The 144,179-nt window shown below is 41.4% G+C and overlaps 2 protein-coding genes and 1 long non-coding RNA gene across 5 annotated transcripts; all 3 read right to left on the bottom strand.

The window, feature by feature from the left end:
• Positions 1-14,419: 14,419 nt before the first annotated feature.
• Positions 14,420-16,006, bottom strand: LOC139910600 (uncharacterized). The gene is made up of 3 exons (XR_011784580.2): positions 15,684-16,006; positions 15,254-15,353; positions 14,420-14,823 (listed from the first exon to the last, which is right to left on the bottom strand). It is a non-coding gene; the product is annotated as an uncharacterized LOC139910600 (long non-coding RNA).
• Positions 16,007-58,187: 42,181 nt separating this feature from the next.
• dyrk1b (dual-specificity tyrosine-(Y)-phosphorylation regulated kinase 1B) lies at positions 58,188-127,834 on the bottom strand. Of its 3 annotated transcripts, none has more exons than XM_071897922.2 (13): positions 127,152-127,834; positions 73,295-73,446; positions 71,567-71,686; positions 70,405-70,593; positions 68,760-68,907; positions 67,478-67,627; positions 67,241-67,377; positions 66,309-66,455; positions 63,757-63,918; positions 62,202-62,322; positions 61,904-62,086; positions 60,399-60,502; positions 58,188-59,998 (listed from the first exon to the last, which is right to left on the bottom strand). In XM_071897922.2, the coding sequence occupies exons 2-13, from the start codon at positions 73,361-73,363 to the stop codon at positions 59,483-59,485; spliced, it is 2,046 nt and encodes a 681-aa protein (XP_071754023.1). In that variant the 5' UTR covers positions 73,364-73,446; positions 127,152-127,834; the 3' UTR covers positions 58,188-59,482. The 3 variants fall into 3 exon arrangements, with proteins under 3 accessions (XP_071754023.1, XP_071754020.1, XP_071754021.1); XM_071897919.2 differs by lacking the exon at positions 127,152-127,834 and adding an exon at positions 93,692-95,919; XM_071897920.2 differs by lacking the exon at positions 127,152-127,834 and adding an exon at positions 93,692-95,919 and having other exon boundaries at positions 63,778-63,918.
• Positions 127,835-128,714: 880 nt separating this feature from the next.
• On the bottom strand, positions 128,715-139,884 carry fbl (fibrillarin). The gene is made up of 9 exons (XM_078287341.1): positions 139,785-139,884; positions 136,259-136,378; positions 135,921-136,067; positions 135,366-135,460; positions 134,536-134,706; positions 134,260-134,392; positions 133,051-133,163; positions 130,852-130,997; positions 128,715-130,201 (listed from the first exon to the last, which is right to left on the bottom strand). The coding sequence occupies exons 1-9, from the start codon at positions 139,792-139,794 to the stop codon at positions 130,177-130,179; spliced, it is 960 nt and encodes a 319-aa protein (XP_078143467.1). The 5' UTR covers positions 139,795-139,884; the 3' UTR covers positions 128,715-130,176.
• Between the last annotated feature and the right edge of the window lie 4,295 nt (positions 139,885-144,179).

Genomic DNA, 144,179 nt, shown 5'->3' with positions numbered 1-144,179 from the left:
GTTATTTTAGATTGTAAACTGTCGTGGACAAGGCATATAGATTCTCTTGTTGTAAAGATGGGGAGGAATATATCTGTTATAAAGAGGTGCTCTGCTTTTCTAACATCACACTTGACCAAACAAGTCCTGCAGACTCTAGTTTTATCACATTTAGACTATTGCCCAATGATATGGTCAGGTGCTGCAAAGAAGGATCTAGGAAAACTGCAGCTGGCTCAGAACAAAGCAGCTCGTCTTGCCCTTCGATGCACACTAAGGTCTAATGTAAACAACATGCATGTCAATCACTCCTGGTTGAAAGTTGAGGAGAGGCTGACAGCATCACTCCTTGTTTTTGTTAGAAACATTAATGTATTGAAAATTCCTAATTGTTTGTATAGTCAACTCACATTCAGCTCTAACATACATACCTACCCCACCAGACATGCCACTAGAGGTCTCTACACTGTCCCTAAATCTAGAACACAATCAAAGCAACGCACAGTATTGTATCGAGCCATGGTTGCATGGAACTCACTTCCAGCTCAAATTGCTAAAGCACACAATAAAGCAAGCTTTAAAAAACAAGTGAAGCAACACCAAATAGCCATACGCCTGTAACCACATTTTGTACATTTTATACTTTTTTTTTTTTTGATAGGAATATCATATCAATATGTATATAAATATGTTGTAAGATTTCACTTTGTATGTATATTCAGCGCTTAGGAATTTAGTGCATATCAATATAAGTGTATATGAAGAAGAATATGTATAGAAGGGCTGGGCGATTTTGGGGGAATGTCTGGTTGCGATTGTTTTGACTGGTGTTACAATTGCGATGTGATTTGCGATGTTGGAGGGAATGATGATTTTTTGCATCGTTGTTCTTGTTTTCATTGCGAAACGTGTTGAGGTGATTGTGGTGTGGTTTTTGCGGTGATCTGTGCCGGGCGGGGATGTTTTCTTGGGTCTGTGGAGTGTGGTGTGTGGGCCGGGACGTCTCTGCAGCGCGACAATGTTTGGTTTGAGGTGGTGTTTTGACACGCATTTCGCCTTTGACGGGTGTTGCGCCTCCTGCGATTTGGGGATTGCAGTGGGCCATGTTGCGATTTCGATGGGGTTTCGACTGATTGTTCAGCCCTAATGTATAGTAATATGTTTGTGATAAAGGATATTGTTAGTTATATTTTCTGATTTTAATATAATTTGGTTGTTTTGTCTGTAAGTGTCTTATCTGTTGTCATGCATTTATGTTTTGTGTGGACCCCAGGAAGAGTAGCTGATGTTCTGCATTAGCTAATGGGGATCCTAATAAAATCCTAAAATCCTAAATCCTAAGACAAGGGAGGCTATAATCTAAAATATAAGATCACTTTTTTTGTCGCTGCATAATTCCATGTATGTTATTTTATAGTTTTGATGTCTTTACTATTCTTGTAAAATGTGGAAAATAGTAAAAATAAAGAAAAATGTGGCGTGTCCAAAGTTTTGACTGGTACTAGCCTGGTACCAGCTTCCATTCAGATTTCACGATTCGCCAATCAGCGCCTTCATGGGCGGGACTAAAGTTTTAACCGTTAGTGCAACTGTTTTTCATTGGCGTTTCAGGAGAGTAAATCACTCCTTAACCACACACACACACACACACACATATATAAGCATACAGAAGTGATATTGCTTTCAACATGTTCCATAAAAACCTGTGGATCCTCAATGCACACAACCGGGAGAGCACAAAAACAATATACCTGTCTCCACAAACTGCCGTAGGTAGCCAGCAATTTTGCATCTGATGGCAACAGGGCATCCATCGTCATCTTCCTTTTCCCCTTCTCCAGGCCAGATGATGTTGTCTAGAACCATCTAAATGTAACATTTAAAAAGATTAAATGTGAATGAATTGAAAAGAGTACAAAAGTAAAACAGATTAATTTGAGTGTTAATAACATGGAATGGAATACATGAGCACTGCATTCAGCCATTGATTGACATGGGAAAACCACTGGTACTACATCTGGCCTGGCCTCCAACAGTGGCCATAACACAAAACTTTATGTACAGTACTGACTACGTCATCAGATATGAGATATCAGGGTGTCTGCAGGTGTCAGAGAGTTAAATTTATGACAATTTTAGACCAAATATAAAGACATTAAGGCCAATTTTTAGTTACCAAAACAAAGCTAACGGAAGAACAGAAGAAACTTACCTTGGCTTCAGTGGCTTGGTGTGCCATAGCAGATTGAATAAGCGGCCTTCACGTCAGCATCGAACCTCCTTGCCGGCGGCGACCACGGCTTTCATCTGGTGCTTCAAATCAGCTCGTCTTTGGTGGTGCTGTGACCAGTGTCCGAGCCCCTGAGGTGGGAGTGAGGGTTGATTAACAGTGAACACCACACCGCCTCACTAGTGAAATGAGAGTTTGTTCTGTTGTCACTGAGTATAAAAAATGGAGGAAACGTTGGTTCTTGAGGTGTGTGATTTCCTAAAACGTAATAACTGCTTTCTAAGCAGCTAACGATACCAGGACATTAATGTGCCCAATGTGTCGGAGCAAGAGTGCATGCGGCTGTCTAGTCGCATGCTGTGTAAAATAATTAATGGTCCTCTTCACAAATTCAAAAGCTACACAGGCTATGACGTGTGAAAATATGATTGATCATTAACGTTAAATAACGTTAGTAGCACAATCACCAGTCCCAGTGCTACAAGTTTAGAGCTAACGTTAGCTAGCAAACTAAGTTGACATTAGCAGTAGTTAAATAATTAATAGATAAAACTAAACTTTAGCTACCATTCAAGTCGAGTCTTCCGTAATAGAACTTTGAAGCCTCATTCGAAGCCTTTGAAATATCGACTGCATCTGAATATTGATCAGAGTATTATGCTAACGTTAGATAGCTAACAGTTAGTTAACTAACATAGTTAACGTTAGCCAAAGTGCGCATTCACTCTCATTTTGCTAACGTTACTACACGTTATAAGGAATGTGAGGTTTTGGTGGCGTGCGTAATCACAGTACTAACCTACCAAAACAAAGCTTTTGGAAGAAACTTACCCTGGCTTGGTGTGCCATAAGGTTAGCGGATCTAACTTCGCAGACATGGAGGACGTCCTGAGGACAGCACATGGAGCAGAGCAAAAGAGCGCTTTGTCTTCCGATTTCTGATTGGTACGCCCCCCCTCACAGCTACAAGTGAGTTTTGTGAATCTGCGCGCCTTGACTTTTGCAACACTTCTTGCGATAAATGTGTTGCAAAAGTCAAGGCGTGCAGATTCGTCACTTTGTGATGCAAGAGAGCACATTTGTGAAGTTGCAGTGACCGATTCGAGAGGTTGTAATCACAGAGTTGTGGTTGTACTGGAAAATGGACTCAAGTAAAATAAATAAATAGGAGTAAATGTTGGATTACAAGTTTGCAGCTGTCATTGTATTCATGTAAATATCAATCTACAGATTTGTGAATATTTTTTCTGTGACTTCACATTCATTTTTGTTCTTCAAGTTCTCACATCGTATTTTACAAGTTCTCACATCATATTTTACAAGTTCTCACATCAAGTCTACAAGCTCGAATTTTGCAACAAATCTACCTTCATAGGTTTGGTACGTCTAGTGTTAAGGCGGGAAAGAGCTCATTACATATGCATAAAACATATCTCATACCTATCCAATATAATTGACCAGGGCTGCCAACTCTCATGCATTGACCGTGAGACTCATGCAATTGACACTTTTCACACGCTCTCACGCCACAAGTCAATTTTCTCACGCAGTGAAAAACAAATTCATAACTGATAACATTGCGGCGCAAAAAGAGGACACTGACAGCACGGACAGACAAGACAGAGCAGCACAGCGCAACAGCAGCACCATGCAGCAACGAGTTATTCAGACCATCAGGGGGAAAGCGAGAAATATACACAAATCTATTATATTGTAATTTATTCCCATGCATGTGTAACGGATCCCAGGCTTGGTGCTGTTGACAGATTAAAGAAATCCTGTAAACAGTCGGAAAAGGAATTGAGACGGCACACCGACTGTCCTTTTCTCCAACTATCGGATTATGGACGCGATTGGTGCCCACATGCACTTTCCCAGTCCCAGTGACCCTTTGGAGAGGTACTGCCCCCTACTGTCGTGAAATAAAATAGCATGGCATTATTTGACCCATAAATCCGTAATAGTAAATAAGTAAGTCTATAAATAAAGTTTGACAAAAATAAAGAAAATACATCTTCAAAAATAAACAAAACCTTTATGAAAGCAAAAAATATATATATCCCAAAACCCTGCTCAGAGTAATCTCAGTCAGCGTCTGTCCCTCTCCTCTCGCGCCGAATCTCACTCCAAGCTGAAGTCAAAACTTGGCAGCCCTGTAATTAACCGTCGTAACATTGACATTATTAATGTCATGTAATTAATATCAGATCACTTTCGAACAAAGCCTTGCTAATCATTGACTTAATTAAAGAACATAGTTTTGACATAATGTGATTATGTGAAACCTGGCTAAAGCCAAATGACGTTCTTCCATTAAATGAAGCATCCCCCTGTAATTATACCTATTCACATGTCGCTCGGACAAGGTGGGGGCGTTGGCCTAATCTTTAACTCAAGTCTGAACCTTTCACCAGATCTAAATAATAAACTCTCGTCTTGTGAGATGCTCACTATGCCACCTTCTACTCCAGTTAGCGTCGGCCATAATCATTCTGGTATCCTGCCACTGCCTTTCTACCTAATTATTGTTTATCGCCCTCCTGGGCCCTATTCATCTTTTTTAGATGAATTTTCCAATTTCCTCTCCGACCTTGTAACTCGTGCGGACAACATCTTAATTATTGGTGATTTCAATATTCATCTAAATAGTAAAACTGATCCACTTAGCAAAGCTTTCTCGTCCCTAATTGACACTTTTGGCTTTACTCAGTTGGTTCACGAACAGACTCTAACGGCAATACTCTTGACCTGGTCCTCACTCGTGGTATTAACGTTTCAGATTTAGTAGTTTTGGCATATCCACCGGCATTATCAGATCATTACCTCATTAAATTTCAAATTGAACTGCCCTGTCGGCATTCAAATCTAGTTGATACCTACAGCATCCGCCGTATTGATACTTCCACAATTTCAAAACTCACTGATCTCCTACCTAAATCATCTGGAGCATCTGGAGTTGACAGATCATTTTAATTCCATTCTACTTGTAAAGAATTATGTAATATGATGCTGGTTACTATCCGGTGACAACCTCAACAGAATGTCCGGTTAGAACACATTAGACGATGTCCAAACAAGAAGATTTATTTAGTTTTCACACCCACATCACAATTATGCACCACTCTTTGTTTGTATAAGTTGTTCCAAATGTTCACTTTGTTGTGTGGTTCTATGAACAGAGAAAAGCAATAAAGCAGTTACAACCTTGAGAATAACTTAACTTAATTCCATTTTGCAGATAGCATCAGTAGTATCATGCTGTCAGTATCAACAAAACAAAGCAATCCTTCTAACTACTGTTGATTAGATGCATCAAATAGTGCATACAATTGAACAAATAACAGAACACTGTATACGTAATGCTAATGCTAATAGCAAGTAGAATCGAGATGCTAACGGTATGCTAACGCTAATACTAAGTAATTCAGACATGACAATTACAATTGAAATACTACAGACACTTTGCTGCACGCACAACTAAACAACTGGAATGAAATTCACACATAATCCAAACATGGCAATGGGGGGAGACACTGCTAGCTAGGCCAGAGCACGGTGGCTACTGCCATTAAGGACTGAGTGCCCTTGAAGATGAATTGGGTCCTACTAATAGGTGGCCAATTCGCCTGATTAAAAGGTCCAATAACTATTATGGGAAAAAATAATTCCAACAGCAGGGCTTGCTGGCCTTTTGTACACTACTTGACTCGCTTGACTCTGTTGCGTCCTTACAAAGACCCGCCGTCTAAAGAAACCAACGCCTTGGTTTACTGACGAAACCCGTGCACAAAAACAGGCATGTAGAAAGCTAGAACGCAAATGGCGCTCATCCAAACTTGAGGTCTTTCGGTTAGCATGGAGCAATAGCCTAATGATTTACAAGCGTACGCTCTCCGCTGCTAGGGCCTCCTATTTCTCAGATCTAATTAACACTAATAAAGATAACCCTAAGTTTCTATTCGACACTGTAGCAAAACTTACTGGCAAACCCTCCCCTGTAGTGAGTTCTCCATCCACTGCAAATGATTTTCTTAATTTCTAAAATTGATCATATTAGAGATGAGATTATCAATTCTTTACCCACCGAGGGTGTTGATCCCTCTCTTAATCGTGCATTAGGTGCCATAGAGACCACCACCGTACTCTCGCAATTTGAGACTGTCTCCTTAGACACCTTCTCTAAATTAGTACTTACCTCTAAGTCCACAACCAGCCTATCTGACCCTCTTCCCGCTAAATTGGTTAAGGAACTTCTCCCAATATTAGGCCCCTCCCTACTCAACATCATTAACACCTCTCTCTCCTCTGGCGTTGTGCCCTCCTCCTTCAAATCAGCTGTAATTAAACCTCTGCTCAAAAAATCTTAATTCTTAATAACTTTAGACCAATCTCTAATCTCCCCTTCCTCTCTAAATTGGGATTAAGCTCTATATTTAATTTTTTTTTTTTTTTGTACACCAGTCAATCTTAAAAATTAAATATAGAGCTTAATCCCAGATCAAATGTACGTTGAAGGGCCTTGAATATTGTCTTTTGTGATTGTAATGATATGTTGAATGTATGTATCTTTGTGTCCTGTCTTTTCTGTGATGTTGCAAATGGAGCTGCTGTGATGCAAGAACAATTTCAGACTGGATCTGACAATAAAGTATTATCATCATCATCATCATCATCTAAAGTCCTGGAAAGAATAGTCGGTAACACTTTACAATAAGGGTACATTAATTAAGGGTTAGTTAATGCTTAATAAGCATTAACTAACCCTTAATTAACAATTAACTAATGTGTCTGGTAATCATTTACTAATGGTGTTCATGTTAACTAAGGTATTAATTTTATATTTAATTTTATAAACTATTAATGTATAAATTAATACCTTAGTTAACATGAACACCATTAGTAAATTACACATTAGTTAACTGTTAATTAAGGGTTAGTTAATGCTTATTAAGCCATGCTTTTGTTTCATCAAGACTCGATTACTGTAATGTCTTATTCTCTGGCCTACCTAACCGCAGTATAAAAAATCTACAACCGCCAGAATACTAACCAGAACTAGAAAATTTGACCACATTACTCCTATCCTGACCGCCCTTCACTGGCTCCCAATTTAAGCCAGATCTGACTTTAAGGTGCTTCTGTTAGCATATAAATTGTTACATGGGCTTGCACCATCATATTTACCCAACCTCATCATCCCTTATATTCCCCCTCGTGCCCTCCGATCGCACGTCGCTGGTTACCTTACTGTCCCTAGAATCAAGAAAAAATCAGCAGGCAGTAGAGTGTTCTCCTCCCTCTTTGCCTCAGCCCGCCCAAGGTTTCTCCTGATTTTTTCCTACTAAGGTTTTTCTTGGGAGTTTTTTCTTGTATGCAATTAGGGTCTAAGGCTGGTGGTGTCGGGTAGGTTAGGCTATGTAGAATAGGTAGATTGTTTGTCTTTGTAAAATCTGCTCTTGTCTGTCTTGTGCTTTTCGCTATACTTATAATTTTGTTCACCACTGATTTTTGCTAAGTTAGATCTAGTTAGGTTAATTCTCTGTAAAGTCCTCTGAGACATGCTTGTGATAAAGGGCTATATAAATAAACAAACTTGAACTTAAAAAGCAGTTACAGCAGACAACACTTATTTCAACATTCAGCACACACTCATATCACATGGTAAAAGTGGAATCACCTTTTACGATAAAAAGCATAGCCTACTGTGCAGTAATAATAATACTAATACTAATACAGTTTCAGATTTTCAGTGCTTTGCTGTCAACAACCCTCAGATGACATGCACGTAGCAAGATAAAATACATATATATGCACATATAACACAATATGTACATATCCGGATAAAGTGCATACTGTGAAGTGCACACCTCATAATGCAGCAGCATATAGCTACATCATGAGTTAAATCATTTACAAGTAGTAATGAAAAAAGTAAAAACAAGCAATCTTAAAAAAAAAAAAAAATCAGACTCAGGGTTAAAGTGCATATTGTTCATAGTATGTAGAACTGGAGCTAGCTGTTTTTATGGCTCCAGCTTATCTCCACTGGCCGTTTAACTGAGTGAAGGCTGAAGGGATAAATGAGTTCCTGGTTCTATTTGTTTTAGACTGTGGACATCTGAACCTGCGTCCAGATGGTAGAACCTCAAACTCATGGTTAAGAGGGTGGGAAATGTCTGTATCAATCTTAACTGCCATTTTATTCAGTCTGGTTAAGTATAAGTGAGCTAGCTCTCTCTGCTGCTCGCCTATGATTTTACCACGTCTTTACAATTCTACCCAGTCTGTTTTTGTGTGCAACCATAATTACCATACCAACAGACCAGACAATAGCACAGAATACTTTAAATAAAAGCTCTATAAAATAAAACCATAACAGTGCGATCAACATTAAAAGAGTTCAGTTTCCTGAGGAAATAAATACGTTGTTGTCCTTTCTTTGCAATGGCCTAAGAACACGGGCTGCATATTAACATTTAGTTAGGTTGCTGGCTAGCTAGCTATCGCTAACAAAGCCATTTTTTTTATTTAAGCTGTTTTGGAGTAGAGCCTAGGAGTAAAGACAAGAGTTTGTCCTAAATTTGGAAACAAATCTACCTTATCAGACCTTCACATTTAGCTTTAGCATTACTGAATGTATCTACACACCACAACCATCTTTTTTAGGTATCTTTTTTCCTTTCCTGGTTATTCTATATTTAACCATTATTTGCGCACAGCCAGTTTTCCAGTGGACCTCCGTGATGGTGCCAACCATGGTTGATAGAAGATACTATTTGGAACCCTAACCCTGGCAGTGTCAGTGATTTGCTTTACCACTGAACTACACAGGGAATTGAACCCCTAACCCTGGCAGTGTTAACTCCTTGTTCTACCCATTGAGCTGCTTTGAACCGCATTTTAAAATCTCCAAATTGTAGGATTCCTTATAGGATATTCTCTTTTCCTGAGTGAAGAGAAGTGACCTCACTGTAGGATGTTTCCATTAGCATTACACTGTGTGAGGCTGAGTCGATGAACTGAGTGGCACCAAGAAGCTGTGGTGTTTTTTTTATGGCTTTTCAATTTTATTGGATATTCTACAGTGGAGAGAGACAGGGGGATGACCTGTAACAAGGGTCCCACGATTGGATGGATGGATTCGAACCCAGGACCTCATGACTTAACCACACAGCGATGCTCCAGAGGCCATGGTGTTTTTAAACTGATCTGGTAACAGCCTTCCTGAGCCTAATCTAATACGGCATCACGACAAGGACAACTAGCTGACCAATCAGGACCAGGCTCAGAGCAAACAGACAATGGAAAATTGTTAGGCCCCTCTCTTCAAATAAGCAGACTGTTGGCTAGTCACAGACAGCAGACTGCCAGTCAGTTTGCATAAATGTGAGGATGAGCCTCTCCTCTCTGCAGTAAAGTGACCAGCTTCATCTGCAGTGGAGGGTAAACACAGACAATCTCAGTTTACCCACCTTTTTATTTGTTTTAACTGACAGAAATCAATATGAATTCATTCATAAATTCATAGTTTCATAGAGTCAAACTCATATTGTTGTATGAAGATAAGGTCTTCTAATGGGAAAAAAACAAGTTTTTCTGAAAATATACTAGATTTTTGTTTATTTTGGTGGTTGTTTGCCTTATGATGATCTTTTGTATTTACCACTACATCACTGTATACAGCAGTGTGTATTCATATGTGCACACACTCACACATGTCCTGCTTACAATCTGGACAATCCATGCAACATAGACAGCAGGACGATGACAGGAGAAAAAGAAAGGTGGTCTGACATGTAAGGTCTAATACTATTGGCCTACTGTGATTTACATCAACCATTTTGTGATAAACTGTCCAAACATAAAGTTATGTTGGTGAATGTGAATGTGTATTCTGTGTCCTGTAGACAGTGAAGTGAACATCATTTAGTCAGGGTTAAGGAGTGATACAGCTAGTACATTGAGAAATGAAGTGAGGCCACCTAGTGGACAGAAAGGAAAAGGCTTTGAGGCTTGAGCATGAATTTAGTGCTGGTGTGAGCCTGCAGCTAAAATATGATGATACTGCCCCCTTGTGGCTTATCTGTCTTTAATGCAGGTCTCATCCCAGACTTTCTGACTCATTGGGGATTAACAGACAGGGCTGTGTATTGGAGTTTTATGGCTGTTTATCAGGTCTGTTCCTTGGTACCATGTTTTAGGGGTGGAAATGAGGTAATTTAGGTTGAGGTCAGTGCCCTTTCCTTTCAATCTCACAGTCTTCCCCCACAGTGCTGATCTGTTATCACGAAGAAACTCGCAGACAAGATGCAAAAGGGGTTCTGCTGGAAATTATTAGATTCTTCATTACTTCCATACAGAAGAGGTTTTGGGGTTGCTCATCATGTAGCCCATAATGGGTGGAAGTGCATAAAGTCTTGGAGAAGGTTTTTAAAGTAGATATCCCATTTAAGTGTCAAGTAATATACATGGGGAATATACAGTTTGAAGTCGGGGACCTAGAGAATAAACATCTCACAATTCTGTTCGCTGTGGGTAAAAATGCCCTTGCAAGGAAATGGCTGAAACCAGAAATACCATCAATTGATGACTGGACTGATGTTATTCATGTGATATATTGTACGTAATGGAGAAGTTAACCTTTGCATTAAAGCTCTAACAGGACAAATTTAATAGAATATGGGGAAAATTGATTGATTACATTATACCTTTGAGACATCCTGCAATAACTGCAGTAACTATAAATGTGAACAGAATGGAACGCCCTTTTGTTTATTGTTCTTAGCTTCATCTGTTGTCTCTTAATTACTAGTGTAGTAGTAATTTTGTGTATATGTGAATGCATGTATACATTTATAAAAATCCCCAAATCCTGCTCACATTTCCAAACCTTGACTTGAACCCAACTGCCTAACTTGTGCCTACATAATCTTACTCGACTTGCTCACCTTCATGTACAAAGCCAATTTGATGGTTAGGGCTCTTCCTAACAGTGGACAAATTAATTTGCTGCTCAAATGCTACTACCAGGGACTTCAACACTTTTTTATGCAGTCAAGTGTATCATTCCTGGGAAACAACTGAGTTTTGCCATTTCTAAGCACAGAGGATGTAGGGTTTCCATCTAGCCACTGGTTGAGTTAGTTGAAATGGTGTCAAGAATACAGAAAACGTAAGTGACATGTAGGTTACGTGTGAAGATTATTGAATAAATCATAGCTTCTAGTCACAGTTTAAATGTTTTGCAAGCTATTGTGAATGTCATGAAATGTCATTTTTTGGAGGAGCTCCAATGTCATAAAGGTATAGACACAAAATCAAAGGTAATAGGTAGGCCATCAGTACGATCAGGCAACCTTCCCATGTCAGATAAAGGCTTCATAGCCATGCACTTAATGTTTAGGTGGCTCTTCTAAGGGCAGCCACATGAATCTGGGCTCCAAGATATATATATTTTTTTTGCTCTATTTATTGATTTTAACACAGTATTAACTAAGAAATACATAGACAAATCAAATCTTTGAAAGACAACATGGGTAATCTGAGGGCCAAGACATGTGGATGAAATCCACCTTCAGGGATTTTGGATGGATTCTAGGAAACGCGGCCTTCTCCTTCATAGTGGATCTGGATGGTGACTACTACTGGAAATTTTTTAAGTCAATGTTCCTGTTTTTTTGGTGATAATGGCACAACTTGGATATATCGCCAATACACATTTTTTAAGAAGCCTGAGGAAACTTGCTACGCCCCTGGCCTCGGAAGTTAAGTCAATACTTCAGTTCAATGGAATACTACGACTTAGATCTCGCCCGAGGGGTAAGAAAGCTGGAAAAAATTTTAATCGTCCAATACGCACAATTGTTGGTAATCGCCCAACTTTCTGTGAAACCACAGCTGGCACCGAATCACAGTTGACTAGGCAAAGACGCAATTACTAGCATGCTGCAGTTGTCATTCTTGGGGACACAAATAGGTACAAGTCTGAAACCATCTGCATCAGACATGGACTGAAGCAAGTTGTGGCTGGTGCAACGAGAAAAGCCAGTCAACTTGATTCAATTTTTACCAACATTTCTTCCATGTATGAGCCACCTGTGCATCTGCCCCCTGTTGGCACTTCTGACCATCAAACCATCATGTGGAACACTGGCAAATGGCCCTCCAAGCCCATACAGTACATCAATGCACACCTGAGGAAATGAGGCAGCTGGGTCTTCTTATGAACACTACTGATTTTTCCCCCCATTCATGAGGCCACTGACCCTGAGGTTAAGGTTATGGCCTTCACTTCCACTATTGGGTCCATCCTGGATAAAGCTATCCCACTAAAGAGAGTCTCAATTACCAACAATGACAAGCCCTGGATGACTGTACAAATTAAAAATCTGATTAAAGAGAGACAGCATGTGTTCTGCTCTGGCGACAAAACTGCCTACAGAAATCTACAATCAACTATTGTCAAAAAAATCAAGAATTGGAGGAGCTGCGGTGCTCTAACTCAAAACAGTGGTTTAATTCTGTTAAAGCACTTGGACGATGATGGGTGAGCTGTGGTACCACAAGACCCCAATATCTTGCAGCGTGAGTGTGACACTCTGGCCAAGCATTTTGCTTCAGTATGGGACCAAGTGGACCATTCTATTCCATCTGAGGCGGATGTTACTCACAAGCTGGCAAATGGTGCTATACCTCTCCTGAGCATTGGGCAGGTTAAAGCTAGACTCCGCAAAGTTAATGCGAGGAAGGCAGCCGGACCTGACGGCATTCCCTCTTGGGTATTAAAGACTTTTCATGAAGAATTGGCGCCTGTGTTATGTGATGTTTTTAATACATGTATCCAACACAATATTTTCCCAAATCAATGGAAAGAAGCCTTGGTCAAAGCTGTTCCCAAAAAAGCAAAGCCCAGCTTTCCAGCTGACTACCATCAAATTTCATTAGTCAGTTGTGTTGGCAAAGTGTATGAAGGGGTCCTAAGGGATGCCCTTCTGGAGGACACAAATTCCAAAATTGCCCCATCACAACATGGGTTTATGGCTAATAGATCAACGGTCACTGCTCTGATTCAGATCCTGCAATGCTGGCACGAAGCACTCAATAACAACCCCAAAATGGACGTTCATGCTGTTTTTGTTGATTTCTCCCGTGCTTTTGACACAATAAAGCACTGTCAATTGCAGTGGCGGCTCCTGCCAAATTTCTCAGGGGGGGCAATTGTTGCGATGATGGCTAAAGTGACCCGTTCAATGGGTAAATTAACCTAAGTCAGCTAGCTAACTTGACATTGTCACATTGCATTGTACAATTTGTTTTTTCTGGTCACCTCACGTAGCGATACTACCAGCAACATAAGACAAGGATTGTTCCTTAGGCTACATACTGTAGTACTTGTGGACAGCTACATCCAGGAGTTCATTGTAAATGTCTTGAATAAAATTAGTTTGGCTCTACAATGACTGAACAATCCACTGTGGTCATCAACAGATAAATTGTCATCAGTTTGCCCTCACAAATACTTTTGAATGTCAAGAGAGACCTGCTTTACCATTAATCAAATAAAATTACACTCACAATAATCTGATTCAGTCTTCATCAGATAACATTTTATTTTAGGTGCAGCAAATCTAGAAAATGTATTTTGTAGCTAGTTGTGTTCTGATTAAACAAAGAAATGAACGTAGGCATAGCCTACTACTTATTACAGTTACAGTGCACATCACATAGTAACCACTAGATGGCAACATACATAAGACAAGGATTGTTCCTTAGGCTACATACTGTACAGTATTTGTGGACAGCTACATCCTGGAGTTCATTGTCAATGTCTTGAATAATGAGTTTGGCTCTACAATGAATGAACATTCCACAGTGATCATCAACAGATGGGTTGCCATTTATCAGTTCACCCTCAAGACACCTTTGGATGTAAAGGCAACTACTTTATAGAGCAGAATAAAGAACAGTGGCACTGGGGCTGATAATGTGCAATGAATAAAACTATTTACAATTCAACTATTGGGGAGATATAATAAGTGCAATCATATAACTCACTATTTACATTTATTATTTCACTATTACATTACTCACTTATATTGGAATTTTGCTCGTCTCTCTTTCAAAGCAGCAAAGTGATCAATTACCCTCTCATTGAAATCAGGCATGTTCCTGACTAGTTCCCTCTCCATGGAAAGCATGGGCAGTGCATTCAGACGTTCCTGTCCCATTGCGTTTCGCAGGAATGTCTTGATTCTCTTTAAGGTCGAGAAACACCTCTCAGCTTCAGCCGTTGTCATGGGAGTGGTTATGAGGATGTTCAACAGAGCCACAGTCTCAGATAAAGTCTCCTGGAGGTTGTACCTCTGTAGAACCTGGTACAGCGCCAGTGCACCACAGCAGCCCTTGAATTCGGGACTCTCGTAGATAAGGGACAGTTCAGTCTTGAGCTTCGCCTTATTCAGCATGGGGTATGCCCTGATGGTGGTGTTCAGAGCCTCAACAGGGAATGTATGGCAGTGCTGTTCAAACATCTCTCCTTGTAGCAGCGTGGCACTCACAAGGTGGTTGGTGAAGGAGAACCTTTCTTTGGCGTGGGCCAGGATTGTGTCGCAGACCTGTCAAAAAAAATAATACATATACATATATATATATATATATATATATATATATATATATATATATATATATATATATAGACGTCAGTAACACACACACACACACACACACACACACACACACACACATAATTGTGTCTGATCTAAGCCTTTTACTGTATCCTTGAGAGTATGATGGGTCCAGATAGATGTAGTGGAAAACTACCAAATTTCCTTTGGATATATAGTGGTGTGAAAGCAAAAAGTTGAGAGATGTGGAAATACTCAAGTAAACGAGTATCTCACACTTTGGAAGTACACTAAGAGTAAAAAGGACTGCTACCATCCATCCCTGAATGTAACTCTGTAAAAACAGAGTGGGTGATTTTCCAACACTGGGTTCCAACAGTTGAGTAGGCCTACTTAAATGGTCAATAATAAATGCTGATACCTCTTTAGACAGCCTCTGCTTCTCATTTTCTCCCAAGGCCCTCCTTGATCTTGTGGTTCCTGTTGCTACTTGCTGCTGCTCTTAAGATGAGCTTTGGTCCCTGAAGGAAGACAGACAGTGACAGTGACAAACAGTGTTTGTTAGTATATGAACGAGACAGTATGTCATTGACAATACCTACAATTCCTGTCTTAGAAAACCAGAAGCAATACAAACTGTCTGTTTTAGATATATTTTCTGGGAATGGCTGGGAAAATATCAAAATTGCTAAGGGTAATTACAATTTCCAAAGATGCAGATGACTAAATTAGTTTCCTACTTTTGAGTGTCTAAACCTTGTTACCATATAGGCTTACATCACAGCATGCATACATTTGGTTATGACAAGGTTCTATATTGAGAAGGTATGAACAATATTATTTGATGTTACCTTATGGCCTGCACACTGCTTGTGAAGCTCTGGAGGGCACGTTTGATGAAGACCGTGTCAATGTCCTTCTTCTGCAGCTGCTGGTACATCATGTCAACGTGAGGCATGATTTGATGAAATAGCTGCAGGAAAAACTGGAAGTCATCATCCTGCAGCATCCTCAGGAAGCCAGATGCCTCCCTCACTGTGGTGCTATTAAATGAGCTGGCTGTCCTGATGGATTCGAAACACTCTATGAGGTCATCTAGGTTCTCATAGACAGTGTTCACGATTCTGCTGTTGAAGTTCCATCTTGTGGACGATGCTCTTGGCAGCCTTCGTCCAACAATCTGGTCGAGAATGCTAGTGCGTTTGGGCGACCGGGTAAAAAAACTGCTAATGCCACCCAAATCGGAAAAAAAAACTCTCACTGCTGGGATGTGAGAAGTGGCTTGCTGCATGATCAAATTCAGCTGGTGTGCTTAGCAATGCACACACCAGCCCCCTCTCCCCTCATCACACTGGCCCCGTCGTATGCTTGCGCGATGAGTTTACCTTTGTCATCGTCAGTGAAAAGACTGTTCAGTCTCTCCAAAATCGCACTGGCAATCGAGTCAGCCGTTGCATCCAAGATAGGGACAAATTCAAAGAAACATTCTTGCACAGCATGGTTCCCGTCGATGTATCTCAACACAAGCACCAACTGAGTCTGTGTAGAAACGTCCATGGTCTCATCTGCTTGGATTGCTACGAATCTAGCTGACTTCACCTCCTCCAAGATACGTTTCCTGATGACTGATAGCATGCAATCAAGCAGCTCATTTTGCACAGTCTTTGACGTGCCCTTGAAGACTGTGGCATTTTTCAAGTGCTCCTCAAACACCTCGTCTAGCGACGCCACTAAGTCGACCAGTCCACGAAAAATCCCTGGGTTGCTGGAGCCCTCACTTTCATCTTTGCCTCGCAAGGCTAACTCGAACACTCCACAAAACTTCACACAGTCGATAAGACAGGCTTAGAATGTGGCGGTTCTTGCTCACCTCGTCGTTGTGACGACGCACAGTTATCCTGTAGCTCTCGTCCAACTGTGTGGCAATGTTGACCCTCCCGAAAGCCGAAAGTTTCAGGCAACTGTCCATATGCATCTTCGATGTTTCATGCTTTTTCACCTTCTCCGAGAGATGATGCATGTCGGTGACACCCGTAGTTGTCCATGCGGTGTCCGTGCTGCCATCAGGATGGAACAAAATGCATGGGTAGCAGAACACAGCGTTAGCTACTTCGCATCCTGCTAGCCACGTTTTCCGCTCATACCAGCTCCGCGAAAATCCACGGTTATACGATTTCCCTCCCTTTGTAGATACTTGTTTGATATTTAAATTTGGTCGGGGTGGTCCTAATTCTTTAGTTGCCAATTTATCCTGATTACTACGACGACTGAACGGTATTTCTCTTAACGACACGATCGAGTTGCTTCTCTGAGTTGAGGTAACGTTAGCCATTTTTGAACTTGAACGTGATCGCTGCATTCAGGTGTTCGGAATAATCGGAAAAATGAGACCCCGACCGTAAAGCAAATGTGGAAACAGCTATCAACGTGTTGTTTAAACGCTCTAAGCAATAAAATAAAATACAACACATCTTCTTTGTAGCGTCCATGTTGTTTCCACATTACGACTTAAAAGCTCATGAACACACCGAAGTCGGAAGAACGACTTCCCAACGGAAATGGGACCATCCGAGGAGCACATGAATGCACCAGGTTACGTATGACGAAAACACGTTAGCGCAAGCCCACCCGGAACCCATAGAGATTGCATTGCAGTGCCTGCAGTTAGAAAAAAATTGCCTTAACATTAAAGTCTATCAGAGCGATCTGGGTGATTTTCAGCCAGACTGAAATCGCCCGAAAGGCTCGGTACTCCACGGAACTCGACTTGACGCTGCGGCTGATTGGACTATGATATTCAGAGGCAGGTCAAACTGTCTTGAAAATTTGTATAATTTATTATTATCATCATTATTATTATTTTTTACAAACTGTCTTGAAAATTTGTATAATTTATTATTATCATCATTATTATTATTTTTTACAAACTGTCTTGAAAATTTTTATAATTTATTATTATCATCATTATTATTATTGTGACTCAAGGAGGGCGGCGCCCTATCGCCCTCTATTGGTCAGCCGCCCCTGGTCAATTGCTTCATGCACTGGCTGACATGTCTGTCAGATGCCCCCTTTGGCTCATTGTTAGGAGCTATCTGAGTGACAGAGAGCAAAGGGTGCAGTGGGGTTCCTGTGTGTCTGATCCCTGTGCAATACCAGCCGGTGTCCCCCGGGGGGGGGCTATTATCCCCATTGCTCTTTGTCATTTGCATCAACAGCCTGGATACACGTCTGCCTCCTTCTGTTATCCCTGTGAAATATGCCGATGACCTTACAATCACAGAGCTCCTGATGGGGTCTCTACCTGGCATGTCTCAGAAGGCCTTGGATTCTGTGGTTGAATGGGGACAGGAGTTTTCACTGGCAATGAATGGAGCTAAGACCATGGATATGGTAATCAGTGCCAGGAGAGAGGACAACATCACCTCTCCTCCACCTCCAACAATTTCTGGACAAAACATCAGTAGAGTCTCCACCTTTAAACTGCTCGGAGTTCAGATATCATCTGATTTGTCATGGGATGCCTGCGTTAAGTATATGCTCTCAAAGACACGGCCAAGGATCTATTACCTCAGTGTTGCCAAAAGAGCTGGTCTTCCATGTGACGTTCTAAAACAAATATACCTGACCTTCATCCGTCCAATCCTTGAGTATGCCAGCCCAATTTGGGGTGGGCTGACAAAAGGCCTCTCCGAGGAGCTGGAGTGGGTACAAAAGCGATGCTGCACGATTATTGGCATTCCGTCTTCTTCTCTTCCATCTTTGAGTGAAAGGCGTGATGAGGCCACCCTGCGTACCCTCACCAACATACTCAAGGATAGCTCATCCCCCTGCATGGTTTTCTGCTTGCAGCCTCAACACCCACTTACTCGCTTCATCGGCGCAGGGAATACGTAGTGCCCACGAGCAGAACCAAAAGACATGAACTCTCTTTTATTTCTCGTGCTCTTAAATTGTTTTTTAAATGACCTATTTAAATGACCTATTTATTTTAGGGTTTATGTTCTTAATTTTATGCTTCTGCCTATGATGTTGATTGCTGTAATGTCTGACGCATTTCAGGATTCACTGTTTAAAAACTGTGTTTTTATGCTGTTGTACCCTGCCTTGTCAAACTTTAATAAATGAAACTGAAACTGACTTGGTGCACTACTAGTGTGCATTATTTTCAAGATGACAAATGAAGTGTTCCTCATGTTTTATTTTTATTTAAAATGTATACAACTATTATCCTTGTCAAGGCATGGTCTTGTCATCATGGTCCACCCAGGTGAAGGTCAAGGGGACTACTTGGACCTTCAGCAGCCTCTTCTGCTCCAATCTAGTCTAGACTGAGAGTCAAGGTCTACCCCGGGTCCAGGTGTTTACATTTACACTCCAAATGTTCCAGTTCTAGAGCTATAGATCGTCCTCGAGATTTGGGTCAGAATTTTAGTGAGGTTCTAGTGTTGCCATTAATCCCAGATGGTCCATATTAGGTTGTTCCAATAGCTAATTGCCAGGCCTTAGGCCTCCCGGCAGGAACCATCTCAACTCCACCTGTAGTCACTGCTTGTATGACTTCCTGATCTCCCCATTATGACCTTGAAGTGCTCCCCCAACCTCTCATCCTCCTCCAACACCAAACCTCTGCCCCTCTTGTCTTCTTTCCCTCTCACTTTCCTGTTCTATCCAGCCTTTGGTCTACCCAATTAATTCTATTCATTTTCTCCACACCTAATACGTCCGTCCCTTTCTGCCTCAACTCCCCATCCACCTGTATTGGCCGCTCCACCACAAACCCCACCCTCTGCCGATCCCACCCTGACACCGCCTCTGCCCACTCCCTATTGGTCAATTGGCCAGTCTCTGAGACTTTAGTGGTAACTATGACCACAGCAGAGTTAGCAGGGTTCTCTCGACTTATCTGCTCTGAGCCAAGAGTACCAGAACTGACCACAGCTGGTCCTATACTGGAACCAGAAAATTTTCCTTGTACCATGACTGCTTGCTTGGCCTTCACGGCTCCAGTAAACTGATCCTGATGGAGAGCTTCGACTTGATTGGGACCAGAATCTAAATCAGAACCATCTAGTAACCCTGCTACCAAGAATGGTGCCCTGGTCACAATTTGATGAGTAGACTGGTCTGATTCTAACCCTGTAATCCATAGACTCTGAAATACACCATTAATACCATCTGGACCTTTAGTGGTATCAGAACCACCTAGTAGCCCTGGTATTCTAGCAGGCATCATGTCCCCTGTTTCACTGACAGACTCACCCTGTTCTACCCACCTGATCCTCTCCAACTCATCAAAAGCAGAGCCTAGTCTGGTCTTCCGTGACTCTCTGACATCAAGAGGGCCAGGGTGGTCCATTTTAAAGCTACTGGTGCTGGAATATGTCCCAGGTAATAGCTCCAGTCCATTGCCAGCCTGACTCTTATGGACGTCTGAGTCTTTAACAGAACCAAGTCTACTGGTAGTAGACCCATCTATTATGTTACCAAACCCAACTCTATGACCACGACTTTCACTGGTAACATTACTAATACCAAAACTATCTCTCCTGGTTGTAATATTACTGCCACTAGAACTAGCTCTACTTGTCGTAGTATTATCACCACTAGAAATAAGTTTAATGATAGCAGACCCAGCTGTGGAAACATTACTTATAGCAGGACCATGTTTACTTGTATTAACATTACCGATACCAAAACTGTAACTTGTAGTGATATTAGTGGTATTAACATTACCGATACCAAAACTGTAACTTGTAGTGATATTACTGGTACCATAATACCTATCTCTTCCAGCAGTAGTATTACTGATGCCACTAGATGGACCACTAGCAGAACTCTTCTTGGTACTTAACACCACCTCCTTTTCCTCCAGCCCATTGTGGCCTTCCCCTTCACTATTGACCTCTGAGCTCTTAGCAGACATAATGATGCCATTTACTGCTCCTACTCCTGTCAGGTGGCTGTTTGTCTTCTCCATGATCACCTCTTCTCTCTCACCCTCTTCCTCTTCTCCCTTTCCCTGCTGGCTCACTGTACCTCCTGCCCTACCCCTCCCCCACATTTCTTCCCCAGCAAGGAGCGGATAACTTTTTTTAAGAATGGCCTCTTTCTCCTCCACAGGGCCGACTTCTGACTCCTGTAGAACCGTCAAGCCTTTAAATTTCATAAGATCTTCCTCCATCCTTTCCTCTTTTCTCTTCTCTTCTCGATCCTCCTCTTCTCTTCCCTCCTCTGCTTGGAAAGATGTCACCCTCATCCCTGTTTTGTCTTCATCCTTTCCTCCAATATGCCAGCCCGGACTGCTGACCAGACTCCTGACAGCTGGAGAGACAGAGGACAGCCCTGAGGAAGGAACCAAGAAAGAAAGACACTGAGAGAGTAAGGCAAAGAGACAAACAGAGGAAGAGATGACACCACTGGTAGTCAGTGTTATTCTCCCATCATTTATTGTTAATGATTTATGTTTAATCATTTTGAGTTAACAGCTTGTGTGTTGTGAGTTTGGATAATTTGCCAACTTTGTGTGACTAAATTCTCAAGACTTACAGCTCTGCGTCTCTATACACATGGATTCACAGCAGAAGCATACAGAGGGCAGGGCCTCCAGCTCCTCCCACCTACACACAGGCAAAAAAAAAGTTGTAGCAGAGAATTTTTTAAAACATTTTTTTAATTAAATCTTTTTTTTCCCTTTTAGACACTTTTTTCCTTTCATTACTTGTTGAAATTGTTATGTTACTTTTGTCAATTAAAATTAAAGTACCAATAAATATATCCGTGAAAAAATGATATTTATAAAGGGACTTATTAAGGGATATATTTAAGGATAGACCAAGGGTGCCATCCATGATGGATTAGTCTTAAAGGAATAGTTCACCCAAAAATGAAAATTCAGTCATTATCTACACCCCCATGCCAGTTGAAACTTGGGTGAAGTTTTTTAGTCCATACAGCAGGCCCTGAGCTCCACAGCAGAACGGCGTAGAAGCCTTCTCCAAAATAACTGAAGTTGCTAGGGATTGGACTTGACCTGACTTCATGGTTCAAAATATAACGGAAAATAACCATAGTTATATGTTGTATGGACTAACAAACTCCACCCGAGTTTCAGCTGGAATGGGGGTGATTAGATAATGACTGAATTTTCATTTTTGGGTGAACTATATAACGATTTTCTGACCATTAGAGGGTGACAGAAACCGCAACACATTTGTAAATAAAGCACAGCAAAGCTGCTGGACTGCCGAGGCCCCTAAGGACAAACTGTGCATAAAGGCTATCAGCTAAGCTAAACGTACCTATGGAAAAGTGTTGCTGGTTACCAGTCTCGCTTTGCCAGATTTTTCTCCTGCTGAAGGTTACATGTCCCACAATGACAAGTGAAGAGGCAGGTAGCAAGTTTACTAGTTTAATAAGTTTACTCACTCGCTTCATCAATTCCGCCATTATGAGAATTTTTTTCAGGAATGGGAGGGGGAGAGCGCCATCTTTAAACAGCGAGGGAGACAAGCTAGTTTTAAAAACATGAAAAGCTACTGAATGGAGCAGGAGGAGCTTCCTTCCGGAGGGAATTTGACAACAAGCTTTAGAAATGAGGTGAAAACAGCAACACAGCTGGCTGCTGTGTGGATACTGGTTTATATCATTATGTCTCAATGAAATCTCCACATAGCACACGTTAGTTTCAGCATTGGTTATAAAGTCTGATATCACTTATTGCAGGTTTAAAGTTGAAGCATGTTAATTGCATTTGCAATTGGTGATGAAGGTGGCTGCTTACCTGCTGGCAGCCATGTTGAAGTTGCAGGACTTGGAGCTGTGGGACGGGGCACTGCCTACTGACATTGAACAGTGGAGGTACAGCAGCTACATACAGACATATACGCGCACACACACACACACACACACACCAGGTAAAAAGCCATATTGCACTGCTAGACTATCCTAACCTGTGTGGTGCCCATGGAGGTAGCTAGTCACCTTGTGTGTGTGCATTACTTTGAAAAAACTCTTCATAAAAGCCAAATTGTGGATTTACAGAACTGAGTAAATTTAAATCTTTTTTTGAAATTGCAAGCAGTCTCATTTGCAGTTAAGACAGAAGACTGTCAACACATTAGCTTGGAAACAATCCACCACATCAAGCTCGCTATGAGATGCCAACATGTCAACATGTTGAAACCCTGAATGTAGAGTAAGCTCCCCTCACAGAGTACTTACAGGAGACTCAAGGAAAATTATTTTGGGCCATTTGTTTCATACTTGCAAGCCAAAAAAATAAATAAAAAAATAAACAAAAATAAAATTTCCATCACTGCACACTCAATATATTTACTTCTATTTCTTTCTATTAGTTTCAAATATGAAACTACATATGAAATACATAAACAGAATGGAACAATGAATTACCATTACTGTCCACTCACTGAGACTCAAACATGGTCTTGCTTTTTCAAGATTTATTAAAAATGGCATCAGATTTATGCCAGTCTTTACACTGCACTGCTCATGTTAACTCTCTGAGTGTTGAACAGATTTACACATCTCCAATTACAAAGTGTTATTGTTTACAATACTGTTACTAACACATGCACGTTTGCAGCAAATTGTAGAATTATATGTTTCCCTTCACATTAGAGATCAATTCAGATCAGTGTCTTTACATTGACCAACTTTTGATATTACAGATGAGCCTATGTATGGGAAGCACTGCATTAAAGGTCCCATATTATGAAAAACACGTTTTTCCTTGCCCATATACATATACTTTAGTCATCCTTCAACCTAACAACCCACAGAATGTGAGAAGTGAATGCCTCTGCATTGTTGCCCCAGCCTCCTTCCTGGGAAAACATGTGCTTCTACAAGACGTTTTGATTTGGCTCCCCTTGTGATGTCCCAAGGGGAGCAATTTGCATACGCCGACCTCCAAGGTGGATAACCATTCCCACTCCCCTCTGCGCTTTCGGCCGCCATTGTTTTACTTCGCTACTACAGCTTAGAAGATATCAAAAGCAAGAGCAAAACATGCTAAATGTTCCGTTTTTGGCTTCACGGCTGAACACAAAGCTCTACATTGCCTCCCAGCATCGGAAGATAAAAAGATTGTTTTTACAATAACGTTCTGACTACAGTAAATTTAGTCCAAATTTGCATGTTTGTGCTAACCGCTTTACCTTGGACTGCTTCTTAAACGAGCGTCAATACAAAGCGGGATTTACATCAAAACTGCTCCTGAAAGATGGATTTGTCCCAACTGGATGTGGCCCAACAGCAAATGTGCAATCGGTAAGTGTTGCCACTTGGTGATAATATTTACAGTTGAGTACAGTCAGCTGGGCTTGCTAACGTGTGTAAAGTTATGTTCCATTTGCTTATTTGCGACATTGTTTTCATGTTTATTTTTTAATACAGTCTGTGGCAGGGGTCTTCAACCTTCTTCAGCCCAAGGACCCGTTGGTCGATAGAGAAACAGAGCAGGGACCCCCTAGATTAAAAAAAAAAAAAAAAATTGTGTTGCATTTTAAACCTGGCCTATAATAACATATTAATAATCCCTTATTAACCTTTTTATATACTCAGTTATTATGCTTACGGTTGCTAAAACGTTTATACATAATTATTATTGATGATGATGATGATGATGATGATGATGATGATGATGATGATGATGATGATTATTATAGATTGAGGCTTTTATTTTTTTTTACAATTAAACATTTAGCTTAACTTTAGCTACAGGATGACACATAGGCCTACCTCAGTGAGATGACTGACCCTGGTGAGTGGCACACAGCTTGTCTATTCTGGGGGAGATGGAGGTTGTCAGGCAGAGCATCATATCATCCTCAGGCTGCAGTCTTTAATGGTATTTACTCTTCAGGTAGGTGAGGGAGGAGAATCCACTTTCACAAAGATAAGTTGTTGGAAAAGGCAAAAGGCTCACCATTGCCTTTGCTGTCAGCTGGTGGAAGGCTTTCTGGCAATAGATCCAGAACTGGATGAGAGGCCTTGACTCATACACATTCTTGTGCGTACTGTCTGTGGATAGGTCGATCAGCTGATCTTCCTCAGAGGCTGTCAAGTTTGAGCCGTCTGATGCATTGTGTTAGAATGGAAACTGTATCCATGTCTTGTCCCTTCTCCAGGACTCGGCCTCAGAAAAGCATTTTTCAAATTGACTTTCGAGTGCCTCCAAGTGTCCAACAATTGCGCGTTTCACGTCAGGCGAGAGCACTGCAGAATCAGCCAACTCCTCCATTGACGGAAACATGGAAATGTTACCTCCCCTGATTTGCTCTCTCCATCTTTTTATTTTCTTCAGAAAGCCTTTCATCTTGTCATACAGCTGAATGGCATGTGTATTTTGGCCCTGTATAGAACTGTTCAGTCTGTTCAACTCTGAGAAAACGTCCGCCAGATATGCCAGTTTAGTGACCCAGACATTGTCATTGAAATCCGCAGCCAGCTCCGCACGGTTTTAACAAACTAAAAACTCGTGGATAGCTGTGCGTAACTCGAACACGCGTGCCAATACTGATCCACGAGAAAGCCATCTGACCTCAGAATGGTAAAGGAGCGCATTGTGTTCCTCTCCCATAGCATCGCAGAGAGAAGCAAAGAGACGCGTTTGCAAGGCACTCCTCTTAATAAAATTGACAGCCTTCACAACAGTGTCCATAACGTCAGCAAATTCAGCACTCATTTCTTTGGCAGCGAGAGATTCTCTGTGTAACATGCAATGAGTCCACAGAACTTGTGGGGCGACTTTTTTGACAAGCGCAATCAGTCCACTTTTTTGACCAGTCATAGCTCGTGCACCGTCAGTACAAATCGCAAACACATTTTGCCCAGATTATGTAATTTTCTCTGAAAAAGTAATCAATCACTTTGAAAATTTCAGAACTTATTGTGCGTTCAGGAAGCTTCTTACAAAACAAAAATTCCTCACACATTTCGTTTTGGTCAACAAAACGCACAAATGCCAAGAGCTGTGCGTCTTTGGACATGTCCACAGATTCATCCAACTGTAATGCAAACGCCTCCGCCAATTTTAGTTTCTTGATTAAATGCACCCTCACATCAGATGCCATTTCACCAATTCGCAGAGAAATCGTTGTGTCTGACAGTGGGATAGTCTTCAGTTTATTTACATATTCATCATTCCCAAACATTTTCTTGCACATATCACTGGCCGCGGGCAATATCAAATCTTCTGCAATTGTATATGTTTTTTTACATTGAGCAATGCGAAGAGCAACTTGATATGAGGCTTTCAAAGCAAGCTCTCCAACTTTCGCTGATTTTCTCATCGTTGTCTGTTGGCATTGGAGAGAGTTCAGACGAGCCTGAAAGTATTCCAGTGTTTTATCTTGCAAGTGGCCGTGATTCTTCTCCAAGTGTCGCTGTAGCTTTGATGGCTTCATGCTTTCGTTTGAGAGCGTCGCCGAACAAACAACACACACCGGCAATTCAATCCCTTCGGTTTCTTTGAAGGTAAATCCAAACCGTAGGTAGGTTTCTGAATATTTTCGGGACTTCTCTCTTTTGCGTTTACCCTCTGCCGCTGGGGCAGGTGCTGCTGGGGCAGGTTCACCTGTGGTCTCGGACGAGGTGGAAGGAGTAACGGTAGGATCCCGAGCTCGAGGCCTAGTTACTGTTACAAAGCAATCTATTCTACTTCACATATTAACCTAGTAGTAGGCTAGTTATCAATTATTTTAGCACCAAACTGCGTTTCAGCCAACACTTAGCTTGCTAGCAAGCCAGCTAATTTTTTTCAATGGCGGATGGTCACGTGTAGGCTCTGCATCACACACCGTGGTTGCATGGGAATCATTCATTTTGTAAATCGTTTTTGTCAAAAGTATCTTATTGCCTATTAATACTTGGAGTTTACTCAATATTATTATTTTTGTCTAAAATACATTTATACATTTTTCACGTAAATTATTTTGACGAAAATTGGCGGACCCCCTGCAGTACCTCCGCGGACCCCCGGTTGAAGACCACTGGTCTATGGTGCTTTGTTACTAAATCAGTTGCCTTGTCTGGAGAGATGTGTCCGCTAACGTAGCTTGAGAATGAGAAATGGATACGGTAGTTTATGGTATTTCAGTCCGATTAGCATCGGGTAGTGATTTAACTCCAGTCCCGATGAGAAAGTGTTTGATGCGGGCCTGTGAATACGAGGAGAGTTAACAGTCGTCTAGTTAACGCTAATGCTAGATTAGCATGCCGCTAACAGCACTAGCCCCTAACCTCGATCATAGAATGACCAGCAGGCCTCCATGAGATGCAATGTTTGAATATTTCAGCTATAGTTCTAAAACTGTTGAGCTAGCGTTACAGCTGAATAACACTGGCATAAATTATATTTATATCCCCTGAAGATGAGTTCTTTCACGTCTTCACATCAATTTTATGTATTTGAACGTAATAACTACATAATGTCTGGTGTGGATTTGCTTCCTATCACTAGCCAGTACAACGGCAATTGTAAGACACTTCATGGAATAACATTACAGCAGCTATCCAAGTAGCCAGCTAAAAGCTACCGACACCTACTGTGTTGACGGGCTTACTAGACAACCTCAAACCACTGGTACCGGTGAACGTCACACTAAAAATGAATCAAACAAACCGTACGGTACAGTTACCATGCGGGACACTCCGGCAGGTAACGTTAGATATCGTTTTTATGGGATACAAATTTGTCCGATATGGCTATCCAGAAATACCACATAGCTGACGCAACCACATACACACGCACGGTGAGAAAGTACGAACAACACACTGAAATTCCAACCTACCGTTCAGAGACATCCTGCTGTAAACGTGTCTGTAACTACGGCACCTGCCTCCTCTTGTTCGGTTGACAGATTCCGCCTCAAAAATGTATGGTTTTACATGTTCTGTCACAGAGTTTTCTTCTACAAGGAGCTGCCATGTTGGTGTTGGGTTTTTTCCGCATCTGCACCCTCCCCCCTCACCCAGCCGATCAGGCGGCCAATCAGAGCAGTGCCTCATTATCAGAGCATCCATGCCCACTCAGAAGAGTGCATAGTTAATGAGGGGAGAAACAGAGAGGATGGAGAGGCTCCACAGAGCCTGGATTTGTGTGTTTTTTTGCAACAGAATTCATAACCTTATATAAAGAGCACTGAGAAATGTTTTAAACAGCTAAAAAGAGCATAATATGGGACCTTTAATATCTAATTCATCAAATGTAATTATTTTTGTGTTTTCCCCCATGTTGTCTTACTTGTGTGGCTCCAGGGAAGAGGAAGGCGTCCACAGAGAACCTCACCACACTGCCCCCTGCTGACCAGAACCGGGAACTACTGCCCTCTCTCCTGCTGTCTGCCATGCAGCTGGAAACAATGCGTGTGTAACAGTGTGCAAAATATTAAACATTTAAGACCGGTATAATGTCACAAACCAACCACTGAAAGAAGAAATGTAGACTTTTATAAATAGGCAACTCATTGTAAATACATGTTGATGTTATGAGTATAGCTCTAGCTTGTGTGTGTGTGTGTGTGTGTGTGTGTGTGTGTGTGTGTGTGTGTGTGTGTGTTGTCATTACTGATATACCCATAATTATTAATGATATCCAGTCTAGGCATGACGTTTGGGTCTTTGGAGGCTGTAGCGTAGCACGAGTCCAGGTATAACCTCTCCCCAGGCAACAGAGCTCCTGTCTGGGCAACGAGGTACACCGGCTCCCCTAGCGAGAACCACTGGTCTGGAGATACTGGCTGCCACTGGGCTACAAACACACACACACAAGGCAAGTAGACAAAGTAAGCACTCGTCCTTTCTTTATAGGTGCATTTATATTTTCATTTTGTTTTCATCTGAAATGACTGTTGTGTGCCCGGTTTATATTTAAACATTTTAGAAATTGTCTCCATATTTCAATTCGGTCTGCTGTTTCTGAGTGGGGTGTAGTGTTTTGATACACACCTGCCTGACACCTCTCTCAGATCTGCTTAGGATTAGGCCATAAAGTTTTCAACAAATAATGTAACTTGGAAAATGATAATAGGTTACTTTTGAAATGAATTACAATTAAAACCAATCCTAGTTATTTTAGTGACCATATAAGGTGACATGATACATCCCTTTTATTCCTTTAAGTAAAAACAATTGAAAACGCTATCTTGTTCCAGTTATTGATTTTAAAATGAGTAAATAGGTTGGTAAAAAAACAGAGGAAATTAATGAGTGTTTTTAAAGACACAATTTTCTTTATTCATTTCCAGGTAAATCTATTATTATTGCTGGAATTACTACTACATTAACCTACTATATAATTTGTATTATTAAAGGTTCACTACATACAGTACTGAAACCCTATTGTAATTGCTGGACTATTTGGTCCAATACCTCGGCCATACATTGGTAACCTTCTTTCCTAATTTGGTACACTAGTGCAGTGCCCATTCAAAATGTGCCTGTCCGGAACGGGCCGATTGCTGCTTGCAGCTTTCGAGAACCGCGCGTGCCCATTCCCGCTCGTGCCCATAGTGCAGCTTTCTCGAGAACCGTGTGTGCCCGTACCGCTTGAGCCCCGCTGCTGCACAGAGCGCTGTGCGCTTGTTTATTCACAGTTTAGTAATACAGGGTATATGCAGGAATCCTGAAGTTAAATTCAATACCTTTTAAGACCATTTCAATATATTTTAAGACCTCAACGCCACTTCGAGCTGTAACCGGTTACATCAGCGACACACAAAATCTCTGTGGTCTTTGCATGCTTTGCTCTCTTTCCCATTCACTTTCCATTGCATTTGGCCTAACAAATGAAGCCATACAACATTTTCACACAAAACATTGTTGGGAATCACATCGTCAGCATGCTATTGGGCAGGTGGGGCTCTACAGCAGTGAATGGCAACTCAGCCATTAGAAGGACACTCCTAGGCCTATATTACAATTACAACTGATAAAGCCACACACACACACACACACACACACACACTCTTATGAAATCATTAATTTCAGAACTCAGAATTTCACTATATGTACTTGTGTAAACTTTGAACTTGGATAATGGTAATATATGAAACAAACGGTGAGCTGTGGGGGGGCTCCCTCCTTACAAATACCTATCAAGATTCATGGCATGTGCCTCAATTCAGTTGCTTTGCGTTCCAACAATTTTTCAGTTTGCACCAGCTCATTGCGTTTTTCTTTGTGTCTCCTCCTGAGGGTGTTGGACTTTGTGATCAGTTGGGCCATTAACGATCCAGATTTTCCCTCTGCCTGCTTTGCTAATTGATCCGCGTCTTTTTGCAGGATGTTGCACACATCTATTAGGAGCTTTTTTTTCTTTTTCAGCTCTTCTAGCTCATCTTCGACTCCTTTCCTCTCGAGGCCCTGTGTGGCACTCTCTCTCTTCTTTTGTTGTTCCAGGTGAATCCTGTACTTTGACCTTGCGGAGGCTGCAGAAGCCAGGAGCTCCTTGGTGAGAGGTACCTTCAGAACGCCCCCACAGACACTGACCTGGTCGCAGATCAACCTTAGAGCCTCCACCGATTCTTCAAGGAGGTTGCAGGTTTCAACCTCCTTGTTGATAGAGAATCCTCTCTCCACCGTGGCTTGTCCATGGGACAGAAGTAGAAGGCTCTGACAGAACCTTAACAGCTCAGGGTAGGACTTTCTGAGTGCTGAGTGCAGGAACACATCAAGCCGCTACTCCAGTGGCTGAAAGGAGAGGAAACGCTCATCTCTACCCTCAACAGAGAGAAAGCTCTCGAACTGCTGGACGATCACATCACCTACAACATTGACAGGGAAAATGAAAGAAGTAATTATTCATAGGTCATTCAATTTCATTCCAGTCATCTGCTTCATCATTCATTTGACAAATACATGGCTCAGAGCATCTGTACACATAAAAAGGTAAGCAGTGTATTGTAGATTTCTTCAGAAAGTGTTAAAATTATTTCATTCGGAAGCATTTGGAAAGAGCTTAGACACTTTCACACCGTTTATAGAAGAATGCACAAAAATGAAACCGTCTTGCACAATGAGACCTTTAACACACGGCTTTGGTAAATTTGAATAACCTATCCACTTCTACTCTTCGTATACAATATTTGTTCCTACCAGCTGAAACGCCTCCTGCCAACTGCTTGTCCTGCAGGAATGTTTGGACTATACTCTTCATCTTTGTGATGCACCACTCTGGATCCCTGTTCATCTTTGTGGGATCCAAACATGCAATGTGCCTGACCACTGGAAATTTCAGGGGGCTTTTCTCCTGCACTTTCCTAACCATGTTAACCAGGCCCTGCATACACTCTCTCCTGAAGGTGAGCACAGAAAGCTCACTTACCCTGCTTCCTGGTTTGCTCTGAAGCGCCTGACAAATAAGGAACATAGACTGTAAATGGTGCAGAAAGTAAGCTTTATATTTTTTTAAAAGTTTGTATCCACCTCTCATTGAACTTACAAAAAGAGTTTCAATATATATTTATTTGAAACTACACAACAATTGCTATTATTATTATTATTATTATTATTATTATTATTATTAGCATAATACAATGGTAAAACGGTCAATTTATTAACATTAAACTGGCTGGTTTAGTGTACAGGTAGAGCAAAAAATCCATACATATGCATCTCTGAAAATAAATATATCAAAATTACCTTGATGGCAGATTCAGCACCCAGGCCTATCTCAGCATTCATAGGGGAGACCCAGTTCGCCTCATCAGCTGCATCGACTTTGGTCAGCTTCAGGGGGGTGAGGTCCTGTAGGAGCGCCCTCTTCACAAACCGCCTCAGTAGACTCTTATAAAGAAATAGCAAGCGATCAGTGACAGAACCATTAATATAGATTAATCAAATTCAGTTAAATTACTGTAATTATTACCTTCAGCAGCTCAGTCAAGTCTTTGGCCAAGAAGGGCAACACTGGCTCATCGGTTTGGAATTTTGTCAGGAAGGGGTTGAAGGTCTTGGAAATCGCCAGGAAAACTGCAGCTTGGCAACGATGAATGGATCCCCTTGTGCCACTGCAATGGTGTCATAAGAGGCAGTGGCAGGGTTTGGGACATTCTTCTTCTTGACAGCATCCACATACATCTGTAGCATTGGCCAAACTTCAACTGCTCTCTCTGCCACAGGGACATTTTCGATCCATCTGTGACCGCAGAATGGTAGTGGGAAGCAGGAGGACCCAGTCAGGCTAGTGAAGTCCTCTCTCCTCGGAGGAATGTTGTGGAAGAGGAAGTACATTGCTCTCAGGAGCTTTTCCAGCTGCCACATTGTAAAGCCTGCCTTTACTGCATTGTGGAGGGTGTGAAGACCACAGCTTCCAACAAGGACCAGCTGAGCACCTCCGTAGAGCTCCGCGTGCTCTTTCTGGAGAAGATCCACCAACTTAAAGTTGACATTGGGGCCATCCATACTGATGGACACAAGCTGCATCATTTTCAGTTTTGTAACATTCCTGTGAATTGACACAGCAATAAGTTTATTAATGACAATAATCCTTGAATGTTTATTCTTGAAATACACTGGCATTCAGACACACAGTAAGGTATAACTATAGCCCAGGTTTGTCACTCATTATTACATTTAAATTAGTACATTTAAGTTATTTTAAATGAAGTTATTATTATAGAAATAAAATTATTTTGTGTTGTTCAAATTTCCTGAAGCAAAATTACAATATGAACCTACATTTTTATAACTGAAACAAATTACAAGTGGTATTGAACAAACATTGTGCAAAGATCTTGTTTGTACACTAGAGCTATTGACCCGATACAACTGTGTGAATATTTACATCCAGGTACTCCGGCTACTTCCAAGCCATTCAAGCTAACTGCTAGCCTGGTTAGCCAACTACACTCCCCAAGAATGAAAACAATTTGCTGGCGTGGTAAATTGTAACTGCAGTGCAGAGCAAAGCAATAAAACAATTCTAAATCAAAGAAAACGTCAAATGTGCACCCCAGCAACAACACAATGTCCATAAGTATCAATAATTAAAATGCTAGTAGATACACTTACTTTGATGCGATGCAACAAGTCATCGGCTCTTCCATGTCCCAAGAATTGAGATCCAAGGTACCTGGATCGGACACAGCCATCCTCCCAAAATTGAACGTGGACGTCGAGCTGTTTTTTCTTTGTCGATTGATTGAGGCTCTCATCAAACAGCAGCACAAACGGCCCAGCCTTGTTGATGCTATCAACAAGCTGTTTGAAGTATGGTGCTAATCCAAATCTGATGATGTACCAGGTTTTGTCCTTGCCACTGGTGAACGTCTTGGCGATGTCAGAATCGGGAAACATTGTTTTAAAAATATCTGAAATTCCTTCGTTGGAATTGAGAGAGAGTGGTGTTTTAGCGCTGTGTCGAGACACCACAGAACCTCTGCGCGCAGCGTTGGTGTGGTGCCCATCGTCACCCTGAGGTCAGCAGAAGATGAAGCGGCGGCCATCGCAGTAGCTTCCGTGGTGGTACTGGGTAGTGGTGTAGCAGGTGTAGCACAGAAATGTGCGATAGATAACTGCTGTCTGCATCCTATAGTGGGTTTGTGACTAGCACTGTGCATATGGGACTGGATAGCGTTGATCCCCATCGAGGTTACACTTATTGCTTTCTTACACACCGAACAATACGCCTCCCGGTTATTCCCAGTGACGGGCCTCAGCCATGGTGCAAATTCAGTGTCCTCCAACCACTTGTCCAAGAACTTGTATTTCCCCATTACGTTTGTTAGTTTAGTGACAGCCTACACAGAAGAATCCCACAAGCGCTACGCGGCTACGCAATTCGCCCGGTGCACAAGAGGGCATCTCTTAACTTCCGGGTTATGCATTTCTGTTTCCGGTTGTAGTTTGTTATAGTAGTTGTGAGGAGCAAAATAAATAAATTCACGCAAACTTTTAGCACACAAACTCTTTGGACAAATAGGCTATTCACATTGAAAAAATAGCTACAAAATTTAATACCTCATATACCTCATAAAATGGCCGAACGGTTCTCGAGATATGCGAAGGACACACACACACACACACACACACACACACACACATTCCTTGCTTTATAGTATGATGATAGATAGTCCTGGTCACTCACTAGTTGGACACAAAGAATGGTACTGATTGGCCCATAGGGGGCACTATAGTAAGCCCTCAAAGTCTAAGGTTCAGCCCAGCCACGCCATTAGTCGCAGAGATTCAAACTTGACAAAGATATGTATCTGGACATGCGGAACATTTTTGCCTCTAAGACCCATAATGGCTGCTTATAATTTTCGGCCACCATTTTGGATTTTTTTCAAAACCTTTAAAAATTCTATTGTATATTAGGTGGGCCTGATACCACCACTGCTGATACAATTGATAGAGTTGTTTTTTTTTTTTTATATTTATTTTAGGCATTTTTATGCTTCATTTGAAAGAGACAGTGTGAGAGAGAGACAGAAAGGCATGGGAGAGAGAGAGGGGAGGACATGGAGCAAATGACTGTGGGCCTTATTTGAACCCGGGTCGCTGCGGGAAGGACTGAGCCTTATGGTACACGCTCTACTCGGTGAGCCACCGGGGTGCCCACAATTGATAGAGTTACCTATAATTTTACAAGTGCTATGTTTAAGATAGTTAGTAGAGGAGATGCTGGACCATGAGCCAGTATAAGCACAGACTATCTGGGAACTTGGTGGATTCTTGGTCATGCTGTGGTAACCTGTGTTAACATGTTCAGATTTTAAGAAAATGCAGCCATTTGAACTTCTGTTATGGTGTGACGATAACAAAGACTCCACACCACACAATAGTGATGCGCGGATTGGCTCTGACGCCACCAGAAACCGCATGTACGCATAAATCATCCACCTGCCACCCACCCGAACAAATTATTTTCTACGATTTATAGACCCACACCCGCCCCGCACCCGCATGGACATTTCACTCCACCTCTATATTGCCTTTTAAATTATGTCGAGCGGCGCGAGCTTTCTGTGTGATTTCTTTATTGTGTGTTCGTTGTATTGATGTATGAGTGTTTTCTTTAATGATTTACTTTAAAGATTAGAGAGGCTGCTAGTGCTTTCAGTAATTAAACATTTCCATGGTGAACTGTGCCTTTGCAATACAGTTTCATATTTATGCTGCAGTCCCGTTTCTCTCTTGTATAATAGAAATAATTGTTATTAGTGTCTACACAGCGTCTCTCTTAATGGGGAGACGCACTTATCGTTTCTGCTGCGGTGGGATCGCTGCAGGTATTTAATGAATTAATATTTTTCTCATTAATGATGTATTATTTCACCCACCCGCAACCCATCCGCTATTAATCAGAATGTTAATTTTTATGACCCGACCCGACATCACTACCACACAATGAATGTCATTATTCAGTATTCAGTCCAATAACTCAGACATAGATTGGTAACTTTTTCCTACCCTGCACACAAAGAGCGGTTCTAATTTGCCCATAGGGAGTGCTATAAGCCCCCAAAGTCTAAGGCTCAGCCCCGCCACGCCGTTAGTCGTAGAGATGCGAAACTTAGTACAGATATGTACATATGTATATCTGCACATGCTGAACATTTTTGCCTCTAGGACCCGTAATGTCTGCCAACAATTATTAGCCACCATTTTGATTTGACAGGTACATTTGGCAGGTACATTAATTGGGTGCGCCTTTACTTAGTTTGAGAAAAGCTAAGAGATCGGTCGAAAAATGGGCAAGTTACTAACCAATAATCAATTTTTTAAAATTTGCACAAAAACTGATTGTAAAATCATGACAGTAATCAATCCACTTTAAATTCTACAGGTTGGCCAGAAACATCATTTTAAAGATATCTACCACATATGTTGAGATTTGAACAAAACACAGTAATTGTGTTTACTTAGACTCAATCTAGGCAGTATAATTCTATGTTCTTTAAATAAAGTTAATTCCAGGTTGGCAGGTTAAATTGAAATGTAGCCTACTGTACACACGTGTTGAGTGCAGACAATAGTGTTAGTTGTGTCTACAAATCTTACTGGTCACATCTAGTGGTCATCAACAATAGCTAATTGCAATTGCCAAGAAGGTGGGGCAAAAGGGAGAGATTACGTGCTAAAGGGAAAATTTCCTACATGGAAATTTCACAAGTATTTTGCTTCTGCATTACCAAACCTGGAGGGCACGCACTGTTGCACACACAAACCTTGCGTGGCCACAGTGGCCTCGCGAGGTCGGTAATGCAGAAGCTAAATACAATGGCGAAAGACTTGATTAATTTCAGTAATTTCAGTTCTGATTTCATAGACTGCATGCACCCAGTTCGGCAACCTTTACCTATCATGAAGAGCCTTATTAATTTTGACCACAGGTGATTAGCCAGGTCCACATCGGAATCCCGATTCTAGGTAAATACTCCATTAGTGTCTCAATGTGATCCTGCTGTTTGTTGTGGTTCAACACATGAACGTAAACTGCAAACTTTTTACGGTGTTTTAGTTCTCATTTTTCCTTTATCCTACAGCCACAATTGGTGGTTTGCATACCAGGCAATGGCAAGCTAATAGCCTAGCTATTAGTGTGATAGCGCTGATGATGGCTGTGATGGCCGCATCTACAGCCACACATTGAATGTTGGTGAACACTCCTACACTCCACTCACCTCTTGGGTAATTAACTTTGTTTCATTTAGTCTATTTCATTTTGCACTTTTACAGTCACAATGCACATACACACAAGCAAACAAATAAATGACTCGACACATGGCTTTTTGTTTCATACAGCATACTCACAAATTTATTAGCAAATAGACACTGCATGTTTTCTGATTTGTAGCGCGCACATTTTAGTTAACATTGTATGGGTTATATTGCTACTTTGTTTCATTGTTCTAATTATTATTAGGGGCCGGCAGCAGCTCTGTATAGCTCCAGTCCTATGCCAAACGACACTCACTAAAGTCGGGGGCAAATAGTCCTGATGGTGGCGCTACAGCAGTGGTCTAAAATTCCAAACTTTAAAAAAATGATAAAAAAAATCAAAATCAACAATCCATGCTACAGCTCTGTAATTTTCTGAGGTTATCGGCCCAAACAAGACAAAACTTTCATACACTGGTAGCTATACTAAATTATGAAGTCCACCACTCTGTGCAAAATATGTGGGACTAGTTAGATTTAATTAGTTTTACAGTTTTTAATAAAAACAGTAAAACTAATTAAATCTAACTAGTTAGATTTAATTAGTTTAGTGAAAATCACTGCAGAGCATCATTAGACCTGCCCAAATAAAAACTATCGTTGGGTTTTTCATTTAATCAAAAATTGAGCCCACAGCTCATCAAAATGTCTGACTGTAATACTGTACACAGCCACGGTAAAATTGCTGCTTACTCGATGTCCAATCTTCATCTAAAAAAATAGTCTGCCAGTCTTGGGAGATGAAACTTACAACATTTCAGACTTTTATCTGAAAAACTGAATCTTTTAAAATTTGAATTCTGCCTTTAACCATTGTAGTCAATGGAAAATGGAGCATCTTTAAATATCAGTTTTTCACTCATGGAGCATTCCATACTTTTACAAATACATTACAGACATCTCTATGTTGTCTAGATAAAGTACGCAAATTCTCTGAATTTTATCTTGAAAACAGAATATTTGACACTGGTTTGAAATCTGCCTTTGTATGGATGAACAGATCTTATCATGCACTCTGCTGGTTGCCTCAGTCATAGCGTGACGCCTCCTCTCTTCAAACCACAAACAGATAGCTCAACAAGTTCATGACTTGCCCTTGGTGTCAAAGGTTGTGAGTTCAAGTCCTGGGTGATACTGAGTAAATGTGCTTTGTTTGCTGTAACTCTTTTTCCTCTTAACGCTCCTCATCTGGCCGGCCATGTCCATAACTGCTTGCAGTCCTAGTTTCTTTTGAGTTACCGGTGCTGTGGAGTGGTGTCTGGTCCATGGCTGAGTAAAAGATGCGTTAACTGCAGCTGTGCAGATATTAATGGGCCTGGGCAGTACCATTACTCGCCACGTCATGGGGGAGAACTGTTTAGTGAAGATTTGTTTAGTTTTCACCTTAGTTGTTAATAATAATTTATTATTATGGTTGCATATTCTTTAGTTTAAATATTTGTGCAGTTTAACTTTAGTTAAGAACAGATGGGCATGTTATGTATTATTTGTTTAGTTTATGTCTATCCCTCTGTATTTATTTGGCCTGATCAGCCACTATATATGTCCCCCAGTGTGTCATTTTGGGAGGTCAGTTTGTTCTGTTCAGTTGTTTAATTTGGAATTGTCTGAGTTAAATTATGTTCAGTTGGCCTCTGTTATGGGCCCAGAATTATTGTTTATTGGTAACTTATTGTTATGTACTGAGTTTTGGGTAAACTTATTTTTGAAAATTACACCTGCAACCCCTTTGCTGCAAGCTGTATGGAGTCATTTTATGGTTATTTTGTGTTATTTTTGGAACTCTAAAGATCGGTCCTCAAAGAGGAGGAGAAGGCTGCTTCGGAGTCGTGCTGGGAAGCTCCGGGAGTGTTGTATGGACTAACAAACTTCAGAGTTTTAACCAGCATGGGGGTGAGTAGATAATGACTGAATTTTAATTTTGATTCTTTTAAGAGTTCCCCATCAGGCCAATCAGTGTATTTTAAAAAAAAATAGACAGACAGGCACTGCCTGATCCCTGATGTGGACAGGTGTGTGTTACCATTGCAGACAGTGAGGCTGAAGCTGCGTTTACTCCTGATGCTCTTCATAAAGGTTGTGTGGTGAATCTGGGGTCTGTAGCCAACTTGGTAGGAGTTGTGGAACCTGAGACAGAAAGATGGAGCATTAAAACATGACAGAGAGCAAGACGATACCCGGACCAGACAGGATTTGAGGTTCACAGATGATCAAATGGCCAACTTATGAAACACCTAAAAACGGCTTCCAGCTGTAACAGGATTAGTTCAGTGTATGTCAGTGGTCTCCAACCATGTAGAGAGCATGAACCGACCATTGAGAGCCATGTGTATACAGGCTTCATAGGTTGAGTGTTGTACTGACAGTACTGGCAGCAGGACTAGGTTCTTTCACTTTCAATCCAATCAATTCAAAAAGAGGATCTTGTTAGAAATTCAAATATTAACAAACTAGACATGTGAAGGTTGTCATGAGAACAATTTGCAGTCCTGTTTACATTATGTGAATATCACATATTGAATCCATTCAAAATGCAAACTTAAGCACTTGAAACCAGTGTAAGGCTACAGTGGAGAAAAATGACAAAAAAAAATCTGTTTGGGGGTGTAAACGGAGGTCTCGAAAACTATATTAGGAGAGCAGTTGCATCCATTGTTGGGGTCTATGGTAAGCTCTGAAAGATGTTTTTGTCCCGTTCATTTTTGATTAATGCTACATAATTAGCGCTTGCTACATTAACTCAGAAAAATGATCCAGCGTTATGAAAGGCAATACCAAAGCAGAAAATAGATAATTTGCTTGTTCAAAACTTAGTAGCTGAAAGAGACCACATAGATGCAATCAGAGCCTCTTGCACCGCCCACAATTCATCAGAGTAGAGCAACACATCAACCACGTTATTAACAGTGAGCACGTTTACATGGACTGCAATATTTCGATATTAACTCGATTAAGACAGTACTCTAATAAGACACTGCCATGTAAACAGCATTTTCTAATTACCTTAACCCAAATAAGGTCATAGTCGGAGTAAGCAATAGTCAAATTAAGACATGTGGAGTATTCCAATTTTAGTTGCATTATTGAAGTGCATTGTAGACATGTATACACCTTAATCGCACTATGATGTCCTGTCGGAGTTTTCGCAGCATTTTGCGACACGTACAGCAATCCAACTGCTTGACGACGCATGCTCTAGCTTCCAGCGAGTGTTGCGTAATATAGAACCTCCTTGGTGTTCCGCAACTTGTTTACAGAATAAAAGATGACTGCCACCGGTAAAAAGAAGTCCCAACATTTTTCCCAACAGTTTCAGGTTAAATTCCGGAGGGAAACTCGGACATAGGGACGTAGGGACATAATGTGCGTCTTCAGTCATTAATCGGACTATGCTCTGTAGGATGTAAACGGGAATATGAATGGAATATTCTATAAGCAACTCATGTAAACACCTTAATCGAAATAGTGTCTTATTTAGAATAAGGTCAATAGTCGGATTATTGCAGTCCATGTAAATGTAGTCAGTGACTACGTTTACATGGACTGCAATAATATATTTATTGTAAATATTATAAATTAGAATAATAATCTTATTCTAAATAAGACAATATTCGATTAAGGTGTTTACATGAGTTGCTTATATAATATTCCATTTATATTCCCGTTTACATGCTACAGAGCATAGTCCAATTAATGACTGAAGACACACGCCCACATTACTTCCCTACGTCCCTATGTCAGAGTTTCCCTCCGGAATTTAACCTGAAACCGTTGTTGGGAAAAATGTTGGGACTTCTTTTTACCGGTGGCAATAATTTTTTCTTCTGTAAACAAGTTGCGCAACACTCGCTGGAAACCAGAGCATGCGTCGTCAAGCAGTTGGATTGCTGTACGTGTCGCAAAATGCTGCGAAAACTCCCGATAGGATGTCATAGCGCGATTAAGGTGTATACATTTCTACAATGCACTTCAATAATGCGACTAAGATCGGAATACTCCACGTCTTAATTCAACTATTGCTTACTCCGACTATGACCTTATTCGGGTTAAGGTAATCAGAAAATGCTGTTTACATGGCAGTGTCTTATTAGAGTACTGTCTTAATCGGGTTAATATTGGCATATTGCAGTCCATGTAAACGTGCTCAGTGTGAGACTACCTGTTGTAATGACAGCGGATGGGAGGAGTCAGATTACCTGTTGTAATGACAGTGGATGGGAGGAGTCAATTACCTGTTGTAATGGCAGTGGATGGGCAGGTCGAGGGGCAGAGCTCTGATGACGTAGCCTTGTGCAGGTGGAGTGTAACACAGAGAGATGCTATAAACCAGCTGCCCTCCAACAATCTGAGAGCGGGGGGTGTTACAGATGGGTTAGACTGTAGACTCTTGGAAGAATTTAATTTCCAACCGACCTGCACCCCATTCTGACCACAAGAAGCCGCGACTTGGGTGTGTTTTTTCAAAAAAAAAATTTTTAAATAATTAAATTAATATCATAAACGTGCAACGACTAGTCGACTAATGGCTTGAACCAACAACTACTAGTCGACTAGGAAAATCTTTGGTCGGGGGCAGCCCTACAAAATTTCAAATGTGCATCTTGAATATTCAGATTTGCAGAGCAGATGTGCAAATGTGTCAGCTATTCACCCTTTCAGATTTGCAGATGGAAGCAACATGTATGGAAATATACCCAGAGGTGCAAATGTGCATCAATATACAGCCTTTGAGAACTCTGTGGTGGTGACTGGTATTGTACAGAAAGTACAATAGGAGTTTTTAAAACAAGAAAAATGTAGTATATAAATAAATAAATCCCATAAAACAAGACTGGGTCACTTTTGGCTCTGTTTTGCTTTTGCTTTAATTCTGTTTTTGCTCTTTTGTCTTTGTGAAGCACTTTGTGGGCTCTGGTTTTTAAAAAGGTGCTATATAAATTAGGGCTGAACGCTTTTGAAAAAATATCTAATTGCGATTATTTTGACTGATATTGCAATTGTGATATGATTTGCGATATTAGAGGAAATGATAATTTTTACATTATTCTCATTTTCATTGAAAAACTTATTAAAATGATTATGGTGTGATTTTTGCGGGGATCTGTACCAAACAAAGATGTTTTCTTAAGTCTGTAGAATATGATGTGTAGGCCAGGACATCTCTGCAGCACGACAATATTTAATTTAAAATTGTATTTTGACACACATTTCGCCTTTAACAAATATTGCGCCTCCTGCGATTTGAAAATTGCAGTAGGCCCTATTGCAATTTCGATAAAATTTCGATTAATTGTTCAGCCCTAATATAAATAAAGCTTTACTTGCAAGAATGCATGTTATATTTTTCTTTTTTTAGGGTTCGCGTCAGAGTAGTCTGAACTGTATTTGACAGCTTTGAATGTGGGTTTACCCCCCACTAGGCATCCCTGTTCTAGTCCATCTGACATCAGAGAATCAAACAGTTTGGGTTTCTTTCATTTCCTTCATGTTAAGTGTGTATTGTAGGCTAGTTTAACTGTGTCAGTGTTTCGTACCGTGGAGGCTGCGTCGCACTCAGTCAATCCGTAGTGGAAATATATGAAGCGAGGACTGACACTGCTGGCCGCGCACGATCCCAACCGGAACAGGGACGGAGCGAGCCACGCGCCAAGCTGGAAGCGGTCCACGCGTACTGACACCTTGTTGACACTGCACCAGACCTCAACGGCGCGCGAACTGGTCGCGGGGTCGATCTGGTGTTGTGCTGCCGGAAAAAGCAGCGCGGTCAGGCCGGCGGGGAGCGGCCTTCTACTGAGAACCGGCTGGAACAGCTCCGGTGCCACCAGCGGCCAAGGCGCGTGCTGGAACATGGGGAGATGGTAGAAAGAAGCGCGGGGAATTCCGTCCAGTTCTGAGCTAACCCGAGGCTTCACCTCTTCCCACCATGGCGCGTGCAGCATGGGGCCTCCGAGTGCACCGGCTAATGTCCACACTGACAGGAGGAACAGCGCTACCAGAGACATGCTCAAAGCACCACGAGCCGACAAAAAGGTAACGTTAAGCTACAGCTGAAGCTGCTGGAGAGACAGACCTCACTTCCTTGTCTTGGTTTAATTAACACACCTGCTGCAGCCGCCGAGTGGCTGAGCTGACCACACCAATTAATCCCTGCAGTCAACATGCTCGGTGTTTGGTAGCCGCGTTGGGACTGACACCACAGTCCCGGGTCCCTGCATTAAAAACCTAGCATGTAAGTTAGATGGAACAGAAAATTTCAGGCGTACCGGGCAAGGTTTACAAATCGAATTTTGCCAATCTGCCAAGCTTTCTGGATTCCTTGAACCCTTATCTGTTAAGCGGGTGGATCTTGTGTGAAAGTATTTGCAATAAAGTATAAAATCTCACCTTTGTGTGGCTTGTCCTGGTTGTTTTCGTATGGATGTCTTAGAAATAGCTGCCACTCTTGTTCTACGCTTCTTCGCTGTGCGGCGAGCTGGAAAACGTGCTCGTTGCTGCCCCCTCTGGCCCCTAAACAACAGGTTCGCTCGGGTGAATGTGTGTAAACAGGATGTAACGGGTGGTTTTTTTTCCAGCGGCCAGAGGCATCTTCAACCAGCTGCAGCCGCGGAGACCAACCGCAGTTTCATGGTGCATTCCATTGTACTCGGAACTCGGGAGAAAAACTATTTATCAAAAACGCTTATTAAAAGTTGTTTTTAAAAATAAATAATTGTTCATTATTAAAAAATATGTAGAAAGAACGTAAATTATTTTTTTGTTTCCTTCTTGGGCAAAATCTGGTCGAATCTGTATGTGCATGTTCCACATAAAGGTTGGAACATGATTACCAAGTTTCATAGTGATTGGTGAAATTCTGAGTTACAAGACAAAAAGTCATAGGCCACGGCCACTTTCACTAATGACGACCAAATTTCAAATTTTGATTAGGACATAGTCCTAGAGCATGTGTACCGAATTTCGTGTAATTTCACCAATTGGATTAGGAGATACAGTTTTCTGGCTTTTGTGGCGCCCCCTATTGGTCAATATTTAAATGGCTTTGCACACATGTTCATTCATTGTCCCCACCAAAGGGGGGACTATGGATCGGTCTCCGTCCGTTAGTTCGTTCGTTCGTTCGTTAGTTAGTCACACTGTAATGTTGACTTTGTGCCGCTAGGGGGCGGCATTGACAGTGAATGGGGACTCAGTGGTAAAGCAATACAGTTAAAGTTATCATAGGTAACATAATAGTCTACACACGCTACACACTTGGAGACATCAGACTGGGTTGATGTGTTGAAGTGAGAGTCAATGGAGAATTTTTGGGCAAACTTCTAACCACAAGACACTGTAGTTATTGTACAGTTGTTGGACTGTTGTACTGTTATTGCACTCATCACTGCACTACTACTGTGCCGTCAGTGTTGACTACTTATATCATATTACCACTTACCTACTGTGCAATACCATATATCACTTATCATTTAGAATTTATATTATTCATAACACTCACGCTCCTGGTGTTGTATGTTATATTGTATATTGTATTATAAATTGTATTGTAGTGTACATTGTGTAATGTACGGATTGTATTTATTGCGTATTGTAGTTCTTATATTTTGTATTGTATTGAGTAAAAACAGGACAATTACAGTTACGACATTTCAAGATATAACTTGTAAGCCTAATTCTGAGGAGAGTAGGCAACAGAAATATATGGTCAATCTGTCTTTTCATTGTCCCATACAAAAATGCTTATACAATTTCACTCATATTTTAAGTACACTCAGCAATCCCTGACTGACCCAAGGGTGGAACTACATCACTGGTGGGGGACAACATGTTTACTATTTGCTTGTTATATGTGAACATGTTGTCCACGTTTCATGATGATTGGACCATCTATCACAAAGTTAGAATAATTTAGTTTATAGGCCACGCCTCCTTCACAACTTTAGGAGTTAATATCTTCAAAACTACAGTAGATATCTACAATCTATAACCAAAATTTAAAGAGCATAAGACCATAGATGCTACTGAGCGATTTTGGTGCTAATCGGTCAACTGTGTAGGAGATGTTAAAAATGTGTTTTTCAAAGAATTCAAAATGGTGCAAAGTTTCATGGCTTTAGCATGTACCATCTCACAGGAAATTCAAATTGAGCCCAAATAGAAAAACAATAATAATAATAAAAAGTACCAGTTCAAAATTAATTAATTTATTAATAATAATCACAGAAAGTTCAAACTTCTTACAAATCTCCATAATTGCCTGAACAATTCTCTTAACAAATTTCAATACAATATAATATACCATTGGTGAGACATGGGTCCAAATAGCATGGAAATTAATTTAATTGGTTAATTAATAATAGGTATAATAATCATAAACACATCAAAATCAATAGAGTTCTTCCTCTAGGGGTCATCAATGTCCATACCAAATTTGAAAAGATTCTTATAAAAACTGTTCAAATTATCGTGTTCACACGAAGGATCTGAGGCGGACACGCCGGCGGACATGCTGGCAGGTGGGGTGAATCTGGGGTGAATTTTATATCCCCGAAACTCATTTTGGGGATATAATGACCAAATTTCATGGATCGACTTGGACATCATCCTAGAACACGTGTACAAAATTTCATAAAAATCTATGCAGTCAATTATGAGATATTAACTTTTTGCATTTGTAGCACCCACTAGTGCTAAAACTCAAAATGCTTTTGTGGGTGTGTTCAAGCAACACTGCTCAACATGTGTTTAAAATTTTGGCTGGATTAGATGAACGGTTAATGAGTTATGGCCAATTAAGTGTTGGGGCGTGTTTTGTTAAAAGTTTATTGGTCAATAAATGCCAATCAATAACCTTGATGTAACTTTGAAAGAGGACAGTGCCAAGATTGTACACACCAAGTTTTGTGTGAATTGAATGAACGGCCTAGGAGGAGTTGCGAAAAAAGTGTTCTTAAATAATTCAAAATGGCGGACAATAGAATATGGTGGACATTGAAAGTGATATATGGGTTGGACTCGGAAACTTCGTTGGCTAGGTTATATGTTAGCTAGCAAGCCAACATAACGCCAAGCTAACAGCAACTATTATTTTGAAATGCAGTAATAACAGGCTCAGACAATTCAGATAATTTGGAGTCTGTGTAAAGAGCTCAAGGCGTATATTATATTATAGCGACAGATAATTTGTGATTCTTACCACAGTTTATATGAACGTTTGTTGCAGGGCAGTAAACCAACTTTCTCATCCATCGGCTTCAGTGGCTGGTGGTTTTCAAAATTCACCAGCCAGCTAAACGTTTGTTGTCAATAATTTTTAATGTTGTATCTGCCAAATTATTTGTTTGTTATTCAGTGTCAAACATAGTCAACGACATGGTTGTTGTGAGAGCTAGATGCTACTGATCAATGAGGAAGAGCGAGGAGCCCCACAGACTTGAGGTTACACTTAACATGCCGGTTGGCTTAAGAAAATACAGTTCATAAGTTACACAAGATATCTCTAGTCAGTCAGTGTGCTGGCTAACTGTTCTCCCTGATATTCGTTTCTGATTTCCCACTGCGGTTGCAGTTTTTCTTTGACGTTACTATGTACTACTTCAAGTACTACTTCCTCTTTACCTTTTTACTTTTCACTGCAGTTTGCAGATGTTCAATAAGGTTACATAAACCTATGTTATGTGTTAGTTGTATTTGCGATTCTGACTTTCCTCTCTTCACATATGCAGATGACATTGCAGATTGACCAGACGTCAGCGGTGCTGTGTGCCGATGGATGCAGCTGTGCTGCTGGGAAAGGCCTCTGTAATCACATTGTGGCCCTACTTTACCAGACAGCCCATCACCATCAGCTTGGCATGAAGTCAGTCCCACCACCACTTGGATGCACCAGTTCTCTGCAGCGATGGCATAGGCCAAGAACACTGGTAAGCAACCTTGGGATTTCTTAATATATAAAAGCAATATCATTTTACTATTTACTCATTGCCAGCATTAGACCACTGTTGATATGATTTCAGTATACATACTCCTGACCATTACTACAATTTAAAGGAACCAAACGTAAACTTATATCACTGTTATCCTTTATATTGGCTAATAATGATATGCTACAGCTGAGAATATGCTATTTCATCTGAATATGCATCTGTTTGTTTCTTAGGGAATCCAACCAGAGTCTGTGGCAAAAGTTGTGGTGAAAAAGCCAAAGACAGTGGGCAAGACAGGGATAAAGTCCACACTATATCGGGCACATACAGGTGTGAAATAACACTTTCTGTTGTAGTTTAGTGTGTGTGCTTGATTGCATGTAATTTTGTTATGTCATAACAGTCAATTTTGATGTCTGCTGCCCCCACCATAAGAAATTGACATGTGCCATCTGTTGACATTCATGATTTGCAAGTGTAATAATATTTCTCTCTTCACTGATCTTACCATAATTTGTTTCAGGAGCATTTCCTGATCCAGACTTTCTGGCCTCTGGGGCGAGACTCAGTCAGGTTCATCCCCACCCTCTCATGGCATTGGTGTTAGACGGACTGTCCACAATGGAGCTGGTTCCATCACAGTTTGGCCCAGTCCCTCGGGGTTGTGCACTATCATACCACTGCCTGCCTTTGAGCAGCTCCTCCAACATCATTTATCACCACAGTGCTCCTCAGTTCCCTGACCTACTGTTGCTGGAACAGAGTTTTGGGAGCAGCCTCTCGTTTGTCCCTGGATTACATCTATCCCTTCACCCGGAGTCCCTGAAGGTGTCCATGTCCATGGCCAGGGAGATTGAAGAGGGCACCAGGCAGCAATCCAACTGTCCTGCATGGGGACAGCTACGCCGACCTAGGGTAACAGCAAGCAGGTTCTGAGAGGTCTGCAACACACGTGCGACCCAGATGACTCCGCAGCCAAGACTTGGGCAGTTAAAATGATAAGAGGGTCTACAAGACAAACCAGTGCCATGAAGCGGGGGCTTGAGATGGAGGCAGACATCTTGAAGAACTATGCTGACATTGCAGCTCTCAATGTGTATCCGGTTGGCTTCATTATTCACCCTGAAGCACCACATCTTGGGACCAGTCCAGATGGGAGGGTCTATGATCCTTCTGAAAACCCTCAATTTGGGCTGATGGAGGTAAAGTGCACAACCAAGGAAACAGTGGCAGAGGTAGCTCATGTGGCAATGCGCAATGACCAGCTAAAATTGCATCATAGTCACAAATACCACCACCACTTGCTGTGGCTGGACTAGAGTGGTGTGATTTTGTGAACACTAGTCTTGACTATTGAGCGAGTCTGGTGTGACAATGTCTTCATAGCTCAAATGAAGGAGAAGCTTGACATGTTCTACTTCAACAAGTACATCGATGTCTACCTTTGCACTGCATGAAATTAATATAAATAACATAATATAAATACTTGGCATTTTAGATTTTATTTTCCCCTGAATGAGATGATACTTTTTGTACAGTTTGCAAATATAAATAAATGCTGCCTGAATTTATTTCCCATTATGTTCTGATGTCATTTTATAGTTATTACAGGACGTCTATCCTCAAATAATAACAAACTCAATTGCAATGCAATTTGAAAAATGATAAATGGAAGAGAAATTTTACCACAAGAAATGGCAACTAATTAAACATTGTGATATCTTACCTGAAGTATGGACTGTTTACTCAGTAATTCTGGTTGGGTGTCATATGGATGTATTTTAATGGACCATTGTATATAACATACCAGCTTGAAGGACTGAAGGACGTCTATCTAGGAGGCTGACATGTATTGTACTGGAACCTTAGTACACAGTATCTGCATATATGAGAGATGGACAAAAGAACTGTGGTTGATCACATTTAATTTTTTATGCACATTTCATTGGCAAGGCATACATTTCATGGCAAACAATACAATGATCTGAAAAATGAGAACAGGGGCCCTATTATAGGAGATCAACTATTCCTCTTCTTATACACATATAGGATCAACAAAGTTTCATGAAGACATTGTTTTGAGTTGTTGATTTTAAGTTATTGTTATTGTTTTCTAAAGTCCATCCATTTGTACGAGTTATTGCTGACTAACTAGTGAACACATCTCAACTAGACTTGTAAACTAAGCAATTAACTAAAATCCTTCCAATCAAGCAAGTTTGCAGCATCTGACACCCCCCAGCCTCCAACTCCCCACTGTCACCCCCTTCCTCAGAAAGCCTCCATTTAACAGGTTTACCTCATTTGAACTAGAGGAACTGGTATTGTCAGCCAATCACGGTCCAGTATTGTGAGGACTTGGTCTTCAAACTCATTCAGTAAAAACTAAACTAAAATACATTTATTTGCAAAACATCATGAAGAGCATTACTCTGATCCTGAGCCAGAGTATACGTGAAAACTGAATAATATGGGACCTTTAATTTCTATTCATCAAGAAACATTGGCCCCTGGTAGTTGGCCAGGATACAACAGTTGTACCACATCTGGTTCACAGTACCACAGAGACTAAGTGGCACTGGGCTGTCCCAAATATGGTACTCTTTTACACGGCGGATGACTCTCTCAATCAAGATGCGCAGACAAGCAATGGCCTGGGTTTGCTCTGTTTCCTCTTTAGTGAACTGTGAGCGCCGCTTGAATGGTGGGATGATGAGGTTTGCACCAACATCTGCCAGCATTTCTTCAATGATGAATCCCTTGTAAAATAAGATGACGCTTTAGTGTGCCAATCCCAAAGGGAATTTGCCATGGATACACAGTAACTGGTGCTTAAGAATCATACTACATTGAATTGCCCATCATACACTGACAATCATTACAATAATTAATAACAGACCTAAGTGAAATGCATCATAACATGGGCCCAACCCTGTCAGCCTCTGGAGTTAATGGTTTACAGGATTAGCCAGATAACGTAAAAAATACCATGAAACATTCTTTGAATTTTTGTTCACAATTAATGATTATCAATATGTATGGCATTCCATAATGTAATATTCCAGTTGGGTTTTATAGATTCAAATCCAAAACATCAAGCTATAGTCAAGGGAGGGAGGATGCAGGCTTCCAGGAAACAGGATAACTGGGAGCCTGCACCCTCCCTCCCCTGCAGCAGATGATATGTTGCACTATTTAAGCTTATCTTATCTGCCATGACGTCATCTCCTGGTTCCAGCAGAAACTGAGAATTCTGAGAATTCCAGAGCGTCTGGTGATTTCTTTGTCAGAGATGTTCCAGTGTAGAGACTGGATGCGAAGGTCACCAGGCCACACGGAGCAGCACCTGTCAAAAAAGACCACGTAGTGGGCGTGTAACCAGAAGAGGCGCTGCCCGTCGGCAGCTATTTCCGGCAAAAAAAAAACAGGAAGTGTGAAAAGGGCCTATAATGCACCATTGGTGAGATATGGGTCCAAATAGCATTGACATTAATTTAATCAGTTAATTAATAATAGTTATAATAATCATAAACACATCAAAATCAATAGAGTTCTTCCTCTAGGGGTCATCAATGTCCATACCAAGTTTGAAAAGATTCTTATAAAAACTGTTCAGGTTATCGAGTTCACATGGAGGATCTGCGGATGTGGCGGCGGTCAGGGGTGAATCCATAATAGCCCCGAAAGTTATTTCAGGGATATAAATATGTAGGCCTACTCATTAGAAGCTAAGTAACACAACAGTAAATTAAGTAGCCTTAACCTACAGGTTAAGCAAAGATACCATCGAATGTAAGACTTGATTATTTTCATCACTGGCCATGAAAAGAGGCCAAGGCGCATTGCGCATTAGATATTTTTAATTATCAATGTGATATAAAAACTTGACAAATATCAGGGGCAATAAGGGAATATATCAGGGATGTATCAGGGAAATACTTATATACTTAGTTATCAAGTTTTTGGGCTATTCTAACTTTTAACAACCAAGACATGGAGTTGGAGAAATCCATTTTTCTCCTATCAGTTAGGGGTCATACAACTTTTATTATTATATTAACCAACTTACCAGACAATAGTCGAGAATGATCCCATCTCTCTATGGTCACCTTGTGAAAAATGGTTTCCTTTCCATATTCCTTTTGGTTTCAATTATACATATTCTACCTGTCCTGTATTGCTGTGGTTCTCAATTGTCCAGGAATTGAAGAAAAATGAATAACAGTTTAGTATCACTACTATTATGGTGAAATACCTACTATTTTTACGGCCCCACTGCACAAAATGACCATAATATATCTGGAGGGGGTTGATAGTGTTGTAACAATACCAATGACTCAACGATTACTTTGCCAGATGCTGAGATTTCTGGCTTTCAAACTGCTAAAAATCATAGATTACTTAAGGCCCCATTAAATCAGCACAATGAAAAACACAGAGATAGCATGGTGGTTCTTTCTGCATCTTGTCATCACCCAAGCTAATTTGTCAGCTGGACCATAGTCTCAAAGAAATAAATAAATGTTTCGATCTCAAAGATCTATAATTAGCCCTGATAAGCTCCACTTGGCCCCTCTCTGGAAAACCTTGATCCCAGGTCTGGCTTCTCAGGTTTTTGCTGATTTCATTTTGTAAAGGTAGACAACAAACCGACAGGATCCAAGTCCTCCTCACCTTTGCTGACTTTGAAGCACACTAATGTAGAGTATTATCATAACTGATCATAACCCACTTCAGCAGGATATCAATGGTATGGACATAGCGCTCTCTAGTTAGAAATCAGATGAACTGCAGGGAGCTGTAATAACATTGATCAGGGGTCTCATTTCTAGAAAGGTCTTACAATCATATTTGATCTTACCCAGTGGTGTAGACAGTAGTTACATAACCTCAACTTGGCATGTAACAGATCACAGATCTATATCTGCTGGTTATGCTGAGGTACTGCAGGCTTGAACCCCCAATGTGTCTTTAATTCATTTGAAATGGCCTAAAAATGAAATCAGAGTTTCATAGTCACCATTAAAGTGGTGTGTGGGTTGGTAGGTTATTACACACTGTAAGTCCATGTAGACTGAATAAACCACTGTAGACTAGTAGATTAGTAGTTATTGTAAGACAATAAATCACTGTAGACTAATAGATTAGTCATTGTAAGGTAATAAACCACTGTAGACTAGTAGATTAGTAGTTATTGTAAAACAATAAACCACTGTAGACTAGTAGGTTAGTAGTTATTGTAAGACAACCCTGGCAGTGATAGTGCCTTGCTCTGCCCACTGAGCTACATTCGATCACAAGGATGAATGTTCCAGGAATAAAACGATTTGATGTTTCACTTTTACGCAGATGACTGCTGATATCGAGGATTGGATGGCTCACAACTTTCTCCAGCTTAATTCAGATAAAACTGAGTTCTTAGTATTGGTCCTGAATGCTTTTCTAAACAAATTCAGCAGTACCTAGGCTCTTTTATAAGCAATGTTAATGCCTGTGTCAAAAAATCTCAGTGTCATCTTTGACCCAAACTTAAATTTCAAATTTTAAAGAATAAAAATTGGCAAAGAGTACACTGAAGAAACCACTGTTTTACACAGAGAAACAGTGCGAAAAATCAACATAGTACTAATGTGAGTTCCTCTTTAAACCTTATAACTAAGGGTACTGAAAGACTTTTTTCGATTTCATTTGGATATAGTAACTAACAAAATAGCCTAAAGATAAAAAACAAAAGGCTGCTCATTTATGACAATGAATTAAAAATGGAAAACTAAAACACCTTGGTTGTGTAGCCCTTATAATTGAGGGTTGTAATTGTATTATGATTTAACTAATCGCATTCCAAAGCACAAAGCTCCACTCAGAATCCACTTTATTAGGTACACCTGGCTAGTACCAGGTATAGGACCCGAGTTTGCTGCCTGATTTCTTCAAGGCCTGGATTGTGTAACTGGAGTGAATTTACTTTATTATATTGTTGAAGTTAATCACAAAATACTCCCCTACCTCACCATCCTTTTATTTTCCCCTTTATATCGATTTTCCTTTCCTACCTGTTTTATTTATTATAATCTGGCATAGTGCCTTACATGTCTGTATAAGACCAAATAGGAATGTTTGCAAACAGATTGGCTATAGGCCTACTTCCGGGTGGATAACTCACTTTCTGTTGGCGGCAGAAGTTGTTAATTAAGGAGCGGTAAATACGGGTCAACTAAACAAAACATTAGCGATTATGCCTAAATCGTGTCGTGTTTGGGGCAGTAATGTCAAATATAGCTTGGTACGTAATTGATTAGGCTTAGGCTTTTTTCCATTTAAAACCAACCAACGGAATAAGAAGCGAGGATAACTCAGATCCTACAGTATGCTTACAGTGTGTCTCGCATCTACAAAACTGGGGACAGGCGGGCAGGTAAACCAACCACTCATGACCGGGTTTGCCAGGCATTTTCTTACAGGTAAGTAATAAAAATGAGACGTCGCTGTTGGGGAACAGCTTGCTAGAGTGATACAGTCTCTCACAAGGAGGATGGATCCATGGATTCACACTGTTAACCTGTTAGCATGTCCCGACAGAAATCGGGATTCACGCTGTGAACCTGTTACCATGTCCCAACAGAAACCGGGATTCACGCTGTGAACCTGTTACCATGTCCCAACAGAAACCGGGATTCACGCTGTGAACCTGTTAGCATGTCCCAACAGAAACCGGGATTCATCAGACCAGGAAACTTTACTCCACTCTTATATCGTCCAGTTTTGGTGATCATGTGACCACTGTATCTTCATCTTCTTGTTGTTAGCTGACAGAAGTGGAAGCCAGCATGTTCTTCTGCTGCTGTAGTCCATCCACCATTCTCAGTAAACTCTAGACACTGTAGTGCAGAAAGTCCCAGGAGGCTGGCTGTTTCTGAGATGCTGGAACCAGTGTGCCTGCAACTATTATACCAAGTACCAGGACTTTCCAATTCAAATTTTTAGTACAACAGTAACTGAACCTCTCAATCCTGTCTAAATGCTTTTCATAGCCTACTGAGTCACAGTCACATTAATCACAGTCTGGAGGAGTGAGCTATTTGCAGAAACAGGGAAGTGTACCTAATAAAGTGAACATGGACATGGAGTATAATTTGCCTTCACCTGAAATCAATTGACATGTTTCTAATTAAATCAATTAAAACCTAGATTTCACTGTAGGTTTTTTGTTGCATAGTGTATGTCAGTGTGCAGAGACAAGCATGGGCAACAAGGAGCTAACACAAACTCTTCCAGACCTTATTATTGAAAGGTTCAGATTACGAAAAGGAAATACAAAGTATTCAAAGATGTTATATCTACCCTGGAACATAGTGAAGACAGTAAGTGGGGGAAAATGACAGCAATGCAACCTTTCCTACACAAGGCTATGGAAGCCCTGAAAGGCACGGTGATTTTTTTTTTTGCGGCCAATTTTTAAGTTTATCTCGTTCGGACGAGTTACTAAAGTCATTCAGATGAGTTACTAAGTCATTCGAAACAGCTACTAAGTCGTTTGGAAGAGAAGTCGTTCGGACAAATTAATAAGTCGTTCAGATGAGTTACTAAGTCATTCAGAAGAGTTACTAAGTCAAATGCTTGTAGACGATAGTCTTCAAATGCCTTTTGGAAAACAAACTCAATATTATGATGTTTTCTTAGGAGGATTAAGACATTTTTGCCATAGCCTCTGTGACACAAACTCAGATCTTGTCCTTGGTTTTTGTTTTGTTTGAAGTTTTTTTCAAAGACCAAAGGATGCGTTTGAGTAAAGTTTGCCTATAATGAGAGAGAGAGAGAGCGAGAGCAACCATTTACTCTGGCAAGATGAAAGACACTTGTCACTAAAACCAACACCCAGTCTGTCTTAATTATACAAAAAGATTCGGCCAATTTATCAAAACCGTGTGAGAATGGCTTCTGATCAGATGAAACCAAGACATGTGTGGCTCAGATGCAAAACAAGGCAGTAGCAATTAATAGCCAGGTGGTGCAGCATCATGCTATGGGCCTGCACAAGGGCTCTTGGCCAGGAAAGGCGGGAAAATCAATCGCTCCACATTCCAAGATAATTTGAAATCAGATGCTTCCTGCAAAAAACCTCAAATTGTCATTGTTAAACTTCACCATTATTTCATTTACAAGAAGTTAACACAATTATAGAATGTAGAAGAATGACTGTTTTATCATAGTTTGACTGTTACCTCTCCACCTACAATACAGATAGTCATGGGATCCTGGACAAAATTGTATCTAACAATAAAAATATTCTCAGATTTGGGTTCGAGAGACAAAATCTCATCAAATGGGGGTCCGTGGCCCTAATGTGGACTAAATTAGGGGTCCTTGATATGAAAAAGGTTGAGAATCAATGTCCTCAAGAGGAGTTGAACAGGAGGTTCCCTTGCAATTTGAGTGAACTTAAACTCTTCTGCAAAAATGGGAGAAAATTACTAAATCCAGATGTTAGAGACTTACAGACTTACTGCTGTTAACAAAGCAAAATGTGCTTCTAAGTATTAATTGAATGGTGTGCACAGTGCACTCAATCAACCAAGGTGTTTTAGTTTTCCCATTTTTAATTCATTGTTACAAATGAGTAACTTTTTGTTTTAACCTTGATTTTGTCAGTTACTACATTGAATATACAAAATATGAGGGACACTTACTGTATTCATGAAGTACACTGATGAGGTGAATCTCGGTAAAAGCCATTATCCCTTATTGATTTCCATTAGTAAATCTATACCTGTTACAAAGGAGGAGATGTAGCTGAAGAGGGGCAGATGAGTTGGAGAAGGATTAAGCTTTGTGACAATTGAGATGTGGATTGTGCGAAAAGGGCTGCAACTCTATTAAGGGGGTATAAAGGGACTGCAACTAATAAATATCAGGAGGATGTTCCTAATATTCTGTGCATTCAGTGTATATCGAAATGAAAGTGAAAAAGGTCGGATGATATTCCTTTTACCCCCAATATAAGCACATCTATTAAGCATTATTATTAGCCAACAGACGCACAAAATTGCCAAAAATCATACTTTCATTCATTTCCATTTCAGGTCTTGCACATTGCGTTTCATCTGCAGAGAGTTCAGAAGCTCCCCTTTCCCTTGGTAAACAGCATATTACTGTGCAATTAACATTGAAGTCATTGAACACATAAACCAACCCATAGAAAGTGTGTAAGAAACTTTTCAGCAGTGGACGGTCAGTTCAGTTCAGTGTCCCTCATCGATCCACATCACAGAATCAGTTACTCTTCAACAGCTGATTTGAAAACTGTTTATACAACATCTCACCGAAGAGGTACGAAAATAAAATGGGTGCATGGCTTTAATTAGTTTGAGACCTAATGCCGCAACTTCATTTATCGTCATTTATGGGGCTAATAATTTGGTGTAAAAATCAGTAGTTTTCAAATATACTATGGCTCAGGATAACTGTCTTCATGATGTTTTGCAAAATAAATGTAGTTCAGTTAAAAGGGTATTTATCAAATCAATTTGAAGACTAACGGTGAAGCCACACCTGCAAAACGATTTTCTAAGCGACCCATTCGCCTCCATTCATTTTCTATGAGAAGCGATCGGTCGCTGCGCACTGCATGTTGGGATAGCTGGAGATGCGAACCAACCTGGCGAGGCAGTGGAGAAGTTGAGCTCAAGTCAATAGAGAGAGGCAGCAGGGACCAGGCTGGATAGATTGTAACTGAAACGTCACAGTGGAGGAGAAAATTATAACCGGAGTTTCTGTCCTGTCAAAATACAGAGTCCAGCGGACATACTGAGCCAATGACGTTATTTCACAATGACATTTCCTTCAACAATCATGTGGTGGGATAACTGTAAACATAAAGCTAGGCTAAAGGGCTACATTACAGCAGAAAAATAAATTTAAAAAAAGAGTGAAACTCTACGTTGTTGTAAAAAAAGATGAGTTGAACAAAGCACAACCAAACTTGTTTGCTACTAGTCAGTTCACCATGGAAACACCCACAGGTGGCCGAACAGACAGGGCGACGGCGGCACCATGCGGAATCATCACTTGCTAACGTGGAGCTGCCAATACTGCAATACTGGACCCTGATTGGCTGAAAGCAGCAGCTCCTCTAAATCAAATGAGGTAAACCTACTGAGTGGAGGCTTTCCAGTACAAATGCTGCTAACTGGCCTGATTGGAAGGATTTCAGTAACTCTTGAGTGAGGGGAGCCAATCAGGACCGAGTCCAGTTGTGATGCATTGACTAGACTTGGTCTGGAACTGCCTGGGAAAAAGGGAGGATTTTTGAAAATGCAATAACTTCTAAATTTGACCACTCAAATAAAATAACATTTTAACATGTTTTCATTAAAGGTGCTGTGTGTTGCATTTTCAAACATCAAGATGTTATTGTCAAATTAATTGTGATACCCTGGTATAATTACTAAACAAATGATACCGAGTCGATTGGTAGCCAGTGGCGTTGTTATGCTGCATTCCATTGTGCTTGGAATTCAGAGAAAAACGACTTCCGACACGGAAAAGTGCAACAGAACGGTTTTCAAGTCCGAGTTCCCAGTCGGAAATTTGGGCAAGATCAATCTTGCTCGAGTTCACCGACATAAACACAGCTGACGTCACCGCAGTATGGCGGCGCACACGGTGAAAAGTAAACTGGATTCCAATTGCATCAATTTGTACTTAATAAACCTTGATTTTACTTGATATGTAGTTTTTATGTTATGAAAACGTGTTGTAACAACTTTGTACTTTCCATTTGTAACAAAATTCAGCTGACTTCAAACTGCTTTGTTACTAGATAGAAGTCTTTGATGTATGAACTAGCCTGCTAATGTTACTAGGGCATTGTCAGATAGCTAATGTTAACCTTACTGGGCAAAGGCTGTTGCGTCCATGTTTTCCTGAGCAGACGCACTGGAACGGATCGGAAGTTGGTAATTCCAACTCGGAACTATCGACTTCCGACATCCAATGGAATGCAGCATTAGTGCCAGTGTTTCCCATAAACCCATTTCCTGTCAAAAAGAGGATGTTGCTACTTGTCCCCCCTCTTCCTCCCTGGCAAAACTTTTCTCTTTTGCTTTACTGAAGAGGATAAACACGTTGGAAATGATTTTTCTGAAATCTTTAGCTCAGTTTACGCTACATCCCCTCCCTGTTTTGTACTGTAAAGCATTGATCCTACTGTGCCGTAAAGCAATACGGCAGATTTCCTGCAAAATCCGACCCGGTTGCACACAATGTAAAATGCAGTGTATGAGCCAGTAGGGGCTGACAATCCTCTTCGTGGTTGAGATGGCATCTAGTTGAGATGGCTTTGTTTGTTTTATGGTAATTATATGAATGTCTCAAAATGAATGTGGTAATGCTTTACTGATGTTAAAATGCTCACACATAGCACCTTTAAACATCTTTCATTATCTATGCATAGAAATAAAGGAGAATTTGAATTCCTATAATAGGGCCCCTTTAATGCATATGATGCAGCCACTCTGCTATAGCATCTGGAGCAATTCTGCTGGAGGCATCAAGGCACAATAGAAGCGGAGCATAAGAGCGACCTGTGTGACCTGTGGATGAGGTCATAGGGTGGTGGGGTAAGTCAACAGGAAGAAAAGCGGAGATCGGATGTTTGTTTGACCTTGGTGTGCAAAAGTATACTCTTTATTCTTATTATATATCCAACTTTATTCTGCCCCGCCCCCCTCCCCTCCACCCAGCCCCCCCAACCAGCAGCAGACCGACGCCGCCACCGGTTACTGTCACTGTTACAATAGCCAATCAGAGCTCACCTGCAGAAAGAAGGCAACCAAACAAAGAAGAGCAGAAAAGAGGGTTATTTTTCAGTTTGTTTTTTCTTGTTAAATAGTAATAAATACATGGAGATGCAGTGGTTCTTACTTTATCCTTTTTCTCTGAAGCAGGAGGGTTAAAAAGTTTTTTTTTTTATTTCTGTTTTTATTTCTTTTTATTTCTTTATTGATCTGTGTTGGTTCTTTAGCAGCAATCCGGACCAGTTGTCATGGTGATTAGCAGCGCAGAGAGGAGGAGCTGTCTGGAGGAGAACCACAACAGGAGGAGGAGGAGGAGGAGGCGGAGGAGGAGAGGAAGAGGAGAGGATGAAGAGGAGGAGGAGGAGGAGATCCCTCTGAGCGCCAGGAGGGCATCATAGTGTCCCGTCACCTCCTCCCCCCACCTCCTTCCCTCTCTCCATACTCCTTAACAACCAGGCGGAAAGAGAGAGACAGAGAGAGAGAGGCAGAAAGAAAGAGAGAGAGAAACAGAGATGGAGAAGGAGAATCCATCTTGTCCTGAACTACAGACCGAGAGAGAAGGCCAACCAGGAGAAAACAAGAGCGCACAAACATTTTGGTTTTTCCCCTCTGAAACGTTTACCAGCTTCTGTCTTCCTGGTGCAGTGTGTGTGTGTGTATGTGTGTGTGTGTGTGTGTGTGTGTTAAGACTGCTAGTCCCCAGAGGCTGTGAATATGAAAATGTAACCAACCAGTGTGTATGTGAGTGTGTCCTCTGACCTCCTCTCTACAAATAGACTAGAAACAATTACAGCCTCCATGTTGACTGAATGGGAAAGCATGGCTCCTCTCTCTTTCCTCCTCCTCCTCCTCTTCAGGCTTAAACAACAACCAAGTAGAACACACAACTCCTCAAACCACAGAAAAAATCAAATAATAATATTAAACAACAACAACAATAATAATATTAATAAAAACAAACTCGTCTCAATCGTTCCATTCCAATTACAGTCGCCAGCCTCCCTTTCCTTCAACGAAAGACAAAAAAAAACTGAAAAAGGATAAAAGGAGATTTTTCCCAGCATCCTCCTCCTTCCTCCTCCTCCTCCTCTCATGCAGAACAAACTGTCTCCTTCAGCTCAAAGTTCACCACTTAGTCTCTGAACTCTGGCTGTGTGTGTATGTGTGTGTCTGTGTGTGTGTGTGTATGTAGTTGTAGTAGTTGTTAAAATTGTATGGCTTTAGGGCGTGGTTCAGGGTTTATCAAGAATTGGCTGCCCCCTCGTCTGAGTCCGGCCTCCCCCTGCCCCCCCCAGCGGGGTTATTGTTGTTGGAGGCGGGGTAGTAGTCCTCGGGGGGCGGGGCTTGTGGCCCTGGGGCGCTGGGGGCCGTCCGAGTCCGGAAGGCGGACAGTCCGATTGGCAGAGCCAGGGGCAGGGAGGCAGAGCCGAACTGAGAGGCCTCCATGGAAGACACCGCCCCCCCCAGGTGGTGCAGCCCCAGGGACACGCCCACATCCATGCTGTCACCCATCTGGGGGGAGGATCCCTGCTGCCCCCCCCCTCCGACGCCCGTCTGTCCGCCTTGCCGCAGGCTGCGCCCACCGTTGCCGTGGTGAGTGTAGGTGGGGTGGGGGTGGTGGGGGGCGTCCAGGAAGTGGCGCTGGTGTTGCTGGGAGGCGGCCGGCTTGTGGAGCAGCAACTGGGTGTACGCTGGGTCCTGACCCCCCCCCCCACCATCGCTGCCGGGCCACATCCTCATCTGCTGCTGGGAGGGAGCCTGGGTCAGGCGGGGAGTGATAGAAAGAGAGAGAGAGAGAGAGAGAGAGAGAGAGAGAGAGAGAGAGAGAGAGAGAGAGAGAGAGAGATTCAGAGACAGTTTCTACTGTAACAGGAGAAAAGGACCATGTTATATCCAGTTGAAAACCCCAGCAGGGAGACAGGGCTTTTCTGATAGGAACTATATATTTTAGTGGGATATCACAACGTCAGTAGTAAGATCTTTTGCATATTTCTCCTGCAATTATTTCAAACGGCACAACTTACATGCACAGAAAAACTCTCCTTCCCTCACAACTCAAACCCATTATGAAACCTTTCATCTCTACAGATATACAACATGCAACATTGAAAATATTTTAAGATTGATATGCAGGGTTTGAATGCAGTGTTGTTGGTACCTGAGGGCTGGTCATCTCATAGTCAGAATGTGTAACAGCAGAGTTGTAGTAGCGGTTGCTGTAGCGGTAGTTACGGTTGTCATTGGAAGAACCGCTGGAGCCACCTGGACACATTAACAGACAGAAAGCTTCAATACCACATGATCAATAGCCTACCAAGAACCGCTTATCAATAAATACCATATCAATAAATACCTTATCAATAACCTTTATTCAGTACCTTATTAGTAACATTTGATCAATGCTTTATTATTACTACAAATTTTTACCAATATCTGGTCAATACTTTTATCAATAACGACCATTCATAAGGTCAAAGGTTAAGAATGTGTTGTGTGCTACTGGCCCTTTAAGAGATCCTGGCCTGGTTGCTAGGAGCAGCAACATTGTGCTATTACTACGGTGACCGTGTCAGCTGTTGCCATGGTGATTAGAAGCTATAGCTGTGGCCACAGTCTTACACTACACTGGAGGGAGAATGAGCTTGTTGCTGGGCTGATTGTGTGCATGTGTGTGTGTGTGTGTATGGGCACGTACAGTGTTTCTCCTGTTATGTACCAGTGCTTACAGGGTATGTGCATGTTTCAGAAAGTCATATCTAAGACCTTTTTAATGCTACCTGGAATTGGATTTAAGATGAACTTAACCAAAAAGCTGGCAAAAGCAGCTTTTTTCTTTTTTTCGCAAGATTATTTTCAGGGCATTTCTGTTTGACTGGACAGTACAGTGGAGACAGACAGGAAAGTGGGGACAGAGAGGGGGATGACATGCAACAAAGGTCTATGTTGTATAGTGCTATGTCTTTGTAATCACAGTGATTGTACACACCTGGCATTGCCATGTATACTAACCCTAACCCTAAGTAACCAGGTAACAGACTGTTAAACCTGACAAAGACAATAGCTAGCTAACAGTGTTCAGGTTAACTGAGCTGACTCTTCTCAAGCTACAACTCGGGCTAAAGACAAGACAGTTTACTGTGTCACAGTAACCTACATTTGGAAACAAATCCACCTTATCGCACTATTCACTTACTTTACTTCACTCAATCCACGGAGTCTCGTGGTGTGAAAACAAAAGTGAAACTTAACATTCCACAGTCAGTAACGAGGATTTGTAGATCGCTGCCATACAGACTTTAACGGTAGGTGCCTTTAACGTTACCTTGTGGTATTTAAGTAATGTTAGTGGAATTAGGTAATTTAACCGTGTCGCAATGCTTCAGTGCATAGAATTGAACATGCACCGTGGGTCTGTACAGGATCTGTGCTTGTTTCTAGCCTGGTTGTTGTAGGTTTAGACATTATTAACCAACAGCCAATAACCCTAACCCTTCATGATGCTGTCAGCTGTGCTTGATAGATAGGTGGTACAAATGCAGAGCCTCTACTGGTATGTGTGTGTGTATGTGAGACAGAGCTGTAGGATTAGGGTCTGTGCGTGTGTGTGTGTGTGTGTGTGTGTGTGTGTGTGTGTGTAGTGTTAGGACCAGGCTTGTGTTTTACCAGAGCTGGAGACAGAGCTGGTAGTGGAGGTTGAATGGGAGTGGTCCATGGCAGGAGAGGTGGATGTAGATGAACTGGTGTTAGTTCCTTCGTCTGTCGTCTTCTTGAAGAAGTTGTGCTGCAGGGCGTAGAATGGCGTGATGCGGCTCTTAGGGTCGTAGTCCAGCATGCGCAGGATCAGGTCTGGGGGAGGAGAAGGAGAAACCATGAACACACATCATGTATACTACATATTGTGAGTCATTTTGTCAGTAATTCTCATTCAGAGCCAGTGCCTTGTGTCCTGCTGCTGGTTTACCTTTAAACTTCAGGTAGTCGCAGGGGGCGTGTCCTGGCTCCCCGGCCCTCCGACCCCCCGGCCCCCCTGTCTCTACACCCAAAATCTCATGGAGACGCCGTGTGGCTGGGGGCTTATACTCCTGGAAAACACATACACACACACACACACACACACACACACACACACACACTTAGTGGATGGGAAAGTATGAACTTGGGGTAATTAAACTTGGTGCAGGGAGGCAAACAATGATAAAACAATTCTTTGCTTTCACTTGATGTTACAGCTTCAACCTGTGGTCATCCCAATGTGGATTCAGTTTATGTTTATGTTTATTTAAGGATCCCCATTAGAAGCACATGGATGTGCCTCTAGTCTTCCTGGGGTCCTGAACATAGAAATACAATACAGACATACAATAAGAAAGTACAGTCAACTTAGGATATAAAAACAATCAAGCAAGCTAAGCAGATATACAAATGAGTGAAATTAAGGATAAAGTGATAACAGATAACAGTACAATTAAATATAAAAACAAAGAAAAAAACCCACTTAATAGATAAAGTGATACTAAAGCAAGCAGACTAAACAGATAGACGAAGGCAAGATTCAGTTTAAATCAGCTGGGGTCAGACAAGGGGGCAAGTGAAAGCAACCCATAGTTAAAGATAGGGGAAGTATCTGCTTGATATTAAAGTGGAAGAGGTGGCCATTGTGATGCATATACACAGCTATAGAACTATTATTTTGAAACCACTTTGAACCAGAAGAATTATTTAACTAGTTTGTAGATGACGCATGTTTTTCAAATCCAAAAAATACATTTTGTAAAATACATTTCACATTAAAATACATTTTATATTATTGGCAATTAAATAATTATTGGTCACATAGGACCTGCAAGCTCAATTTATTGTGTTATGTTAGTTGCCATGTTGATTTGTTGTTGTTTCATTATGTAGTTTTCCAGTTTGCTTGCATGGTACGCTCATAATGATTTGATCACTTTCCCCTCAATGCTGCATGCTCATCAACATATTCCTAACTGGTGATGCATGTCATTATGGTTGATGGCCTAAACCTTACTGCTACACTATGCACTTTTTTTTTCACATTAGCATAACAATAAATAAATACGATATATTATACATTATCAGTCTGTGACCCTGTGTTTTCATGTCTAAATCCCCATTGGCCTGAATCAGGCTTTTCAATGATGTTGGGATGTTTTGAGGTGCATAACGTTTTGTATGGGCGTGGCAAACAGTGAGCTAGTTGTGGCTACCAAGGTGAGGCTAGTGGCCACAGGGCAGGAAGTCATAGCAAAAACAGCAATGAAGGAAAGCAGGAAGAAGGAAGGCAGGGAGAAAATTAGCAACTTTGGGTTGAAGATCTGATAACATTCAGTGTCCAAACTATGCAAAAATGCAAAATATTAGAGGAGGGGTGAGGAGTTTTTCACAGCCCTTATTTTAGCAATAATAGCTGCCAATAGTGTATGTGGAGGTTAGTATGATGATGATAGCGATGGATGTGGTTGTTAAATAAACTGGTTTCTAGCAGTAATACTCACAGCAGGTGAGGGATAAAGTACCTTCTTAATGTCCTTGTTCTTTTTCACCGTCCACAGACCGTCTGACAGCTTGTCAAAATACTTCCTGGCTTTAGGAGCAGCGTCAAGCATGTGGCTGGGAGGAACACCGAGAACCTCGACGATCTTATTCATCTGGTCCACCTACACACACACACAAACACACACACAAAGTCATTCCTTCAAATGTGTACGCACTGGGGGATTACAGCGGAAATTGTCTGTAATTATCTAAACTCAACTTAAGTTCCACTAAACTTCGATTGTTCAAGCATTTATTTTCACTGAGACCAAACCAGTGTTGAACACTGAGCCGACAGCACCATCTGCTGGACAAAGGCCACATTGTAAGTAATGCGGAGCAGATCATTTTGGGAGCACAACATTGCGAGTACAGTAACATTGTCACAAATGTAGCCCATGTCACCACCACAATATGGTCACACTGTCTTAAACTCTAGTAGCTAGGTACAGTATCAGTAAGAGTTCAAACACAATATAAACCAACTGAATGGAAGTTATTTCCTTTGCACTGCATTTCTTTGCTTGGGCATTAGATTAGTCATACTTTGTAGGATGTACAATTTTTTTCAAATACAGTGAAATTACAGTGCAAATTTAACATTTCTCAAAGTTCTGAACTTTGTAATAAAGTTTAGAAACTAAAAGAAATGAAATGACAGTTGATGACAAAACTGATTTTATCACACATGTATTGCTGTCCAAGAAACAGAAACATGCAACCTAATATAAAAATAATACTTCAAATAAGAATTTGTTCTTAATTGGATAAAGGTTAGGGAAATAGAAATATTGAAAGCCTCAGTGACAAAGTTTGCAACTAAGAAATAAAATGACAGTTGATTACAAAAATTATTTTAGGAATCTGATTCTACTGTAGTTTGACCCGCCACTCTGAAAAAGATGTGCTTTTTTGCTCAGGCGCTTTGGTTATGCTCCCATAATGTTTGTGTGTATTTTCACCACCGTGGATGGCGCGCGGCCTTGGTGACGTCCACTTGCGTGATTGAAATTTCATAAAATTGTGAAATCTCAGCTCCAGAATCCCTTTGAACATTTTTACAGCCCCAATATATCTGCGTGGGGCTGTCGATTAATACCGATGACTCAGCAATGACTTGGCTAGCTATGATGACTATAAGAAACATCATTCTCAAGTCAAAAAAGGCAAATGACAAAGCAGTATTTTTATTCCAGTATTTAGCTTGGTGATATATTTGCTCTTCATTAGACATGAAAACATGCCTTTATCATTTCTGTTGCAGTTCTAATGACAGGCCGCCCTAAGCTGTTGTTACAGTTCCCACTTTCCCATAGAGGCCGCTAAAAGTCACAGATTACTAAATGCCTGTTTAAGTTATTTAACCATACTTCTTACTTGTCCTTTCTAATATACTGTGTTGGACTCCTACAGGGTTCCCACACTCATCAATGACTTTCAATGTCTTGTTTGGTGAAATTCAAGGACTCAAAAATGACGGGTTTTGGGGTAAGATGTCACATTGGTCAAAATGATACATCACAGAGGCCTCATTTTTTACACTATTCATGTTAAAAAACTGCTGCTATATCAACACAAATCTTCATGGCAGGGTTTTCCTCAGGATGTACAGTGTTTATCCTAGGATGCAGAGAGGGCCACAGAGCTAAGGCCACATCCACACTAATATGTTTTCGTTTTAAAACGCATAACTTTTGCTACGTTTACGCCTAGCATCCACACTACTCCGGCATTTTCGGACCCCTATAACGGAGACTTTTGAAAACGCTGCTGACCCCGTTTTAGTTTGAAAACTCCGGGATTGCGTTTTAGTCTGGACGGGCGGAAACGGAGACTTTTGGAAACGATGACGCAGACACCCACGTTCGCTTCCTGATTGGGTCTTATCAGTCACGACATGTCCTTCCCTGATTCATCACGCCCCTATCACGTGACCCTTTCAGTAACAGTTCCACCTCGTCGTCGGTCCAAGCAAAGAATTCTCTGGTCGTACTTTTCGCCATTGCTGTTCTTCCTCCATAGTATTTTCTGCAACTAAACAACCAACCGCAGAGTAGACAATCTGCTTCCTGTTTACACCGGCACGCGCACGCCCAGTGTACGTGAATGGTCATGTGATATGCGTTTTCAGGCGTGTTAGTATGGACGGAGATTATTTCTGAAACGCTCGTGTGGACGGAGATCGTTTTCGTTTTAAAACGCCGTTTTAAAATGAAAACGTATTAGTGTGGATGTGGCCACTTATTATTATCGATGAATTTGGGTGTTATATTTGAATAAGAAAAGTCAAGCACTTTCAAGGCCATCCATCCATTTTCAGAAACTTTTAAGGCTTTATTTGAATTTTCTCAAATCTAAACATTTACGGATTATCAAGGCCCGTGTGAACCCTGCTTAGACTTTGTCTTTGATGGGTTTTTTTATGTATTCATGCACGTAAATCACTCTGAGATGCATCATTGGACAATTTTTGATAGAGCGCGGTGCATTTGCGGTGGCGTTTGATTTATACCTCGTTGGATCCGCTGAAGAGAGGCTCTCCGGTATGCATTTCCACCAGGATGCAGCCCAGAGACCACATGTCGATGGCCAGGTCATACGGCATCCCTAACAAAACCTCCGGAGAACGGTAGAACCTGCTCTGGATGTACTGGTAGATCTGGACAGAGAGAGGGGGAGGAGGAGGAGAGGAAGAGTAGTTGAGGGTCAGTTTACTCTCATTACATTCTATAGCTTTTCTTCACATCTTCTCACATCCAGTCTACTGACTAACATTTGAGAATAAACGTTTGGGTGTTTCGCTGCTGTTTCGGCGGCTGTCCACCATGAGGCGCTCAACTCTTTTTATTCAGATGCTCGAGGGAGGCAGCAGTCAATGTCTGACACACCGACATTACCATTCAGCCACATTATCTGCCACTAGGACTCATTCACGCTTATGCCAAATTTACCTTTCACATACAAGTTGGATCGAGTTTGAATTGCCTTCATTTTTTCTGATATATCAAATGTTTTGACCGAAGACATTCACTAAAAATCTGGATTAAAATAACAAATTTGGGATAACTTTTCAGTGTAGAAGTGATTGAAAAATAACCCTGAAAAATAAAAAGGGAACTTTAATAATAATAACAACACTACTACTAATAACATCAATACTAATAACATTAAAATGACAATAATAATAATAATAATAAAAAAAATAATACATTTAATTTATAACCGCCTCTCAAAACACCCAAGGACACTGTACATGATAAAAACAATTAAAAACAAAAAGTTTAATAGTTTTACAGTTTCATAGAGTAACATGTGTACAACAGGAATTATTCACTCTTATTTCAAATGAACTGACCTTTAGAGGTACTTTTCAGATGTATTTGTGTGTGTTTGTGTATGTGTGCATGTGTTCCAGTGTGTTTCGTGTGTGTGCGCGTCGCTCACCCTTTGTCCGAGCTGGCAGGAGGATCCGAAGTCGACTATCTTGATGGCGGATCTCTTGGGGTTACACAGCAAGATGTTCTCTGGCTTCAGATCGCAGTGGATGATTGACAGCTCCGGGGTGGCCAGGAATAATAACGCTACGGACAGAAACACTCATCATTAGTATTGTTAGTATTATTATGGATCTACAGGCCGATCGCCCCGGTGTTCAAGATGTGTTATCATGTGTGTTATCACCTGTGCAGAGCTGCTGTGCGAATTTTCTGGTGAGGTTGAGGGAGACTCCTCTGAAGTTGGTGTTCCTCAGCAGATCGTACAGGTTGTAACTCAACAACTCAAACACCAAACACAGATGGTTCCTGAACATAAAGTGACGCTTCAGGTGGACTACACACAGAGAAAACAGGTGGATAGAGAGAGACACAAGGAGGGACAGAGGGGAAGACGGGGAGGAAGGGGAAGAGAGAAAGAAAGCGCAGTGAGAATCCGATAAGGCCAGCGTGTCGGACTACATCTGAATCTGTTCTGCAAGCATCAAAAATTCCATGACTTTTCCATGACTGTCCATAACCAAGTCAGTTCGTCCTTCCTGGTTTGTTAATGTTGTTTTTCTTATTATTCTATTATTATAATGCCGTCCCATGAATGAAATTGCACCAAATTTTGTAGTTAGTAGTTCCAGTCCAGAAGTTGACTCTACCAATATGTGACGAAACTTTGCTTCACTTTTTTACATAAATTTGGTCTTAGATGTTTGTTTTCTGCATTAGTGTGTCAGTAGACTGCACTTTACAGCTGCTCTTTATATATATATATATTTTTTTTTATATTCAGAAACTTTTTGAAAGCATCGATGGAGAGTTTTAGTGTCCATGATGGTCTAAATCAGGGACCGGCGACGAGGTTTTCATTCCAACCAGCTGATTTCACTGGTTAGTTCCTCCTCTCTGATTGAAGGTGTGTTAATCAGTGAAGTGAGCTGCTGTAGTGTTTGATTGCAATGAAAACCTGCAGATTCTTGGCCCTCCATGACACATGGTTGCCTATCTATGTCTAAATGCGGTTCCAATGGCTTTTCCTGAGAGGAATAAAATCATGGGGGAAAAACACTGAATATTTGATATTTCTTTCTAGAGAAATGGTCAAATTTAAAGACATAAAAACCCATATCTTATTAAAAAAAAAATCCCTGACATGATATTCCAGGAATTCCGTAAGTAGTGGGAATCCTGCATCTCATTTGATGGGTCCTATTCACTTTATGATCCTGATCCCTTCAAACCAGATTCATACTGGATCTGTGGCAATGAGCCGGACAACAAATCAGGGGTGTAGCAGAGTAAGAGTCTGTGTGTGTGAGTGTGTGTTAGAAGTAGGTCGCTGGCCTATATTAACAGTGAGCTTAAGAAGAGAGAACCTGCGTCACACTGCAACCTCACTCACACTGTGGAATGTATACATCTAACCTATGCAATATTCCCTCTCAGTGTGTTTGTATGTTGCAGTATATAGATCTTACCTATATAATATTTCATCTCAGTGTCGTGCTTGTTCATGAGCTCCAGCAGGCGGAGCTCGATCTGTGCCTGGTTTAGAAATGCCTTCTTGTTCTTGATGATCTTAATGGCCACCCATTCCTGCTCATGGTGGTCGTAGGCCTTCACCACCTGTAGAGAAACATAGATGGACTTTAGCATCAGTAACGGAAAAATATTTTTAGTTTTTGATTTTCTTCATGAGTATTCGCTCCGGCTTATGGTGGTGTTTTGATGTGGTCAAGAAAACGGCAAACCCAGAAAACTACCCTGGGTGCTCCTATTCACCTTTTCCATCATTTTGTATTCATTCTCTATGGAGCGTCTGTTTTTATTCTATTTTGGTGACTCGCCCGTGAACTTGACTCCTGCAGGAGGAGAGGCGCAGTGGGGGGTGTGTCAGTAACGATCAAGTAGCGCAATGCAATTTTGGTGCCCTATTTTTGTGACGCGGCGATGGCGAAGTGGTAATCTGTTCTGTCTAAGCCTTGAAAAGTTTTGATATACAACCGATTTGTGCAAAGTTTACACCAGCAGACCACAGTCTTATCATTAAATTACCAAAAATCTATATGCTAAATCTTTTTATATGGTATGCCACTAGAAACAATGTGTTGTTGTCAGACGCAACTCAGCCAGTATAGCAGGGTCCATTGACTTAAAAGGTAGCATTTACTCGATGGCTGACACCTGATGGCTCCAGTGTAGCATGGGCATAATTTATAGTTAACATAGCATAGTTAACATAGCATAACATTAGCATAATTTATAGTTACAAAAGAATCATAAATACATTTTGTCGGTATACAGTGACTTCTGACTGATAAAGTAATTAAAACATCAGTTACATTATGTTACATAGTAGCCATGTGTTCCTTGATTTCTAAAATAGAACAGCAGCTAGAAAAAGCTAATTTTGTTACAGTGTCCATTTGGTCAATATTTTCATCTGAAACTTGAATGCGCCACAAATCGTATTTCTGACCTCTGGAGATTGGAGACGTTTTGACTGTTCAATTTCACTTCAAACTTCACACCACTTTTTGGTTTGACTGACATGTTTTTGTCCAGTAAAGTCAGCTACCTTCCCTCTGGGATAAGTCTGAGTTAAGACTGTTGTCATGGGAACAGTCAGGAATGTACAGGTAACTAACCAAGTTAGTTCCTAAGACAATGGTTAGAGGTAAGAACCTCCACCCACAGTTATTAGCTGAGATATAGGATATCGTTGTTTCAACTGTCAGACACTGCTAAGTAAGGCTGCCACCTGTCCCCTATAGTATGGAATCATCCTTTGATGAAGAGCAAAACGTGTTCCTTAATGAGTCAATATGAAAGGTGATTCCATATTTCCCTGAGAATAACACAATTATGAATAATAATGAGACCAGTTTCATGACAAAACATGACCACAGGGTAAATTTCATAGAAAAAACTAGAGCCGGTCATTGACAGGCAGCTCTCCCTCTTCTCCTCAGTGTGCTTGTTCACTCTCGTGTGTGAAGGTGTGTGTGTCTGCATTGGCCATTGCCAGGTTACGGGGTTGCGAACGGGGGGGCGACAGGAGTTGGAGTGAGATTTAAAAATGGCCTCTTCCCCTTCTTCGAGCCCTCTCCTCCTGGGCCTCACCTGTCCGAAGGAGCCCTTGCCGATGAGCGAGTCTATCTCATAGCGGTCCAGCCACTTCTCTCCATTTTTGACGATGTAGTCATAGTTGTCGTCATCGTAGCCGTCGTTGTAGACTTTTCTCTCCTTCTTGGTGCTGCTGTCCTCTGGAGGGACCTGCTGGGCCCGCCGCTTCTTCTTAGTATAGTACACCTATGAGTGAACACAGGTTAGAATCTTTAGGTAGCCATCTTAGGTCCTGAACTCTGCTACAAAGATCTACAGAATGGACCTCAAATGACCCAACACTAGTTCATTCATTCATTCATTTTTCTTTATTCCTCTTCAGGGTCCTGGGTGGCTGGAGCTGGATCTCAGCATGCATTGAGACCCCCTGGACAGGTCTCCAGTCCCATCACAGGGCTAACACAGATAGACAGACTCCCATTCATACCTATGGACAATTTAGAGTCTCAAATCCACCTGACTGTGGGAGGAAACCAGGAGAACATGGGAGGAACATGTAAACTCCACCAGGAATCGAACCCACAACCTCAGGGTCCCTCAATCCCGTAAAAGTCAACTTTTCAGTCTTGATGGTTGTCCAATTGACACCTACTATTTCAAAAATGTTATAATGCTTCATCAATGGTTTTGCTTGGTCCCAGGGTCACACACAATGAAGGCAATGGCCGATTACAGTTCAAAAAGAAATTGGAAAAAAACAAGTAGGAAATGTCTACTTAGATATATATATAGCTATACAAAATATATATTGAGACACAGACTACCAGTCAAAAGTTTGGACACACCTGGTTGAATGTACTATGTTCTTCAATATCTTAAAGCCATTTTGATCTAAAGGCTTATGCTTAAATCCTTCAAATGTGTTTCTTAGACAAATATAAATAGTAAAGTTGATGCCAATGTATGAATTTCTTTCCAAAGCCTTTGCCTTTCCATCAAGGCAAAGGGCGGCTACTTTAAAGAATCTAAAATATAAGATAGTTTCGATTTGTTTGTTTGGTCACTGCATAATTCCATGTGTGTTATTCCATAGTTTACTGTTATTAGAAAATGTGGAAAATAGTAAAAATAAGGAAAAATGTGGTGTGTCCAAACTGTTGACTGGTAGTGTAGGGGTGTGTGTGTGTGTGTGTGTGTGTGTGTGTGTGGTATCTCCTACCTCATTGATGTGCTTGTAAGTCTTGATGAGGTCAACGGAGAGTTTCCTCAGTGGAGCGCTGGCAGGGTCTCTGAAACTAGGGGGGATCCTCCGCTGGAGTATGGTCATATCAGACAGCACCTAGACAGCAAAACAACACAACAAGACAAGTAGTGCATATATACAGATATAATATGTTGGATTACACCTAGAGCTGTAGTTTTAGCAGGCAGACAGTTATAGAGCAGGATGATGTTGGCAACCTATTTCATTTTAACTAACTATTTTTTCCATAGTCAGCTGCTTCCTGTTGCAAATTAATGCATGACAAAGATTTTCCTTAGAAAATGTTAATTTATTATGCTATTACCATCTTTGTAAAGTGTAGTTAATTAAATTAAATAGAAAGTACCACCTAATGAATCCAACTGGAGTTAAGTATGCTTGGGGAGGGTAGCTACCACATGGTAGAGACAGACATGCACTCAGGACTGTATATTACATTTTAGAATGGTTCAATTTGTAGTAAAATCAATAATAATAATTTACAATTCATGTGTTCTAATTTTAAATAAAAGAAATATTTAAAAACACTAAACTAAACCTTTTTTTTTTTTTACACTTTTTTTTCTTCCATTTTATTGGCCTAGATCAAGTAAAATTCACAGTTACACCCCTCTCTCACAGTAAACCAGGAAATAAACAGTGTCAAAAATCAAAATCAAAAAATTGTGTGTGTGTGTATGTAAAACAAAGCAATCCCGGTTGTCAGTGGTTTCATCCACTACAAATCACAACTCTTAGACTCTGGTCAGGACTGCCTTCATATGTGTGTGTGGAAAACCTGGACTAGATCATCCAGGTTTTCCACACTAACTTCATGTCAAACCATTTATTTTTTATTTCATCCAAGGTGTGTATCGCTGTTGTTACAGCATTGACAGCATCAGTAATTGCTTTTCTTGCTTTTTTTTCAGTTGTTTTTTTATAGGCATGTTTCTTAAGAACAAAAGTAAGAAAAACATTTGTGAATGGGGCCCATTGCCGCCACAAAATCTGTTCTTTGTTACGGAGTATGGAGTGCTATTGTTTTGCCCAAATATAACTCATAATAATACATCTGGAAAACAATTCAGTGAGCTATCTAAGCTCCTACAGCTAATTGTATGTGATGAGATACATAAGCTAACAAGCTAACTTTACGTGTTTAGCCTACCTGAGCTAAAGTTGGCAGCTAAAATATTTTAGGCTACTTCAGTCCAAGTGACTCACCAGGAAGACCCACAATCTGTCACTTTCCTCTACGCGTTATGGTTTCACAAGACCTTTACAAGCTGACAGACATGGGTCATAGAAATCTGGAAATCCAAACACAACCATCTTCCGTTCAAAGGAAACTTCCTAGTGGAAGTTTCAGAACTGGATTTTGACAGTCCAATATTACAGAAATTGAAATTTTCCTTTGTTTATATACATAGGCTATATGATCAAACATGTTGTCAGCCAATCAGGGTCCAGTATTGTGACTGTTCTGCCTGTGAGGACTAATTAAATTCAGGTTTTAAGTAAACTACATTTATTTGCAAATCATGAACACATCATGAACATTATTCTTACCCTGAGCCATAGTAGATTTGAAAATTAATGAAAACTGAATAATATCGGAGTTTTAAACTTTTCTGGAACTCCTTATTTTGTGTGTGTGTGTGTGTGTGTGTGTGTGTGTGTGTGTGTGTGTGTGTGGGTTACCTGCTGCTGCTCGGCCATGGAGTGGATGGAGCTGAAGGAGGGGTGTGTGTGTGTGTGCTGGCTGGTCATGGCTGGCTCAGCGGGGGAGAAGCCCTGGGCAGCGGAGGAGGAGGAGGAGGAGGAGGTGGGAGGACATCCTGAGCTGCTTCCACCTGGAGAGAGAGAGGACATTCGTTTAGTGGCGTTCCACGACATCCTGATACTTTTGTATTTTGACATCTTCTGTGCTATGCGGTCGTGGCTCTCTTCCCACTTCCCACTTGTCAAGAAAACATTGTGGCCAGTGCTGCGATCTTCTTTCTTAGATTTTCTGTTGATGAAGTTGAGGCAGGAAAAACTGCGAGAGAGGGGGGGATAACATGCAATAAAGGTCCCGGGCTGGATTCAAAGCATGAATCCCTAACTCTAACCCATTTGCCTACAATACGGCTAATTCCAATCAAGATTGGTGGATTCACTGCCAGTTGTGATTCATGCTGGCCAATCCAGATGGAGATTAGTTCATGACAACCAAGCATGACAGGGACAACTGTGTCCCAAAAAAGGCACCACATCTCATATCTTGACATTCTCGGCCGACAAGCATTCATTGAAGTTGGCCTTTTCCATAGGGCTTGCTTAAAAATAAAAACTAATAAAAATCCCTATAATAACCTTGGTCTGAACTGCCCTCGTTGGGCAAGATATGAACAGTCTGGTAGTTTGACTGTGGCTCTCTGACTCATGCTAGAAGACCGGATTGGTTAAAGGAAGATTTCATTGTTAGTTATGTGGACATCCAGTCAGTGCTTGTGGTCTATGTAGTTCACTGAAACTATAACTACTTAGGTGTGAATCATATCGACAGAGAAATCTGATGCCCCACAATGCCAATATGTACCAGTATGCGTCGCGTATGAAGTTCAGCCCAACTTAGGGTAGTGTGCGTGTTTATCTGACTGCAGAGCATAAATACATTTGCTTTCTAGCAGCGATTCTGACAGCAGGAAGGTGAGGCAAAGGAGAACCCTCAGAAAAGCGAGGACCAACTGAGGGCCAAAAAATACCAGTATTCCATTTTTTGATTTTCAGTAGATGACAGAAGTACTGATTTGTGTCCGGTAAAGAAGTTGCTAGCGTGACTGTTTTTAGTTCACTGCCCTGTGCTATAGTACTAGGATAAATATCGCTACCCCCCTTGTAAACTGCAGATGCAGATCTGTGACTCACAGTACAGGTTTTGTACTTGTGAGACACAACAGTTTGCATTTGTGGATATATATTTACATGTGAATTTTGTTTGCTGTTCACAAATCTTCAATTTTTATTTACTTTACAAAACTTGCGAAGAAAACGTGTGTAAATCATATTTGCACCTATATTCACTCCACACTGGTAACCCCTGTTGAGCCAGTAAAAAAAAAAATCTAAAAGACAAAAAAGTTATAGATGGGCTACATTGTGTTCATGTGCAGTTAACTAATTTGTAATTTGTAATGTATTTTGCTACTATTGCTACTGTAACTTAAAACATCTATGAAATCACTGCACACATGTATCATGTAGCTTAATCCTGCCTCACAATGCACTCTGCTAAAGCAGCATTGTCTAAAATTGGATGATGTGACCCGATTAGAGACTCTGCCATGTTGGATTTTCTCTGAAACGTCAACATGCCCAAAGCAGCATTTCGATTGGGCCGTGTGAATTTGCAGGTCAGAGTTCATCACACATGAACTCTGCACGGATGCGAAGGGGCGAAATATACGAATACATTTCTTATAAAAATAGTAATATAATACTTCCATGGGCAAAGTTGCTATGCAAATATATAAAATGAAATATGGAGTAGAATGACATAGGACCTTAATCCCTCCAAATATAACCCATTAAATCATATTGTCAATTTCGGCAACCAAAAGCTGATGCCTGGTTGCCAGCCTGGCAACCACTTCTAAAAGTTAGCATTGGGCCCTGTTCATTAAGATGCCTGGCTTACTCCCATAATAAACAGCTTACTTTGGAGTGGAAACATCTTGCAGCTTTCACTTTTGGTTTTCAGACTCGCATAGCATTGTGGGTACATTTTGATGGCGGCAGCAGTACTTACTATTAGGATCATCATTACTTTCCTTTGTATTAAAAGTAGCATCAGTCAAAGAGGGAGGAAGAATATTCTGCTAACTGGTTATTTATGGCAACAAGGACACTGAATCACAAGGTATCAAAGGTTCATGGAAACACATTAACCTGAATAAGACCTTAACCAGAGTATGACCTGTAGCCAGGTTACTCTGGTATGGAAACACAGCCAGTGACAGCTGTAACCCTGAGCTATAAACACAACTCAGCACAAAGAAGAATCACCAATACTGGCAACAGACCAACGCAGGCCTATGATGTTACACCAACATAGCGTTGTGTTATACAGTCCTTCGGAGAAACACCAACACAGTCCTACAGTGCTCAAACAACATATAGTTCTGTAGCATTACACCAACACGGCCCTACAGTGTAGCACTTACAAAGTCCTGTGGAGTTACACAGATAAATCACATACAACACCTGCACAAAAGCTGCTAGTGTTCATTTATGTGCTATGTGGCACATTCATGAATACTGCATGCCAAACTGAGTGTGATATTGCTTATTTTTAAACTGATTTAACGTGTATTCCTTCACATTACAGCTGCTTCAGCTGTAACGTGAAGTGGCTTCTCCTCACATCTCAGCTGATAGTGCTGAGGAGGAGGTGTTATGTTAAACAGAGTCCTGCTGCAATAATTGAATAATCAAGTGATTGCGATTATAGAAGCCAACCACAATTTTTTTTTGTATAACTGCGTTCATTGTGTTGTTTTCACCGTAAGAATTATCCTCTTTATTAATTAAAAAACAGAAGCAAATAAGTTTGCAAATTGTACAAAATGTATATCATGTTGCCTACGTCAGAACAATAGTGTGATGAGGCGCAGAGATCCCGGACATGAATCTGTGTATTGATTTGCGCTTCTGTATTTCCGCGCAATACATGGAAAAACATGGATGTCTTACAGCTACTTGTCAGACACGCATGAACAGACATTTTTCAGACAAATCATGCGAAGGAAGTGCTTCAGTGAAATCCTGCAAGGTTGTGTGTCAGAGAAGAGTATGCGTGAGTAAAAGTGCACACCAAAAATGATTCCATGGGATGAACTCATTATACATATACAGTATATTTGACATTTAAGAGTAATTCTGCAACCAGTTGGAGCTTCTCTCCGCCTACTGTGCAATTAAAAAAAATTGCACAGTAGGCTTAATACCAGTTTACAACTCCATAAAAGTGTTTTTGTGTGGAGTTACTCTCATCCATACTGGTTATTTCCTATTATTTTATACTATGTAGTAGTATAGTAAGTAAGTATAAGAGGAAATGTGAGACGAGTGCGTGCGTAAAAACACATTCCGGTGCATTATTGTATCGTAGCACAGAACAGTTTTTAATATTGTGACCTACTTATTTATTTCATGTGCTCAGTTCATTACTCACTCTCAGACAAAAAAAAAAGACAATTAAATTGTTAATCGCAATTACTTGCAACAATAATCGTCATTACAAAATTTCATGATCACAACAGTACTAGTCCTGAACAGCTTAATGTTTATGCCTATGAAATGTTGTTTGATACAATATGGAACAGTCAGTCAGCCAAATGACACACATACACACACAGCCACTAAACCAGTCAGCAAACCAATCAGCCAGTCAGTGAACTAGTTAGTCAGTAAACCAGCCAGCTAGTCAGTAAACCAACCTGCCAGCCAGTAAACTAGTCAGTCAGTCAGCCAGTAAACCAGTCAGTCATCCAGTAAACTAGTAAGTCAGTCAGTAAATCAATCAGCCACTCAGTAAACCAGACAGTAAGTCAGTAAACTAGTGAGGTAGTCAGCCAGTAAGTGAGTAACCTAGTCAGTCAGTAAACCAGTCAGCAAGTTAGTCAGTAAACCAGCCAGTCTGTCATATGCATTCTAAGAGTTGTGACATGTTTAGTATCCAATCGGTAGTTAAGCATCTGTCAGAACCAAGAAGCACAAACTATCCCAGAAAACTTGCTGAGGAAAATCCCTCTCACAGATAATGAGTACAGCCTGTTTGGCCTTGTAGTAGAAGTGAGGCTATCCCTAAGAAACAGCACTTACCAAGCTCACAGCTATTTCACTAGCTATAGCACCTGTACCTACTGCTATAACATTTTGTTATAGTTGACATAAGCTGGGGGAAGCCCCTTTCTTCACCTCATCCACTGCTTGCCAGTCACAATGACTAATGGAAGTTAAGTTAGCTAGTCAAAAATATATCTCTCTAGAAATGGCTAAGTTAACATTGGTGGCTGGTAAATGCGCTAGCCAAAAACACACCTTGGGAGGATTTCTGGTTGGCATCTGTGCCCAACACTAGCATGCAGCAACTTTTGTAATCAGATAAGAGGAGGAGGCTTTCCAGTCACAAAACGGATACATAACACACATCATTTATGTGGTCAGAGTTTGTGTTCCATCCCTCCACTCTTCCCCTACTACAGCTGTATATACAGGTTGTCGTAATGCAGTTTCGGGTCTTCTCAGCATGAAACAAAAGTCAAATCTCAACCAATATCTCAATATGATTCAGCAAGTCTCAAGTGCATACTCAAATCTACTAAAAACCACAAAAACAATTCTGAGATAAACTTTCAATTGTTTCCATGCATTGTACATGAGGTTTGTAGAAATTAAAGAATTGCTATAATTATCAACAAGTACAATTGGCATAGAAGGGATTTGACCTGTTGACCTGCTAACACATTACAAGACAGTCATACAATATAGGATTGACACTAGGTACAGGACCTCATATACAGTGCAGTATAATACTGTATGACAGCAGAAACAGAAACACACTGCAAGCCTACACATTCAAAGAACTGCTCCAGTGTAGCAGCATCGGTATAGGTGGTAAGTTGATACAGAGTCTGAATAGTTTTGTCCATGTCCAGATCAGGATCCAGTGTCCAGATGTCAGTCTGTCAGTACAGCATGGTGTGTGTGTTTGTGTGTGTGTGTGTTGGGGTGGGAGGCGTGTGCAGAGTGCATCTTGACAGTTTGAGAAACCAGCATGGTCCAAAATGTTGCAGTACAAACATGCAGGAGGCCCAAGGAAGTCTTCAGCAGCACATCTACATAAAAAGCCAACCTCGCTGGTAACGGGGCTGGGGTCACTTCATTTTACAGGGTTCCCACACCTTCTTAAACATCAAATTCAAGGACTTTTCAAGGACTTTCCAGGCCCAATTCCCTCAAAATCAAGGACCCAACACGGCATAGTTTGAGACACGGATCAAGGTTAATTACTGTTACAACACTGAGAATTTTTATAATGAGAACTAGCAGGCTTTACAGAAGCTCACAGACAACAATTAAAAAGAGAGAGAGGCTTGAATGTGTGAACACTTCTCAACTGTGCTGTGTTACAGTGATGGCAGACTATGTGGTCTCTTGAACTTCAAGTTCTATTCTTGCACAAAATATATAAATTCAAGCACTTTCAATGACCCATGTCTATTTATGTCTATTTTCAAAAACTTTCAAGGCCTTGATTTTTTTTCTCAAATTCACAAACTTTCAAGGATTTCAAGGACCCGTGGGGACCTTGATTTTACCTTCATGTCAATTAACAGGAAAATAGTTACGTGCAGTGGCTGTGGTACTGATACTGACTTCTCATGTCACAAAGTTGATCAATAATTTGAATTGTGTACAAATGCCACTTCCTGAATTTACTGATGGTTTCTGCAAGTGAAATTTAAGACTTTTTAAAATGCCAGTTCAAAGCAAATTTAAGACCAATTTTACCCCAAAAATAAGCCTGACGAGTAAATAAACAAAAGCAGCATTTTAACTCAAAGACAGCACTTAACCGGATTTATGACCTTTTTAAGGCATTGAATTTAGATAATTTGGTTCAAAATATTGTTAAGTACCAGCAGACACCCCGGAATATGAAATTATTTTGAACTCTGCCATGGCCTCTTACTGGTGCCTGTATAGCCCCCGGGCTCTAGATCAGGTTCTCCTCGTGTCTAACTCAGCTGTTCTCAAAGTGGGGTCCGGGGTCCTCCAGTGGTCCTTTAGGGTGTTCCAGGGGTCCCACCAAAATGAGGATGATTTTAATTTCACTATAATTGAATTTAGTAGAAATTTTCCCAACCAGAGAATGTATAAGAATTGACTATTGTTATCACAGGTTTCTCTCTCAGCATTATTATCTCCCCACGTACAGTGTAGGCAGTTCTACAAATCAGCATTAATTTAACAACTAATATCTTCCCATATGGGTCCCTGGGACTAAATCTGATCAAATGGGAGTCTGTGGTCTAATGAGCATCTACTTGGGGGTCTGTAACATGAAAAGGTTTGAGAAGCTCTGGTCTAACCACTGGGTTCTAACTGCATGTGTCTACTGCTTTTCTACTGTGTGAGAAGGAAGGGAAAGTGGAGTAGAGTCTCGTCACTCTGTCACTGTGTATGGGAGGACTGTTGTTATGAGGCACTGAGTTCTGCCCGGCTCACAGACATGACGCTGCGAGAGAGAGAGAGAGAGAGAGAGAGAGAGAGAGAGAGAGAGAGAGAGAGAGAGAGAGAGAGAGAGAGAGAGAGAGAGAGAGAGAGAGAGAGAGAGAGAGAGAGAGAGAGAGAGAGAGAGAGAGAGAGAGAGAGAGAGAGAGAGAGAGAGAGAGAGAGAGAGAGAGAGAGAGAGAGAGAGAGAGAGAGAGAGAGAGTATATCTGCCCGGCACTGAAGAATGTTTCTGCTGTCTCTTTAAGAGGCTGAGAGGCGCTCAGAGCACTTCCTCACTCTGACACCCCCCTTCTTGCTCCGCCATTGGTCAGGGCCCCCTCCCTCTCTGTCAGCTGATTGGCTGCTGGTATCCAAGGGCTGGCTGGCCAGCGCTCTATAAATAAACCCAGTGCTGTCTCAGCAACCAGCCTCGCTCTCCCCTTCTCCTTCTACCTCTCTCTATCACTCTCTCTCAGCAACCAGCCTCGCACTCCCCTCAACCGGCTTACAATACTAGTTGGATAGCTACTTCTCTCTCTCTTTCTCATCTTCTGTCTCTCTCTCTCTCGTGCTCAGCAACTAGCCTCCAATAGTCTCTCTACCGCTCAACAGCCAGTCTAAAATACTCTCTCTCCCCCAGCAACCCAACCCACACTACCCAGTTCTCTCTCTGTCCTCCCCCCTTTTCTCCAAACTCCTTCCTCCCTCCTTCCTTTATCATCCTTCCTGCTTTTGCACACCTCTTTACCTCCGCTCTTTTCCTGCATTCTATCTTTCATCCATCTCGTTTCTCTCTCTCTCTCGTCCTATCAGGTCACTGCTCTCCATCCATTAATCCATCCATCTTTCTCTTCCTTTGCCAACAGTCCCTTCTTACATCTCTCTCAGTTCAACGTGGTGTTGATGCACCAAGCCATGTTTTGGGCAACATAAAGGGCTAATGCTCCTAGCAACAGGCAACACAGCAACACACAAGGTTAAATCCACATGCTTCTTGGCCACAACAAGTTGCTATATGATGAAAGCAACAATGCTGAGTCAACTCCAGTTGGCCAAAAGTTGCCCTGTCCATCACCGCCTTAAAGCGCAACACACACATACATAATTCTGATGCAGTGTACATAGGTTATTTTACCAATCATGCCAATAGTATTTTCCCATTATAATTCTGTCCCAGTATGTTATCAATTTATTTTGTCCCAGTTGCCAGTGTTCACCCCTGCTTAAGGTAATATTGCCAGTCTCCATTTCCTCAATGTATTTTCCCATCTATCATCATATTAAACAGTGGAGCAGCATCACCCATGTTAATCTACAAACCACCATCTTATATTTCTAATCTACACTGCAACATCACTACAACAGGAGAATCATTTCATAGCAATAACTTCCCTGTAGCATCCCGGTCACCGACCTATAATAATAACAATAATAATAATGATAGAGATGGAGGGAGGGGAAAGAAGTCTCTCATTCTCTCTTAGGGTGATACCAGCAGAGATAAGATGAGGAAAAGTTGTCTTTGGCATCGTGGCAGCAACATCAAGCATATAAAAGCAGTCTATGGAAACGCACATTAGTGTCCATATAAAGTCCATATAAATAAATGACAGAATGAAAGCCAGGTATTTGGAAGCGACTACCTGCTCTATGGCTGGAGTTTGGATTACCACTGACTGGTGGTCTTCTGTTGGGCTCTTCACATATATTTTGCTTACATTCACAAAGCAAGAGGAAATGGCCATCACACCACTGGACAAAATTGTCAACCGGCTTTATCATCTGAAAATTTAACAATATGGATGTTTGGCATGTTGCTTTTACAGGAATGGTTTGCAAAAGTAGAGGGGAGTGAGGCCTTGCAGGCTTAAGTCTAGCTGTGTGTATCATTGAGCCACACAGGCCTTCTTAACACGTAGTCCCACATATAGTCAATATTTATAATTAGTCTTTATATCATGCCAGAATCACCCAAATCAAGCCATCCTGCATATGAGGACAGAGTGTGAGACCAAACAACCTCTCCAAGACCACCAACACCAAGAGGTCCAAACCCACAGCGTCCTCAGTAGTCCACACATTCTCTAGGACAGCACAATAATAGGAGGACACGCTTTACAATGCTGGCTGGTGCAAAGAACAAGAAAAAGCTTGCTGTATGTCCTGCCTAAATGCCACAACACTAGTACTGCTACCAGTTACAATTAAGTTACCACTTGTTATATACAATCTTTTGTCTTTGTCTGACTGTTCTCAAACTTGGTCCCTGCTGACCACTGTACCTGACCACATCCAAGCAAAACAATGGCTCTAATTGGCTGCCTGTTACACTGGCTCTACATTAATTGTTAGCATCTAAATCTATTATTACTTCATCCATTGCATAAGTGAACGAACAAGTTTTAAATTAACACAAATAACCTGATTCTGTACCCAAAACAGCATGGAAAACAGGTAGGGTGACATATTACTTATTTTGTCCAGTAAAAAGTATTCTTGGCCTAAATCTTTTTCATTTCCTTGGCAGGTGAGCCAAAAAGTTCATTTCTGACACTCTTTCTTTCTTTTTCTTTGAGCAATAACTACCTTGCATGCATAATCTATTTCAACTGTATTCATCGAACACAGTTAATGAAGAAATTGACACAGTCGCCAAAAGCCACTGGTCTCTTGTGTGTAATGAAGACTGAACAGGTTAAAGAGACTTGGGTCATTCCATCTGAAATCAGACAGTCACACCTTTGTCTCAGAATTGGCCAAATTTCCTTGAACACATTCTTTAACCCGCCACATGAGTAGTAGCTTGGGCCCTGACTTCAAAGTAGCTTACAACAAGTAAAGGTCCAATGAAGGTCCAGAATGGCCATTTTTAAATCGGACAGTATTTTCAGATAGCATTTTCTCTACAAATAATTGGGATGAAAAGATTTGGAGGGATTACTATATTCTCTCAATTTCTTTTTGTGAATTGTATAATCCAGTCACTTTTTTTGTGTCCAGATAATATTGCCTTCGATTAGGAATAGTAGGGGCAGTCATCAGATACACACATATACACTAGTGTATCTCCGGGTGTTTCAGTCACATATATTTGCACTCACCTGCTGAACTGAACTAACTGGCACTTGCTCTCCTCTGAGCCATTTTCCCCTCTACTTTTGGTATGAAAGGAGTGTGCCACATCCTCTATGCACCTGGCCTCAAAAATATAGGCTGCTCACCGGCACAAAAGGAAGAGTTAATGAGCTGATTGATGCAATTAGTTTGGGGATGGAACACACACCACCGTGGAAAAAGATTTCAACCAGAGATAGACAGCTTAGAGGAAATTTCAAATGACGTCTGAATGTGCTTTGACTGAGCAGCATCATTCTGAATGTCCAACTAGCTGAGCATTTTCATTAACCTTCTTGTGTTTGCACTCTGCAGTACATCATTAGGTCTGTGGAAACACCTTCATTTAAGTGCAATGCCCCCGGTGTTCAAAGTACATATTACATCAAAATGTGCATTATGATAGAATTATTTTGGATTTAAGGATGATAAAATGTTGTATTAAACACACAGCCTACATCATGCTTAAATTGTGAAAGATACAACAGTGTACTAATATGCCCACAATATGACTTTTTATCCCATTTTAATACATCCTACATACCTTGGTGATTATGTGTTCTATGTAATTTCCACAATAAAAATTTGATTTTGAATTCCTTTACTGCCTAAAATACACTTGCATAAAAGTTTTGCACCCCAAGATGGTGACCATTTTGGAGCCCATTTGGACCCCTATATCTTTAAAACGTAGAATATCATCACCAAAGTTCATCTTTATTCATCAGAATACACAAGGATTGTGTGAAAACACTATGAAGACAGTTTGAGACCGAAACTCCCGAAGCCTGTCTGATTTCGGATTTAAATGACTCACCTCAGCTGTTCAAAAACACACTTGCCTCGATCAGAAATGGCTCAAATATTGCTTCAGCATCTTTTCTTATGGGACATGATGGATTCAAATTTTCAGAGATTTGGTAGTGTTAAGTACAGTATTAAGTACAGACGCAAAATGCAGCCTTCTGGAGCAAAGTACACAACGGCAGTGTGCCACCTTCAGACCAGTGATTAACATAACACCTTAGGCTCTAGTGATGCTCAATGCAAACTGGGTTTAACATTTTATATTGGAGGAGAAAAATGAGGGCAGAACAGAAAAGAACAAAAGAGATCAGGGTAGGGTAGATAAGGAGGTGTTAAAGTCAGTCTGTCTCAGTAAAGAATAAAACTAATACAAGGTGAACAGACAGAAAAGGCTATTGTTGAAATGTGATACATGCGCTACTTCTAATGTAACAAAGTGAAAATGCAAACTGTAAAAACAATCTGGACTTGTTGGCCAATGTCCAGTGGTACTGTGGCCGACATCTCCATTATCTGAAGAAACAAACTAAACTAAAATTAGCTTGGGAAATATCTGGAATTGCAGAAATGTATGAAATGTTTCTTTTCATTTTGATACTTTTTGCAGATTGCAAAAAAAACAAAACACAAATAATGCCACTTTTTAAGACTTTTTCAAGGTTATTGAGTTGGCTGGATGTGCTGGTCTCAAGCCATGAAGGCAACCTTGAAAAGAAAAAAAAAAAAAAGCCTTCAAAAGCACCAAAACACCATATCTTTTCCATACAGTGACACTCACATTGCCTGTATAGATTTAAAGCTGGGCTAGGGATTTTTTTAGAACCATAATAATATTTGGTGAAAACGTCTTTACATCCTGACAGCTATCGACAAATCAAACGCTCTGAGAAAAGATCGGGTCTCTGTGACTGTCCCAGGCCCTGTAATCTGTCACTCCAAAATCTCAGGGCGCCCGGATCTGAACAACCAATCAGGACAGCTCTCTGCAAGGAGGCGTCCCTACTGGCTTGTCAATCACGCATGCACATAGCTCAGTCTAGTCCTGAGGTTGGAGCCTAGGTTTTGAAAGTTGCATATGTGAATATATGTAAATATAGTTTGGGCTTGAGCATATCCAAATCGCAACAAGTGACACCTTCTCCATGCATAGACTTCCACTGAATGGCAAAGGCATGCTGAAGCTTTGGGTAGCTGTACTTCAAATGGATCAACATTGTCCTGCACATATACTCAGTTATACTCATTAGGACTGGTAGCAACACAGAGAAAACAGGCAAGTTTTGAAGTGATGGCTAAGATCACATTACAGTCTCACTACAGTGTGAAAATGACATAATTGAACCTTTGCAGACATTTTTTTGTCACAGTTACCGCAATGGAAGATACAGGTGGCAAGCTGGTTGGTTTAGAGTTAAGCCGCTCTGGTCAGAATGTGGTCGAACCGACAAGGTTTTTGTTTTGCATCAAATGATGGAAAACCACCGGAATTATCCTTTAAATTCAGTATAGTGAAACAGCCTACAGGTCAGAGGGTACTTTATGCGGTAACCATACATTCACACTGTGAGTGACCCGATCAACAAGTCACGAGAAATCCATTCATTTCCTATCGAGCTGAGCGACCGGTGAAACGTGGCTAATGTGTGGACGCTCAACAAGCTTTTCAGACAAGAAAAGTTGGTCATAGCTTAACTTTTCATGGTCATCGGCCATCGACAGCCAATCAGATTTTGGCGTTTCCTTGTTTCCCTACTGATGTAAAATTATAAAGTCCTAAACAGATGAGAAGTTGATTACAGCCAATCAAAGATTCCCAGTTCTTTACAACTTTTATGTGAAAGACTACAGGAACAGACATGAGGACCCAAGTGAAGCTTTCACACTCCTGTCTAATTGTCCTTCCTGTCTTGCTGGTGGAAGATACACTACTGTAACACCAGCCGCACAACCTGGTCAAACACACACATACCCTGCCTGTTTTGTAAAGTTATATTACAATATAATATTGACGTATTTCTAGAATGATAAATATTAATCTCATATCGCCCCGTTTGAGCACGCCTAAACCTAAAGAAAGACAACTGAGATTCAGAAGTGAACTTATGGTCCAATCAACAGCTGTCTTCCTAAAACCTGGAAAACTATCCACACACACACACACACACAGAGTTTTAACTCAAACTGTATGAGTGACAGGAGAGTTAAACCAGCATTGGATGATCACAGGACCAGAATCCCTTTACCAGTCTAACTGCTGGGATTCAAACATTAAACCACAGATCAGATCAGGAAAACAGCGAAATTTAACCTGATATCGCAAAAAATAAAAATAAAAAAGAACTAATTTGAGCTACCTTGAAGGGATATTACAGCCAGTGCAACATGGTGTTAGTGCAAAGACAGCAAGACAGGACAGCACAGGAACAAAGATCAGCCTGACGTCACATGACACTTTATCTCTCTCTCTCTCTCTCTCTCTCTCTCTCACACACACACACACACACAGACCCCAGCAAGGTGATGTACTGATTGTTTTCCAGGAAGTCCAAAGGCCACATTGACGGTCAGCAGTGTTGATGCAAAGACTGTTTGTATGTATCTATCCAACACTCCATGACTATTTCACAACATACAGTGAAACTTCTTTGCCTATGTTAGAAGTTTTGTTGAGTAGCATATTGGTATTGTTCTTGCTAGTTACAACTAGGACTTAGGACTTGTATGATCAGGGATTTTTTTTTAATTTATTTTTTTATTTGGGTTATTCTTCCTCTTTTAATAACTTTTACTCCACTGTTAATCTTCCATTCATTGATACTGACAGCCCCCCAAACACACACACACATACACACAGTGTAGTTATGAGGTGGACAGGTGTTTCCTGGTCACAACAGAACTGGGTCTTAAGGTCAAAAGTTGTCAGCATGTCGAGTGAACCCCAGACTCCCCGTGACAAGGTTGAAAGAATATTCCGATTGTCATTTTTTGGCAAATAAGCGTTTGATCAACTGGAGTCTGCAGCATCCCATAATTTACAGTACACAGAGGGGAACCTAATACCAATCTACTCTATTCCTTTTGTGTACAAGACGGTAATTGTAATTGTATATATGTCGGTATAAACAATAGGGATGGGAATCGAGAACCGGTTCCAGTTGAGAACCGGTTCCAAATTGTCTGATCCATCGGAATCGTATGCCTCCGAGCTTATCAATTCCTTTTATCGATGCCGGCATGTTTTTCTGACAGTTGCGCATGCGCATTGCAAAACTCATGCGTTGCAACAAGAAAGAGTGCTACTTGTAACGTCTGTAAAATTATAATTTCTGTGTTCACACATCGCGTTTTTTGATGTGGAAAAAGCGCTGCCTGGAGCGCTTTTTGTGAGGAGAAATAAGAAGCGGATCACGGCAACGTCACCTGACGTTAGCTGAGCAGCTGCTAGCTCACTAACCAGCTGGTTAGCTCTTCTAGCAGACAATACAGTGTTGTGCAACAAGCAAAGGCTTACCAGATATTTCCAATTAGGGCTGCAGCTATCGATTATTTTAGTAATCGAGTATTCTACCGATTATTCCATCGATTAATCGAGTAATCGGATAAGAAATACTTTTGCTTTATTAAAGAGCAATAGTAAATATACAAAAGAGAAAAGCTGTCCGCACGAAGCTGTCCATACGACACTGTGATTTACTGAAAACGAGGTGAAATAATAATTATTATTGATATTTATTACTAGGCCTAAATATCATACAAGTTCATAAGACTGGCTAATGTACATTTATTTACTATGTTGAAGGGTTGCCCTACACCTGCTGACCCTACTCACTGCAATCAAACTAAACTGAATATACCTGCTGTATTGGACTGGTGCATTTTAGGCTCCAATTGCTACTTACACCACCTGATATTTTGCTTTCTGGGGTATTTTATGCATCACTGTGAGGGGAGTAGGTGTGTGTGTGTGTGTGTGTGTGTGTGTGTGACTATCATAATAATAACATGAATGAAGCTCAGGCTTTCACAAATTGACTGCAGCATTTTATTTTCTGTGGTTATTTTCTTGAGCAAAACTTAGCTAACTTAGGGACATCATAACTAGCTACCATATTGATTTACGTTCTTAACTAGCCATTACATATAGCCATAATTAACGTGCATTCTTTACTAGCCATCATCTCATCCCGTTTTAATATTAAGTGCTGACTCCGCCCAACCGGCCAGTTTCGGCGTACGCCGGTAGCAATTACAAGTGGACCCTATCCTACAGTCCCTGCTCTCAGCGGAGGGAGGGAGCTACGCTGTGTGGGAAGCGCTGTGACCGTCAGACCTCTCTGGATTAGACAAGCAAGTAGAGAAAACCAGCATCAGCCGAACCAATTTATTGCCAAATGCTTTGGGCTTCAACACATTAACATTGCTTCCCATGGTCAGAAAAAGTCGGCAGATTTGTCGCTAGTCGCTTTTGAGAAATAAAGTCGCCAGGGGGGTCTGAAAAGTCGCTAAGTCTAGCGACAAAGTCGCCAAGTTGGCAACACTGGATCCGAAACTTTGGACACTTTCTGTCGTTTTCTCTGGCCTGTCTCTTCTCTTCGCCCCTCGCTATTTTCTCTCTCTTTCTCCAGCGCGTTGTGCAACAGTAATAATCATCCATGCGAAACACTGAGTGTGTATATAGTTATATGGATTAAACGAAGCTTCGATGCAAAGAATTTGCATCGATGATTTTTAGTAATCGAGTTACTCGAGTTTCTCGAGGAATCGTTTCAGCCCTATTTCCAATACATGTCCAGTATAATCCATACTGCCTTTATGATCGCTGTTGCAGTAACGGAAATTCACTTATTACAACGTCCCATTTCTCCACCGGCACTTTCACGTTCTCCATATTTGTTGTTGCTATGGGAAACGGCCAGCGTCTCTGTCATCGTGATTGGTTGGCTGGGAAAAAGCGTTTCACGTCACCTGGCGCTTTTCTGAAAAGTTGAACATTTCTCAACTTTTGAAAGCGCTCCGCTCTGACGAAAAAAATGCCGCCTTTTGTGCGCCTTGCGGCCGCTTCCCATTACTTTTAATGAGAAAAGGGCGCTGGCAGTTGGGGAAAAAACGCTGTGTGAACGCAGCCTTAAGGTGGAAACACCAGCAATATGTTGAAACATCTTAGGGTAACCATCTAACCATCTTATTTGTTTTCCAAATTATATCATTTTAAGAAAAGGAGCATTGTAATTTATTTTAACATGTTCAAATGTTATTAGGCAGACATTCTACACTGTGTTCAGACTCAAGAGATAATAAAACAGCTGCGTTGCTGCTGAAAACCTGTGTAGGCCTACTTTTTTTTCCACACAGAAAATTGATTGGGAATCGATAAAGAACCGGACCGATAAGCAGAATCGATAATGGCATTGGTATCAATAAAATCTTATCAATTCCCATCCTTAATAAACAAATCCATGGGGATGTTGTTCAGTAATATCCAAGTGAGCTCTTTTGAAATTTTTCTAGAAATGATCCAATTTTAAAAACAAGGAAAGTAATGACAGAGAACTTAACTCCCTCAGTACTGCTAGAGGCACAGAGTTAGATGGACACACAAACATAAAAAATGTTAGATGGATCAACACGCACCAAAAGCAGACCAGTATAGCCTAGCTAATCTAACCATGTCGCCATTGTTTCCACGGTGGCCAGAGTGGGAAGGGCTGGCGGTGTTACTGGTTAGATCCCCAGTAACCGAGAGAACTGTTGGTGCAAAAGTGTATAATTCCAAGAAATATGGATGTCAGACAATATGATGAGTATTGTCCAATGTGAAAGCCATTGTTTGACCATTAACATCACATCCACTTAAATGAGATGAACATTGAGAAGACTGCACTGATGTAACCACTTGTTGCCGTGTTAAAAGTTTGGGGTTAAGCCTAAAGGAAAGCAATCTGACCTGTTAGCATCAACCATAAAGCCACTGGAATGCATCGCAATAAATCACATTCATTGACTACATATTCCTACAATAAATAAAGCAAAGAGTGTTCAGCCTATCTGAAGCAGCAGCAGCACAGTTGGAGGATTATAAGCAGATATACAATGTTGAGTCTTTAAGGCATGGCTTCTTATTATAATCACTAGGGCTGCCCCCTAATAGTCGACCAAACCGTTAGTTGATGAGAAGAGTCTTAGTCGACCAAGTTTTCATTGGTCAGTTAGTCGCAGGAAAAAAAAACCCCAAAAAAACCCTCAAACTCCATTCGGGAGCTGCGCCTTGTCATTAAAAAGTTATTAGACCAGGGTTGCCAACTTTGGGTACCTGGCTGGAGTGAGATTTTGATGCCATCAAACTACAAAGCAAGGAATCTCTGTCTGTCTGTCTGTCTGTCTGTCTGTCTGTCTGTCTGTATGCAGTGTTGGAAATTAACTTTTTCTTCCACCAGCCAAAGTGGCTGGTGGATTCTAAATTCTACCAGCCACTCATATTTTTTACCAGCCCCCATTTTGTAATCGCACTTTTATGTGTAACCAACTTTTGTGTAACGTTTGTCTTGCTTTGAAAAAAAACAACAACATAAAAAGTATTAATTTAATATATATTCACCTATGGTTATCCATTTTTAATTCTCTCTCCCTCACACCATACACACACACACACTTCAAATGCACAAAAACAAAATACAGACACCCAAACAGCGGTGCACTGTAGATCCATTTTAAGTCAGAACCTTAACAGTCTTTTAACATCAAACTTTAACAAACTCATAACAATCTACCACACACACGTCAAGTAACCAACAGTGATGCATTAGTTTGAGCCCCAGTGGCCTGACTTTGCTCACAATGATGATGTAAGAGTCTTAATGCTGACAGACCGGCCACAATGTGACACAGGCTGGTTCAGTGGCAGACAGGTAGACTAACAGAGACAGACTGCTGTGGTCTGCTTAGGCACATGGAGCCTTTTAATCAGAATAGTAGCCCAATCAGAATAAAAATGCCTCATATAAACGCCTCGATCAGAATAAACTGGCCGATCCGAATGAAATTTCATTCCGTTTGAGAGGAGTGGTTTAACCTTTTCATAATCCGGTCGATGGATACAATTTCGTCATGTAAACACTCATTCCGATCACTTTCTTTATCTTGCCTCTTTCTGTACATGCTCGCGCATTTAACACAAGTAACGTCAATTACGTTACCCTATTTTTCCGGGAGGATTTGAATGGATGTGCTTGTTATTAACCCCGGGGCGCTCGGGCTTGATGTAGGCGCTGCAGCCCGTTTTTACAGTCCTGACTCCGCCTCTCCGGGCCAGTTTCGGTTTACAGCGGTGAAAATTACAAATGGACCCAATCATTGCGGGGGCAAAACAAAACGTCTTTTTCTGACACTTACGGAGTCGTATGTTGTGATAAAACTGTTGCTTCATCAGAAAGAACAGCAGTAAAGAAATAACCGACGCAGGTCCATCTTTTAAAAGTTCGTAAACTCGTAAGTCTGTACGAGTGCTGGATTCGGTGTTTTGCGCATGTCAGAAACTTTTATTCTGATTACATACTGTGGAGCATGTAAACACACATCTCAATGCGATCGTTATATTTAGTGCTCATGTAAACACTTGCGTGACAATCTTCCTTCGGAATGATTTCATTCAGAATTTTAAAAAAATGTCTCATACCGCAGCTACTGTCTCTCTCTCTCTCCGCGTGTTGCTGACAGTGGGGCAAAACACTGACTAGTCTCATCGAAAACTAGCCAGTCACGTAACTCCCCACTGTCGGCTCTTCTCCACTTCTCATTAAAAAAAAAATCGCCTTTTAACTTTTGGTTCGTGAGTTGTTGTCTCCTCTTGCGTAGGCGTACTTACATCAGCCGCTCTCTTTACACCCGCAATGTAACGCCACATTGTTGTTTAAATAACGTTAGTCCATTAGATTTCTTTCTTCTTCTGATGCAATTTGCGGCAGACTAGACGCAGCTTTGAATTTGAATTTCACGTCCAATCAAATTGGCGGTCAGTGGAGATGCAGGAGGAGACGTAGCTAACCGGCCACCGTGGCTGGTAGGTTGATCAAAGTCACGGTGCTAATTTCCAACCCTGATGTATGTGTGTGTGTGTGTGTGTGTGTGTGTGTGTGTGCGGGTGTATTGCTGGGGACCCAAGGACGTGCAGTGTCGCATTTCGTGCCATTTGGACATGCGACACGTTCAATATTAATAAACATTGAATAAACAAGCGAACAGCGCTCTGTGCAGCAGCGGGGCTCAAAGCAAGCGACTGATAGCCTGCGCCTATTGTGTGTTTTTTTTGGGTGAACCACAGTGTATTTCACCGGTGTTTCTGACCGTGAGAAGCCGCGACTTGGGTGTGTTTTTTCCCTTGAACCAGAGTGTATTTCACCGGTGTTTCTGACCGCGAGTAGCCGCGACTTGGGTGTGTTTTTTCAAAAAATATATATTTAAATAATTAAATTAATATCATAAACGTGCAACGACTAGTCGACTAATGGCTTGAACTAACGACTACTAGTCGACTAGGAAAATCTTTGGTCGGGGGCAGCCCTAATAATCACATACAACTGCAATTTGGTTCTAATTAATAATGCACTCATCACTGCAATGTTTCCTACTTCTCAATGAGCCTGTATTCTGTGACAAGAGCATAAGCCAGGCCATTTTATTGGTCAGTGCAGCGGGCCTGAGTTCTACAATGTAGTTGTAGATATGAGGGCAGGGTTATCCTGGTGCCCAGATTTGTAAACCAGATAGATTGCTGCAGCCTTGGGAATGTGTGAAGACAACCCTCAGTGAAATAAACTCTCTGGCATAACGCTGTCTTTAGTCAACCCCGGATAAATAAGCTAGAACCTAATTTCCAAGGTTTACTATCGGCCTGATTCTGACTTTCTCTCCTCAAAATTTCCAAGTAAAATGCAACCAAAAAGAATCGCAGTGGTCTTGAATCCCACTCTTCCCCAGCTTGAAATGTGGCGAAACTAGCGGTCGCCTTGGCTAGTAAACACCACGGATTGAGCTAAGCTAATGCTAACTGGGACATGAAGCCACGTGAGGCTTTCGTTCTGTGACCGGCCTGCAAAACATACACTTTGCATGTGTTACTAAATAGGAAAAGCAGGACTCAGTTGTGAATATGTGACCGGTGTCTGCAGAGAGTCACACAATGTCACACACAGAAATACAGTGTGCTCTTACTTTCTCTTGAGGCTTCAATTTCAGCTGCGGTGATGCTGATGAAAAGAAACTGTCAGTCAGCAACAGTAAACCCTTCACTGCCTCTCTTGTGTGTGTGTGTCTGAGTTACAGTGGCAGTGTGTGTCAGTATGTTACAGTGGTGGTGTGTTAAGACATGGTCCCATGCCTTAACACACACACTGACACACACTGCCACTGTAACATACTGACAAACACACATATACACCGCCACTGTAACATACTGACACACACACACACACATAGTCACCGTCTAACATACTGACACACATACACATGCCGTCACTGTACCATACTGACACTCCACCACCATAACACACTGATAAACACACATACTGCCACCATAACATACCGACACACATACACCACCACCACCATAACATACTGACATACACACCGCCACTGTAACATACTGATAAACACACAAACCACCACCGTAACATACTGGCATATACACACACACACACTGCCACCATGACATATTGACACGCATGCAGCCACTGTGAAATACTGACACACACACACACACACACACACTAGCAGTGTAACGTTCCAGCCCACACACCGCCATAACATACTGATGCACACAGAGAAGTGACACGAGGAAGAGAGTTTTCACTGTTTCTTTTGGTGGAGGTCTTTCCTGTGTGTGTGTGTGTGTGTGTGTGTGTGCACTCGTCTGTGTACTGACTCTTGTTGTTCTTGCGAAGCAGGGCAGAGGTGATCCAGGGTTCTGATTGGACCATCCTGCTGGAGGGCGCAGTCTTCTCCTCCACTGACGACGACGTGATCACCATGGAAATGCTTGGCGATTGGTCGATCCAGCAGGGAAATACTGTCAATCAAAACGCCGTGTGATGGGTGGGCAGAGCTAGGGAGTCAGGTAGGGGTCATCAGGCGTGCCGTAGCGTTTTCAATCCCAGAGTTCACTTCGACAATTTACATCCAATCAAATCACTCAATCTTGAAGTGGTGGGAAACCAACCGACCAATCAAAAGGCACCGTCTCCTCTGGCTTGTGTGTTTTTTTTTATTTATTACTGTGGTTTCTAAGGCAACCAACTGGCGTACAGGCAGCTTGTCTGTCTCTCTGCAGTAAAAATATAAAGGATTAAACTCTGTCTTCTTCTGTGGTATAACACTATAGATATAGATCTCTCTTTCTACATATATATATATACTGTTTCTCTGTGGGCATGGGGAGTGGGGGTAATAGAATATTTGGTTAGTTAAGTTAGTTTCTTTCTAAGTTTGTTTCTGTAGTTTCATGCATTGTTTCTGGGTGCTGGAGGTTTCTACAACTCCAGATCGCTGGTGACTGATATTTAGGTAGTCCAAGGTAGACCTAACAAGTATTCCAGTATCTTAACTAGTAGGTACTCTGATTAAACAGCATGAACTAAATGTCCAAATGGTAAAAGGCATAGGCTCTACTTGTGTAGGGTAGGTTCAACTAGTCTAGGGCAAGCTTAACAAGAACTACACAGTAACTAGCAGTGCTGTAACTGTTTTCAAACTAGTTCTTCAGACTTCTTCTGGAATAGTCCAGAATAGGCTTGACTTTTCCAGGGTCGCCTCAACCAGTACAATCCAGCACATCTAGTATTCCCAGGCAACTAGTACTCTGTGGTAACTAGTTATATCAGAGTGGTTCCAACAGAGCCTACTTTAACTGTTTCGGCAAGCTTAGCTCATCCAACTTAGCCTGTTGTTCCAGACCAGTAACCTCTCAGCGCTAACCAGGCTAGTGTAACATGCTGTCAAGAGGACTGGGTGCGGCGGGGTGGTGGAAGGGTGGAAGAGGAGGAGGTGGAGGGGGGTTAGAGTTTCCAGCCGCCTGCCTTTACCCCATCCCTAACACTAAAAATAGGTCCAATTACTGACACTTTCTGAGGGGACTGGGCACTGGACAGAGTAGGGCAGGGTAGAGTGATGTTATCTCTCAGATTAATCCACTGACACACACAGCCCTCCACTGACGATGTCAAAGAGCCTCTACAGCCTAAGCTTCACGTAGTGTGTGTGTGTGTTTTACTGTTATTCAGCTCCCCTTCCCCCGCCTACAGAAGAAGTCAGCTGCTGGCCTTAGCTAACTGCTAGCCTCTGGGAGGGGGAGAGGGGGGCTGTGCTAAAAAGAAGCCTGAGAATAACCTAACTCCCGACACACTATACAAAATGTCTCCCTGTCATATGGCAGGGGCACGGCAGACACACGTGAACAAACCAGTCCAGGTCAAAGGGTTGATTCGACGCTGAATAGTTCCAGGAATAACAATAAATAGTTCCTCTAGCTGGATATCCACACTCGCTGGTCAACACGCCTGTACGCAGAAGCAAAGCGACGTCCTCTCATAGGCAGGTACAATACACCTCCACTAACCGCCTCTTCGCCTCTCGCGGAGAAAACGATAGCATAAGTTTAGATCCAATATCTGAGGCTACAGTTTGCCAGATAATGATTCCCCGTGTGCTAGTAATATGTTGTTGCAGGACAAGCCGTTGACAGGCAGTATTCCACTTCCCAACTCTGACACTGTCTTCTGTTTACCAAAATATATTTCGATCCAGGAAGTAGTCAATACCCTTCGAGGTAATCCTACCAAACTAAAACCACCAAACGACGTTTAAAACAAACAAAAGCACGAGGTTGGTTTCAAAATAAACCAAATCCACTGAAGTTCCTGAGCTTGCTGACAGACGCCTCCCTGGGAGCTTCGGTAAGTTGGATCGCTTCTTGACGCGCTTCCCTTAACAACCTCCCGTTTCCCTCCGCTTCTTCTGTTGTCCTCTTCCGCTCACCTACGTTGTTGTCTTCTCCTTTTTCAGGGTTTTAGTTTTTCTTTTTTAATCCTCCGAGGTGGAAACCTTCGCAAGGGCGACGTCGGCTCATGTTTCTCGCCCCGTTTCCCTGTCGGTAGTTCCCCGTTATTCCGAGTCTCTGCCCGACTCCAGCTCAGCTCCCCACCCTGCGATACGGACTGTACCATCTTCCTGTGGTCGGGGGTCGCAGCTGGCCTGTCTGACGCAGCTTCGCACACATTACTGTCAAAACCAGGACAGATAAACGCACCGCAAAAGCGAAAAGACATCAGCGAGACTTGGCAAAGAGTTTAACATCAACCACGACCCACAGACCGGCTGAATTAACTCAAATACTATCAACAACAGAATGTATGTCAGTTACAGGGGCAGTAAACTTCCCCCTGGCCGCAGTAGTCTGGTCCAAGCAGGCCGCTCCTGTCCTGTCCATTTATAGTAACAGCAGGATATATACTGGAACTTTATATATACACATAAATAGACACCCTTTTACTTAAACTATTCATATAGCCTCTGTATAGAAACTGTGATATAAATACAGCTAAATACATACAGACAATCACTTTCTAAAATACTTTATAATAGTTAATATACCGTATATATAAAACTATATACTGTATGTCTGAAATTTAACCACCAACTCTATGACGAGCTGAAGTCAACATGTCCAGTATAATTATCGGAATCCCATTCTGAAATACGATGCAAATGTTTTGTGAAGGTTCACAAAATATCTAGCGTTCGATTGTAAATGAAACCGTTTGAGATCAGAGAGAGAGAGAGAGAGAGAGAGAGAGAGAGAGAGAGAGAGAGAGAGAGAGAGAGAGACCTATAAAATTGATAAACCCTTTAGAGAATCTGCATTTTTTTCCACAGCTATACGGTATATTTATATCTAAATAAATAGGCTGGCCCTTACTAAAACTATGATGATCACAGGAAATCAACACGGAACCGTTCTCCCCTGGTCAAAGCCAATGACAACTGACAACAAGACATGCTTACACCTGACAACAGAGCTTTCATTATCGTTTGTAATGTCTGAAGTGACTCTGGCAAGTCAACTGAAATATATTAAGTATTCAGAATGATAAACTTAGGCAGATGAGAGAACAACTATGTTTTATTTCTGCTACCCTTTAATACAGCCAGGCTCATTTTGTTCCTCCAGTCCTTCAAAATTATTTCAACTTTTCTGTGCTAAAGCGCGCGCACATCCAGCCCTTCTCCTCCCCCAGCACGCGCCCTCCTAGGCTCTGTTGCTATCCAACGCCATGGCAGCCGCGACGCGATTGGCCAGAACGAGTCCCGTCCCTCGCTGCGATTGGACAGCGGCCGGGTCTGTGGGCGGGGCGGTCGGCTTGGTTTCCCCGTGTCTCTTCAAACGGCGCGAGGCAGGAATGACGCGGAAATAGTTTGAAGATGCCAGGTAGAGAAGGAGAGGGGGAGGGAGAGAGAGATACACAAGAGGGGGAGAGAAGGCAAGAGAAAGAGATATAGCCGGGGAGTAGAGGAGAGAGAGGGAAAGGGCTTCCATAAGCACATGCCCATAGAGTGACATTCCACAGCTGAGATGAGTGACTTCCCGTCACAAACCAACCAACGCTAAAAGTTGTTCCTGTTGCTATCCGACCGTTCCGGCTAAATCAGGCACAAGGCTGCCTGGGAACAGCTCAACACACACGCACACACAGTCATAAACCAGTGGGCAGTTTGTTCTAATTTAAAGCAAAAATCCACCCTAAAACACAATTTACACTGCACTGAGAAAAATGTTGAATTAATGTATCCGTTTCAGATTCACTTGGCTTCTATTTCTTAAAACAGCATTCACACAGGACTAGTTAACATGGGGACATCCAGTGATTTGTAATAATTGCCGAGGTTGTCAGTGATTTTAATCCCATGCAGATTTGTCATGTCAGTAATTTGTAAAGTAAAAATTCCACTGCAAATTGCCTACTGTAATTACATACTGTGCAAAGATAAGGGCCCCCTGATAATACTAATCCTGTGCAAATGCGCATCCTTCTAAGTTTGGGCACAGAACTGGCATAGCAGTGCAATTTCAACAAGAAAGCTGTTAGTTTCTTGCTTTGTTTTGACTATTTCTTCATGAAAAATTGCTGCCATTCGCACAGTGGTTGCACATCTACCCAGTGAATAATTTTTTAAGTACTATACTGTCATTGATTTGAACTGCAAATTATAACACCATGAATCTCATCATGTTTGCTTCAGGCAGCGCATACTTTGTTGTTTTTCTGAGGGGCTACTTGACATATGAGTTGGGGCAATACCCAATTCCATAAGGTCCCCATGTCCTATGCAAATAGTATTTTAAAAAGGAAATCGACTCTACAACAGAATTCATGACATTCCTGTAATCCTGAACAGTTAAATCAATATTTGAGCACATGAACAACTCTCTCCCAAAGGTAGAAACCAGAGAACCAATGCTCTAACCTGCTATTGCATCAAGAGACACTATTGCTATTCAGTGTTTTCAATCTCTCTGGGCTCAATCTGTCAGCTGCTTCAAATGTAACATCCATATTTATCAACTATACTACTGTGTCGCTGGAGAGTCACAAATTCTACAAAATCAGCATTAGCAAATTTTTGTGCATACATACAAACTAATATAAACAGCACAGTGTGTGATCATAATCTGTTAACAGGAGTAATTTACTCTTATTCCAAATTAACTGACCTAATATACAACACATGAACCAAACTAGAGTAACCAAACTGGTCAATCCGATTGAAACTTATCGATGATTATCATTTTCTCACTCTATGAGGTAATAAGGCAATCCTATACCTGGTTGTTATTGCAACGTTTTTCCACTGGTGGAATCATTTTTATGTATTGTTATTATTATTATTAATAATAAAAATGATGGTGCATGGTCAGTGCATGATTTGATCAAATGAATAAATAAATCAATTGATGCACCTGTTCCTGTAATTGTTTTCTAATAAGCTAATACTAGGCAGCAGGAATGACTCGTATTGGCCAATCTACTTAATAAAAGACATTACAGAAGACAGGAAATGCTACAGTAAGTTAAAATGGCTAAAGCAATGGTCCTTTACAGGATATCACACACTACAAACAACACTTGGTTTGTGAGACAAATATTAAATAAATCTACATTTTCACCTGGGTGTAGCCATGACACCATGGACTGTAGCATGACACTTACCCAGATGCTTGCCTCTCGGGTATGATAGGCTCACCTTGGTACAGTGACTAACTTAGTTATGAAACACACTTGAAAAAGTCATGTGTAAATGAAAAGTAATGGAAAAGTGAGGGAAAATGTGAACATGAACTTTTGAAATGAGTTGAGATGCCGGTTGCTTGCTCATAGTAGGGTTGGGCGATAGGACGAATATATTGGCGATTGGCTGAGTCCATCGCCGGTTGATTTTTTTGGGTGATTTTTTGGGTGATTTTTGTCATTTTATTTTGATAATTTAATGGTAAATAATTAACCTGTAAAGCGCAATTCAAAGCGTGTGCGAATAGGAACTGGCAGTTGGAGTTGGGCGCCGTTATCCCGTATTTAAACGACATCACGTCTCCACCCTCTCTATGACAGTTGCCTTTTCACTACGCCTTCCAGAGTGGCGTTTAGTAACGTTACAACCATAAACATAAACACACTTGATTTCCGATGTGATCCGAAGAACCAGTTATATATAACATAAATATATGCGTGTGTGTGACCTCACCGTCACACTTCTAGCCCGTGATGCTAATTTTCGCTATGTTCAACTCAGATCGGGCAGCGACAAACCCATTTCAGATCCAGTTTTTAAGTCGCTAACACTTTAACATAATTAAATGGGATTTGGCACTAATTAGCATTGCAGCTAGCGGACTTTTTTTAGCATAAGTCAATGGAGTTGAACATAGCGAAAATTAGCATCACGGCTAGCGGACATTTTCTCTAGTTAGCTAACATTACATAGCCTACTAGAAGTTGACTGTCGCTGTGAGATGTGCGTGACTCACATCTACGGTTGACTCAGATTGGGCAGCGACAGTATGTACAGTTTAGTTTTTGATTAAAGTGAAGGGTTTAGCCCCGCAGTTAGCGACAATGGCTAACCTGACCAGGCTCACATAAGGTGGACTGACCTTTAAGGTGGACCAGCTATTCTCATTGTAGTCATAATCTCAGCCGCTCTTACACCCGGCGAATATATCGGCAATCGCCGGTTGTTGGGCTGACGGTGGCCGGTAGGAAAATTTTGACATATCGCCCAACCCTAACTCATAGCACCGTCTGCCATCATTGAGCTGCTGAAAATGCCAATAAGTGTGTGTGTGTGTGTGTGTGTGTGTCAGGTCTGTTAAAAGGTTTACTGTCGGGCTAGTTGGTTAGTTAGCTATAACAATCCCTCCTGAACAAGGTAGACCACAGCTGTCTGATGGTGTACCCAGCGATAGACTGAACGTTTTGATTCAATACTCAACAATCTGATCAGTGTTTGCTGGAACATTTTATTTTTCCAGACAGTGTTCATAAAATGTAAGTTTGACAGACACATTTTTAATCTTACCAATACCTTTGTGCATGTATGAAACTGGAGGCATACTGTATGCAACCACATGAGTTATTTTAACTTTCTGTAAGCTACTTTGTCTTGAAAATAGTTACCCTACCCTAATTATTAAAATTCAGGTAGACTATTAATGATTTAAAAAATGGAGGGATGCTATGAAGGTATTCATGAAGGAGTTGACTCCTTCATGAATTGATTCCTGATTGTATCTGCTAATATAACCTTCCGAATTGTACTCCACTTCCAGCATACATCTGATTTCCTGGCACCACACTATGCTATTGCCTTGTCTGTCAAACATGCTCAAGCAGCGAGGTTTCCTCCCCGTTAGTCATGTTTGGCTAATAAATCGTTTTATGTGCCAATTGTTGTGAGGACACACTGCCAGTGACCACACAGGGTTTTGAGCGGTCATGAAAATGACTGTTGACTATCTGACTGATCTACGCTACTTCACCTTGACTATATTTGCTTAAATATGACATTTTCCTCATTCTTGTAAACATTTATCACTCTAGATGAGGATCACTTGAAACTCAAGCCTATATTTTCTCCCACAGTGTCATGCCTATTAAAAGTTTACTTTAGCCATATCAGTTTGCTGAGCACAATTCTAGGTGGCGATATTTCCATCTATGAAAACAGTGCTGTTTGTTTTCCCAATAACACAAATCAGCCCAGTCAAGTGAAATCATTTGGGAGACAGAGCAACGTTAGTCTGGTCAGCACACTCACATAAAGCAGCTATCAGACAGCTGACCTTTAACCTAAATACTGCTGCTTTTCAAATCTTGGTTATCATCCAATGATGAGTTTCGCTCGTTGGTATGGTCTGTTGCTGAGCTACACTCAGATATACAGTAGTATGTTCTTCAGTGTCAGTGGTAGCAGTTGCGGTCGGTAGTGAATGTGTGGATGTTCCTAGGAAGCATCGTGGGATGAACAGGGGTCATTTCTGTAACTATAAGGCGAAATATCTTCGTCATTTGCAGCTTCTAATGTTTCATAATTAAGCCAGAAAATCATGCTATAAAAGCAACAGCACACTAGCATCGTAAAACCTCCAAATAGAGAATATTGTGCGTACTACTGCTATCTGGCTACTCCCCGTCGTTTTAAAGTCTAGGCTTTATGTCTATCACATATTATTACTTTATGTTTAAGTGCTAGGGTTAGCACAACACAGCACAATGTAATAGAACATATGGACAAAATAAGGGCATACAGGACAAAGCTAGAGTTAGTCTAAAGTTCTGTCTAGCTTGACAGTGCTGAGGAAACGAGCTGAAGCGGACTGTACATTCAGGCTTCCCACTGTGGCCCTGATGTAAAATTCCATGACTTTTCCCATGATTTTCCATGTAGCACTTCCATTATGTAAAAATGACCTTCCTTCTTGGTTTGTTCATGTTTTTCAGTCTGGTTTCCACTCCAGTCGGGCTGAAAACCATCTAATGCAATCGATGTGCAAAACAAGTTTGAAAATACATTCTGATAGAGAATGTAACAAATGCCCCAACTTTCCATGACCAGTGGGGACCCTGGTCCTCCTGTGTGGTTGTGTGTTGGCTAACTGTACCGGTGTCCAGTAGCGGTTAGCTAGCAGAGCAGAGCATCCACACTGACAGGCATGCTAGCAGAGACAACCAGGAGGACAGAAGATGGGGGCTGGGCACAGAAACAGAAAGACAGGGAGATGGAGGTTAACTATGCTGTCATTCATCCCCTTCAGTAGCCCACTGTGTGTGTGTGTGTGTGTGTGTGTGTGTGTCTCTGCACTCCCGAAGAAAAACAAGTTGAGTTTACTGCAAATCTACTGTCATCATGCAAACCCCACAATAATCTCAGCTCAAAAATTACAGAGATGAGCAACAGGTAATGTGTGTGTGTGTCTCTGTGTGTGTGTGTGTGTGTGTGTGTTGGGGGGGGGGGGGGGGGGGGGGAGACAGGGATTTGCATACAGTACAGCACACAAAAGGACTAGATGACCTACAATTGCTCTGCACTTTCTCTGCCAGAGCCGTAAGGGTGTGTACTCACCAACATGATTGATTATGTGAGCTGTTACACCAGGTAAAACACAAAGTTTGAGTGCAACGTTTACATCTATGATGATGTAAGAAGTCATTTCACTAACATTTGGCAGAACGCCTCTCAGTGTCATGTGTTTTTACAAGACATTTAATTATAAACGTTGACACAAGAACACCTTGTGTATAAATCTTGTTTCGGTCCAAAAGGGGGTCACAATCGCACAATATCGCAAACATGAATTTCAAACTGTTTATTGGAATTCATATTCAAATAAGCTTTACGGACAAGTTACCTTGGATTTAAGTAGGGCCGGGTTTTTCACTGACAAATTCATTCTCCCAGGACAGCTGTAATTGCAGTTATAAACTCATTCAAATTTATAGTGCTCTGGCAGTAAATATTTATGCACTTCATGCCTTTAAAGCTCATTTGCACTGAAAGTTAGCATAAAACATAAAATCATGACCATCCCACTGTATAGGGATATTTCAGTCATGTACGTTTTTTTTTTAGGTGCAATTTATTCAAGGATTTATTTATTCATTTATTTGTCTATTTTATCAAATGTTTTTTTCTTTTGTTGTGTGTTATAACCTCATTGTAAACTCAAATCCAGCTTCCATACTTGATCTTGGGGAGTGACACAGCATATTGCATGGCCAGAATAGCAGCTTCTTAACATTGGACTTAAACTGGCTTTACGATTAGACGCAGCCGTTTCACGTTGCCTCCCTCCGCTGCCGAGCCGATGCTCTCCCTCTCAGTCAGGACTGTATAGTGACGGTGCTGAAACGCACTACTGTGGGTATATTAGTGAATAAATGTGAATAAACGTCAGTGTTTCCCTCCGCGGAGAAACTGACTGGCTTCCACTAAATCACGTTCAGCTGTGCTCGCGCTCAGACAGCGGAGATTACAACGGCAGCGCGAGGAGGCGAGCAGACTCCGGGACTCACGTGCCTTGCAGCAAAATTCCACCCGGCAACTACACACTGTACCATGGCAACAGCCCTGCCATTGGTCCCCGGTGCGTTTTCAAATGACCAATGGGAGGGCCGGCCGCGGGTGATGCTTGTTGCTAGGTAAACATGATGCGGAGGGAAGATAGAGGAGCTGAATTACCATGCTGCCACTGCAGGGTGCTTACAGCAAGGAGGAGAGAGGAGGAGCGGGGCTTCACACCGGGAGAAACTCTACTCCTTCACACCGCTCGGCGGAGCCAGAGAGACAGAAACAAACACGCAGGAATGTAGAAATGACAGAGTGAAAAGAGGGATAAACAGAAAGAAATAGAAGAGAGAAGACGAGCTGGCAGCCACTGGGAATGTTGTTGCCGTTGTCTCACTGCTATCTGCATGCACAACAGCCAAATATACATACAGATACCCAGTGAGGGAAGTTACTCTCAAAATGTAATGAAATTCATTACAGATTACCTGCTTCAAACAATACTCACTGACATGATCCACTGGAATACTCAAATTCAATAAAATAATTTTATTATTTTAAGTTGCTTTGGGATTGCATTGCCTCCAAATTATAACATTTAAAATATCGGACAGTTAAAGACAGAAACATAGGCTACAGTTAAGAAATGTATTCTAGATTACAGACTGCAGTTTTATCCTCATCTAGAACTATTAGGTTTCCTAAACTGTGGGGCATTCCCTCAAAAAGCTTCTACACCACTTTTTGCTTAATGTTTCTGTGACTTGCACATTCAAATATTACAGCTACAGTAGTCAAGATTTGTATGTAAAAAACCCGCTGTTTTATCGGTCTAAATCACAAAGTGGGGCTGCAACAGAGAAGAGCGTCCCATCCACACTAATTGAGGCATCGTAGATTCACCCTATTTGCCCAAATTAAATTCTGGTGTCAGTATGGTCACTGGTGGGAAATCTTCTCCACACAGGAAGTGATGAATTGAGTGAAATCCAAAACGGTCTCCTAAACAGCAGCAGTGAGCGCTCTGTCCAGAGAAAGCTAGACTCACCATCGTTAGGTCTTTTGCCTCTCTCGTCCCTTTGGTTTCCTTTGGTATAAAGCATCACAGACCGGCCGGGGCTGTGGCAGTTTACTGACGTCACCTTACAGGATTTCTGGGTATTGAAGTCCTCAAAATTCAAACAGTTAGGAACCTCTCACCACTGTTTGGAGTGATCATTGTGCAAAGTTGCCTAGTGTAGCTTTAATGCTGCAGTGACATGCTGGAGATTCTATGGTTGCTGTAGATATAAGTCAGTATATACAGCCTGAAACAGAATCATGACAACAAAAGAATGAAATGATTTCTGTGATTTAAAGAATCTGGCAGGTAACTAGGCCTATGCCCACTACATCCAGTGAGATTTTCAACTTTACAGAAATAAAGTATACATGAATGCATACTAGAATGCACTGAATTCAGGTAAATTAATTAAGGTTCATAATGCAGGTTATAAAAATTACACTTTGGTCAGGACCACTGAGCAAAACAGTCAAATCATTAAAGGGGCCCTTCAACAAAAACAAAGCTATATTTTATACCTTATTTAACACACATCACATGGAATGCCCCTTTGACAACTGAAAAATCTTCAATTCTGCATTAAATGTAGGCTAAACAAACAAGTTAAATTGCCATTTCTTACTTATGGATTGAAAATAAGTCAGACAAAGCAAAAATACACCCCTTACACAAAACGTTTTTATTGGAGATGACATGGACACAGTTTGGATTCATACACTCATTCATTTATATCGAAGGTAGCAAAGCTTACAAAGCCTTACACTGGTGTTTCAGAGAGCTGCCAGTGCTGTCACAGGTGTCCTTAGGGTGCATTTAGACAACGCCTTTTGCACGCAAAGGATAGGTGCTCTCTCATCTGCCAAAGTGGCCCCACAGTAGAAACTGCTTCCACTTTTGCATGGAGCGAGGTCCCCTATAGCGGGGACCAATCAACATCGGTGATAAACATGAGTGACTGCAAAACAAACATGTAGGAAAAGCTCATCCTCATGATTTGTCCCAAGCGTTAGGTTACCACAACCTGAATGTAAAAGAGATTGATTTGGATCAATTTCTGTACACAGCAGGACTGGCACACCTCTCTTTTTTAAACGCGTGCAACAATATTTTGTATGATTTTCTAAATGATCATGTTGGCATCTCCATTTTTCCGGGGTTCAAACCATTTTTCTGTGACGCAACTTGTTTTCTGCAAAGGTTTGTGCAATCATAGAATCTGAGGTAGTCAGGTTTTAACCCACGGCCAGCTAGCTAGCTGACTGCTCACTGCTAGCCATGGAAGCAGGCTATATATAGTAACTATACTTGTAAAATAAAAAGGAACCCAAGAAAATATATGAACAAACATTTAGCTATTATAAAACTTGTGTTGTTTAGACTGACGCAACAAGATTTTTAAAAATCTAATTAGACTCCTGACATACAAATTAACAGTGCTAGTACTAACACTATTCTTATTATTTCAACTGTGTCTTAAAAGAAGAAGTTTGCCAATAACTCACTTCCTAAGACAGGTTGTCCCAAATTTGATGGGCTCTGATCATCTTTTTTCCTTAAGTATGAAACAATATGGTGACTTCAACCCTCTCCCTTTACTCCTCTGGGATAGAATGTAGCCTACATGTTGAGGAGGAAACTAGGGTTGTTGCAGTGCGTGGTCGGTCTTATTAGCCCCACACGCTACTTTGTAATCAAAAAATTAAAAGCACATACTCAGTGCTTCCATGTTCAAGTTAGGCTACTAAATGATAAATGCACATACTAACAACATACTGATGACTAATAATAATAATAATAATAATATGTGTTTAAATCCAGTCATGTGTGGCTGGTATCAAATTACAATGTAGCTTCACGTTAAGTACAGGTCACTCACCTGAGAGCAGTAGCCATGGCCAAGAGTGTTTAATTATAGCTGAGGATTTGGTACCCAAAAAAACGGTACTTCTCAGGTATGGCAGCAACAAAGGAGCTTTTATGCTAGCAGGACAGTTTATGCTAATGAATGTACCAATGTACTAGTACCAGCGCCACCTGCCAACCAGCAATGTGGTCAGAGTGTGTTAGCACTGCTAGAGCGATTTATGTCAGGGAGTTGAGCTAGCTTCGGTTTGACGATATTTTTAAAATATGAGAATAATTTCTGAAAACAGCAGTCAGACAATAGCACAGACAATGTATTAAAATGGCTTTGAAGAACTGTCAGCAATTTTAAAAGGGCATGCCATGCTTCTAAAATGGGCCTCATTCCCCTTGTAAATTTCAGGTGTCTTTCCAGTCTAGATGCCCGTTGTGAATTATGAGACTTTGGCAGAAGGTTGTACTTTACATAAATATCTTTTTTTGTGGTGAAGTTAGACTAATCATTGTATTGGCGTTAATGCAATTTTGCAATTTCCAAATCATCAGAGGCTGCAATTAATTGTTTAAGAGAGAGAGGTGTCCAAAAGGGATTTCTGAACAAGGTGATTTAGAGCTCCTGGTAATCTTTGGTCCATGAATCAAGTACAATATTGGTGAAAACCTTTCATCATTCTCAAACTCAGTGAATCCTGCACATTAACATCATTATTATTATTTTTTTTTTCCAACAAAATCACTTTTCTTTAAACAATTCTAGTTCTAAAAAATTAATGACAAGAAAAACTTGTGATGAAATGACTCGCAGTTTAAATCACAATCGCAATATTCTGTCAAATAATCGGAATTAGATTTTTTGTCAATATCTTTCAGCCCTACTGGGCTCCCTAAAATGAAATGTGGATAACAGTGCAATCTTTACTGGCTAAATACTCTTGGTGCATAGGCTAGAGCGATATAATGATATTATTGTTCAGCACGGTATTGGAAGGTATATCTGCCATGATAATAACAATAAAAATGAGTCAGCGGTACAGCTGTTATTTGTGCCAGATGTATCAAAATTTAGAGTTGCCAATCGCATATGTAAAATTGTGTGCACATTTGTTCTGTAACAGCGGCAAGATAGCAAATGTTATTGAAATAAAAATGTGCCTGCACCTATTTGGCATTTCATTGGGTTCAAACCAAATGAGAAAAGAGAGTCAGCAAACCTGCATGAAGTTGGGTGAGTTGTCCATCCACCTCATTAATCAGCTTCCCTACCAGCCGGGGCTAAGGTAGCATTACCAAACCTGTTAACACAAAAGTGCTGTGCTCGCTCCATCTACTATTAACTAGATATCTGCTGAGAAAAATAGTTTTAGATGAACCACTGCAATTACAAAGGTCCAGCTATGTGAGCCAGTACCGGAGTCAGTTGGGGCGAGTGAGTACACCTCAACACAAGGTGAGGGAGCGGTTCGAGGTTTGGTGGTATGAAGGCTGAACAGTATTATAGGACAGTTTTCACTAGACTTGACTGCCAAAGGGCCTCTTTGTAGCCTAAGTACTTTATCGAGCGAGAGCGAGACAGCAAGGCAGAGTATGAGTGAGAGAGAGAGATAGAGAGAGAGAGAGAGAGAGAGAGAGAGAGAGAGAGAGAGAGACCTTAATGAACCACAATCCAGCAGAGTTTGTGAAGCTGCCCTCACCACTGACAACAGGCAAAGTGCAGTAATGTGTGCTGAAGCATATGTCTTGCATAAATGTGTAGCCTAATTGCTCAGTCAGAATAAAAACACCTTTAGTTGCCACGCATTTGCTCCCTCAGTGTGGCCTGTCAGGCAGCCGCCTCCTACAAGGCTGCCAATCGCCAGCACACCTCTTTCTGCAACGAGCCAACAAGTGATGAGCAAACTGTACCACATGATAGTCCTGTTAGCTGGCTAGCTAGCTAACCCAGTAGCTAAAGTTTTGGAGAAGTGCACATAATTTACATGATTTCTTAAACTTTCTCTCACTGCATCGAAGCGGCTTGCAACCTTTTTGCATGATCCTCTTTAAATTGCCATTGTTGTATTCCTAACTATAGTGATTATACACACTCTTCAGTGATATTCTGTCATTGCCAAAATATGAAAGAGAAAGAAAATACCCGCACATTGGAATGATGCTTCCTTGGTGTTTATGTGTACCAACGTTTCAACCTCTGTTGGTCTTCATCAGGTATATAGAAAAGTGAGGGGAGACTGGGGGTATATAAAACTGTAGGGCCAGAGGACACCTAATTCTCTCTCCAACCATTGCTTCACACATAGTAGATCCTAAGGTGGATCCTGACTGAACACTTACCATCGATGATACAAAGATAACGCACATAAATGACGGACTTATACTTCATTCAGGTTAAGGGGAGACAGAGAGAGGCGGAATGCAATCAACGATGAGCCAAATAAAGGGTCTAATGTCCAATTCTTCATTCAGTCCATGGGGGGGGGGGGGGGGGGGGATTCTACCATAGAGATATAACACTAGAGGGGACATTACGTCATAGACTGTGGGATAACCGTCCGCCATCTTACCTGGGTACAGTTTACCAGCAACTACAACAGCTGTCTATGGGAAGCAACCATTGTTGTCCTGATTTGGACCAAACTGCTGCACTAAAAGGACCAAAGAGACCAGAGAAGCTGGCATCAACTTCCACACGTCAGTAGAGTAGAAGATAGAGGCTGTTTTATATGCTAAATTTAACTGACACAACTTAAAACACAACATGTCTGGCTAGTAGTAGCCAACAGACTGGAGTTGTATTTGAAACAGTTTGTAACGGTATGTGTTAGCTAGTTAGCTGTTAGATGTAATCTTTACATTTCAGCTGTATGTTAGTTGGCTAGCTCTCTGCTGCCATACAAACACGTTGTTTCTGAGAACAATCAGCACACATCATTCAGCATTATGTCCAACCAGTGTTTATATTCTACTGTGGCAGGTCACGACTTGCTAAAAATACATTCTATAGTGTTTTCTATAGTATTTGTATAGTACTCAGTAGCGGCACCGCTGCTGAAAATGCGCCGATTTTTTTTTTTTATTAATTGCAGGCTATTTCTGCCAAGACGCACCTTAATGATGGAAGTGACACATGCTGGCATGTGGTGGCAGACAGAGAGGACATTCATTTGCATATCTGTATAGGCTACTGTGGATTTTAAGTTGATTCAAGTGTAGAGATGTTTGTTTTTACTGTAGTAGCCTACTTGTTACATGATGGCATCTATATAAATTATTTCTTTATGGATTGTAATCTTAATTGCAGGCTAAGATGTCATGCCAATAAAGTCAAAAAAAAAAGTGAGGGCCTATGTCCATTATTACCTGCTTAAATTGGCTTAGACCTGTCACACTAACCACTTAATGGCATTACATTTGCCTTTTATTGTATATTTTATCTGGGTGTATTGTTAGGTGTGTTTCAGTGATGGTGATATTTAATTGCTGCCAACATCTGTCTATTGCTACAACAACAGATCATTTGGGGGTTTTACATTAAAAATAAGCAGATTTTCATATATACTCTTAATACGACAGTACGAAAGAGTACCAAAGAAATCTGAGAATTATAAAGTCTTCTTGAAAATAGGATTCATAGTTTCTGTAAAGTAATGCACCATTAAAATACTTCCAGAAGATAATCTTTATGATTTAAAACATAATTACTTAACATAGTTTAGCTATTTTTATCTATAGACTACAAAAAATGCTCATGTTTGGTACCATTTTAGACAGTCACAGTTGTCTTGCATACAGTGAGCTAAATAAAAAGTAGTAGTGATGTCTCAATACAAAAATATTAGCATTATAATGGCAGCATAAGCCACTTTCACCATTGATTCCAATGACAGTCAGCTGAGAAGTGTACCCAGGTAAGATGGCTGCCATATGGTCCCATTCCAGAATGGGAATTCTCTATGACTTGTCCCCTCTAGTGTTATATCTCTATGGATTCTACTCTCTCAATACCAATGTATCTCATGACACTGACATTGTGCCCTGTCTGTTTAAAGTGGGTAGCAACAGGGCAGCAACAGGAGACTGTGCTTGTGAAACCTCATCACAGATACTTTTGGCTGATTCAACCCACTCCTGTTTATAGCCTCTATTCAAAAGTCGTTAGATTGTTGGCTTGGGCAGCATAAGCTTGAGTCTGCGCTACAAATCCTGTATGACCAATGGAACTGGCTAAAGGTAGGCTCTTAACCAATGGTAGTGGGTGAAAACTGTCCCGCCGTAGCATGCCGTTGCGGTCAGTGGGCTTGCGGTACAAGTCAGTAGTGGTAGAAACAGTGTGGATTGAAGCAAACTTAAAAAATTCAAAATCTGGACTGAATAGTGAGTTGGACATTAAACCTCTTCTTTTACCGTAGATTGCATGATTCCTCTTTCTGCCCCCTTAGCCCAGGATGAAGTCTACTGTTTATGTGTGTTATCTTCATCAATGATAAGTGTAGAGGTTTTTTTTTAGGACTTAAACTCACTGTCTCACTCTCTGTATCATATTGCTATTTTTATTTGCACCGACAAGGATCCACCTTAGGATCTACTTTGTGTGGAGCAATGGGTGGAGACAAGTGGGTGTCCTCTGACCCTACAGTCGTATATATACCCCCAGTCTCCCCTAACTTTTCTGTATACCTGATGAAGACCAACAGAGGTTGAAATATTGCTACACATAAACACTAAGGGAGCATCATTCCAGTGTGCGGGTATTTTCTTTCTCTTTCATATTTTAGCAATGACAGCATATCACTGAAGTGCGTTCTCATGTATAATCACTATAGTTAGGGATACAACATTGGCGATTTTAACATTCCAGTGTGGTGGTATTTACTTTCTCTTTTGTGATTCATGATGTAGTACCTAGCACAACTTTTTCAGATTTTTTGAATCTTTTTACTGATAAAATACAAGAAATTGGGAGACACTTTTAAAAAGTAGCATTGGCCTGCCAAACATTTCACAATTGATTCCTCAAAGGCAGCAGGTATAAAGTGATACTAGCTACATGCTGCTAAACAATATAGGCTGTCTCTTAGACAGCAGAATGACACATTAAGCCTTTCTGGAAGCCAAGCCAGAGTAGGTAGCTGCCAGGCAGCCTAAAGAATGCCAGACAATGCCAGATGCCTGACAGGAAGGAAAGCAATATGGAGGCAGTCTATCAGGCATGGTTTTGTGCTATGTCACAATAATAATAAAAAAAAACTTACTTAATGCACCTTTAACTTGCCAATGTTAGCACTACTGTGAGGTGATGACCTTGACCATGTGCTGCTCTCTGTGTTTTGGAGACTCCTACTGATGCAGGGAACTCATCACTGGATGCATTTAGGCACATAAACAGACATAGACACAGACTGGCGGGAATCTACCCAGCAACCAGTCACATATGTCTGCTACTTAAAGTTAACTAAGGTGTCACTGGAGACCCATCACCCTTGACACCCACCCCCACCCATGGCTCCAAAAACAGCCTGTTGCTCCATGTGTTGGGCTGTGTGACCAACAAATTAGAGCGGTACTGACAGGATTCAGGCCAACAGACATGACCATCACTCTTTAAGAGACAATAGTGTCTTACTCCAATGCAGCTCCGATGCAGCAAAAATCATTAACGCATCATTTAATTTAATCAAAGATAGATAAGAAACAAAACAGTACAGCTGCCAGACATTCCCTCAGTTATAAAATATACTTGCATTATGTTTTTGCAGCAACAAGTGTTGAGTCAGCTTGTGAGTAGACCAGTTGCTATAGCTTCTCTACAGCTTTTCAGAAAGACAGTTTAAGACATTTTATTTTGGTTTTTGAATTTAATACCAATTTAAAAACCAAAACTGAGAAACAAAGCTGTCAACCAATCTATTTCTGATTGAACATGTGTGAATCTATAAATGGGCAGAAACTAAGGATGCAGATTGCACTACTAACCCTGTTCTGGATTCATCTAAGAGTGGACATGCAGTGCAAAGAAACCTAATCCTATGGTGAAAAACACAAGACCCCTAATAACTGGATTTTTCAATACTTTTTAAGGCCTTAAATTTTGATCATTTTAAAGATTTTTTCAGACTTTTTAAAGACCTGTGGATTCCCTGAACTACTACTTCCGCAGCAACTCAACACGTTAATACGGTTGTGTTTCCAGGACCAAAAGCACTAATAGTGTGTTTGGCATCGATTCCCAACTGACCATATACGTCCGATAGCAACAACATGTCACCTCCATTAAGGCTGCCAACATTAGCTCCATCCCTGTTCCCTGTTCTAGGGAAGGGTTCGCTTTGGTCACTATTCTGGTGCTATAACTGCTCCATATATACAGCTTTGGTCCAGCTGTGCTTAAGACTGGAATGAACACACATGCACGCACACACACACACAGGCACTGTTGCCAGGCGAGACAGAGTCAGGTTCAGTGTGACACCCAGAAATAGAGCCCCAGCAAGGACAGGTGGGGGGACCACACACACACACAGAATAAGGACAGACCTGAAGTGAGACATAAAAGAAGTCCAAACTAAAGCCAAACAAGAATAAAACCTCACCCCCGCCCAATCAAAATCCACCCTGATTAGTTGTGATATACTGTAGTATATCCACGTCATTTCCATTCACAACTTTCACTGCAGCCATTTACATTGACTGCTCTCACTAAGCGTTAACTGTGCAACTTTCGCAACTCGCCATCCTTAACAAATATGCTCAACCAGCGGTGTCATGCATGGTTTTTTTTCCTGTGTTGGAAACCTCATGTTATAACCAGAATGGGAACTAAGATAAGAAAAAGTTTCCACCTCCGTTAGATCTGGTTTGGATTTACAAAATTATATTGCACTTTGTGAAAAATTATAAAATTGATCCATTGTACCAATTTAACACAGTACCTGATTTTATACATGAAATAGCATTGAAAATGTGTAGAGTGATATATTTCTATGAAAAATGTAATTCATTCAATTAATTACTTTGGCCAGTAAAAATTTTTCTTGGCAGGTCATTTCTTTAACTTGAACAGCCCTTGGCAGGCAAGCCAAAAAGTTAATTTGGGATACTGTATCTGTTTAGTCATCTCCAAAAAAAAAACATTTTGAAAGTTTAAAATTGCCTGGTTGAACATGTTGCTGGAGTGCATCACTGAGAACAACAAGAGACTGACTCAGATACTGTCACAAGTCACCTGCCAGAAACTCCATATGAAAAGAAAAGCCAATACTGGAGAGATAACAGAAGCTGTAATGTTTTACCCAGCAAAGGATGGCTCCTAACAAAACATCAAAATGAAGGTTTCCATAGACAGCTCAGAAAGGCTGACACTCTTGGGAAACTGAGAAAAAGAGCAGGCCAACTTAAAGAAACCACAACATTCTGTCACGACTAGCGACTTCAGGTCTAGCTGTACATCAGACAACTACTTGGGTCTGACTATTCATTTCATTTGGGTCTGGACGGTGCACAGTGCTAGCTTACCTTTTGAAACCAGACATGATAAAAACAATGACTTTACCAGTTCTTTGTTAAGTTATTCTTTTACATGTATTTAATAAACTCTTCTTTTTTTTTACTTAGCATAAAGCATATGCTTTCTTTAAAGGCTACATATGGAGTACTGCTCTGTTAGATGCTGGGTTGGACTTTGCAACCTAGCCTTAGAAAAGCAAAATACTACATATTGTGAATGGTGAAAATGTCTGGAAATATAACAATATGATATTTTGTCAGTATCACCCACCCCTACCCTCATCCTCATGTGAACCCCAGCACCTGTAAAAGCCAGGGGAAACACTGGGCTCAACCAAACCTGTGGCTCCTGGTTTACCTTTAACATTATTTTATTGGCTATGTTACATGGTGACTGTACATACACAGGAACAGCAATTGCAATATTCTATCTACAGGTAACAGTACAAGGCTGTCTGCAGAGCATAGCAGCAGCAGGGATGGGGTTCAATGCCTTGCTCAAGGGCTCCTTGCCAGTGATAGCTGTCACACTACATGTAGTGACCGGCTCACACTGGTATGGGTGGGTCTCTCTCCTGTTGCATCCTCTAGGCTGGATGGTTTGGGCCTGATGGACAAAAAGGCACAACAGTTATTCTGACTGTAGACAGAATAACACTTACCGTCAATTAATTCACCATGTTGTACAGGACAGTGAAACCTACCATCAAAACAGCCATTCTTCTCATTTCTCTCATTGCGTTGACCCGTAGGACATGAAATACTAATTTGAACTAATTAAATGAAACCATGCTTTATTTCACTGGGGACTGCATGCAGGACCTCAGAATCCATCTGTGAGCCACCGGCCCCAAGCGACTGGCTCCAACGGTTTCGGTCATGATTAGAAAGTCTTTGGTATTGACATTTGTTTCAATGGTCTGGACCATGGACCATAACTCCATATGGTCATACAACTCTAAGTCACAACAGCATCCAGAGGTCATGCAAGCGCCCAGAGTGCAACAGGGGCAGAAGACACATCCAGTCAATGTGTAGTCAGTCTAGTCTATGTTCAGTCAGGAGAACTACTGATTCTGACAGCAGCCTGTCCTAACCCCAAGAAAGACCAGCAAATATTACTGAAAGCATAACTATTCCAATGGGACAATTTTACTTAATATATTTTTTTATGCATCCTTTGGTTAGTAGGTAGTAGGGATGCACAATTAATTGAGAAAAAAAAAAATCGCAATATGAACTACTTCAATTTCCAAATCGCATGAGGCTATAATTATTTTATTGGAGTGATGTGTAGGGTTGTTTTGATAAACTTGGACTTTGATACCGATACCAATTTAGTCCCTCAATATCGGTACCAAATCACACCGCAACCACATGCACTGTGTCAAAGGTGCAATGAATTATGGTCATTGTAGTTCACATCACTGGTTGGGGTGTGGCCAGAAATGCAACATGCTTTAAAGTTTTAAACAATTTTATTCCTTATGTGATTTAGTGTTGATCGGGTACAGTACAATGCAATGTCACGTTATAAGAAATACAGTTTGCATCTTCCAAAACACCCACCTGTATACGACCCAACAGATTATGCATTCACAAGCAGACCAATAAAGAAAACAATACAGTCGACCAACCAGTCCTTAAGAAGACAGGCTGCTCGTTCCATATTAAGCTAGTCCGAATTGTCTGTCAACCAGCGGTCGCTTGACAGAGCATTTGGCTCACGCACCTTCCAGGTGAAAATGCGTCTCCAAGCTGATAGACAGCCCAATGTGTATAGACTATATATCTTTCTGGAGGGGACGCTAGGCGGCACCTTTAAACCCAGTAGGCAGGCCTTGGGACATAATGGTAATTGTGTATTGAAGATGTCTGACATAATTACAATGGCTTCAAACCACAGCTTTTTCACCTTTAGGCGTACCAAGAGTAAATGAAACAAGGTGCTTTTTTCCCCCCCAGTCATGCCAACATAAGTCAGATTGGTTTTTAACCATTTTTGCCAACCTAGTTTCTGTGGTTCAATGCTGCACCCCTGTCAGTGGATGTAGTTTCTGTGGTTTTATGTTGTATTTCTGTCAGTGAATGTAGTTGCTGTGGTTCTATGTTGTATCTCTGTCAGTGGATGTAGTTTCTGTGGTTCTATGTTGTATCTCTGTCGGTGGATTTAGTTGCTGTGGTGCTGTTGTATTTCTGTCAGTGGATGTAGTTGCTGTGGTTCTATGTTGTATCTGTCAGTGGATGTAGTTGCTGTGGTTCTGTTGTATCTGTCAGTGGATGTAGTTTCTGTGGTTCTATGTTGTAGCTCTGTCAGTGGATCTAGTTGCTATGGTTCTATGCTGTAGCTCGGTCAATGGATTTAGTTTCTTTGGTTCAGTGCTATTGCCTCTCAGAGGATCTTGTCGTGGTTTTATTTTGTAGCTGTCAGTGGATCTACTTTCTGTGGTTCCGGGTTATAGCACTGTCAGTGTATCTAGTTGCTGTAGTTCTATGTTGCAGCCGTCAGTGGAGCTAGTTTCTGTGGTTCCATGTTGTAGCCCAATCAGTGTATCTAGTTGCTGTGGTTCTATGTTGTAGCTGTCAGTGGATCTGGTTGAGTGTGAAGGGGAGCAGCTCTTACGGTTTCATATTCGGTCATTCCACATCAATCTCAGCCTTCCTGGATCATACAATAATATACCGCATTACAGCATTAGCAATCCTGAATACATCTCTAGACAAATCAACGGTTCCTCAGTCGTCTAACTTCATACATCCGAACTGCATCTAAGCATTTAGGGGTCATCTTTGCTTCATAGACAGGCAAAAAGGCAGACGTGCAGTCAGAAATACAGAAACACAGGCAGGAATGTGGGAAGATAAGAGTCCCAGCAGTCAGAGGTCTGGATTATTTTGTTTCCAGATCAGCTATGTGAGTCAAATCGAAATGAATGAGAGTGGGTTGGATTCATAAAGACCACAGTGGGAGAAGCAGATTTCCTTCAGGTCTGTTTCTGTCCATCAGCTGCCGGTCAGGTTTAACTGATGCTAACGTTGTCTGCAATGCTACTAGGGTCTAGAATTAACACTTACCGAGCTCCAAATGCTGGTAAAACTTGTCTTTGGTTGTCTGTGAACCAAGCAAATCAAGACAAAACAACGGCTCTGATTGGCTGCCTGTTACACCCACTCTACACAAAGCGGTCGCACAGAGTTTTTATGGGCTACACAGACATGCAACTCGAAAAATACATCTTTCCCCCTAGTGGTCAAATATGGGAGTATTCTCTCTCGCACAGACCAGATAGAACGGGGCTCTATGGAGAATTTGTATAAAAGTGTGTCTTGTAATTTAAACCGAATTTACTGACAAGTATAATACAACCTAGGTAGTATTTCCTCTATAAGTAAAGCTTGATCATGTTTTGTTTTTGATAAAAAAAGCGAGGTTTTCTCCATTACCTCATGGATAACTCGTATACGTCTGATGACATCAATGTGATCAACAGCGTGATTTCCAGTAGTAGTAAACGTGTTTACAGCAGTGGTGTTTTGCTGGTAAGATTTTTTTTAGCAGCTGAAACAAAGTGAATTTGGGATTCTGGATGCTGCTATGCTAGCAGCATAGCAGCCCCACCCACCACCACCATCATCACCATAACCATAAGAGGTGTTCAAGACTGCCAATCAGAGAAATTAGAATGTTTTATTCCATAAAGAAAACAATTTCCCTTTGGTTGTTAATGTTATCTCAAGTGCTGAAACAAGTTGTCAAGAATGTCATAAAGGACTAAGTATAACTGCCCATCTGACAGTTATTCAACTCATAGGCTATGTCCTTGTTCTTATAATTTAGCCTGCATCTCTACTCTTTGATGTGTTATAATACTGCACTGCAACAATGAAGTCAATTAAATTTAACCTCTCATTCGCATTTTTAAAAAAGTAGGAGCATTTTGCTTGCACTGTAGAACCCTGAGACTAACATAATAGTAGGCTACATAATGACACATGGTACAGGACATCAGACCTCTAACAGACCAACATAGTAGTACAGTATATACTGACACGTGGTACAAGACAACAGACCTCTAAAGCTGTCTTTACACATCTGACCCAGCTAAAAATGCTGTAGCAGGACCGGGATAGAATTAATCATGATCAATTGCCACAAGCGTTCTTTATCCACCTTTTACCCGGTATGATCTTCTTTATACTGCGGGTGGGGATTAGGGATGGTCATGAGTATTCGAGTACTCGATTTGGACGTCAGTATTCGTTCAACGGTTCAACGTATAGAGTACTCACATTTTTTTTTTGCTTTGTAAAAAAAACATATATGTATATAATAAATATAAACGTAAATTGACCCTGTTCTATATTAAAAGTTTACATTTTTTGGACGGGACTGCTAGCAAAAATGACAGATCTGCGCACGCATTGTTACAGGATCTAACGTTACAGGCAGAATGGCGACCAGGCATAAGAGTGATGTTTTGAAGTATTTCGACAAAATGGACTAAATTAATGTGCAGTGCAAGCTATGTAACGTTAAACTTGCGTATCATAGAACAACTAGTTCGATGATTAACCATTTGCGCATTAAGTACAAGGAGAAAACAGCGGAGACAGATAACAGGCAGTCTCGCATCACCTCATTTGCTAGCAGTGTTAGCACACGCCGTTGTGATGCCACCAGGGCAGAGAAGATTAGCCAGCTCATCATGAAAATGGTGACTGGAGATATGCTCCCGTTAAGCTTTGTGGAAGGAGAAGGCTTCCGCGAGCTGATGGCGTTTGTTGAGCCGGAGTACAAGCTACCATCGCGGCGAACAACAGCTATGAGAGTGGAGAAGATGTATGAGGAAAGCGCGGTGAAATTGAGGGCTGATCTGCAAAGTGCCGACATGGTAGCCTGGTTGTTCAATAAATTAATTTCAAATTGCACTTGTTTTCTGTTGTTGGCCAATTTACATAAATGTGAAAGCATTAGATAGTAATAGATATTCTTACAGGCCTATAGCCTACGAAATTAACTGTTTAGCGTTAGCCAAACTTTGGTTCCGCTTGTGTGTTTCCAGTCGGACACGGACCCCTACCCGCATTTTCGCTTGGGTGTTAATTTCGGACCATATTCTTACGTTAGTTTTTTTTTTGCGAGTACTCGAGTACTCTATAATAATTTAATGCGCGTACTCGAATATTGAAATTACTTAAAATGCCCATCCCTTGTGGGGATCCCACAGACTTTATGTGGATGGGACAAAACTTTATGTGGATGATTATTATGTGATATTGTTTCAAAACTAGGCTATTTATACGTCCGGTAGATTCAAGATGTTTCGGTTAATAGGCCTATTTGTAGTTTTGCCTGCCAACACTGTCCCAACTACTACCAACTTTGCTTCCACTACTTTCTCCATTTTCAATACAATTACCAACTTTCTAAAGATGTATTCGGCTGGTAAAATAGGAAAAACGACTGGTGAATTGGAGCAGTTGGGGGTCATTGATAATGGCGGGGAGAGCCCATATTTTTCCACACAGAATTCGAACCTGCAACCTTCCAGTCAAAAACTGTCTTTTCTAACCATCGGGCTACTGCTGTGACACAAGCTGAAGAAGAAGAGAAAGATCAATGATGATGATGATGACCAAGAGCAGCATGATTAAAAGGAAGAGGAGGGTCGGGATAGGGTTGGTTGGTTTCATTTCAACATCGTCATAATATATCTGCTCCATATCTATCCAATAAACTGCCAAATTAAAAGCCGTTTGTCCATTCACAGTATATAACAGCGCTGCCCGTGTGGTCGGAGGAAGACTTGCAATGTTTCACCTTGTGTAACGTTTTGGGGTGTTGCGTGTGATCTCTTCACCTGAGGTTACAGAAGAAGAAAAAACAAAACGAGACTTAAGTGCGAGCAACCTAGTCACGAATAAAACTTCAACTGCTGCAATTTGGCAGCATTTCGGATATTGGTCTAAAGAAAAAGAAGAGCCAGCAAATTTAGATGAAGCGGTGTGCAAGATTTCCATGGAAAACGGCATGGCCAAAGATGGAAACACAACGTAACACAACGTTCATTTATCCAGTCAAGTGGAAGCCATTCGGAGTGTCATCAAGCTTCTTGAATTTAGCCATTGTAACATATTTGCCATGAGATTATCTCTGCAATATGCTTATTTTGTATGGAAGCATAATCCAGACAATATTAAAATTAAAATAATTCATTTTCAGTGCACTGATGAAATGTAGCTGAAACATTTGCTCCTTAGTTCCTTTCTACATATAGTTCCTTTTTCATTTACACCTTCAAGTTGGGCACAAAACTTTTTTTATCCTAGCCTTTTATTTGCAGTGAGCAGAATTATTTTCCCACTTTTCCAGAGATGTGTGCAAAAATCATGACATAATTCAAATTGTCATGATTTTTGCACACATCACTGAAAATGAAATTATTTTCATTTTCATTTTAATATTGTCTGGATTATGCTTCCATAATTTAGTGCTTACCTTTGTGAATGTAATTAAGCCTCCAGATACACAGAATAATAACTATTTCTGTCAACAGGAGATGGCACAGGTCTAGCCGCTGTGACCACATAAATTCAGCATTTCGGTGTAGCAAAGACGGCTCCCTCCTGCAACATTATGTTTTAATTAACCAGTAATCCTGTACACCCTGATAAATTAGGAGGTTTAACAGTATGAAAAAACTGCGCCAAACCCTAGGTTAGGATGAGGAGGAAAATGATGGTGTTTGAAGATAGGTGTTGGAACCTCATCTGCTGCCCCCGTAGTCCCAGTCTGTTATTACATCCAGCTGACCAAGAGGCCAGTCAGTTGTAGAGCACAATCTGGTTACAACTGGGTTTCCTCTGCATTCCTTTAACAACACTACCTGCACTGCTAACTGCAGGAAATGCTGAATTAAAATAACTTAGTCAATTTTCCCTCTGAAACACACAGAAGTGCACTCCCCATGTTCCGAATTAATGTCATTATTATACATTATCCACAGATGGGGGTGAAACGGTTTTCCGAAAAAAATCTGAACCGTTAGGTTCGGCAGCCACGGTTCAGGTCGCGTATGCCTGCCGCGGTTTCAATTTATTTTATTTGAAAAGGGACAATGTACATTAATCAACATTCAAACAAATGTAAATGTACCCGAGTTAGCCAAAAGGCTAGTTTTCATCAGCAGTCCCTTACCTCATTCTGTTCTGTGTCCCCCCACTCCCCACGTGGGTCCAATCTTCCTGGAGAGTATCTGTCCTATCAGCTATTAGAATTACATGTCAATCTACGATGACATCACGAGCGAGTATGGAGCAATTTGTGGAATTTTAAGTTTCATTTTCAGGCGTTGCTGCTCTGCGAATCGCCAAATGACAGACATATTGGCACATTGGCGCATTCGAGATCGATATGGATCAATTTCTATACATTGGCCTGATTTTTGGCTTCCGTGCCGATATTGTGGTGGTGCGCCGCAGAGGAGCCCAACGTCACTCTGCAATCACACTGGCAGCAACAGGAGAGGAGGAGGAGAGCAGGTAGGACCAAAACAACTTGCTCTTCAGCGGGTCAGGTTTTTTTCAACCCGCGACCACCCGATCCGACACATCAACATAGCCTATCTGAACCCGCGCGTTCTTTCTCAATATTATCTTCAACTGACCCTAACACGCCCCACCCGAGGATAAACCTGCAGGACCTGCAGGTTTCGGGTTGACTCGCGCATCACTACTTGGGCTGTTTATAGAAAGATTTGTAGCCCTATTCATTAGTGGAAAATTTCAACACATGATTTAAGTTGCATTTTATGTTGATGCCCTGGAGTAAAGCCACTGAAGGTTGCATTTTATGTTGCACTGTTGATGTTGGCCTACGTAATCTACAATGCAGGGATATTTTATTTTAGAATAACAAAGAGGAGTATTTACTTTTGAAAGAAAGTCTGTTGATTTTGTTATACTGGACTTTAGAGAGATTATTTAAATAAATACATTGTGTAAATTGGAATTTGCAATTGCATTTCCCCTCCCCAGTGAACCAGATATATATACACCGAACCGAACCGAAACCGTGACCCCAAAACCGTGATATGAACGAACCGTGAGTTTTCTGAACTGTTACACCCCTAACGCAGAGTAACATTTTTGTTACTGCAACCTGAGCTGGAGCATAACCTGGACCAAAGCAGGCACATACATCAAATGACAACCAACTTTACAGCAGAAACACTGGAGGTTGGAAGAGGACAGTGATGTCATCACAGGCTGGAATAGAGGATTGGCAAGGCTCTGATGACGACAATGTCCTCTCCTCATTCTACTCCTAGCTTCCCAGTTATCTTAAAACATTCAGGCTTACCACACTCTTTTTTTTTAAGGAAATCAGTTTCCAGGACATTTTCTGTCAAAGTGAGTATATGTGAATGTAATGTGGCAGAGCTTTCATATACACATCCATTTGGGGGGGGGGGGGGTCATTAGTACTAAGTGGGTCCAGTGACATTTTTGAAAATAAAAACTTGAAAATGGCTTCAGATCTTCCATTGTTCATTGGTGAAAAATGGGGGTCAGAAATGTCTATGGTAAAAGGGAGGAATGGTTTAAAAGAAATTGAGAGCTGATGCTACAACTCAATGAGTTATTCATTTTGCTTGTCTTGGGATGTAAAAAGTGATAGAAAGCAACAGCATTGCACAGTTTCAATTCATAAACACATCTTATTATTGTCTGGCAAAGATAGATCAATCAGTAAATCCATTGATAAATTAGCTGGGAAATAAAATGATCTGATTAAGTTAGGTGTTGGCTGGGCCATGATAACCTGAGGTCTGGCTCTGCTTATTGATCACTGCAATGGGCCAGTACTGTTGCATTATACTATCACCAGAGACAGCGCTTCTAAAAGCCTTACTATCTGCAGTAAAAGTCAAATTGACAATGTACTTGCATGATGTTCTGGCATTTCTGACAAAATCAGTAACAAAGTGGCGTCAGCATCAGGTAAAACGGCACTGTTTCCTGCCTTGAAAAGTGCAGGGAAAGTCCTGGTTTGTCTGGTAACAGCAACCTGCTGCCAACTCCTCTACAACTCTGAAACCATTTCAGAGTTCACACTATTCAAGCACTAAACACCTAAGCAGAGCTCTTAGTGTCACTTCTAAAACTAGGGTTCAATTTGCATCACTTTCAGAATTTTCTTGCAGTTAAGAGCAAATGGCTTTCTACATACAGGCTCTGGTGCTGAACAGTCAGACAGCCAGACAGATAGCTAATGAATTTGACTGACAGCTGGTTAATCCACTCAGTCAAAACCTGTGGAGTTTGAGTGGGCGGGATGTAGCTAAGCCCATCAGGGCAGAGTTACTCCGAGCCACGCCCCTTTGATTACTGGCGTTCCTACATTATCCTGACAAAACACACACACACACAGTGCAGAGTATTGGGTGGTGCATATCAGTGCAGCCTGCATTACAGCAGGTGTCACAATTAACAGCTTCTCCCCAGAAACACTACAGACAGTTCCTAGTTCCTACCTGGGAGCAAAAAACAAGGAGGCAACAGTCTTGTAGGAGCAGGAAAAAAGGGAGAGGACAGTGTTGTGAAAAGCACCATTCTCTGTCAACTCCCGTTATCCTATCAGGATTCTGGTCCCATGCACTGTAGACCACAAGGTTGAAACACTCCTCACAGACCAGGCAAATTTTAAAAAGGATTTTTCTCGCAGCATAAACTTTATTTTGTAGACAACCTACCTTGCACTGACTACTACTAACCTGCTAGTCCACTGTGTCTTATTCTTTCTACCTTACACTGCAGGGACTTAGGAGGGTACATCAACAAAACTAGAAGCTGTTTATTGTTTTGTCTAAAGACACTTTGGCAGGACAGACACTTGGGGTCAGTCAGGATCAAACCTGGGACCTTCGGCTTACAGGACTGTCTTTCTAACCACAAAGCCACCAGTTGTGGACTACATAGCAACTGCTGACACTAGATAACTGAAGTCAGCATCCAGTATTCTTCTCCTAGACACCCAATCTGATCTATGATGCTAATAGTTCTCTTAAACTCTAAAAAAAACAGATTATCATGGTTACTGAGTTAAACGGTTAAAATCCATCCATAAACACTTTAACGTTATAAAACAGCAATGTACCTTGCATTTATGGGTCCATTTTGTGGTTTGGTGTATTTTTCTTAATCCCATGGATAACTGGCCAAATGTAGATGATGTGACGTCATATTGAGATATTTCCAGCACAACTACAATGGAGTTTGATGGTAGAATTTTTTTCAGCCATTTAAAACATAAAAAAATTAAAAAACGGCAGAGATACCAATTTCTCCACCGACAGTAGCCTCAGTGGACCAGAATGCAATGCAGCCACAAGACATGTTGGCCCACACCCCTCCCATATCTCCATCATTCCTTCCCTCCATCTATCATCTACCTACCATCATCATCACAGACTGATGATATATAACAGTGGAAGAAGGTATGAGGGGGAGTTTTCCTTTGGTGAAGACTTGTGATTTTGAATTTAGAGCGATGCAACATTAACACCAATATACCAAATGTGGTTTCGACTTGAACCATTTAATCACATGCACTACACTACAGTATGTGTCGGTGGGTTGTGCGTTAGGCTTGGGCCCCTCACTTGGTACAGGACACCTGCTACACACTCGCTAGTTTAACGCTGTGTGTGCAGATTAAATTCTACTTGGGTTCACCCAGCAAACTAGCAAGCCAGCCAGCCAGCCAGCCAGATGGCCTGTTAACTAACCAGTCAGTCAGGTGGCAGTCCAGTGAGTGTCTGCCAGTCATTCAATTGGTGAAGTGATTATCAGCCAGCCAGGCAGCAGTGTCTGTGCAAGTTAACAGCAGCATATTCACATGTGTAGTATATCTAATCAGAGATGCTGATGTGGAGCTGACAGTCATATGCACACAACTGCACTAAACCAGCTGATACACAGCAGCACCTCACCCATTCTTCCCTAGGTACCTGCCTACAACACCCCTCCCATCTACATCAACATCTCTCCATCATTCCTTCCCTCCGTCTATCACTCCATTACTTCAATTAACCATCCCTCCCTTATATACACTTCCCTCCTTGGCTCCATCAAATGCCCATCCCTCAGTCCTTCTTACAGCTGCACAGTGACATGTTTGGCCACTAGTTTAAGTTGGCGCTAGTGAGCAGAGCAGATAAATGGCCATTAAAAGTTGTCTATCACATTTTATTTTCAGCACAAGCATGCCAAAAGCACCAGTGTGATGTAGAACACAACTTTTACCAATGAAAAAGTGTATTGACACACCATCATACTTTTTACTGATTGCAATATCTTGAATTTCCCCAAGGGGAGTAATATAAATAAGGGGAAAGCAAACTTAATTCTACCTCAAAATACAACAACCTAGAGTGAGACGGGGGGACATTATATCTCAGAAAAACAATGTGATGTGTTGTGTTAAGCTGGATGTAAAAAAATGCAAAGACCATTGTAAAAATCGACTTTGCAAAGGTTTTATGGAGGTAAAAAAAACTGACTCAACTTGTAAATTAGGCAACAATAAACATGCCATCTATTTAGGTGAAAATGTGAATGCAAACAAACCCAAGACATTCCCTAGTGTAATTTTAATCATAAGTGAGGAGGGATTTTGAGAAAACTTTCTTATTACAGATATGACACTCCATCTTAAACCCAAAGAATTATTACATGTCAATGTAATTAAATGCTCAACAGGATATTGTAATTGCTTTATGTTATTCTCTACTCTCCCTATCCCTTTAGCTTCAAAAGGCCTTTTACATTTTTTTTTGCCACATTGTCATTCTAGTCTGCCTGGTTAAATATAGGTTAAATAAATGAATAAATAATGCTGAAGTCCTGTGTAGCTCAATGGAATTAGGTTAGGGGTCCATTTCCACTGGAACCACACAATAAGTATATCCTCACTGGGCTGTAAGGGACTTTGAATAGAAGCTTCAACCGAGGAAAATCTATCCTGTTTGTCCATCTCCAATCTTGCATTATGGCCTTTGGCCTCCAATGTCATCAAGTGGGCAAATGGCTTGACAACCTGGATGCTACTGGTGCAATATTACCAAGACTGAAGATGAGAGGACAAAGAATGAGAGGAAGGGAAGAGAGAGTGAAGGAGAACTGGGTGGGGAGAAAGGAGGTGAGGAGAGGGTCCATTTTGAAGATCACTTAAGTCTTTATTACCAGACGCAGCAGAGACCAACTGCACTGAGGAGGATGAGGAGTGGACACACACAACCTTCTGATGAACCTTATTCAAACTAGAGAAATGTGGGCAACAAATTCAGACCGACAGAGGGAGAGAGAGACAGAGACAGAGAGAGAGACAGAGAGAGGGGGGCTGTAAAACCATCATGCCTCCAGCTGTGTAGCAGTAATGGGTCCTTCATAGTCCTGTTCCTTGCCTGGTAGCAGCCATCCCCAGGTAGCTGAGTGCCTGTCTCTCCCTCCTCCAGGGCAGGGTTGGGGCTGGGGCTGATGCGGTAGCTAAGCTAGCGTTAGCTGCCATAGCAGATGAAATGCTGCGGATCTACAGAGGGAGACAGGGAGGGGACGTGGCCGCTATGATACCTAAAGCCAATGCCATACACCCGCCACATAAGGATGCAGTACACTTAACAGAGGCTAGCTACCAATCTCCATCATCCAGCCATCTATCCATTCATCTATCCCTCCATCAGTCTTGGTCCGCCTGCATCCTCTCCCATTCTGTTTGGTGTCGTGTTAAGGCAGGTCGTGATGCTGCTGCTGAAACCTGCCTAGCTACCCACACTGATCGCCTCAATCATGACTTATGACCACCCCAATACTTAATTAGCACGCTATATGGCTAACTATTACAAACGACTCGGTCACACTGTAAGATGGGAGGACAGGTAGGGAGGATAGACTGGTAGGACATTGTGGGATGCTAAAACGGGGCAGTATACTCCATCATTATAATGCCGTCTCAGCCACTAGCGCCACGACAGACCGTCCGAATGTGTTCAACATCATCTATCCATCGATCAGCACTAACCCATTTATTTCCTCCGGATCTGGCTCCTGCCCCATGGCTAACTGACCAGCAGTGGCTGAGGAATGGGGATGAGTGGCCGGGTTCTAAGGCAGTGACAGGGGCGGAGGAGAAGGAAGTGAAGGGGAGGGATAGGCTAGCTAGCACCGTGGCCACCGATTCATCACGAAACCTCTCACATACATATTAGCAACGAACAGCAAGGCGCCATCAGCCCCATATTCATACCGGAATAAAGCAGCCAAAACCCGACCGGCTGGTTCTTACCTCAGGCGGCGTGTTGAACCAAGTTCCCCGAAGCAGCCATGTTCGGAAACCCTCTCTCTCCCTCCTTCCACACGAACCGAGCCCCCCTCCCCGGGTCAGTCGTCCCTCTTCTGAAGCAGAAATCCCAACACCGAGTTGTAGAGTCGTTTTAACTGTGATAAAATCCCAATCGGGTTGGTTTTCCAGTAAAAGTAGGTTATTCTCCGAAGCTCAGACAGCGGGTTGTGGACGGGGGCTGATCCCCGGCGCAGTGCGCCCTAGCCGCGGCTTAGGGCAGGATGGCAGCCCGCCACCTGAACCATGGGCACCCTGAAACTCCGTCTTCTTTTCCTTCTATTCGGTGATTTTCTAAATCAAGCTTTCTTGACCAGTCTTGACCAAGAGCGAACCTTACGGCTACAGCTGGGGCCAGCTGGGTTAGCTAGCTCGTCAGTTTTGTTGTAGGATTTTTAAGGGCGAGAAGCTAACATTAGCTAGCTGCTAGCTAGCACGCTAGCTGACTAATAAACCGCTGCCATTGTCATTTGTAGGAAAACAGTCCGCCCACTGCAGGCTGCTGGGCGGTCAACGGCTAGCCGAGGGGCCGTTGGGCAATATAAACAGACGCTATGGAAAACAAAATGTATTTTTCAGAGGCACCGCTAAAGCTAGCGCTGTGTTGGTCAGCCCCTCTGTGCCGTTAATCTCGGTCAGAGGAAGGAGAGGGGCTGCACGGAGAGCGCGCTCCCGACAACAGGCAAGCACGGCCCCGCGCGCGCGCTCCAGAGATATTTCCCCACAAAATGGCGGCCCAAACAAACCCCACCGCAGCACCTCAAACGAATAACTTACTGTAACTAGGACAGTCATTTAAAGAAAGCATGCGGTTCAGATACAGCTCAGTTGGATTTGACCTATCGAAAAAACAACCCAAAGTACATTTTACATGTCATGATCCTCGGGGCTTTATTGGACATCTGTGTACGAGTCTCTCCCAAAACAGGAACGGAGATGCTACATTGAAGCATGCTGACACTGCATTGCTTCTGTTAACCGGTCTCTGTAATCTGACAGAAACCTGTCTGCTTTCCTCAGTATGTGGCTATATTTAACTAATTTTTTTCATTTTGCTTACGAGACAACATTTTGTTTGTCTGACATCTTTTTCCCCATATACTACTAGAGGAGCAGCTCCACTAAATGGCTTTTGATGACATCTTAAGCTAGTCTTGGTTCTCCAGATGCCTGCCTGGGAGAGCTGGTCATGGTCTCAAATGAACCTGCCTTCAGTAAAGGTGCTGGTCCTGCACTAGTGATGCAGCGCCCCCTCTGGGCCAGCCAGTGAATGAACAGCAGGAGGAAATTTCTTAATTTCTGGAAAATCTAATGGGAGGACCATCAGCTCTTTGAGAAACTTAATTCTCATCCTGAGTTGTACATTTTGTGAGGGCTGGTCAAAAAAGACATGTTTTAGTAAACTATTTGAGGGTGGGTTTCCCCTTTGATTTCTTTGGTAGCCATGATAGGCCATTGCAGCTTTGTTGATAGCTGCAATGGCCTATCAACAAAAAAACAACACAGAAAGCAGTTTAAAACACTTTATTTTAAAAAAAAGAAAGAAAAAAAAACCTTCAGTTAAGTCAAAGCATACATAACTTCTTTTAAAGATAACTTGTTTTAAATTATCTAAAACCATTTTGCTTTAGACTTAATGACAACACAAATAGTTGCGGTATGAAATCAAATTACAATGTCACAGAGTGAAAAAGTCACCATCTATAGTAGTCTGTACACACTCATACAGGGTTCAGAGTTTACCACTTGCCCACCAAACCAGATAGTGGACTAGGATCAGCATCAGGGGTTCTTAAACTACAAACCAGGTCTTGTGCCTACTTCTAGTCTCAGCATGAACTTGTACAAGTATATACAACATACTAGCAATAGTATGTTTTAACAAGCATAGGTACCGGGGGGGGGTTAATGATTTTAGATTAAAAATAAAAAATAAAAAAAAACTGCTGCCATATCAGGTCTGGATGGATAACAACTCAGGAGATATTACTATGAATATGGAATTCACTATGAATTCTGATAGAAACTATTCTCAGACCAGCACCAAGATGAAGGCTGTAATTAGGACAACGGAAATAGGGGAGGGAGGAAATGGGATCTCGTGAAATTAAAGGGGTGCTGCACCCAATAAATGACATTCAGCGAAGTCCCTTTCTGCATCATGACCACAGAGTAGCAGCTCCAGTCAGAATGACAACCACCTCACAACAGCCCAGGTGAGTATTTCAAGAAGCATAATTACACTGTTGTCCCACTAAACTATGAAAAAAATAGGCTAACTTTAAGTGTTGCTCAATGAGAAAATCAATCGGTATATTTACAAGAAACCCACGAAGGCCAATATCAAAGCTGAATCAAAATCCAGGACTACGCCAAATTCTTTCACCAGATAAAGCTTTCTGAATAAATGGTGTATCCTGCTTCTTGAAATACTCCTCAGGGTAGCAGAGTAACTTGCCCACAGGACACGGTGGCTAATGAATTCTAAAACTGGCCACTTTTGTTACCTTAAGATGGGGACACACTACACGACTAAACACTGGACATCTCACACTTTTTTAAAATCTTATTGATGTAGAGTTGTAGAGGAAGACACTTGACGACCAGGTGGATTTGGGAATAACTTCTCCAAATCAAACATATTTGAAAAAATGGTGATGGTCCGACTCGATGTGAACCCTCACAGTCTTCAAAGTCGTGTATTACGTCCCTAGCAATAGAAAAGACCCTCCAAGCAGTTGGTTGGTCAATTGGTTAACTGTCACAGGGTCTCAAAAAAAACAAACAGACAAACCCCAGCCAAATTTTACCCACATTTGGCTGATGTTGGTTTCCCCATCCTGCAACAGTCTACAGACAGGTTGGTGGAGGTGGAGAGCGGAGCAATAGGTAACACTGGCAGTAGCGAGAAGGGGGTATGGTGGTCGAGTATGGTGGTGGTCGTCAGTTGTCCTGAGCTTTCTTCCAGGCCTCATTTCTTCTGTTTGGGAGGAGGTCTGAGGGGAAGAGAGAGAGAAAGTGTCAACACATCGCCTATGCCGAGACGACGGTCCAACTTCTAGATCCCAGTCCTGGAGCTCTGGAGCAGGACCACGACCATTAAAAGCTGTTTTCATTCACTCCAACTACAGTATGTATTCCGCTTCCTCCTTAAAGTGTTTGCGGGCTGTGCCATTTTGTCCATCTCAATGCCCTCCCAGACAAATTTTTCACGTCTGGGAAAAAAAGATAGTGTGACGAAGGTATCCCAACGGTATTGTATCCGCTGATTAAATTCTACTGGTCGCTTTTTTTCAGCGTCAGTCAGACACAGGGCATCGGAGCTCGGTCGGTGATGCAGCCTCATCGTTCCAGCAGTCGCACAATATGACAGTGGAACAGCTTCGATTTGTACAGTCAGGCTTTGTACTGACAGGCTGATAATCAAGGTTTTACTTTTCTCCAATCACACAGTCTGCAAACAACTTTACAGCAACATAAAACACCGCTTAATTTATAAGAATGCATTTGTGAGGGGTGTGTACAAAAGGAGCTGAAGCTATGAATTGTTCATCCAATACCACTAAAAATATCCAAATCAAAGCAGAGTCTATAGCTCACAGTACCATCAGGGGGACACGTGTGGAGCGGTTTTGTGTTAATCTACCTGTAGATGCCCACCACTACAGCGTGGTCTCTCTCATAGGGCTCCAGTGTGAGCTGCTCCTGTGGCTTCATGTTTTCAGAACTCATCTTCTTCACTTCGGAGGCGAACACCGCTTCTGGAGCCGCCGTGGAGTCTATACAGTTGGCCTAGAGAGAAAGACAGACCATAAGACATGGCACACTAAACGTTAAGTTGAAACTAGTTAGACTCTAAAGCTTTGTCTTTGTTTAGCTGCACCATGGAGGTTTATTTTAACTAGTTGTGAAAAGGGACAACCAATACATTATCACAGACAGTGACATTTTCACCTTCTGTGGCCAATAATGTGCAAGCCAAAATCAGTTTCTCCTGTCCCAATTCAAGGCAGCCTACATTGGTATTAGGTGACTTGCACAATACAGAGAGAAAAAGAGGATAAACCTATAGCAGATTTAATATATAAAAAACAAGACAAATCTATATATATATACACACACACACACACACACACACACCTAGATGCAACTAAGACAGACAACAACATTAGGTGGTTTAACCGTTAACTTCAACAGGGTCAAAGCTAGGTAGTTGGGCCTAATGCAATTGACTGAATAATGACTTGAAGTAGATTTAAAGTGACAATCTGTGAGATTCTTTTTGTTTAGTTTTGTCTCCCATCTTTGGTGCCAAGCGCTCATTTCTGTGCCATTTTCCGGTGACATGGTACATGATAGAGACATGCCATTTGGCAAAATGATTGGTGGTGACTTGTTACTCAATAAAGATGACCCTGATAAGCCAGATGGTGGCATAATCAATTAAATACACTCATACATAGCAGGCCATAACTCCCACAATGCAAGTCAGATTGAATGGATATGTGTACCGAGTTTGGTGTCAATTTTTACTTTTGACCAAACTTTCCAGAAACAACACGGCATTCAGTGTTTTGATATCTTACATGGTTTGGCTGATGTTTGTCAATGAAGTTGCAAAATTGCTGTGTGTCCATCCTTCATAAAACTTGGTACATATGTTGAGTACAAGGACAGCAAAATGGCAAGCAAAGTATTTGAATTTTGACCAATAGGCGGTGCCACAAATGTCAATAATGTGTATCTATCTGTTCAGTCAAATTTCATTAAATGGTACACGATAGAGCCATGCCATTGCAAAATGATTATTGGTAGTGACCTGTCACTCAAAATGGTCTTCAAGCATATGATAGACATTTTAAAGTATGGAGGTTAGGCAACCACAATTGTAAATAATGAGAAATTAGTGATTAAACTAACCCTCAGTTAGCTGTTACATTACGGTTAGATGTTTTGCGCCTTTAGTTTAAGGCCTAATCTATAATGGCAGTATGGTACTTCTGGCTGAAATTTTTCCATCTCATCGATTATACCCAAAATGTAGATGCTCGAATAAATTCCAGATTTTATCTTTAACCTTGAAGATGTATGATCTACTTTCTACTAGGACTGAAGTACGGTTAAACCAGTATTAATAAGCAGAAAATGACCGTTTACAGATACGGAGATATTGCCATATATTCCAGTTCTAAAAAGGAGACAATTGTTATTCTGCCACAGCCACTTATGGTTATCTTCACACTAGACCCCTGAGAAAAAGCAATTCATACAAAATCAAGTTTATGTAGGTATGAAGTTGACGTGCGTCTTGAAAAAGCTATGACGGTTTTATGTTAAAGTAATCAGTTTTAGTGGTCAAATGTAGGGTTGGGCGGGTGTAAAAAAAAATGTAAAACTGAATTTAGGCTTACACCAGTTCAATACTGACTTTGGCCACCTGGTGGCAGACACAAGCTGCTCCTGAGAAACAGTGGTTTGTTTTAAATGAATAGAACACAGTAGCCGTCCATCTTCAGACTCACTGAAGAAAACATATTGGCAAATTGATCATTTTCCTCCACAATTGCTACCTACATCCGATATGGGTCAGGCCTCGATTCCAATGTCATAACTTTTATTCATGAAGACATGTCAACACAGACCACCTTTGTAAAATCCCATGTCATCTTTGTCTCAGCTGTTTGGATTACATTTCTAGCAGACATAACTTTTATGACTTGGCTTGTATCATCTGTTTGGACCTGGTTATGTTCCAAGTTTAACAACAAGAAAAAGAATACATTTTTACTTCATAAGGTGTCTAAGGGTGGAGGATAACTTCCTGGTGTGGTGGTCATCACTGTACCTTGATTGAGATGACGAAGTGCCCTCCATTCTTCAGGAAGTTGTGAGCATTTAAAGCAACAATCCTTGTCTGGTCAGGCTGGGCAACATCAGCAAAGATGACATCCACCATTCCTAGAGAGACACAGTCCATTACTGTCTGAACACACACCACTGTATTGGACCACCTGTGTATTGACATATGAATATAGCTAGTGAGACAACTAGTTGGTGAACATTGGGGTGTCTATTGCAGTCACACTCCATACTCTAAACACAACATGTCTTGTGGCTGCACTGCATTCTGGTCTATTGAGGCTACTGGAGAAACTGGTCTCTCTGCCTCTTCGACGATGGATTTCTCCCTGTATGATTGTTAAATGTCGGTGTAGCTCAAGAAAGAAGCCCTTGCTCTTTGATTCTAAGGGACTGACACCAAAACCCGATTTTCCACTATCAAACTCCATTGTAGCAATGGTGGATAACTGGCCAAATGTAGACTTCACGCCAAGATATTTCCAAAAGGGAATAAGAAAAATACAAACAAAATGAAATGGGCCAAGAAATGCAAAGCACATCACCAGTTTCCTTTAAACTCTTTGGTAAATTTAGCATTAATCAGTAGCATTTTCATCTGTGTGTTTAGCTTTCTTTTAGGTTGCTCTGTTGCATGCTAATAATTTAGCACAGTATGAGCTAGCTTGGCATCATCAATCTGCATGACAGTGGTTTCCACCTACAGGGAGACTGCAGGCTTCAGCAAGTCAAAGACTAAATATAATCCAATGAACTGGTGATAACCAATCTTTATTTATTTAATGTCAATATGAATTGTTTTCATTCTCAGAAAAGTGTATTTAAAACCGGTAACCATGTATGACATTAAATTGTCTTGGACATAGACAATGGGAAAATTTTAAGGAAAGCCAAATATACTTGACTTCCCCTGAAGTGGTTCACATTAGATTTTTTAATCTTACAATTAACCAGAAGCTTGTGATTTACCAGATTTAAAATGACCATGCTAGAGCAGGGGAAACTTAAAAGATAACTTGTATAATTATTGAATTTTACCAATGTTAAAGCATTCTTTCACATTATTTTATGGTTTCAATGTAATTTTGTGATACCATGGTCTCATGTTGAGAATCCAGTGATAGCTAGTGACAGCACTACTTGTCATCTGCCGACCACCATGCAGTTTTTCCTGATGTGGTTAGTTGCTACCTACCGACCAGCATGCGGTATTTGTGTGGGTGACGGGCATCTTCGATGATGGGAATGATGTTGGTTCGTTTCTTTGCCACGTTGAGAAGGTCACGGCCTGACCGGTGGGAAAACTCCACAGCATAGACCAGCCCATCCTGTCCACATGTGAAAGACACAGGGTTACATTTCAGATTTTATCTTTTCACTTTAATTAGTCAGCTCCAACAAACATCAGTTCAAAATGTGTCTTATCGGCTGGTTGTAGGCATAACTTAATGGAAATGACTGTTGTACTGACCGGTCCAACAATGTCTGAAACGTGGGACACTGTGGTCCCAGAGGCGGCTCCCAGGTACATGACCTTTGCCCCTGGCTTAATATGGATCTGGTCTACACCTCCCAAGATGGCCGCCGCCAGCTTAGAACGGAACGGATTCCAGGCCCTGTATTCAATCTTAGTCTCTCCTTCCTGACAACCAAAAGAGAAAACAAACAGTGAATCTACACTTTGTTTCTATGGCACAAAATGCATGTAGTAACTCACCCGATATACACCAATTTAATAAACTCAACATATGTTAAGATGGGAAACAAATCATGAAGAAACATGTGTGGCAAATGCGGCAGTTAAGTCCAGGTGCTGGATTCAGTAGCATTACATCTAACAGTGGTGTGTTAGCTCTTTGCTCTAGCCAGAGCATGTGAGTGGTGAGAATTTCGGCGTCTACCGCTCCTCGCTCACGGAGCTGTCAGTTCTCTCCGCTCACGGCCGCTCCGCTCCGCGCTCAACACAGATTTCAGCCCACTCCGCTCCAATCGCTCACCGCTCCGTTCCAAAAAAGAAAAAAGCTGCGTTGTATTTTAATTATAGCTTAAACACTAGCCTGGCATCGCCAGACTAATTCTGCGCAGATGCATTTCTGGGTCGGACTCGGCCATGCTTCGACATGGTGTGAGCGGTACCGGAGCAAAATTGGAGCGGGGTGGAGCGGGAGATAAGGCGCCGCTCCAGCTTTTTTAAAAATCCGCTCACCGCTCCACCCAAAATCTTCTCACTCCCGCTCCCCGCTCCGATGCTCTGGCTCTAGCACTGTACCACCACCATGCTGTTGTCAACTAGAATCTCACCTCCACATTGATCCTCTTCTCTCCATAGACAGACTCTCCCACCACCATGTTCTTGGTCACCAGGGCATCCTCCTTCCCTCTGCAGATGAACACTCCTGAGGAGACATACACACAGAACATGTGTCGGTGCCTTGTGGGTTCCACATTTCTGTTTCTGATACATTGTTGGGGATAATAAACCCAAGCAGTTTCAAAAAGCCAAATTTAAGATCTTTTTAAAAATTCTATCTGAAACTGGATTTAAGAACCGTTTAAAAAATAATGGTTTTCAAATGTCAACCAGCCTATTCTAATTTCATATCTGATTGAAATTATGTAAGTTGTGAAACTATACGGGCAGAATATGAAAAAGGACAGCAAGAAATGACTTAAGGGGCAAGTCCAACTACGTTTAGTAAAGCAGATGTGATGCATATCGTACTACTAACCCTGTTCAGGATTAATCTAAGAGTGGACATGCAGTGCAAAGAAATCAGGTGAAAAACACAAGACCTAATAACTAGACTTAAAATACACAAAACAACAAACATGAACAGCTCTAATAATGATACTAACCTTCGTGTCTGTGGGGCTCCACCAACACCTTCCTCCCTGCTCCGAAGCCCCCCCTGCCCCCTCGCCCTCCTCTGCCCCTCGGGGTACCCCTTCCACCCCCCCGCCCTCTGAATCCACCCTCCGGGGACCTGAACCCTCCACCACCACCTGAAAGACACAGACAAAAGGTTGATTTTTACTGGATTTAAAAGCTTATGTTAAGTTTCATGGCCCTGTGATCGAGCCAAACCATGTGAAACGCACCTTTAAAAAAAAAAAGGAGGTGAATCAATGTGGTGACAAAACTAGAAATTGTTCGGCCGTGATATGATAACGTCATCTGATCCCTCTGTTCTCACCTCTTCCTCCTCTGAATCCTCCTCTTCCTCCCCGGTCACCAAATCCTCCCCGGTCACCAAATCCTCCTCTCCCCCCGCGAAACCCTCCTCTTCCACCTCGGTCCCCACGAGGACTGAACCCTGCAGCAGAAACACAGAAAGAAGAGGAAAGAAGTTAGACCTTACATACTACAATCAGCGCTGGATTTGTTAATATTTAACAATAGTGGGAGGCAGCTTTCTTGTTTTCCTACACTTAATTATTGAAAAAAAGATGCATTTCATTTGTCTTAAAATGGGGATTCCTCCCATTCCCTTCAAATGACACCAGACATATTCAATGAAATCGTACTCAACAATTCCAGTACAGACTAAAAGCAAACCAATATTTTCTACAATGAACTGATCTACCCAATACACACCACTATATCTATGGTAGGAAATAACTCATTTTCATCCAAACAATAACACAGTGGTTCATGGCATATTTTATCAATTAGCCGACAGTCTAAATGACTAATTTACAATAAATTTAAAAATTTTTCTTTAATGTTCATATGAGATAAATTATAGCCAAAGTCCATTTCAGCATATTAAAGACTTGAGAGTCCAGAGCCCAAATAAGATACTGTCTTCCGTGTATAGGACTGGGAGTCATTTGAAAAATGTTGGTACCTTCACCAAAACAAGACTCCAATACCTAGGCCTACATTGATTAAGCTCATTATGTAATGCAATAGCCTACATTTTTGACCATCATAGAAAATATGCCATTTGAACTGTGAAATTGAGTGTGAAATTTGTGCTCTTTTATTCGTTTTCACAATATTAGAACAAGCTCTCAAGAACAAAGTATTTCTATTTGTTTAAAATGCAGTTCTTACCTAGCGAGCTAATCAGCAATCATTTTAGGTCTTAGTATAGGTATGGTGATTGGATGAAAGACTAACCATTAAAGTCGAGATGAAACGGCATTTCGAGAGTATCTAACTTCTGTATCGTGACGTATTTCCGAGTGAAACAGGAAAGACAGGCGGGACATAACGTTGGGAGGAATTTGATTTGAACGTTGAAAAGTGGGTGTGTCATAACACCCGAAGACACACCGAAGTACCATGCTGTTGCTAGCTAGCTAACTAATGAATCTTAGCCTCTTAGCTCTGTGCGCTAAAAGTTGAAGATTGATTGATGGGTGGATGTCATGATATTATTGGTTGAAATTAGTTACGGGCATGCTTACGTAAGCACACGGCATATTTTGTTTTACAGGAAGAAAACATGATTGAATTTTGATATAAGAATACAATGAAATTGATTTTTGGTATTTTTTTTGGCATATATTGTTAAATAGGTGCACAGTATGACCGGGGATGTGATCTAAAAGGGTTAAAAAGGCATTTTTCATGTCATCTCGTCTTTAAGATTAACTATTAAAGTACCAAACTTTGGAAGCAAATGTTTTAATACATTTCTGTACTCACGGGTAGTACCGACGTGGTTCGGTCAGTGCACTCAGCCCTATCTGGGTATCACTACACACGTTTACATTCCACTGACTCAAAGCAGGCGCTTCACAGTTTGCTCTGCTGCATTATGCCTGCTCAGCTCTGTACATTAAACAAAGCACCATGTTACTGTTTCTGCTGAGAGCTTCTCCATAGTTTGGACACTCTGGGTTGGAGTTTATGGAGTTATCCATAAATTCAAAGCTTCTGCATACTTGTCGATTCCAAGTTTCACATTTATTGTGACAAAAAAAGATAAGCGTTCGGTCAGAGACGTTCTTCTCACCTTCCCAAGAAACTGGGACACTTACAGTTCCATGACCAATTTAACCCAGAGTTTGACCCAGTGTTAAATCTCGGTAAGCTTTATAACTGCAGTGGTTAATGTATGCTACCAGAGCATAGCTGTATAGTAGAGTGGATCTACTCTTCTTAATGTGGTTATCCTGATTATAGAACTGTAGTAACTTAAACTACAAGAAAGGCTGATGCTGCACACCCAGCTAGGTGCTGTGGAATTGGACAGCATCTGGACCTGTCTGAGCATTTGTTCACCTACAAACAAGTAGAGTGAGTCCTCTTCCTGTTTTGGTTGAGGCCCCTCCTTTGTGCCCAAAGCCAATGCTACAGATTTTGCAGGGAATTGTACCCCGGGACAAATAGAATAAACAAATAGAAAGCAACAAAGAGAATAAACCAATTTTCACAACGATGGTCTCTTTTTTTTTTTACGGCCAATATACGGTGCAATCAAAAATAATTTGAGAGTGAATATTGGGGTAATTATTCTATAGTGGTTTTAAACAAAAGTTGATGTTTTATTGGAAAAGGAGCTGCTTGGTTGATTACATTAATTCTGATATTAACAAAAAGTCTGAGTAATGGAACATTTGCAGCCAAGAAAGGCCACATTAACAGCATCTTTGAGTTTAGCATGACTTCCTCTTCATACGAGCAAGGTCACACCAAACTCCATTAAAAACGTAATGATGCCTTGTTTATCTGCGAAAATATACGCCTTGCAGAACATGACGGTCTTCAGGTAAGTTAAGCACACAATATAATCGATACAATTTATTTCAATTTCAACTGTTCGCTAACGCTCTCCACAGTATGCTTTGGCGGAAGACGATTGCTGGAAAAACAGGCAACCCAATCATAAAAGTTGGCAATTTTTTTAATAGAGCTGATTGGGGGATCACTTGTATGGCTAATTTTACCAGAAGACGCCATGGATTCATGATCTACTTCTACTACGTTGGAGCTCAGCCGATAACCATCCCTGGCCACATGAAATCACCACATTTTTAAATGGATTTTGGCATGACTTTTTATTTGAGAAAGAAGCAGCACATATCGGGGCTAAAAGTAGCATTAGCCTACTTTTGCCAAAGGCGTTAACAGTAGCTAACGTTAACCCATATCGTGCTTGATGCCGCACTGAGCTGTAACATTAATTTATTCTTGGAAAACCGCTAGCTAACTTAGCAAAATAGCTAACCTTAACATTCCAATAGTAGCCTCGTGACACAAACCAGAATTATTGAGGCTAATAACGCATTAAGACTTGTCCCGTGAACATGTTAAAACAAATACTTGTTTCATATGAAATATTAATCCATAGACCTCTGATAATGTTGGTGGGAAACAAGTCTGGATAGGTTAGCCATTCAATAGGACAGCTCAACACGTGTCTACCGACATGTGGGCTGAAGTGAGAGCTAGTTTAAACTTAAACTGGAAAGCCAGGTCAAGGCTAACTAGCACATTGGCTAACACGCTGCTTCCACTTTAGTATTACATTTCAATTTTATATCTTAAATATCGCCCATGTGCAGTCGGGGAGGTAGATTTGACACCTGACAGCAGTTTTTAAATCGAATTTAGCTTGAAAACACGTTTGCTGTTAGCAGCATGGCGGAGCAGGCCGGGTAGACAATATCAACACGTCTGAACTTAAAAAAATATACGATAGACAAAGTAAATACGCAGTCCACATTAAAATAGCATCACAAGTGAGTTACAGAGGTAGTATGTGTTACCTGGTCTCATATTAGCTGCTGAACACTATTTACGTTGTTGTTTCTGGAAGCTATCGCTGCTCTTCTCTCTCCTCTTCTCGCGCTGCTCTCTGACTGCACGCAAGCATGTACGCACGCCCTGCAGCTACCCACGTGGCTTTACAGACCTTCCCACAATGCACTTCGGCGCCTACATGTTGAAGAACTGATGCTGCATTCAGGTCCCATGGTAAAGAAAAATGTCTGATCAACACGGTGCGTTCACATTGTGGTTTTATAAAAAGCCACCGGCCAGCATCACAACAGCAAAGTGTCTTCTCCTTGCCATGGCGATTTTGATAAATAAGAGGTTCGATGCATTTAGAAGCTGATCTACAAACAGCAAAGATGCCACCCTAATATCAACAAACTGTAGGCCTACACTCTCCAGACCTTGGCTGCGCCTTGAAATCCTGTCCTTGAATATCACGAACAGGAGAGGGGACAAGGTTTTGTCAGAGTTTGACACCCACCTTGAAAAAAGCTTGACTTCATATCCAGAATACAAACACAGCTCTCACTCTGAGTGTACATGGATTGAATGGATTGTACCCCATCCTCTCACACAAGGGCGTAGGTTTGATTTTGACATTGGTAGGGACACAAATGGGGGAGGTCCGGAGGGGATGTAACCCCCACTGGAAGCTGAGGCATTTTACATTTATGATAGACTTCTGACCGCCATTTCATGTCATCTAGATCAGTGATTCTCAACCTTTTTCATATCGAGGACCCCTAGTTTAGTCCACATTAGAGCCATGGACCCCCATTTGATGAGATTTTGTCTCTCGGACCCAAATCTGAGAATACTTTTATTGTTAGATATGATTTTGATCCAGAATCCCATGACTGTCTGTATTGTAGGTAGAGAGATAACAGTGAAACTAAGATCAAAACAGTCATTCTTCTACATTCTGTAATTGTGTTAACTATTTGTAAATTAAATAATGCTGAAGTTTAACAATTCATCAATTTGCTGGGGACCCCCTGGAACCCCCTCAAGGACCGCTGGTGGTCCCCGGACCCCACGTTGAGAACCACTGATCTAGATAGTTATGGTAGCCAATACACTCATTAACAGACACACAGACACAGGGGTGTAGCACATTAATGAATCCTTTACTCAAATTTGCCAGCTGAATGGGACTTTGAAGAGCACATTTTGTTTTAAGGCAGGTACTGTAGTACTGTTGCCTATTCAAACCAACGATCTGTATTTACATTTAAAATAATAATAATAATAATAATAATAATAATAATAATAATAATAATAAGATATTGTAAACTATATCCAAACCCTAGATACAAACAGCTGAGTCAAACACATGCCTACGCCTGTCATTAACAGAGATGAACTGTTGTATTTGTTTTACATCAGTGTTGTCCAGTGTGGCAACAGCAGCTTGTTCAGTCTCACTTGTGACATGTAGGCTGCTTACGGTCGTCACTTGTCACAGACGCACGCGACACGGTACTTAAATAAACTAACTTTAATGGCTAAACACAACTGTAACTAATATAAAATAGGATGGAGTCTTCACTCGCATGCTCGCCGGTAGGCGGAGCTTTGGCTCTTCTTGCCCACAGCATTTCATACGTTAGCAAGAAATGGCAATGCCAATCAGCGATTTTTTGGGGGGTTAGGGAGGCGGTGTCACGCCAATTTTTATCCGGGTGACGCAATGACATTCTAAAACAGCTGTTATTATACTAAAGTTTTGTTACAGCGTCCGTTGCTATGCCGACACGGGACACCGATGCACTACACCAATGCAGCGGGACTCGTAGTAGAGAACGCGATCTGTTAACATTGACTAGACACTGACGGACAAAACAACGTTTATTGTCAATCAAAATAATTGCTAGGGACATTTGAGAGTCGCTTGATATTGGTAGGGACACGTCCCTACCGTCCCTACCCAATTCTACGCCCTTGCTCTCACAGGACCTCCCACAGGATACGTTCATAGGCCTTTTCCATATCCACAAAACACATGAGCCATCTTCCATGACCCCTAAATTATTTGTGAGAGGGTAAAAAGCTGGTCCTCTGTTCTGCAACCAGGATGAAATCTGCATTGGTCCTGAATCTGAGGCTCAACCACTGGCCAGAGTCTCCTTTTCGGCACTTTTGGCAGTGGCTTTCCCAGGAAAACTGAGCAGTGAGATCTCTTGATGGTTGTAACACACCCTCCAGTCCCCTTTTTTAAATATGGGGAGCACCACCCCAGTCAACCAGTCCAAAGGCACTGTTCCTGTAATCCATATGAAGACACGTGTTGGCAACAACACCCAAACAATATCCTCTCAAAAACCTCTTTGCACCCCTAAACACAACATTTGTTAGTCATTTTGCTCCAGAGTAGATTTACACTAGTTTCAAGTTAGCAGTCCAAAAGAACCCGGAGGTGCTTGATGCGTACTAGTTTACATTACATGAATATTACATTTAATTTTGACCAAGAAGTGAGACTGCATCCTTGCATCCTGACTAGTTATGTCCCAACTTTTTTAAAGGGTTTATGTATAATTTATGGTCCAATGCAGGCCTCTATCGTTCAGCGTTGTCATTACAATACTCTGCCCTCCGTAGAGCAAGACCATCATCAGCATGGTGGGCAGGTTGGACAGTTTCACAATCAACAACGATGAACGTTCTATCATGTTTTACAGAGTTAGCGCATAATTTTTTGTTTAATGGACGCTTGCCGTGATTAGGATACTGACATTACCACGAATCCTGTTGTCTGTGGATTTTTGGAACATATCAAAGGTAACTCACTATTTTGTGTGTGAAGTAACACCACTTCCCCAGCGCATAAATGGGCCGGTCTGTTAAAATTCAAGCTATTTGGAGGATTATATACATGCAGAATTTACCAGAACACCCTACGATTAGTAATGAAGTCTCAAATTATTTTTCCCGATGTGTGTTTTTGCCAATAATTAAAAGAATATTCTACTTCGTTTTAACATGGGGGTTATTTGGCATCTGTACGCCATGAACCAGAATATAAACTACTCACCAAGATCAGATGCAGCTAGACGAGTTTGAATGAGGCCACGAACATAGCCTGAAAACTTACATTTAACAAGTTTGTGAACAGATTCAACAACATATCCCGCTTTTAAGACAATAAAGCAGTAATTGGTCGGTCGTCATTTTGCATTTCTATTCTTGGTTTACACTAAAATTAGTATTTAAAAATAAAAGTAGATCCGGTCTCCCAAATAGGTACTATCTCTCCTAAATGGTATCCCTCCTCGATGTTCTCTTCTATCAATAAAAATGCAATTTGGCGAAATTATGTTCTAAAACGTTGGACCCACAGTTAATTGAAAATCACAGTAGTGGGATCTGTTGTTGAATCTGTTCACCAACGTGTTAAATGTCAGTTTTCAGGCTATTTTCGTGGCTTCATTCAAATGAATGGGAAGTAAAAATCTGAACGCTACAAACTCGTCCAGCTGCATTCGATCTTGGTGAGTTTATATTCTGGTTTTCATGGCGGTCAAGAGCTGAATAACCCCCATGTTAAAACTAAGTGGAATATTGCTTTAAGGCAAAAACAAATTGCCAGATTTTTGAACGGCCCTTGGCATGGTAGGAGGGCCTTCAAACAACAAAAACACACAGCCTCAGCCCGCTCCTGTGTTTTTGAATGTAGAAATCTCCACAGCACGTACGCTGTGGCTGTTCACTTGGTTTCACTCACTACCATTCGGGAACCTCTGCTGATATTTACTAGTCATATTATGCTTCAGTAAAGCAAATATACCGTAAATCCTCTAATATTGGCCCGGGCCTTTATTTACCTCAACTGCAGAGGGTACCAGGCCTTTATTGGAAGCAGGCTTATATTAGAGACAGGCCTTTATTTCTAATTCCCTTTGTTTGATAAGTATATTTGCTCATATTTTAGTACGAAGCCTCCTTGTTTTCTGATCTGCTTCTGTTGGGGTACGTTAGGTAGACGTTTTTTTGTTACTACAATGCATTACGGTAATTACGGTAATCGACGACGGCATGCTCCAGAGACTTCCGCTGGCCGAGCACTTGTACGTTACTACAAACTACAGTTACAAACAGGCACCAGGAGTTTACCGGTATCCACCGTTGTTTGCATGTAAGCTGAAGCTAACTGAAGCTAACTGAACCTAACAATAGAATCTATACAGTTATATCATATCGCCGTTTATTTCGATGCATATGCGCGAGCTCAGTCCACCTGACAGGCCTCTGTTCTGTCGGCGGAAAGAGAGACACAGACAAGCATGGAGGTTTCGGCGTGCCCCCGGAGTTTCCCGGGGGCACGATTCCGGCCAGTGCCGATAGCTGGGCGCCAATGTGTTCCCGGTGATCCGGCCGAGATTTCG

The sequence above is a fragment of the Centroberyx gerrardi genome, chromosome 12 (assembly GCF_048128805.1).
Source record: "Centroberyx gerrardi isolate f3 chromosome 12, fCenGer3.hap1.cur.20231027, whole genome shotgun sequence".
NCBI lineage: Eukaryota > Metazoa > Chordata > Actinopteri > Beryciformes > Berycidae > Centroberyx > Centroberyx gerrardi.
Note: the sequence above shows the minus strand (reverse complement) of the source record. Positions and strands in the feature narration are given on the sequence as shown.

Excerpts from the sequence above, each read along its gene's own strand:
- dyrk1b (XM_071897919.2), bottom strand. The coding sequence starts at position 93,797 with ATGGTGATCACGTCGTCGTCAGTGGAGGAGAAGACTGCGCCCTCCAGC. Across the intron at positions 66,456-67,240 it reads CCTGCCAGCTCGGACAAAGG|ATCTACCAGTACATCCAGAG; the intron begins GTGAGCGACGCG and ends CTCTCTGTCCAG. Across the intron at positions 59,999-60,398 it reads ATGAGATGACCAGCCCTCAG|GCTCCCTCCCAGCAGCAGAT; the intron begins GTACCAACAACA and ends CGCCTGACCCAG.
- fbl (XM_078287341.1), bottom strand. Across the intron at positions 134,707-135,365 it reads AGAAGAGGATCAATGTGGAG|GAAGGAGAGACTAAGATTGA; the intron begins GTGAGATTCTAG and ends TTTGGTTGTCAG. Across the intron at positions 130,998-133,050 it reads ACTTCGTCATCTCAATCAAG|GCCAACTGTATAGACTCCAC; the intron begins GTACAGTGATGA and ends CTTTCTCTCTAG.